Genomic DNA, 113,339 nt, shown 5'->3' with positions numbered 1-113,339 from the left:
TATGACATTCTTCTTTCAGACGAACACAATCAGAGTTGTATTAAAAAATGTCCTGGCTCTCCCAAGCTTTATAATGGCTGTGAATGCAGCAGGGGTCTCCAAACTGCAGAGTTTAGCTCCAACCCTAATAAAACACACCTGAACCAGCTAATCAGTGTCTTACAAGGCCCTAGTTAGACACTGGATGAATCCGAAATCGCCCCCTAAACCCTCATTCACTATTCCCTATGTTAGTCCACTAATATAGTTCACTTGAAGGAGTAATTGAAAGCGAGTGTGTGAAGTCGGACAGCCGTTGAGTGTACATTAGGGGTGTTCGATTCCAGGTTTTATGGAGTCCACTGTAGGAGTCTAAGGAATCGACTCCATTTACTTTACATCAAAACAGGGTCAGAAATTAGACAAAGTTGCAGTTGTTACACACTTAAATTATTTCTCCCCCGACACAAAGCCTTAAAATCCCCTTATTAAAACCTCACACTTTTAGCGTGATCGTCCAAATTAGTCCAATTTAGCGATGACTTGATGAGTGGCTATCAACGTTTTTACCTAGCTGTTGCCAATACCTAATTTTACAGAGGAAAAAAAAGTCATGAAAAAAGCTGTTGTCGAGTGATATAGGGCTAAACGCACATGATCATTGTCTTAAAAGGTGAGTTAAAGATACTAAATACTAAAATAAATATAATGTACATAATAATGTGTTTCTTCTTGATGTGATTTTATGATTTAGTTTAATGATTATAAACACAATTAACCATAGAAAAGCAAATTTATATTTATTGCATTAATATACTATCAATTAAACTAAAGCTAGCATGGAGGAAGCCTATGTATAATTACAAACAAAAGTCGCTGTGACGGTTTTCTATTTCTAAAGTAAGCACTCAAATAAATGTGTGTGAAAGTTTCTGCGACAATTCCTCACTCCTTGCTTACAGTGCACTCAACTGCCATGCACTTTATAGGGATTAGAGAATTATTAAACAAGTGAGCGATTTCGGACACAGCGTCAGAGTTGACACCAAGAGTCGATTCCTGTGCTGGATTCGACCCCGGCTCAGGGGCTATTCAGAGTCAAGGAATCGACTCTTTTGGAGTCCCCATCACTAGTGTACATCGGCTGTACACTCATTATTGCAGTGCAATGTGGGATAGAATGAGTGCACTCAATAATGTCCACTATGATTTCGGACACCACTACAAATGGCTGTCCCCTTCAAATAGTGCCCAGCATAGGGGCAATTTCGGATTCAGCCACTGATTAGCTGGTTCAGGTGTGTTGATCCGGGATTTGAAGCTAAACTCTGCAGGACAGTGGCCCTCCAGGGCCGAGTTTGACCCCTGAAATAGAGGATGAGATTTTGAAGCCCGTAAAAGCGCATTCATCCATCACAAAAGATATGGCTCCAGGGGGTTAATAAAGCCATTTTGATGCGAAGCGATACATTTGTGTAAGAAAAATATCCATATTTCAAACTTTATAAACTAAAATAACTAGCTTCCGACAGTCGGCCGTACGCATCGATTTATGGCGAAAGAGTAACCCCTGACACATTAACAAACGCGGAAGAGCAGAGGATAGAGTAAAACAAAACACTGGTTACGAATTAGAGTCTAAAACGAGATTTAAATATAAAAGAAATGAAGCGAGAGCCGTCAAAGTTTGCGCTACTCCTACATAGCGTCAGGGGTTACTCTTTTGCGGCAAGTCGACTTGCGTAGTTTATTTTAGTCTTTAAAGTTTTAAATATGGATATATTTTTTACATAAGTGCATCAATTCCCTTCAGAATGCCTTTATTAACCCCTGGAGCCGTGTGGAGCAGTTATATGATGGATAGATGCACTTTTATGTGCTTCAAAATCTAATCCTCAATTCACTGCCATTATAAAGCTTGGAAGAGCCAGGACATTTTTAATATAACTCTGATTGTATTCGCCTGAAAGAAGAATGTCATATACACCTAGGATGACCTGAGGATGAGTAAATCATGGGATAATTTGCATTTTTGGGTGAACTAACCCTTTAAAGATGCTTTATGTAGGATTCAGAAACTCTTGTTATTAGCAAAACCTGTGTCCGTTAAGTGAACTGTAGCCAGCAACGCCTGCACACAACGTGATTCAAGGTTTTTTTTCGTTCTTTGCTTAGAAGTAAAAAGTTATAAATACCTTTGCAGCAACAAGGAGCATCTAGACGCCGTCCACGCTGCTGAGAGTGACGTTTAGATGAATATGTAAATAATATGTGCTGCGCGCTTTCCTCTCAGTAACAAAATAAACAACAAAAATGAAAGCAGTGAAAACAGCCGTTAAGAAATCTGGATCATAGATGTGGATGTGTTTGCTCCAGCTCTGCGATTCACCAGCATCATGTCCACAAATGAGCTCATTCAAATTGCACGGTTATGATGGTTTGATTATAAAGTATATTTGAGACTATCTATCTATGTGAAGACTATAAAAGTTAGAAAATTACTCCATGATTTACTCACCCTCAAGTCATCCTAGGTGTATATGACATTCTTCTTTCAGACGAATATAATCAGAGTTATAGTAAAAAAAATCCAGGCTAATCCAAGCTTTATAATGGCAGTGAATGGGTGTCGTTTTTGAAGTCCATAAAAGTGCATCTATCCATCATAAAACTGCTCCACACAGCTCCGGGGGTTAAAGGCCTTCTGAAGTGAAGAGATGCGTTTGTGTAAGAAAAAATATCCATATTTAAAACTGTATAAACTAAAATAACTAACTTCCGGCAGTCAGCGGTACGCAAGTCGACTTGCGCTAAAAGAGTAAGAGATGCACTTTTATGGACTTCATAAATGACACAGCCATTCACTGCCATTATAATGCTTGGAAGAGCCAGGACATTTTTTATATAACTCTGATTGTATTTGTCTGAAAGAAGAATGTCATATACACCTAGGATGACTTGAGGGTGAGTAAATCATGGGCTAATTTTCATTTTTGGGTGAACTAACTCTTTAATTACTCACCCTCATGTCGTTTCAAACCCATAAGACCTTCGTTCATCTTCGGAAAACAAATGAATATATTTTTGATGAAATCTGAGAGGTTTCTGACCCCAGATAGACGACAGCAACACAACGACCACTTTCAAGGCCCAGAAAGTTAGGAAAGATATGGTTAAAATAATCCCATGTGACTCCAGTGGTTCAACCTTAATTTTATGAAGTCGAGAATACTTTTTTTGTGCACAAAAAACAAAACAAAAAAGACTTTATTCAAATTTTTTTTCTGGTCTGTGTAAGTCTTTGTGTTCCGAAGATGAACGAAGGTCTTACGGGTTTGGAACAAGCCTGCCACACTTGTGTTGAAAATTGAAGCCAAAATGTCTCGATCGCCCCCAGGTGGTTGGTCCTAGTATAGCTCATAACCCCCGCCCCTCAGTGTATTCTAATGGACGCAGGACAAACTAAACAATCAAATTAAATTACACTTCAAATAACTTTTCCCCACAGATGGTTTCTGTAATTTTAAGGCAGTTTTTTAAATAAGTTTAGTTTTAGTTAGTTATTTGATTAAATAATTGTGTCTGCACAAGATGTCAGCGCCATATTCGAACATTGGCGGCTTCACTTTTCTTCAGTGGAAGGTAGTGAAGACGCGTCGTCCATATTTTTTTACGGTCTATGGTTTGGAACGACACAAGGGCGAGTAGTTAATGACAGAATTGTAATTTTTTGGGTGAACTATCCCTTTAAGGTTTACAAACTGTTTACACAAAGTGTTTAATAGATATGGAAATTCTTACATATAGCCTCTTTAACATTAGTTAATAAAAACTAGGGCTGTCAAAAGATTAATCGCATCCAAAATAAAAGTTTGTGTTTACATAATATATGTGTGTGTACTCTGTTAATTATAATTTACATATAAATACACACACAAGCATGTATATATTTAAGAAAAAAATATTATTTTTATATATAAAACATTTATATTTATATATATATTATAGATTATATAAATGTATATACAGTACATACATGCAAATATTTCTTAAATATATACGTGAATGTGTGTGTATTTATATATAAATAATAATTAACAGAGTACACACACATATATTATGTAAACACAAACTTTTATTTTGGATGCGACAGCCCTACTAAAAATATAACTTGAATAGTTAGTTCATTAAGCTCAGGTCCTTTAAATAATATGAATACTTTTTTTTAATGATAATCATGCATTAGTATGTTGAAATTTACATTAAACTAAAATTAATAGATGCTTTAGTAGTTGTTAGTTCAAGACGTCATGTTAACAAATGGAACCGTATTGTAAAGTGTGAACAATATCTTTGTGTTTTTTTAAAACAAAAAAACGTAACGCTTTGGGATTTCCATGGTCAAGGAAATATCAGGAAATTTATGTAAATGTTTTCATAACAAATATACATTTTTCTATTTATTATTATTTTCTAGTTAGGCTAAACTTGTTCACTAGCCTTAGTGATGTTAGATTTTTTTTTTTTTCTGAACGATTCATTAGCAAATTGTCCTGAGTTTTAAAAACAAACAGCCACATCTGGTGCTGAAACCTCTTTGTACTAAGTGTGCAAGCGATTCTATGAAGGGAGAAAAGGTTGAACATAAGCTGCCGTATTACTGCGAATCGCTCTGTGGCCTGTTCGCCTGAATTCAAAGAATCAGCCGTCTGGCACAGGCTCTCGAATTAAGAGGAATCAAGAGGACATCTGATGTAAAAACCCTTATCTGTGCTTTCGACTCCATTTAAGCTGCTTTTAATTCCAGATGTTTCCGCAGAGGTCACGATGGCTGACATTGAGACCGATGCTCTACATCAGTGTTTCCCAACCGGGGTGCCGTGTAAAAGTCCTTCAAATATATATATACTTTCCTCAATTTTTAAAATAATTCCCTCTTTGTATCTCTCATCACCCGGGTGTAGGGACAGAAGACGTGAATGAGAGGTCGCGCACGCTCTGAGAATTTTTTTTCTGTGTCAGTTACTCATCCGAAAGCGCGCACACGTCTCACAGCGCGCAAATATTGAGTTCTCTTTCAAGTATTGCTTTTGAACGGACAAACTCACACAAAAAGTATGTCAACATGTTCATCTTGATGAGTATCCTAGCAGACATAGTCTGTATATGCCTTAAGTAAACTTTATACAGTCGAGAAAGACGACGCATATCCTAGCATTAGGTCTTAAAGGGGCAGCAGCCTTTGAATTTAATAGCTTTTGTAAGTTGGATTAAAGGGTTAATTCACCCAAAAATGAAAATTCTGTCATTAATTACTCACCCTCATGTCGTTGGACACCCGTAAGACCTCCGTTCATATTCGGAACACAAATGAAGATATTTTAGTGTAAAGCTGATGGCTGAGAAAGGCTTCAGATAGGCCTCCATTGGCATTCAGTACATTCACACTTCCAAGACTCATAAAAGGCACTTAAAACGTTGTTACAAAGTCCATCTCACCACAGTGACTCTACAATAATCTTACGATGCGACGACAATAGTTTTAATGCGCAAAAAAAAATCAAAATAACACCTTTATCCAGCTTGTTCTTGTCTTCCGTGTGTGCCTCCACGATGCATGCGAGAGAATATGACGCAGATCCGGCGTTCGGACACATGACCCAGAAGCGATTTGTTTACAAGCAGAGGAAGACGCGCGTGTCTAAGCTGTTGAATTCTACATTGATCGTGCTTTAGGTCTCGGCGTAGTTCTCAAAATGGGGCTTAAGTGTGCATTTCATGGATTCCCGAACGCTGGCGCTACGTCATATTCTCACGCATGCGTCGTGGAGGCACACACGGAAGATAAGAACAAGTTGAATAAAGGTGTTATTTAGATTTTTTTTGCGCACAAAAACTATTGTCGTCGCATCGTAAGATTATTGTAGAGTCACTGTGGTGAGATGGACTTTGTAACGATGTTTTAAGTGCCTTTTATGGGTCTTGTGAGTGTAAATGTACTGAATGCCAATGGAGGCCTATCTGAAGCCTTTCTCAGCATCAGATTTACACTAAAATATCTTAATTTGTGTTCCGAATATGAACGGAGGTCTTACGGGTGTCGAACGACATGAGGGTGAGTAATTAATGACAGAATTTTCATTTTTGGGTGAACTAACCCTTTAATCTTTAATTTATACACTCAAATATGCAATGTTATTTTACATTTGATCAATTTCTGTACCTGAAAACTAATGTTAGACGTACCTGAAAAACCTAGTTTGTTTTATTAATATCTTTGCTCAATAGTATTTATTTGTGCTGCTGCTTGTGTTTAAATTATTTGTTCTTATTATTCTCTTCATTTTTATTTGACAGTAGTCCTTTTTGCCCTGAACATAGCAAATACATAACCATACCGAAACCGTGAACCTAAAACCATGATACAAACCGAACCGTGCGCAATCTTTACTGCTACACCTACCGTAACGTATGCGAGGGGGTGCCACAAAATGGAGAACATTTTCAAAGGGTGTCATGACTGAAAAAAGGTTGGGAAACACTGCTCTACATCATGGAGACCTTGATTAAACCCCGCGCGGCGTTCACAAACGGACCAGGAGAGCCGGCGTTATTCAAACAGGCAGCATAAGAGACAAGAGCATCTGCAATGAGATTGAATTACAAGTGCTTTCATTTATACTCATGTTAACAGGTTAAACAGGTTTACATATGGAAAAAACAGAAGTTAAACCAACTAAAACATAGATTCTTTCAAAGAAAACCATCAAAAGCAGTCGTTGCAGTTCACTAGGGTTAAATAGTTTGGATATCGGTGCACGTGGAACTGGTACATTATAGAGGGTTCACAAGGGACAAAGATGGAATATACACATGCAAAGTCATATACCCAATTCAGCGCAACATTTTGCACCTGCATGTTTTTTTTCTTCTTTTCGTTATACAAATTTCAAATCAGCATTCGGTCATTTTAAGTCGAAGTAAGCTCCAGAAACGGGTCTTGTGGCTTTGAAATGTTATTCATTTGGGTTTGATAAGTTGAACTCGCAAGCGCTTAAGGGCTGTGTTATTAAATAAAACATCAAATTCATCTGCAAATGAATCCTTGATTTATGACTAGACGGAGATTAGATAGCTTGAGTGACCCATGAACGAACAAAACAGTAAATATCTTCCAACAAACCACAATAAATTAGGGACATTTACCTGTGAGATGAACAAAATGGCTTCAAAGACAACAACAAAAAAATGAATAAAGTGCAAATAAATTTCACATTGAGTATGTAAAGTATCACATTTGTTTGGAGGAAACCCACATCTGGCCAAAACTAAAGAGTCAAAGATCTGGAATACGGTTGAGTTTCCACAGGGATAATCATAAGGCAGCTTAATATATATTTGATCATGTCCCTTTAACACATAGGCAGGGTTTTCGGGACTCAGGTCTTTGTTTAAAGAGGTTATACTAGGGACAAATTTCCTGGTGAAGCTGCGTCTGAAGTCACCTTACAGTGGATCACAGGTCGAATCGGAGAACATTCAAGGTAGCTACTTTCCATTACGTGTAAAGCATGTACAAAATAATACATTCCCAAACCCCGAGCTGCCTCTTTCTCTGACAGACGGGGTTTAATTACATTTTGATGGGGTTTTCTTTCATTTCATCAGCTCTGGTTGAGGAACAGTTCACCAAAAAAAATGAAAATGAGTCATTTATTGTTGTTCCAACATCATGTTTGTTTCTTCTGTGGAACACAAAAGTAGATATTAGGTCAAATGTACAAAATCTTCTGTTTTCCATCCAAGTAGACAGTGATTTATTTGATATATCCCAGTCTTCTGAAGCCATGCAATGTTTTGGGAACAAAAACGAGTATCCATTTTGCATACTGTGCATGTTGTGATGCCTGACTTCACTTTTGGCATTTAAAATGGTTGATTTTAGTCTTTAGCATTTAATTTTTTATTTATTTAACCCTCTGGTGCTCTTCGGAAAAAAATTCTGTTTTTAAATTTTAAAAATCAACTTCAGCTTCATCGGAATGATATGAAACTTGGTGACAAAAAGATTGAGGGCATGATTCGAGCATGCTAAGTGGTCGTAAAAAAAATACTTCCACTTGTGCTCTTCGGTCAAAAATGACCACCATAGGAAATCAATGGGAAATCTGCAAAAACACAAATTCACAGGGGGAAAAAAATCAATATTTCCAAAAAAAAAAAAAAAATACAAAAAAATCTAAAACTTTATAATAAATGTATGTTGATGATTGATAAAAAAAAATATTTTTTTTAATGTATATTCAAATCCATCAACAACAAAAAAAATCATTAAATGTGTTCAAAAGAGAACTAGGGAATTCTCAAGCCTCTCCATAGACCTCTAGCGGTTACACCCATGGTTGCATGATTTCTTAAATAATTCCCAAAGAGGGCGCTAATCTGCCTTCAAAAAATATATTTTGAAGGCCTAGTCTCTATTTTAACCTGAAATACTGCAATAATAATAAAAAAATTTAAAAAAAATTAAAAAATGTTTTGTATAATTTTCAATGGCAAAAATAGACCATAATTATTATATATATTTAAAAAAAATACCATCAAATCATCTCATTATACAAAATTAAAAAGAAAAAATATTATTGAAGAAAAATAAATTGCAAGACAACCAATGCAACCCATAAACGAAGAGCACCAGAGGGTTAAACCAAATGGTATAGAATTATAATATCAGCCATAACATGAAAATAATTATTGTTGTATTATATCGGCCTGAATTTTAATATACTTGCACTGTCGTTCAAAAGTTTGGGTTGTTTTAATGTTTTTGAACGGAGTATTGTATTAAATATTATTACAATTTAAAGTTATTGTTTTCTATTTGAATATTAAAATGTAATTAATTCTTATGAATTTTCAGCATCATTACTCCAGTCTTCAGTGTCACATGATCCTCCAGAAATCATTCTAATATGCTGATTTGATGCTCAAGAAACATTTATGATTATTATCAATGTTGAAAACAGTTGTGCTGCATCATAATTATTTGGATTCTTTGATAAATAGAAAGTTAAAAAGAACAGTATTTTTTCAAATAGAATTATTTTGTGACATTATAAAGGTTAATGTATACTTGCTCAATAAAAGTATTCATTTCTTTAAAGGGTCATGAAACCCCCTGTTTCAGCAGTCGTCAGTTCTCACCACAGTTTTGAAAAATACTATAAAAGTGGGCGTGGTTAAGGGGGATGAGGGGAGACTGACTGACAACACCATTTTATGAGCTGTTTGATCGGTTAATGGGCCGTAAAGAGTGGATGAATCGTGTTTGTTTCGAAGACTCAGGATCTACTGAAGAGAACTTATGCGACGCAGAAACTCTTACAAAGCAAAAACAAACACTCATTTTTAATGCATCTCTCACTTACTGAATGCGATCACACTCTTTGAAGCGCCTGTCAATCAACGCGTGCTGCTGTGTTAAGCGAGGCATCTTCTCATAAGATAAGGACAGGCAGACTCATGAATAATTAACCTGGGCATCTTCTCATAGGATAAGGACTCGCAGACTCATGAATAATTAAGCGAGGCATCTTCTCATAGGATAAGGACTCGCAGACTCATGAATAATTAAGCAAGGCCTCTTCTCATAGGATAAGGACAGGCAGGCTCATGAATAATTAACCGAGGCATCTTTTCATAGGATAAGGACAGGCAGACTCATGAATAATTAAGCGAGGCCTCTTCTCATAGGATAAGGACTCGCAGACACCAATGAGTCATCGTCGTACTATAGTACGAGAAAACATTCAAAGATGACTTTAAACCCGGAAGTTGAATATGGCGCGCAAAAGTTTTAAATTAACTCGTTTTCTCCAACAATCAAAACGAATGGATGGTAACAGAGTTATGAGTGTTGAGCATCACAGAAGTCAGTTAAAATCTCAGAAAATTTGGTTTAGGGTTTCATGACCCTTTAAAAAAAAAAACAATCATACCAACCCCAAACGTTTGAACGGTAGTGTATGTGGTCCATTTTGGAACAGAATAAATCACTGTATGGAAAAAAGCAGCACAGACATTCTGCCTAACATCTCAAATTTGTGTTTCACTAATAAAATAAATGTACATTTTTGGGTAAACTGTCCCTTTAAACCGAACAAGAGGCCTTTCGACTGAACTCTCCAGAGACATTACATCTTGGGTTGCTCAATGTAGACCAGTGCTAAATATAGTCAAGGACTTTTATATGAATGATGCATCTGCAACACTACAATAATATATGCAAAGAACAGACCTCAGGCACGAGACCTCAGTTTGACACTCCGCGACCCCTTCAAAGTGCCTCAAACAAAAAGTGCTTCTCTTGGTTCAGAAATGTTCTCGTATATAATTTGCACTTATTGCCTCAGTTGTGATGTGACGCACATCTGGCCGTTGTGTAGACACTTCCGCTGATTTTGTCGGCATAGCTTCCCTTGATCTACTAAAGCATGTCTTATATACAGTACACAAGCCCTGTAACTAAACATAATGCTGTTCTGTGATGCATTACAGGACGTCTAGTCTATTTCAGTACCTCTTTAATCACTCCGTGTACTTCCTTGGCAACCTGCCCTTGTACTCAGCCGCTTCATCATAGCGTTCATCCAGTCCCTTCTTCTTAGCTTAGTCTGGTTTGCATAAGCTCCTCCCCTCAGTGAGACATTGTGTCCCGACCCATCTGTGTGCTGTATCCATTGGCTGACTGAGACATTGGCTCGTGTCCTTCATAATCAGGCTTGACCGGAGCCGTGGGTTTGCGGGAGCGCGAGGAGCGGCCGGTGAACAGGCGCAGGGCTCCCCTGCAGATCAGGGAGAACCAGTAGAGCTGCGGGGCCATGAGGAGAGCCGCCCCGAGATTACACTGCCAGGGCACCACAAAGGGAACCCGGTAGAAGGGGATAGAGGCGTACCTGAAAAAGAAGAAATGGACAGAGAATGTGGACAAAAACTAAATAAACCGAGTTAGAATCGAAGAGCTAAAAGAGTATGTTTCTCGCCACAGACGGTTTCTGCATCATTCTCACCTCAGAGTAGGAGTGAGGAAAAGGAAGACAGTAAAAGGAATAGTTATGGCAAAAAAAAAATATTCAGTAATTATTTACAGTTATAAATAATTTTTATAACTTAAAAAATTATTTTAAAGTTATAAAATAACTATAATAATCCCCCGTTTATCCAAAACCACAAGCTGTTATTTTTCAGTATTAAGGTCCTTTCACACTGGACGCGATTTTGACGCGCGAATAATTCGCACGATGGTTTAATTTTTTGATCAGCTGTTTGTGTAATGAGTGCTTCCACACCGAACGCGAATGTGCTGCGGCGAAAAAACGATGTTCATATTTTTGGTTTCGATGCCGATTTTTTTTAACACTCGCAGCGACAGAAAAGGCTTAAACCAATCACATACAAGGAAACAAAGGTGATGAAATGTCACTAGCTATTCAATCAACATTAATCTTTGCCAGGTATGGCATTTCTCACGAGATTACAGCTGTAGTTGTTTACAGCTGTACAGATGCAGCTGTGTTTGCCCACTGTAGGCTACAGATTACGATATTATAATCAATACGTTGATTTTTTTCTAACCTAATTGTGTCCGCGACTGTAGAAAGTGAATGCGTTTCCGTCAGTACGACTGTGGCACTTAAATGTTTACATTGTGACTCAACTGGAAGCATAGCTGGAAACAGAGCTGCTCCAGATCGATTGGTTCCTGAAGTTTGTGGTTTGTCTCGTCAGATGCGGTGCTACTGTCTTTGGAGGAGCTCCTCAAATTGTCCCACGGACATTCGAAAGTAAGTTCGGAACCGGACATGATAAAGTTTTAGCTCCTGTACAAGATTAGCATACTCCCCTTCAGACTCTCTGTTCTTTAAGACTGGGTGCACCCAAAACCTTATTTTCGGTCTTTTAAAGAAAATGAAAAGCTTGTCTCCACTGGATGATGAAGTGTCCGTGTTTTCTCAGCTGTCGCCGCGAATGTTTTGAAATGTTGTAGCTCTGAAATGTCGCAAACTCGCGTTGCGGCTGATGTGAATGGTTTTGACGCGAACTATTCGCATACGAAATATTCGCTTTTTCTAAATTACGAATTATTCGCCTGGTCTAAAGTCAATAGAGCAGTATTTTTCATGTTATTTAAAGGGCGCGTTAGTGTCACATATTCCCTGTGTGTTTGTTGACACTGAGTTATTTCCTGTCCTGTGCCATGTGTTGTAGTCCTTTGTAGTTTTTCATGTTGTATTAGTTCTCCCAGGTGTTTCCCATTTAGCCACTCCCTTTTGTTACCTCGTTAACCTTGTTTCCCTGTGTATTTATACCCCACTGCTTCAGTTGTTGTTTGTCAGTCGTTGCTCCCGCATGTGCACCTACAAGTGTTCCTGTTGTTTTTGCTCCTGTCGTTGTGCTCCTGCCTGTTTGCCTACTTGGACTTTCTTTGTTTATATCTTTAATAAATGCTCAAATCTGCACTTGGATTCTCATCCCTGCCTCCGCGTTACAGAACGACTGACCAAAAGGATGGATCCAGCAGCAAGATCAGACCACAGGATGAACTCCACTGGTTGTATTAGGGACCCGTTGAGCCATCTTTGTTCAATTTTTCAAGATGGCCGTAGGATTGAGAGTTATGTGGAGGAGTTCCTTTCCTACAGCTACCTCGTGCCTGGTGACAATGTTTTGCTAACGGACTGTTTCTGGAGTGGACTAGATCTAGACATTAGCCTAAATTTGCCAAGGGAAGACCCTAGCTGGACCCTGGCACAGTTTATTGACTTTGTCCTGCAGTTTTGTGGATCCCCCTTCACTGTAGGGGAAGTGGAGGAAGATTTCAACATGACCGCCATTCCAGAAGCTCATCCTGCTCCGGTCCTCCAAGAGCTTCACGTCACTTCTGCCGATCCAGAGACAGAGCTTCACGTCACTTCTGCCGATCCAGAGACAGAGCTTCACGTCACTTCTGCCCATCCAGAGACTGAGCTTCACGTCACTTCTGCCCATCCAGAGACTGAGCTTCACGTCACTTCTGCCCATCCAGAGACTGAGCTTCACGTCACTTCTGCCCATCCAGAGACTGAGCTTCACGTCACTTCTGCCCATCCAGAGACTGAGCTTCACGTCACTTCTGCCCATCCAGAGACTGAGCTTCACGTCACTTCTGCCCATCCAGAGACTGAGCTTCACGTCACTTCTGCCCATCCAGAGACTGAGCTTCACGTCACTTCTGCCCATCCAGAGACTGAGCTTCACGTCACTTCTGCCCATCCAGAGACTGAGCTTCACGTCACTTCTGCCCATCCAGAGACTGAGCTTCACGTCACTTCTGCCCATCCAGAGACTGAGCTTCACGTCACTTCTGCCCATCCAGAGACTGAGCTTCACGTCACTTCTGCCCATCCAGAGACTGAGCTTCACGTCACTTCTGCCCATCCAGAGACTGAGCTTCACGTCACTTCTGCCCATCCAGAGACTGAGCTTCACGTCACTTCTGCCCATCCAGAGACTGAGCTTCACGTCACTTCTGCCCATCCAGAGACTGAGCTTCACGTCACTTCTGCCCATCCAGAGACTGAGCTTCACGTCACTTCTGCCCATCCAGAGACTGAGCTTCACGTCACTTCTGCCCATCCAGAGACTGAGCTTCACGTCACTTCTGCCCATCCAGAGACTGAGCTTCACGTCACTTCTGCCCATCCAGAGACTGAGCTTCACGTCACTTCTGCCCATCCAGAGACTGAGCTTCACGTCACTTCTGCCCATCCAGAGACTGAGCTTCACGTCACTTCTGCCCATCCAGAGACTGAGCTTCACGTCACTTCTGCCCATCCAGAGACTGAGCTTCACGTCACTTCTGCCCATCCAGAGACTGAGCTTCACGTCACTTCTGCCCATCCAGAGACTGAGCTTCACGTCACTTCTGCCCATCCAGAGACTGAGCTTCACGTCACTTCTGCCCATCCAGAGACTGAGCTTCACGTCACTTCTGCCCATCCAGAGACTGAGCTTCACGTCACTTCTGCCCATCCAGAGACTGAGCTTCACGTCACTTCTGCCCATCCAGAGACTGAGCTTCACGTCACTTCTGCCCATCCAGAGACTGAGCTTCACGTCACTTCTGCCCATCCAGAGACTGAGCTTCACGTCACTTCTGCCCATCCAGAGACTGAGCTTCACGTCACTTCTGCCCATCCAGAGACTGAGCTTCACGTCACTTCTGCCCATCCAGAGACTGAGCTTCACGTCACTTCTGCCCATCCAGAGACTGAGCTTCACGTCACTTCTGCCCATCCAGAGACTGAGCTTCACGTCACTTCTGCCCATCCAGAGACTGAGCTTCACGTCACTTCTGCCCATCCAGAGACTGAGCTTCACGTCACTTCTGCCCATCCAGAGACTGAGCTTCACGTCACTTCTGCCCATCCAGAGACTGAGCTTCACGTCACTTCTGCCCATCCAGAGACTGAGCTTCACGTCACTTCTGCCCATCCAGAGACTGAGCTTCACGTCACTTCTGCCCATCCAGAGACTGAGCTTCACGTCACTTCTGCCCATCCAGAGACTGAGCTTCACGTCACTTCTGCCCATCCAGAGACTGAGCTTCACGTCACTTCTGCCCATCCAGAGACTGAGCTTCACGTCACTTCTGCCCATCCAGAGACTGAGCTTCACGTCACTTCTGCCCATCCAGAGACTGAGCTTCACGTCACTTCTGCCCATCCAGAGACTGAGCTTCACGTCACTTCTGCCCATCCAGAGACTGAGCTTCACGTCACTTCTGCCCATCCAGAGACTGAGCTTCACGTCACTTCTGCCCATCCAGAGACTGAGCTTCACGTCACTTCTGCCCATCCAGAGACTGAGCTTCACGTCACTTCTGCCCATCCAGAGACTGAGCTTCACGTCACTTCTGCCCATCCAGAGACTGAGCTTCACGTCACTTCTGCCCATCCAGAGACTGAGCTTCACGTCACTTCTGCCCATCCAGAGACTGAGCTTCACGTCACTTCTGCCCATCCAGAGACTGAGCTTCACGTCACTTCTGCCCATCCAGAGACTGAGCTTCACGTCACTTCTGCCCATCCAGAGACTGAGCTTCACGTCACTTCTGCCCATCCAGAGACTGAGCTTCACGTCACTTCTGCCCATCCAGAGACTGAGCTTCACGTCACTTCTGCCCATCCAGAGACTGAGCTTCACGTCACTTCTGCCCATCCAGAGACTGAGCTTCACGTCACTTCTGCCCATCCAGAGTCTCGTCCCGCCGAGCCTGAATCTGTTCCTCTTCCTGACACCGGTGTCTGTTCCTGTGCCATGGTCTCCTCCCTGGCCGCCTGAAGGGTCGTCTCCTCCCTGGCCGCCTGCACAGCCCGTCCCCTCCCTGGCCGCCTGCACAGCCCGTCCCCTCCCTGGCCGCCTGCACAGCCCGTCCCCTCCCTGGCCGCCTGCACAGCCCGTCCCCTCCCTGGCCGCCTGCACAGCCCGATCCGCCATGGCCTCCCGAGGCCCCCGATCCGCCATGGCCGCCCACGCCCCACTGTCCAGATTCGCTCCACGGCCCCGGTCCACCCATGCTCCCAGGCCCATCTATGCCAGTCTTGGCTCTATGTCCTGTTTCCCTGCATGGACCTGGCCCACCATCCCTTCCCCTGTTTAACCTCCCACCTGAACTCTTTGTGTGCATTCTTCTGTGTGAGCGTCTAGAAGCCGCTCTTAAGTGGGGGGCTCTGTCACATATTCCCTGTGTGTTTGTTGACACTGAGTTATTTCCTGTCCTGTGCCATGTGTTGTAGTCCTTTGTAGTTTTTCATGTTGTATTAGTTCTCCCAGGTGTTTCCCATTTAGCCACTCCCTTTTGTTACCTCGTTAACCTTGTTTCCCTGTGTATTTATACCCCACTGCTTCAGTTGTTGTTTGTCAGTCGTTGCTCCCGCATGTGCACCTACAAGTGTTCCTGTTGTTTTTGCTCCTGTCGTTGTGCTCCTGCCTGTTTGCCTACTTGGACTTTCTTTGTTTATATCTTTAATAAATGCTCAAATCTGCACTTGGATTCTCATCCCTGCCTCCGCGTTACAGTTAGTAATGTGCGCATATTGGAGGGTGCACAACGTGTTTACACTCTGATTATTATACACACAGGGACGCGCAGCAGCACACAAACATTTTTAAATATTAAAAATAAAAGGATTCCTCTCTGGAGAAGTGTTTAATTTTTCCGCTTGCAAATTCCGCCATGTAAACAGCGAACCCGCCATGGCGTGAGCGCAAATGGCTTTTAAAGGGAATGGGAGATGAGACTCTGATTTGTTTATTGCACGTTACGCCCAAAACACACCCATGACTAGGGTTGGGAATCGTGAGAAATTTTCCGGTTGCAGTTCTGGGCCCGCCTAACAATTGCGGTTCCGATTCCGGTTCCATTTAAATTATTAAACAAATAGTGGTAAAGTAAAAAGGCACAATACGCAACTCAAACAATCCTTTTTGTGTTTATTACTTGCTCTCAAATTAATTTAGAGGTAGGCAATGTCAAAAAAAGTCCTGTTTTGAACATATATTACAGTATTAATTAAGCCATTCTTGCAAAGAAAATTGAATTTATGGACATTAAAATTAAATATGTTCAAATGAACACCTCTGAAATTGTCTTATTACATTTTCTCTCTCTGTCTCTGAATAAAACCAAGTTATAAATTATATTTATTAGTTATATTTATGAATTAGTTGTATATTAATTTAATAGTAATTCAGTGAACTTGTAAATAATAAATGGTAATACAGCATTACATCTCTCTCTCTCTCTCTCTCTCTCTCTCTCTCTCTCTATATATATATAGATAGTCTATAGCTTATTACTACTGAAATAACATATTTACCCGTGTATGAATCTACCTGGCGATGGGGACGTGCAAAGTGCAGTAGTCTTCCTTAAACAGTTGAAAACATTGCATGTTTTGAGGTTGATTCCGTACTGTAGCAAATGTTTTGTCAAATTGCTAGTGCAGCCTCCTTTACATGTTATTAACTTTTCACATGTGATACATTTTGCTTCATCGTCATTCATTCTTTGGAAATGAATCCATACTTGTGACTTTCTCTTCACCATGCGAAAATATGTGACGCAAAACCGTGAAACCATGTGTAGCGCGAACGCTTTCAGTGCTAAACTGCGTTAATTGGTTGCACTCCTAGAAGCGGCAGGCAACGTCATTAATATTCATGAGGTGAGCTGTCGCTCGCTATTAAAGGATACGCTCCCAGCGCTTCGCCCACACATTGCACCAGAACCGTTTTCGGAACCGAAACTTAGGAATTTTGTGCGGTTCTGTTATTTTTCAAAAATCAGTATTGGTTCTGCATAAGAACCGGTTCTCGGTTCCCAATCCTACCCATGACTCATTAAGAGACTAGGGACAACCCTTTTGGACTATGTGCCTGGCGATGACCGTTTTTTTTTCATCGTTAAGCAAAAGTGGATTTGGACACGCCCTAAGTGCACTTGCCACTTTATCGTTAAAATAGGGCCCTTAATTTCATTGCCGCTTGGCTGAGAGCGCCCTCTGTTGCTTTCTTTCACACGCGCACTCAATACGAGAGAAGGAGAGAGGCTTGTGCCACGTGAACAGAATTGACATGCTAGATCTAAATCCAGGGCTTGAACATAAGGACTGCCCGATAGCAAAGAGTTGACAGAACTGTCACTGTCCCGATCTGGCCAGTGCTGCATTTGCACGTTTTTAAGCCGTGTCAATTTAAACATTCAAGTGCAAGAAGACACGCACATCCAAAACACACACTCAAAAAGCACACAAATACTGAATGGAGCTCTCTTTCACGTCTTCTTGCGCTTGAATGTCAAAATGCCCGTCTCCATTTAGTTCAGTTGAATCGTACTAGAGTTGGTTTTCCCCTTTGGTGCGGTTCGGTTGGTCAGGTGTGAAAGCAGCAATCGCACTCGGGTGCACACCAAAAGTGGACCAAACAAGCGTACCGAGAACTCCTTGAAGAGGAATTATTCTTAATATTTTTTATTTTGAGTTTGAGTCTGAGTAATTCTGAGTATTCAGCGGTAAACTCTCAAGTGTTGGCTTTCTAAATATATGTTGGTTATGTGTCTATTCAGAATGACTTACGAGCAGTAGCCTTTTTATTTTGGGTATGTCATTCATGCCCCACTTGCCAAAATGGGAGGGTGTCTGGTAAGGGGTTAATAAGGACTCATCTATATTTAATTTATACAGGGAAGACCATGTAGTTATTTTACATTTAATTATCCAATTTCTGTACCTAATATGTATCCAACTACTGTTAGATCTACCTGAAAAATATATTTTTGTGTTTAATTGAACAAAAAATAATGGAAACACTTTACAGTAAGGTTCCATTTATTGACATAAGTTAACTACATCATTTAACACGAACTAACAGTGAAACATACTTTTAAACTTTTAAATGGACCTAAGCAGTTGTATTAACGTTAACAAAGATTAATAAAAACTGTACCAAATGTATTGCTTATTGTTAATGGTAAGTAATGCATTAACTAATGTTACCTAATGGGACCTTATTATAAAGTGTTACCAAAACAACAATGGTTTGGAAAAACATGGTGGTGAGTAAATAATGATAGAATTCTCATTTTTTCGTGAGAACTATTCCTTTAAAAGTTAAAGAAGCTTTAAAAGAGACATACCTTCCGTAAACGTAGTAGAGATAGGGGAAGAGAAGGACTCGACAGAGGAAGAAAGTGATCAGCATAACAGCGCCATTCACTTTGTGAAGAAGTGTGTGCTGTTGCTTGTACTTAACAGTAGGAAAAAAAGAGAAAACGACAAATAGAGAGAATAAGTAATGCAACTTGATGAAAGAAGGGAAAATTAGTAAGAAATAGAATGAGTATTATAGATTATGAAACACACCACTGCAAACTGTGTTGCGAATAAAAGGGTCATATCCAACATTTAATTATTATTGCGTTTACCCCAAGACTTTACTTTTATTACTCTTTGTATTCATAATAATGATGATAGATAGATAGATAGACAGACAGACAGACAGACAGACAGACAGACAGACAGACAGACAGATAGATAGATAGATAGATAGATAGACAGACAGACAGATAGAACGATAGAACGATAGAACGATAGAACGATAGATAGATAGATAGATAGATAGATAGATAGATAGATAGATAGATAGATAGATAGATAGATAGATAGATAGATAGATAGATAGATAGATAGATAGATAGATAGATAGATAGATAGATATAGATAGATATAGATAGATAGATAGATAGATAGATAGATAGATAGATAGATAGATAGATAGATAGATAGATAGATAGATAGATAGATAGATAGATAGAAGTGGGACTGTCACATAGTGACAGACAGAGGGCAGGGATGTGAGTATGGAGACAGATTAGTCTCATTAATAATTCATGCAAAAAACATGATGCACACATGTGTAGCCAATTTCACATGCATAAAACCAAATTCACGTGCGCAAATTAAAATTATACATTCATAAAATACATTTCACAAATGCAAAACACAATTCGTAGATTTACAACTGTGCACAAAAACTTCTGAATGTTTAAAATGTACACGCTCATCCTGTAATGTGAATGCGCAAATCGTCATTCACGTGTGAATTGCTTTGGATTTGTGCGTGTGTGTTTTTGAGACTTTCCTGGCAGCGCTCTCCTCCCACCCGGATCAGTCGAACGCTTTAGCCAATCAGATTTAAGCTTATCAGTCGGCCAATCATTATCGCGTGGGGGCGGGCCCGGGCCCACCTGCTGTTACGTCATTAGCTTTCGACCACAAGCAGACGAAGAAGTTACAGATCAGTTGAAGTGATAGTTTATTAACTGCTGTGTGAAAATAAACATTTATGTAGCCTATTGATGGATTCTTATGTTTACTTCATAAAGAATTATTCATATGCATACCATACAATGCTAGGATTGTCTCCATAGAAAGCATAACAATGGTTTGAATGATGAGAGATGGTGTATATAAATAGACTATTATGAAAAGTATAAAGTTTTTGGATATTTTTCACTTGGTCTTGTTCTATTATTTAATTAGGAAAGAGCAGGCACAGCAGTGTGTTTGTACCTGAATGTCATGTCCACCACACATTCAACTGATGATGATCATTTATGGAATGAAGTGCATACATTGGAGACCATGTACGTTTCATCTATGCTTTGTTTTAAGCTGCATGTATACAGTTTTATTGTTTCAGATTTACAAGACAGATGATGTATGAAGTTGCAGAGACAACCAGTACCTTGACCTTACCATTTCCTACTGTAATTCTTTCAAAACACTCATGTTGCAAGCCATCCATTTTGACTGTTGTTTCAACAAGAGGTTTAAAGTCATGCATTGTTACTGTATTAATGTACACACTCAAGGAATAAAGCCCTGCTATGCATTATTAAACGTTCTTGCAACTCAGAATTAAAAGATTCAAAGATATTTGCTACAGTTGATGTATATGTTTTATTAATTTGAAAGTTTCTGAATCCTTTGGGAATAAAACCAATATGAAATGACTTGGCCATGATTAAACCCAAAAAATTCACCCAAAACTTCTATCAATCCTATCAATGGTTGCTATATCTGCTTTGTTTCAAACATTCTTCCAAATATCCTCCTTTTTGTACAGCAGAACAAAGAAATTCATACAGGTTTGGAACAACTTGAGGGTGACTAAATGATGAACTTACAATATCAAGTATGAATAAAAAGTATGAAGAAGGACAACATGTAGGCCTATTACAGATATGTATATATATATATATATATATATATATATATATATATATATATATATATATATATATATATATATATATATATATATATATTATACTACGGGGCCGTTGAATGCTTGAATCTGATTGGCTGATGAACGTTCTGAGGTGTGCAATTATTTTCTGGGAGATGCACAGCGAACGTAGTTCCAGGCAGCTCTTGACCGCATTACAGTTCCATATCACTTCGCATAGTTAACTGTAATAACGGACTAAAAAACAACAATATGACAGACGGTTTTCCTAAAGTAAATCTTAATATTTACGGTGAATATAAAACGTTCAACAACTGGGCGGCAGCAGTATTAGACAGTCCAGATGAAAACCAACAGACGGAAGCGGACATCAAAGGCAAGCTTTTCTGTCTCATTACTGAAATCACACACACTCGCACTCGCACTACAGTTTGCACAAAAAGGTGTCAGCGCTGCCCTGACGATTTGATCAGTTAGCCCATATAGTGGAGCAACTTAAAGGCTACATGTGACATTTTTTCACTAGCGAGGTAATAACAGCGCTGTTTAGAGACGCACAGAGGTAGCCTAATTCACACAAGCTCTCTCTCTCTCTCTCTCTCTCTCTCTCTCTCTCTCTCTCTCTCTCTCTCTCTCTCTCTCTCTCTCTCTCTCTCTCTCTCTCTCTCTCTCTCTCTCTCTCTCTCTCTCTCTCTCTCTCTCTCTCTCTCATTCTAATAACTTTATTAATAACTGCAGTAGAATGCTATCAACGGCTCAAGCCTTCGTTAACAGCTTTAAAATGACGTTTTGGAACTAGCAAAAGAGCCGTTGGATGAGACGCGGAAGAAATAGTCCTACTCACAATAGCGATTTAAGTACAAAAACCGGACGAATCCCTTTAAATATATCTTCGGATCGATGTCTTGAGGTGTGGTAACCGTAGTATAAGCGGAATAATTGACGACGGGCCGTTCAATTATTAGAACAATAATGCACACCCGAGGTGGTGATGCGGTCACGACGCGAAGTCGTCAATTATTCCTTACATATATATATATATATATATATATAGTAGATTGATAAGTAAATCAATATTTATGGCCAAATGATACATTTAAGTGCAATACATCAGGTGAAAAGTTAACAAATGAAATGTGTTTAATCTAGACCTCTCGCTGTCAGAACAGATAACAGATTTTGGTTAGATATTTAAAACAGTCAGCAGCACGTAGTATAATAGGTACAGGCAGATGAAGAGCAGGAAGCAGGAGATGAAGTGATGGTAAAATAATTGAATATAGTTTACTGAGTAATCTTAGTTGCATGATGTTAATTGCATCTTTGTCTGATCAGCATAAAAACTGCTTTTTTTTGCCAGGCAAAGTAAAATTTATGCTTCACAACATTTTCCTGTGACATTAAAAACCTTGAGATCACAATACAGCTCAGAACATGAAATAACATGTGTATTGAATAGATTAAGACATTAATACAAAGTATAAAAGAGAATAAAGAAACTGAAAATACAGGGGAACAATAATACTTTAACTGTATACTGTTGCACAAATGGCATAATATCTATCACTAAACAACGAGTGCTCATAAAAATAAATCTCGATGAGGTTAGTGCTAAGTGTGATTGGCCACTCAGATGATTGTTTTGCACTCATTTATGTGATTGTAACTGAGAGAGATGTCCGTCTCTGTACCTGCAGCTAAAATCCAACACAACAAGCATCATTTTCCTCTTCATATGGGACATCTGATAACCACAGCAGTTGCTTACATCTGTTAATATTTAATAAACTATCACTTCAACTGATCTGTAACTTCTTCGTTTCAGTAAACACAGAAATGAACCGATCACACTGCACATAGCCTACCTCTGCTTGTGGTCGAAAGCTAATGACGTAACAGCAGGTGGGCCCGGGCCCGCCCCCACGCGATAATGATTGGCCGACTGATAAGCTTAAATCTGATTGGCTAGAGCGTTCGACTGATCCGGGTGGGAGGAGAGCGCTGCCAGGAAAGTCTCAAAAACACACACGCACAAATCCAAAGCAATTCACACGTGAATGACGATTTGCGCATTCACATTACAGGATGAGCGTGTACATTTTAAACATTCAGAAGTTTTTGTGCACAGTTGTAAATCTACGAATTGTGTTTTGCATTTGTGAAATGTATTTTATGAATGTATAATTTTAATTTGCGCACGTGAATTTGGTTTTATGCATGTGAAATTGGCTACACATGTGTGCATCTTGTTTTTTGCGTGAATTATTAATGAGACTAATCTGTCTCCATATGCGAGGAGTGTTTTTGGAAACTCATTATTTTCCATCGCTGCTGTTAAAGGGTTAGTTCACCCAAAAATGAAAATTCTGTCATTAATTACTCACCCTCACGTCGTTCGACACCCGTAAGACCTCCGTTCATATTCGGAACACAAATTAAGATATTTTTGTTGAAAGCTGATGCTGAGAAAGGCTTCAGATAGGCCTCCATTGGCATTCAGTACATTTACTCTCCCAAGACCCATAAAAGGCACTCAAAACATCGTTACAAAGTCTATCTCACCACAGTGACTCTACAATAATCTTACGATGCGACGACAATAGTTTTTGTGCGCAAAAAAAATCAAAATAACACCTTTTTCCAACTTGTTCTTGTCTTCCGTGTGCCTCCACGACGCATGCGCGAGAATATGACGCAGATCCGGCGTTCGGACACATGACCCAGAAGCGATTTGTTTACAATCAGAGGAAGACGCGCGTGTCTAAGCTGTTGAATTCTACATTGATCGTGCTTTAGGTCTCGGCGTAGTTCTCAAAATGGGGTTAGAGTGGCATTTCATGGATTCCCGAACCCCGGCGCTACGTCATATTCTCGCGCACACACACACGGAAGACAAGAACAAGTTGGATAAAGGTGTTATTTTGATTTTTTTTTGCGCACAAAAACTATTGTCGTCGCATCGTAAGATTATTGTAGAGTCACTGTGGTGAGATGGACTTTGTAACGACATTTTAAGTGCCTTTTATCGGTCTTGGGAGTATAAGTGTACTGAATGCCAATGGAGGCCTGTCTGAAGCCTTTCTCAGCCATCAGCTTTACACTAAAATATCTTCATTTGTGTTCCGAATATGAACGGAGGTCTTACGGGTGTCCAACGACATGAGGGTGAGTAATTAATGACAGAATTTTCATTTTTGGGTGAACTAACCCTTTAATGACTGATACATAGCAAACTTCACCTTTAAGAAAACTCAGTGTTAGATTTGTAGCATGTAACTGAGACACTGATTCCGTACACTCAGCAGTGGTAAACACACATCCTGTCACCTGGCTCAGTACCAAGCTAAACTGTGCTATTCCATAAACTGGAGGCTGGAGGAGGGGTGGACGGGGTAGAGAGCCAGATATTATATCGTGTGTTAAATCTCATCTAAATTCAGGAGCTATATTCAGAGGCAGCTGTGGCTCTGAGGCTATAGATGAGGCTCTGAGAGGGTGACTGGGGAAGATGCAGAACTTAATCCATCTTCACACGTTCTTTCCTAACGCAACTTTCTATTAAAAGAAGTTTTAAATAAAGTCACCCTTGTAAAAAGGAACTACACTTAAAACGAGTACTTGTGGAAATAAATGAATATACTGAAGTGTGAACTGAACAGACACTTCATTGCATTTTATTTACAAATAAATTCAAATGCATCATCGTTTAATTAGTTTAATTAGTTAATAAGTAGGACTAAAGTACATCTTTATTTGTTGTCTTTGAAATATGTATTGACAAGAACCTGTTAACGGTCACCCCCCTTTTGAAAATATACATGAAGATGCACTATCCAAACTTAAATGGTTGCAATTCAAGAATGCCCTGGAATATAGACATAAGTTTGGTCTCATTTTAAAGAAGACAGTCAGCAGATGTGGAATCAAGTGGAATAACCTCAAAAAATAAAAGTATGAAAAGGTTATGAAAGTTTAAATTGACTGTAAATCAAATGTACTGTACTAAATATTTTATATATTATATAAAATATATATGTTACAAAATAATTTGTACTCTAATATTTCTATCAAATCAAAGCCAAACGTGTTCCAAATTTGAAGTTGATATCACAAAAATTGAAGTTCCCATGAGATTTTGTTTAGGCGCTGTACAACAAAAAGCCACCGGGTGTATTTAGAATTACTATTATTACTGTTGATACTATTATTGATATAAATGTTATTATTATTGATTTTTTTTCTGACAACACTTTTTTTTTTTTTTTCAACACATTATCTTTTTTTTATTTATATATTTTTATTTAGTTATTTATTATTATGTATTATGTGTATGTGTACCGTAGGGATGAAACGATTACCGGTTTCACGATAAACCACGATAAAAATTTAGTGACGGTTAGTAATATCGTATAAAATTTTATTATCATTAAAACCGCGTGTGATTATCACGGTTGTGAAAACTCGCGGTAAATCTTGTCCAGTCAGCGTCAGTCTGGCGCAGCACCGCTGTTTTCTGAATGAGAATAAATGGCAGAAAGCAGTGACAGCACTTGGGGGATTGTTCTGCCTTCTAAAAGGACCAAATCTGAGGCGTGGTCATATTTTGGCTTTTACATAAGTCCTGAGGGAAACTTAATCTAAGATGGTCACCTTGTCTGCAGAACATGCCAGAAGAAAGTCGCTGTAATAGGGAAAACACTTCAAAACTACGAACGCAAGGCAAGTGGACTTTGACCTCAATACCAAACCTACGTCTGGCAAATAATAACGTGAAGCGAACGAACAAATTCAGACAAGACTAGGGTGACATTTAAGGGATAATAATCAGGGTTTGCCATTAACAACCGCCATTTGCGAGTGTAACGTTATTTCGGCTGCACACTAGTCACTCTGGCTGTTGAACTTATAATAGTCTTCTCAAAAGCCATCTGTTATAATCGCGTTGCGCATTATAAGCACTTACACGTGTTTCTATTGAGTTTATGAATGCAATGTCTCTAAATCAGAGGCGTTCAGATTAGCGGAGTTTTGTTCAGAGCGCGCGCGCCGCGCTCACTCGCTGAAATCTGCACTCAGATCAGAGATAAACGAGCGATGTATGCAGGAGATTCATTCATCATACAGTGATTGACTGTTTTTGTTCTATTTCAGCAGCGACAATGGTTTAAAAAAAACACAGCAGAACCACAGCGCATCCATGAGAGCATCTGATATGACTGGCATAACGCAGGCGAATTTAGGGACCGTCTGTAAAGTTACATACAACATTGGTAACGTTATACACGTTTCAAACTTCAATAGCATTTGAAGAGAATGACAGTCATAAAAAGACTGTAAAGTGTTCATCTAGGTGTCAGGTATGATGCACACATTTGGATATTTAATAAAATAAACTGTCAAATCATATGGAAATATGGATATGCATTATTTCACTAGGATACTGTTTGGGCTCTAACACAAAATATGCTAGATTTAAATGTGTCTGATAGAACACTGATGAGAATATTGCTTGGGAATATATTTACAGTGATAATATTAGAGATTATATTTACGACAAATTATTATTATTTATGTGTTATGCGTTGCTATTGATGACGGCCATTAAGGAAGGAAATCCCACAGAATCTAGCTTAAAAAAGTGCTTAGAGCTGCTTTAGTTATTTGTTGTTTGTTGAATTTCAAATATAAAACTAGTTGAAATGTTTTAAGTGTGAGCATCTGTTCTTTTTGAACACTTTCATCTCGTTTGAACAAAACCGTGATAATATTGATAACCGTGATAATTTGGGTCACTATAATCGTGATGTTAAATTTCCATACCGTTTCATCCCTAGTGTACCGGTATGTATGTATGTATGTATATATATATATATAATTTATTTATTCTTTTTGTATGAGTACTAGCCTACTACTGTTGTTATTATCATTATCATTATTATCAATAATATCTATTATTATTATAGATATTACTATTGCCGTCAACACACCTTATCACCATCTTTAGTATCAATATTGTATTATTACTGTTATTATTATTACTGATATTACTGTTGCCGCCATCACAAAATATTATCATTATTATTATACATGCTATTACTATTTAAATACTTCCACTATTACTATTATTATCTGTCATTTCGGCTTATTTTTCATTGCTGTTGTTATTACTGCTGTTTTATTGTTGTTTTTGTGTTTTGTTGTTGTGTTCTGTGTTCACCCTATGTTGTAAGTTTTGCACTCCTAAATAAAAATAAAAATAAAAAAGCCACCGGGTGTCATTGAAATTCCACTGATTTTTTTAATGCAATCTCCTGTAACAAATGCATATATTTTTGTTGGCAGATATAGAACCGTGAGACTCGGACCTTTCCGACGATATGTGTTTTGTCAAGATTAGAAAAAGTTTTTATTATAACGTTTTTAAAATAAATGTTGGAATATGAAACATGACGACGCCCAATAGGGGAGGAGCCGCTTGAAGAATTTAGAGTACCGTTTCCATGGTAAAGCAAAATCCGATTTCAAAACAGTTTTCACAGGATGAATCTTGAGTTCGTAAGCTTTCAAATGATATATAGTTTGTCAACATTAGATCAGGATAAATATAGCATATAATTGTTTTAAACATGCAGTGGCAAATGGGCCCACCGGTGGGTTGTTAACAGGTTTTTTATTTCTATTGAAACTTGTCATGTTTTAAAGAGCACCTATCATGGAATTTTGAAATTTACCTTTCATGTAGTGTGTAACATAGATCTAAGTGAACAAAAACATCCTGTGATAGTTTGAAATATGACAGTGCACCGTATATATAGTTATTTTCTTTCAAAAGTAAGAGTCGACTCGGAGTCATTTTTAAGAATCGTTAGAAGACCGAAGCTTTTTCTCTGACTAGATGACGTCAACTTGTAAAGTTATTTGAATACGATACGCCCACTTATTGCGCTCCAAGACGCCAGTGAAAACTAGAAAACATCATGGCCACGAGACGCTGTGTTCTGAAGTGCCACTCAAAAGCAAACTTTTTTCATCTGCCCAAGGATGAGCATTTGAAGACTAAGTGGCTTGAAGACAAACCATACATCGTCGCGATTGAGTGTTTATTATTAGTCGTCAAATGTATGTTTCGCGATCTCAGGAAGCTTTTATTATGGACTTCTATTATGGCACATGGTTCTTCTTCGTCTGTCTGTACCATATATGGATTACATGTGCACAGAGCGCCCTCCGGCTGCCAGTATGAATTGAAAACAACACGAGACTCAATCGCTCATGATTAGGCTATAACTGCCCATTTTGAGGAAGTATTGAATAAAAAATACTCCTCTGTTTAGAAATTTGACACAGACATATGAGAATCTATCAATATGTCTCCTCATCTGCACACTTTTGAACTAAAAGCCCTGAGGGATGTTGATTTGTCGCGAGTCTTCGTGAGGAGTTTTTTTATGAATGAGATCAGCTGAGGCTCATATTACAATCAAACAGTACCGACGCGGTTTTCATATTCATAACTCCTGACACATATTAACAAATTACTGTCACTATAAGACTTTGATGGGCGTTCCGTTTCCGAGAATATCTGCACAGACTATACCAATCACAACTGACTGGGTCATCGGACCAATCACCGCAGATTAGCGTCACGTAAAGGCGGGGTTTTGAAAAGTGAATCACTAAAGGAATCATTTGAGAATCGCTGTCAAAACAGGTAAAAATAAATGCATATTATAAGAAAACTAAAGTCTTTTTTGTCATTGCATGCATGCAAAACTGTTGTTGGGGACTTCTAAAACAATATTTGGAACATTTTAAATGCCATGATAGGTGCTCTTTAAATATATTTGTAGCTACAACAATGATTTAAAATGTACTTGAACTTTTAATTTGACATTTTTACAAAGTGCACTTTGAAAGTGTACTCTCTTTCCGTGTCCTTTTATTTGATTAATATTATATTATCTGCAAGCACATTTTTTTTAATACAATTTTAAGATTTAAAGTACACTACAAGTGCACATCTCTTCTACAAGGGACATATTTGGAACAACATCAGGGTGAGTAAGTGATATTAATAAATAATTTTGAGTGAGCTATCGCTTTAAGTGTGTGTTTCTTTTCCAGTAATTGCATTTGCATTTATCTGTACTCTGTCAGGGTTCAGGCCAGACTTGCGTATGTGAAGTCAGCACTTCTGTAAATACACTTTACTATGAATAATGTATTAAAGAACGACATGACTGAATTTGTGCTTAATGTTATACACACACACACTGTTAAGACTAAAGCAGAGAATGATGAATCAGGGTAAGAATACCACAGCGTGGACAAAGAAGCACTCATCTGATCAATAACGAATATACCTGGATGAGGATTTTGCCCAGACAGACGGACGGTGTGCTGAGTTCAGCCAGGAACATGACACCCTGGAAGTAATCGCCCTTTCCCTGCCTCCAGAACTGGAAGTGAATGTGAGAGAAAGAGCAAATCTGAACAGATTCTCTGAGTTAACACGCTATCATAAGAGATTGTGGTTCTTTAAAGGAACACGCTGACTTTTTGGGACTTATTCACCGTATCCCCCAATGTTAGATAAGTCCATACATACCATTCTCATCTCCGTGCCTAGCCTAGCTTAGCACAAAGACTGGAGGTAAACGGCTCCAGCTAGCCTACCTCCTACCGCCTAGCCGTTTACCTCCAGTCTTTGTGCTAAGCTAGGCTAGGCACGGAGATGGCACGCATGGAGATGAGAATGGTGTGTATAGACCAATCGACAACCTCCCCCAGTTTCTCTTGAAGCCAATACAGAAGTGACATAAACGGCAATTCATCGACTGGCCACTAGGGACAGGCTCCAGAAGGAGCAGAATCTCATGTTAAAATGCCCAACTTTACAGCAGAATAAAACATGTTTACAGTCTGGTACAAATTGTGGTTTTGATCTATACGGCTAATTTTGCCCTTCATGACGACTGTGAGGGGGGTGAATTTTTTTTATAACTCATTCGTTTGCATTATATAAAGCCTTCAAATTCTGCATAATTAAGGGCGTGGCCACATTGAGTGACAGGTGGATTGCCGTTTTTCTGCTGTCTGTTAGTCATCACGTCACTTCAGCTCCGCCCACGTCCCGCCTTTTTGCCCATTTTCTGTTATCCGGGAGTGACGCGCTACCAAGATGGCAACGGCCATCTCGACCCTACTTTACGCTTCAAAACTGCTCTTCAGAATCCTATGGGCGATGTCACAGACACAACGTCCATATTTTTTTACAGTCTATGGTATAGTAGGGAGGTTAAGTGACTTTTGACTTCAAGTCATGATGCAAAGGTCCCCAATAGGCGTATGAATAGGATATATTTGGGTCTTTTTCTGAACTTTCCCCTAATGGGATTCTTCGGGGCTTTTTTTCCCTTACTCAGGACATATTGAGGATACAAAATCAGTTGAGTTTGATTCTGTTGCAATTTGTTCACCCTTTTTTCCTAAAACGCCTGGACTAGTAGGCTATGTGCTTGCTTCAATAAAAATTAATACAGTTATGATGAAGCTAACTAGTTACTAGCTAGCTACTTATTAGTTATCTAAAACATGTTTCTATTTAATGAGAAAGTCATACGAACCTCAAAGTGTTAACCTGTCACCTCTGACCTTCAACAGCTGTCCTGGTGCAGATGGGATGTGTTGTTGCAGGAGCTGATTTGCTATAGGCTACTCCTGACTGGTCGAAATCTCATGCTACTTAGGACAAATGTAATGTACAGAAGTAGCTGCACTGCTTAAATACAAAATTAAAGTTTTTGAAGGAAAATATAAGTAAAGTCACTCTGACGACAATTTTTATGTGAAATGTGCATATTTACCCCCAATTGTCATGGTATGGGGAACATTTTTGTTTTTTTAAACTTGAAACCAATATTATTGGATTCCCTGACCCCAAAAATGTACACTTTGACACCAAATTTGTCATTATAGCGATAACAGAAGCAAAGACATGGGCTCTAGAGTATTTTCGGCGCATTGGCGGCCATTTTTTGGGGAAAAAAACGGTTTATTTCTGATACAAAGTGTAATCTCACTTGTGTCTTAGGATAAATGTATTTGTATGACCCTAAGGTACTTCCATACCAAAGGCGACCTTTGCATCATGACTTGAAGTCAAAGGCCTATTTTTTGGGCTTAACCTCCCTTATAGTATGGACTTATCTAACTCTGGGGGATACGGTGAAAGTCCCCAAAACTCGGCGTGTTCCTTTAAAACACCGCCTCCGTGATGACAATTACCACAGAGATGGGGAAGCACGCGGTGACCATAACCACGTGATGTAAGACCATGAGGAACTCCCGGCGGAGATAGCCAGTGACCGCCGTGGCCTTGGATTTGGAGCCATTGTCCACCTCGTGCCCTTTGACCTGGAGCTTGTGCCAGTAACACAGGAACATGGCGTAGATGTCATACACAAAGTACGGCACAGCAAACAAAATGTAGGAGCAGGTCAGCCAGTGTCTGAGAAAGAAAAACACAGAGACCGATGGACTGAGAACAGGTCAGGGAAAGGACACGGGTCAATAACTTAGGAAAGGGCTTTCCGAACTTTGTGAAGACCTTTTTCCCCCTTTTTTGATGTATATTTTAATATTTTTACTGGTGGCTAAATTAAATAATTGGCTTGTCTCATTTATAATAATTAATCATTATAATAATTGATTTATCTCATTGTACTGAAGTCAAAATAATTATTAAAATATTATACGTAAAATATGAAATTAATATTGTCAATTGCCCCATGATTTAGTGTATATGCTATAAAACCCATTCAAATATTAGCTTTTCTAGCAGTGTACATTTAAAATGAGTAAATGTGATACATTGTAGTTTGTCAAATATACATTACCATATACAAAAGTTCATGGTCGGCAAGATTTTTAATGTCTCTAATGCATTTATTTGATAAAAAATACAGTAAAAAAGTAATATTGTGAAATAATATTAAAACAATCTATATTTAATAATTATATATACCATTAATATAAAAAACCTTACCAAAACATTTAAATGGTTGTGTATTCAAATAAATCTGATTACTTTTTTCTGTATTTTTATTGAATTTATACGGCCAGATCATGTTAGTCATAAGTTCATCTCACTGCACATAAACACTCATAATTGTGTGTATATGCTTTTAAGCAGACCAACAAAAATACATCAACAAATCAATTCTTATTACATCTTGTACTAAAACTACATCTGTTCTGATTAAGATTTGTTATAAACTGATTTCATGTCCCAAAAAGTGATGAGTGTTGCACCTACTGGTCCTCAATGATGTCCTGACAGGATGTGGAGATGATGTAACCTGCCGTAGAAGCCATAATAGCCTGGATGGATGACACCAACCTTGAAAATATAACAAAACAAGTACAGCCAGTCTTCAATGTGTTCTCACGTTTCTCAACATTGTCCAGTGGAGACTGATACACACTATATTGCCGAAAGTTTTGGGACGCCTGCCTTTACATGCACATGAACTTTAATGACATCCCATTCTTAATCCGTAGGGTTTAATATGGAGTTGGCCCACCCTTTGCAGCTCTAACAGCTTCAGCTCTTCTGGGAAGGCTTTCCACAAGGTTTAGGAGTGTGTTTATGGGAATTTTTGACCATTCTTCTAGAAGCGCATTTGTACGGTCAGGCACTGATGTCGGACGAGAAGGCTCTCAGTCTCCACGCTAATTCATCCCAAAGGTGTTCAATCAGGTTGAGGTCAGGACTTCACATCAAACTCGCTCATCCATGTCTTTATGGAGCGACGCTTTGTGCACTGGTCAGTCATGTTGAAACAGGAAGGCCATCCCCAAACTGTTCCCACAAAGTTGGGAGCATGAAATTGTGCAAATTGTCTTGGTATGCTGAAGCATTAAGAGTTCCTTTCACTGGAACTAAGAGGCCAAGCCCAACCCCTGAAAAACAACCCCAGACCATAACCCCCCCTCCACCAAACTTTACACTTGACACAATGCAGTCAGGCAAGTCCCGTTCTCCTGGCAACCGCCAAACCCAGACTCGTCCATTGGATTGCGAGTCAGAGAAGCATGATTGGTCACTCCAGGGAACACGTCTCACTGCTCTGGAGTCCAGTGGCGGCGTGCTTTACCCCACTGCATCCCGCGCTTTGCATTGCACTTGGTGAAGGCTTGGATGAGCTGCTCGGCCATGGAAACCCATCCCATGAAGCTCTACACACTGTTCTTGAGCTCATCTGAAGGCCACACAAAGTTTGGAGGTCTGTAACTATTGACTCTACAGAAAGTTGGCAACTTCTGCGCACTGTGACCCTCAGCATGTGCTGACCCCGCTCTGTGATTTTGGAAGTGATTTGAACACCTGAATTCAATGATTTGGAGGGGTGTCTCAATACTTTTGGCAATATAGTGTATATGTGTGTGTGTGTGTGTGTGTGTGTGTGTGTGTGTGTGTGTGTGTGTGTGTGTGTGTGTGTGTGTGTGTGTGTGTGTGTGTGTGTGTGTGTGTGTGTGTGTGTGTGTGTGTGTGTGTGTGTGTGTGTTGTACAAAAGTTATTGACAATCTTTTTATTCATCCAAAGACTGTTTGGTTGCAAAAAATTTGAAACATTCCTAACTACTCATGGCCAAACATAAGCTATTTAAAGAGGACCTTTTATGCTTTTTTACAAGTTCATCTTTCTTTAGTGTTTATTGTTGCTGTCTGAACATGAAAAACATCTTAGGGCGTTTTCACACCTGAAAGTCCGCACCAAGGTCCGAACCGAAGTTCACGTTTTGATACATTTGATACTTTCGGTTAGTTTTGGTTTGGTTTCACATTGCAATTATGTGAGCGAACTAAAGAACTTTACATGACACACTTGCGTCCACTCGTCATCTATGTGGGCGGCATCTGTACATTGATTGGTTTGTAAACGGACGTGCGTCTGACGTCAGCGTCTTTGACAAGAGTGAATGAACGGACCACTGATATAGATCAGTGGAACGGACGCATATCGTTGCCACTATTGAACAGTGCAGTGCGCATTGCTTGACTATTTTCTTTTCGTCACGTTTAAAAGTGGACATTTCATGCTTTCTATACACATATTTCTCATGTTTGTGAGGCAAGTAGCTGCTGAGTTTCGGTTTATTTGAGACGCGCTCAAGTTCATTTGCAAAGCATGTGATCGCTCCAGCGATTATTGTCTGCTATAGACTATTTGCTTCTTATTTATTAAATCCGGGTAATTATCTGATGAAACATTGATTAAAATAAAGATACAATTTATATAAAACGAAATTCACATTAAAGAAATGCTTCTTGTCATGCAAAATTTCATTCAAAATCATTTCTGACCTTCTGTCTTCTGACATATTGCGCATCTTTTCACTTTTCATAATCAATGTAGCCTAGATTGAATTTAAAAATAACATTATAATATTTAAACATAAACAGGAACTTCCTGTAAATGGTCTGAAAGTACGACCCATACAGAAAATGCTTTCAGACTAGAAACGAACCGAACCTTTGTTGAGTTTGATCCGGACTGAGACGACCTCTTTTCGTCTGACCAAATGTCGTCTGTTTGGTCCGGACCGTGGTACGGGGGAGGTTTCACACCTGTAATTTTGATCCGGACCAAACTGAAAAGTCGGAAAATCCGGACCAAACAAGGTAGGTGTGAAAACGCCCTTAATCTCTATATCAGTGTCACTGTTTCTGAACTCCCTGAAACACCCCCTTTGTAGTCTTGAGTTTTCTTTTGGGATCGAACACGACACACTATTCCTCATTTAAATAATTCCCACCAAATAAAGGGGCGGGGCCTGGTTAAGTTAGTTCATAGTGTGTTGAAACTGGTGATTTTGGTCAGGGGCAGGACATTTCCCAAACACGGTTGTAGCAGTTGACCAATCACAAGACACTGGTCCAGCTGACCAATCAGAGCACATTGTGCTTTTCAGAAGGAGGGGCTTCATAGAGAACTAACTAAACAGAGTGTTACTGACAGACTGGGAAGAGAGGAGCTGCAACAATGTGTAATATGTGAAAACCTATTCTAGTATATCCCAAAGACTTTGCATAATAGGTCCTCTTTAACCAAGTTTTTACCTGGCTGAAACGATTACGGCATCGCCCTCATTCCACCGCAGTCCAGGGATGGATTTGAGACACTTCTTGGACAACAGGAAAAGGCCCGGGAAGAACACAGACCCTGCCGCTAAGATGGACAACATGGTCCCTCGTGGGTGAACTCTGATAATACTGTGTTCAAAAAAGCCCTCCGCAGATCACCCGTCCGGCTCCCCCGTCTGTAACAAAATGCAGCGAGGAACTGAAAACTAACAAATGACTAAAGCAACATTTTCAAAGTAGCTTATAAAATGGAAACGGTAATTATAAAGAACAGCTCTTATCTCAAACAAGGAGGGGAAAATGGATTCTCTTGAGTCTGAATTATGTTGCATAAACCAAGTTATTATGTACGCCCCATATGGTTCCACATGTGGCCAGTCACAAGCAACAGGAGTCTAACACACGCAAACCAAGTCACATGTCACTGGCAGAACTAATGTTCAGAGTCAATAATATCCTGCATTTTTTTGCCCTGAATTACCCATGCCCTGTATTAATATAACACAACCTTATGTTAATGATGACGGACAGCGAACATTCAAAGTACACATTCAATACATTTTAAATCGAACATATTAAAACACATTAACAATAACATTAACAATATAAATTCATTACATATTAAATTACCTATGATAGCTGGCATGCGAGAGTGCATACTTCTACTCTTCAAACTATTTTATTTAGTGTTACTGTAGTAACAAGAATACAAATATTTTGAATAATAACAGTAAAATGGAAATCAGAAAAATGCATTAGAAAATACATAATGTAGTTTTTTGTTAATATTGTTATTTATGATGTTAGTAAGCGGAAATTGCATACATATTTATGAATATATATTAAGTTAATAAATACAAATAAATATGAAATAATGAATTATATTATTATAACAAATAATTATATAATTTTTAAAAACTGCAATAGTGCAATATTTTATAAAATACATTATAAATATTATATATATATTGATGAGTTAATATAAATATATTTATAAAAAAGTGCATACAAATAAAACAACGTATATTATTACATAAATATTTAGACATAATAATTATATAGAATCTTTTAAAAGCAGTGCCATAATGCAATAATATTTGATAGAATAAATATGATGCCTATTATTGCATACATATATTTCTGAAAAGCCAGTAAATTATTAAAATATAAATATTATAAATTAATATACAGTATATTTATAAAAAGTTAATAAAAACACATAGTGTGTATTATTACATACATATTTATAAATGTATCGTTAATATAAATTAACATTCTTTATAATATTTATACATAATAACTATATAGAATGTTTAAAAAGCAATGCCATAATGCAATATTTTATAGAATATATAATGCATATTATAACACACACACAGATATATATTTAATGATTTATATGCCAGTAACTTTTAAAAATATTAATAACATAAATTAATATAAATATATTTATAAAGGTTAATAATAAAAATACATATTGTGTATTATATAAAATATACATGTATTAGGTTCATATCAATGATATTGATATCATATCAATAAATTATTAGCATTAATTATAATATTTAAACATAAATATTATGCCATGATGCAATAATATTTGATATATAATATTATATATATATATATATATATATATATATATATATATATATATATATATATATATATATATATATATATACATACATACATACACACACACACACACTTTTTCCACGTTCTTCCCTTTCATATTTTAATAATTTACTGCCAGTAAATTATTAAAATATGAAAGGGAAGAACGTGGAAAATGCCCCAGAAAACAAGTGATGAGTGAATAGTGTTTGACAGACCCCTATTGTTGTCCAAAACAAAGGATGGGACTTGCATCCCAACATCATCCTCATCCCTAACGCCGTCGGCCATCCATCAAACCCCCGCATGTAGTTCTCTTCATTAAAGCAGCTAGAATTAATATTATTTTAGAGGAACGTTTATCATTTAAGACTAGTCTACAGTTCGTACATCAGCTGATGTAAATGCACGTGGATCCCAGCTAAGGTTCAGACCAAAATGCGCAATGCGCTATCATGTTATCACACAAAAACCCCGCAGGTTTAAGAAGAAAAGTAGCAGCACGTTGACTCAAATCAATCTAACGTAACATACAAAATGTCCGACCACTCTTTAACTCAAAACATTACGAGGTGACAAACGTCTATATCGGCGTTCCACTCCCGAAACGACACGTTATTGGCTGATGGAAGACAATGCTCGTGCATTCGCCTGACATAACGGACAATAACGGTCGCTTGAATTTGAATAGGCCGTGATGACCTGCCAAACTAACAATCATAATTTGCGACATGTTCTGAATGACAAAATGAATGAAGCGAGATGGATGAACATACGTGACGGTTAGCGGCCTGTCGACCCTCGCGTCCTCGTGGAAGCAAATAGCGAAGAGCGGGTGCATGTTTTGTCTACTGACATGGTTTGTGGTGTATATTTGCAGTGTCTTTGAGGTAAATAAGTCTGGAGGAGAAGCTCCGTTCTTTTGTTCAGTCCGCGTGTCGGAAATCTCCCGACGTCGCTTGAATTTCTCGGTTGAGTTCCCGTGAGACGATGTTTTAGCCACACAGACCGCGACTCCTCCAAAGTGGTGAGATAAAGTCCGTTATCAAGCCTGATGTTATGCTACATTATCGATTCTCACACAGAGGACAGCAGTGCGATAGCAGCACTGCTGCAGCGCGCGCGTCCATCACCATCCGCACTGCTTCCATTACCCAAATAAATCAACCGGCTCCTGATCAATAACGCATCGCGCTAACTTCCCGAACCGCGCAGGACCCCGATGCTTTCTCTAGTGTCGACCTTTCCACCCATACGCCGTTGTTATGTAGGTCAGTGGAGTGCTCGAGAGCACCGTCGGACCATCTGAGGTGCGGATTTCACGCTCGTGTTGTGACAAAAACAATGAGCGGAACGGAGAGTTCGTCCCTCCGGAGAACAAAATGAGAACGCATGTGGGATCTGCTAATTGTTTGTTAGAGGATTCAGGCAATTCTGTGGGGAAAAACGACTAAAAACGTCAGTAAGCAATCCCTCGAGTCGAAATGTATCCAAAACTGTTACCATACTAATGGAAGCATTTGTGTTTTTATATCATGCGACGTTAACACAGTCAACATGTGTGTGGTTTGTCAGTTATGGGCACTTAAAAAGTTAATCTTTCATTATGTGTTCAGGGTTGGGACGGTTAGATTTCACTACAGATTACAAAATACATGCTTTAAAAGGTAATGTAATATAAATACTTTGGAATACTAATAAGGCATGTGGACCACCAAACATAGGACTTATTGTTTGAAACAACATCAGTTTTCTACAATGTTTATTGAAGCAAAAAAAATAATACAAATATTGAAGATATCAAGAAGGCGTTAAGATCTGGGGTGTGTAAACTTTTTTAAATCGGATGAATAGGGTAAATTGTCTTCTGGAAAACATGTCGCTGATAAAAAGTGTGTTGAATTTACATATTAATTTGTACATTGGTCCCACATGAATCAATTAAGTTAAACAAACATTATATGTTCATGTAACTTCAACATCATGGAATTAACGCATTTTAACAGGCTCCCTGACATGAATCAGGCTTCCAATTTCATATACTTTAATGTTACACAACTGAATTATAATACTGCACTAGCTAATTTACAATCTTTTTAGCTAGTAATAGTACACGTTAGCATTATAAATGCTAATTGTGACATTACCTGTATCAGTCCACATCCTGAGCAAATGCTCCACTCTTCTCCACAATGGTAACTGTAGTTTAAATTGTTCTAATAATTCCAACATACTTGAATATTAAACACAATCAAGTCTTGCTCAAAAATACATAAAATAACACTTTTACCTATACAAATAACATTTACTCTCTCTTGATTTAGCCATATGCAAAGCATGCTGAGAACTAACAAGCCCCGCCCAGTTTCAATTAATGCAACACAAATCATTAATGTAATCTCAACACAAACGGATTAAGACAACTTCAATTTGATTTATATTTAAGTGAACACAATCAAATTAAGTTAGGACAAAATGCATAGCAATTGTGTTGCTTTAGCTCATTTTAATTAAGCGATTTGAACAAGCAGTAAAAATCTTTTTTCCCCCAGTGTAGTTATTAGCTTCTGAAGGGCATGAATGAGAAGAGAAAATATGATCTTTAAACAAAATAATAAAAATGTACACATTCTGTTTCAAAAGTTTTCACCCCCCTTCTCTTAATGCATTGTGTTTCATGGAAGCTCGTTTCCGCCACTGTTTTTGTAACATTACACACTGTTCAAAAGTTTGGGGTCAGTAATATTTTGGAAAGAAATTAATACTTTTATTCAGCAAGGATGCATTGAATTAATCAAGTGACAGTAAAGACGTTAGATATTCGGTTTCAAATAAATGCTGTTCTTTTGAACTTTCTATTCATCAAAGAATTGAAAAGAAAAATTGGCTTCAGCATTGATAATAATAAATGTTTATTGAGCAGCAAATCATCATATTAGAATTATTTCTGAAGGATCATGTGACACTGAAGACTGGAGTAATGATGCTGAAAATTCAGCTTTGATCACAGGAATAAATGACATTTTTATATTCAAATAAAAAAAATGTTATTTTAAATTGTACGTTTTTATCAAATAAATGTAATCCTGTTCAAAAGTTTTTACCCCCTGCATTGCTTTTCATGGATTGTTTCCGCCTAAATATAAAAAATAAAAAGGTAATTGCGACTTTTTATCTCACAATTCTGACTTTTTTCCTCTCGCAATTGTGGGATATAAAGTTGCAATTACATTTTAAAATGTTTTTATTAGTCACAATTCTGAGAAAAAAACTTCTGTCTTTTTCCCCCCTTATAATTGTACATAATAATTTGCAATTACGAGTAGATCTCACGATTCTCAGAAAAAGTCAGAATTTTGAGATAATTACCTAAACAAATGACTTGACATGAAATATGGAAACAGTTGTGGATCATCCAGGTAATGACAGACAGTTCAGAATCAAGGGAATGTACATTTTTGAACGGGCAATTTGTATAAATTCAGTCATTTTGTCTTGTGGAGTATATTTAAACATCTATTATGTTGAATGGCTTATTCAGGACAGTACTAAATAAAAGTAACATGCCTCTCATATTGTTAAAATGATTAAAATTGAGCATATTCTGCAAGGATTCTGAAACTTGTGAGCAGAACTGCATCTTAGAGTCTGACAATCACCAGTTGCTGTTTACATGCCCATTACAGTTTACATTCATGTTTAAATTAAATAAATGACATTAATATTCAAATTAATCACTTTGGTAATCTAAAATACTTCTCGGATGCAACTGTAAATTGATTACCACACATTAAAAGTGTAACTGTAATGAAATAGTAACTCAAACTCTGTATTTTAAATACATATTTCGTTACTCCCCAACCCTGTCTGTGTTAAATCATTTATCATGTCCCAGAATAAAGATCAGATCTGAATTGTAAGTGTAGCTTGGAGTAATTTGTGACGGCTTTTTGGGAAGAGAGTGGGAAAGCCTTGGATTTGATAACACAAATTAATTCAATCTGAATGCATATGATAAAAATAAATGATGTTTCTGAATTAAAACTCTCAAATGCAGACCGAGCGGTCCAAATATAAACTGGTATGGACAATTAATTTTTTCTATAAAATGTTTGGTGTGATGGTAATGACAGGACAGTGATTGTGTTATGGAAAACAATACCATTTTTATACTTAAATTCCAAATGAGTTTAAATAAAAGTTTTAATGAAAACGTTTGTCTAAAATAGAGAATTGATGGCAAATGGAGCATTTTAGCAATTGCAAAAGGATATAAATCTCATTTATGAGTAAACATAAATGACTGTTTCTGAACTAAAACCCCCAAATACTGGCTGCTCAAATACAAACTCAATGTTTCTATCAAATGTTTGATGTTATGGTAATGACAGCAGTATCCGGGACAGTGATTATGTGTAAAAGAAAAGAAAAATGTCACATTTAACTATTTCCCCGCCAGCATTTAAAAAAAAATTGCCAGCCTGTTTCACAAAAATGTAATGGCCCATAGAATATTTTGTTGTATGAATATCTGAATATGAAATATATCTGAAGAGCAGACCCTCTGCTTTTGAACACAAGCTTCATGCATTCCCTTTTTATCAACACTTAAATATGAGTAAGTTTCATTAAAAAAAGCAACATTTTGAACAAAAAGCGTTTTTGTCAAAGACTACATCCAGATCAGATTCAGAACTAGTCCATCAACACCCATCATGCTTCACAGTCCTGTTGCTTGTCCTGGGTCAACATTTCATTTAGTAACATTAGATAGTTTTGATTTATATGATGTTTAATGTTGATGATCACGTTATTTTACATGCATCTGCTTACATACGATCGCTTGTTTTATTGCGTCTTCTTCGCCTGTGTTTTGATCAGGAGATTCTGTACGATGCATAATAGACCCTTTTCACATTTCCGGGTTTCTCCGAGCGGAAGTCATCATAGTTTGGTTAACTATTATAGCTGAAAATGAGAGAATACATTAAATATATTTTTGTGTACCCATTTGCTCAAATAGCAAAAGAAAAACTCCACTATAGTGATTTCATAACTTTTAAAAAGAGGGAAAAAATAGAGTGAGATTGAAAATGGCAGTTAAAAGAGAGAAAGATGTTATTTTACCATCACTCCCATAAACACTGTCATAGCAGCGCTAACTTGTTTTTGTAATTTGATGCAAAAGTAATAAAATACAAAGTATTAGTAAATGTACATATATAAAAAATACAAAAAAACGTTGCAGGATTTATGACATTGATGACCATTAAAACACATCATCACAGTCTGTGAAAAGGGTCTATAGTGCCCCCTAGCCAATAACGGGAAATCACGGGAAATTCGGTGTTTGGCAGGGAAAGAGTTAAATACCAAATGAGTCAAAATAAATAATATTTTTAAGTTTTCATGAAAAAGTTAAAAAGTGTAAAAAAAAGGAAATTATGGCAAATTTAACGTCAACACTCTTAAAATAAATATTTGAAGAATAAGTCTCTTCTGCTCACCACGGCTGCATTTATTTAATTAAAAATACCACCAAAAAAAAAATTTAATATTGTGAAATATTATTACAGTTTAAAGTAATTTTCAGCATCATTACTCCAGTCTTCAGTGTTACATGACCCTTCAGAAATCATTATTATACGATGATTTACTGCTCAATAAACATTTTTATTATCAATGTTCAAAACTGTTTTTTTTAGGATTCAAACAGAAAGTTCAAAAGAACAGCATTTATCTGAAATAGAAAGCTTTAGTAAGATTATTCACTATCGTTCAAAAGTTTGGGATAAGTAAGCATTTTTTTTTTTTTTGGAAAGAAATTAATACTTGTATTCAGCAAGGATGCATTAAATTGATCAACAATGACAGTAAAGACATTAATAAGGCTACAAAATATTCTATTTCAAATAAATGCTGTTCTATGAACTTTCTATTCATCAAAAAAATTCAATATTGATAATATTAAATGTTTCTTGAGCAGCAAGTCGTCATATTAGAATGATTTCTGAAGGATCATGTGACACTGAAGACCGGAAGTATATTAAAATAAAAAAAGTAGTCACAGTAGTTTTTATCAAATAAATGCAGATGATTTTGAATCAAATAAATGCAGTGTATACACACACATGAAATACCAAACGAGTTTAAAAGTCTAAAATACAGAAATGATAATAAATGTAACATTTCAACACTGAAAAAGTAAAAACAAATCTTAATTTTTAATGCTTATATTCAAAAAAGACAATGTAAGACTTGAACCCAAAATAAAGCAAGTAGTCCAGGCTGAATTACTGGCACAAGTGTGCGGTTAATGGTGTGGGTAAACTCAACGCTGCTTTAACAATCACTGTCATTTATTGCTTGGTTGCACGTGTGTTGATGTAACCGTTTTGAGTTTACACATATAATGAGAGTGCAGTGAACTGGCACACATATCGACACCTGCAGTCCTGGGATCTGAACTGGCAACAGTCCAGCGTCCGACACCCAGGACCAAAGCTCCGATCACGCCAAACCGATGAATTATTGATGTGCTCGAGATATATCACAACACAGAGAGAACAGCGAGACAAAGACTTCATCTTCACTCCATCTGTCAGTGATTTCATTCACTTCAGTGTGTGTGTGTTCTCGTGTTTCCGGCTTTCTCTGCGACCCCATTTAGACTCGTATGGATTATTATTTTAGATGGGCAAATATGATCGGGTGGGAAGAGGAGGTCAAGGTCGGATCTGCACACACACACACACAGATCTGGAAGTCACGTGACCCACAGGGATATGATTACTCCATTTCCTTTTAATAGTCAAAATTACAAAATGATAACATGATCTACATCATCTACAAAATAATAACATAATATCCATGATCGTGGTAAGCATCAACATTTTTGTTTTGCTCTGTTTATAGACATGCATACTGCTGAGAAATATAAAAATATAAATATAAATACATCCCGTTATTATCTTACTTTCCTTTTTTACTGGTTCGTCGTCGACTATAATTTAAAATAGTTGTAGTGTTTGACAAATTAAATGCGGTCGAGTACAATAAGGCATTGAGATGCATTGCCAGAGCTGTACAGAGATTAGAGGTATTATTTCAGCTTAATGCTAAATTAAAAAGAAGAACCTAAATATGATCTGAAGCTTATAATAACAACTACGTTTCTAGACAGGAAGAACAAATCTCATATTCAAAATTAAGCTCATGAATAACCAGATATACCAGTATACAGTACCAACACTAAACTGATCAAACAAATCACTCCAGTACAAAACCAAGAACCAAGACGAGTCTTTTTTTTTTCCTCCTTTGTTTTTAAACCTCGAGCTTTGTGTGAAGTTCAGTTTTACTTGAGCGCACATGATTAAGCCCTTCTTTAAACACACCATTCACACATTCATAACAGAAAAAGAAGAAAAAAAAACTATCTTCTACAAAAGAGCCGTAACAACAGCTGCGCTCCTTTCCTCTGACGGCCTGCTGCTCAGAAAAATAAAGCAGCAAAACACTTCTTCCTATTATCTCCCCTCTCTTTGAATTTCCTAGTTCAGCACCTCGTCGTGTTACACAGGAAAAGTCAGGCAGAGGATTCATAGTTTCAACAGTTCATGTTCTCCTATGGATGGACACGTGGATATTTTAAAACCCCACAGTACAGTCGTGACCAAATGATTAGACTCACACAAGCAATATTTTAGGTTCGATCACGTCTCGCACAACATCAAAAATTAAAACGTTTACATTCTAAATGTAACCATTTGTAGGTCAGTCGTGTAAAAGAAGCTAGCAACTAAAAGTATCTGTACTATGGATTTCCATACGCAGGTCATTTATGAGCCGTCAGCACGTTTCCCTCAAACATATCAGACCAGGTTCGATGTCTTCTATGCTTTTATGAGTATTAGATAATCGGTGACAAATTCAAAGTCACACAGACTCAAACAGAAACAGAGTTCAATTATTTGGCCAGTATCGTACAGCCACGACTGGACTTCATGTCTCAAAAAAATAATAATAATTAATAATGTACCGAATCCAGGATTCAGTTTCGGATTCGGCTAAATATTGGGCTTTTTGAAGGGGTTCGGTTTCTGCCAAACCTTAGAATTTTTTCCCACCGAACCGAACCCTAGGCTTACGTTATGACGCCGCCGTTGATTACGGGAAGGCGTTTAACTCGCGAGCAGGGACTTTCGAAGGAGGAACTTCATTTAGACCCTGGTTCCTGCAGTCGAAGCACACCGAGTACCAGCCCAAAGTCACTAGTTTCTGGGGAAAGTTCCTGCGGTGGAAACGCGGCTTAAATTGACCGTTCGAATACAGGCTGTGAGAAAGTGAAACTCGTGAACAGAAAACGTGTTGTTTGGCAGTACTTTCAGTCAAAAGGCGGCGATTCAAGTCAAGCTACATGTTGTGGTGGCAAGGACTGTAAACAATAGCCGCTGTTAATGCTGCGTTCACACCGAATAGAGCGTCAAACTAGTTGGATGCTTGAACATTTTGAATCCATTTGCGCATCTACAGCGAATTGGACGCGGATATAAATCGATAAATCAGTCATTTATGAGCCGTCAGCACGTTTCCCTCAAACATATCAGACCAGGTTCGATGTCTTCTATGCTGTAATGAGTATTAGATAATAGATAACAAGTAATAATAGTAATAGATAACACTAGAACATTTTGAATCCATTCGCGCGTCCAATTAAATCGAGCGTTTGAAGCGAAATAGACGCGCGTTCAAGGTGCTCCAGGAGAAATGTCATAAAACACCACTCTGCCTCTTTTCATTTTCATAAAAAATATATATTAATCATTAATAGCCACACAAATGTGGTCCAGGCAACTCCTAGATTATCTTCACCGCATGTATATTTAGTTATGAAACTTCTCTTTGCCCTCAGTCATAACGATTTGGCAGACAAATAAATTATAGATTCATGACACCAAAGATCGGCCGTTAGATCGACACAAGACGAACCACTACAGGACATCAGAGTCAGCGACAAACGTCAGAAGGACTAGCCGAGGAAAGGCTGCTCTCGCCGGGGTTAATGAGCGATGAGCGCCCGGTGATCGCCTGGATCTCACAACTCCAAAAACAGATTTGAGCTTTAAACAACTACATTCTCACCTGAAAAAGTCTTAAAACTACATTTTGTGACACAATAGTAGTATTTTTTAACTATGCAGGGTTTCTCATCACGTCACTTTACCACGTGACAGCAGCAAGCAGGCTCCTGATTGGTTAATGCGGCGCGAATTGACGCCAAAGTTAAACATTTTCAACTCAGGCATCAGACGCGTGAATGCACAAAAGCACCACTCGCGTGTATCGCGCAAGACGCTCAATTCGCGTCATGAGGCGGAATCGCGCCCATCGCGCCCCAGGACCTCCAGATGCGCGTCAACGTGCCTTTCCATTGAAATCACTCACTCCTGACGCTCTATTTGCGTTTGGTGTGAACGCAGCATTAAAAGATTTGCGTTTGAAACATCTGAAAGAATACGAGTTGTGCATGAGGGAATCTACAGACAGCAGCCAAATGCAGCAACTTCAGGTACGGCAAAGGAAGGACAGTCATCCTGGCATAATGTTGCCTATTCTTTTTGTTTTTACAGTTAAAATAAAATAAAAATGAAAAATACACTGCTGTGGACGTTGTTTACTGTGATAATGGACTGAGGATGGGTGTAGGATTCGGTTTCGGATTCGGCAGAATCTTAACCAGTGGATTCGGTATTCGGCCGAACCCCAAAAATCTGGATTCGGTGCATCCCTAATAATAATAAAGGACTACTATTATTATTTTGGCATTGTGACATCATTTACATTTTATATCATCAGTAATACACATTTTTAGTAAAAATTGAAATGTAACATTTTTAATCAGCGTAAATTAAAAGGCAGTACAAAAGCCGTTTTGTACTACCGTTCAAAAGTTTGGGGTCAGTAAGATTTGATTTATTTGAAAGAAATTAATACTTTTATCCAGCAAGGATCCATTAAATTGATCAAAAAGTGACAGTCAAGACACTTACATGTTACAGAAGATTTCGATTAAAAATAAATGCTGTTCTTTTGAACTTTCTGTTTGAATCCTAAAAAATCAAAAAAGTGTTTTTCAACACTGATAATAATGAATGTTTTTAAAGCGGCAAATCATCATATTAGACTGATTTCTGAAGGGTCATGTGACACTGAAGACCGGAGTTATGATGCTTAAAATTCAGCTTTGATCACAGGACTAAATGACATTTTAAAATATATTCAAATAGACAACAAATACTTAACATTTTAATAATATTTCACAATATTACTGTTTTTACTGTATTTTTGATTAAATAAATGCATCCTTGGTGAACAGAAAAGACTTTGTAGCGTAGAAATACTTAACAAATGTAATATGTCATTGTTTTAAAATTTTGGTAACGGGTCGTGTTTTTTGCAAAATGGTAAAGAGAACAATTTTCACGCAAATAATGTCACAATGACAAAACTCTTAAATGGACCTAAAAACAGAATTTCTTTTTTCTTTCTCTTGATTTTGGAGTGAAATATAACCTGCCATATCATCTGCCACAGTGTGTGTGTGTAATTGCCTTTGCCAAACGTTACTACTTTCCTCTTTCATCTCATGCAACCTCTCATTTTCACCTTTCAGCTCTTTCTTCTGCTTTTTGTCTTTCGTCAGAGTCACCAGAACCATTATGACTTACGAATGGATCTTGAGGCCAGCTTATGGCGGTGGACGTCTGGCAAACACATAGGAAATCATATTACAGGCAGCAGAAATACAGTAGCAATACACAAATCACAGTATCATCAGAGTCCTGCAGCGATGAAAACAGAGAAGTTGAGGAAGGAGAGAAGACGACAGCGAAAGAGAAACCAGCGCGGTGTGGCCGTTTTTTCCTAATATTGATCGCTCACCCAACATTTGCTCACCCATATGACTTCCTTTTCCCGTAGAACATAAAAGAAGAAATTTAGCAGAATGTCCGAGCTGCTCTCTTCCATGCAGTGAAAATCAACAGCCTCCAAAGCTCCAAAAGGACAAGAAAAGCTCCATTTTGTGACAGAAAGTCATACGAAATCTGAATAAAAGTGAGTAAATGGGCGAACTTCCGCTTTAAAGTAAAATACTGCCCTCTAAGTCTCTTTTCCCACCTTTATGCCCTGATCCTTCTTGTTAAGCCAAGATAGCATAGGAAGACTAAATAGTCATCCTGCCCCCTCAGCAAGACAAGAAAATGTACATATGCATCTGGTTTCGAGGGGGATACGTGTAAAGCGACTGTGTCCTAATATGTGCATCGTCGAGAGGTGTTCTTTCAAAATGTATCATGCTACAGTAGTTGTCATTGTATGTGAGTGCATGTCATAAAACACGAGAGACTCCCCCTCAGAATGCCTTTTTTCACAGTTTCTCCTTGGCTTCTTGAGGATCTTTAGTGTAATAAATTGTATAAATGACTGTTTTGAGTCATACATGTGTGTAGTAGCTACTTTTTTAGCTGTGTGTTGTACGTGTGAGTACTAGCGTGTGTGCGCTACAGGCCTGCTCTGCTAGCTTTGAGGTTGCGGGATGATGCTGGAGCAGTCGGTCACCAGCAGATCCACCACCGTGTTCCCGCTCACGAACATCGTGGGTGCCGAGACCATGTTGCACAGGGTGACCGTGCTGCCCGGCACCGCATCACTGGTGGTGGTGGTGGTGGTGATGGGGCTGGGGTCGCTCACAGGGGCGTTGTGGGTACCCATGTGGCCTTGCAGCTGTGTGGGGGTCTTGCAGTGAACACCGCAGAGCTGACAGACCAGGACGCCTCCAGAGCCTGTGGTGCCGAATCCTCCTCCGCTCTCCTTCCACTCCTGGCCGTGGTGCTTCTGAGCGTGAACCCGCAGGTACGTCAGCGTGGTGAAACCTGACGGGGCAAACGTTTGGGAGGTGAAGCACTGCTGCTGTATTTCATTAACTGATGATTGTGATTACCTCATTATAACCCGTTAATGATAATTACAACAGACAGGATGATTATGTAATTTTTTGTTTATGCAATTAGCGAGGTTTGTGGAAATACAACGTTATGGCAAAGTGAACATGAAATAAACACCTCACTCACAACAGACAGACAGATAGACAGATGTCTGACAGAGAGACAGACACAAATAGATAGACGACAGATAGGCAGATAAATAGATAGATAGATGATAGATAGACAGACAGACAGACAGACAGACAGACAGACAGACAGACAGACAGACAGACAGACAGACAGACAGACAGACAGACAGACAGACAGACAGACAGACAGACAGACAGATAGATAGATAGATAGATAGATAGATAGATAGATAGATAGATAGATAGATAGATAGATAGATAGATAGATAGATGACAGGACAGATAGACAGACGTCAGACATACAGAGATACAGACAGACAGAGAACGATGAAGTGGGGCAAAAAAGTATCTAGTCAGCCACCAATTGTGCAAGTTCTCCCACTTAAAAAATGAGAGAGGCCTGTAATTTTCATCATAGGTACACTTCAACTATGGACCTTGAAATGCTTCTTACGAAACCAGTCGTCCTGGTCCCAGCCCCAAAGCATGATGTTTCCACCCCCATGCTTCACAGTAGGTATGGTGTTGAGTTTTTACCAAAAAGTTCTATTTTGGTTTCATCTGACCATATGACATTCTCCCAATCCTCTTCTGGATCATCCAAATGCTCTTTAGCAAACTTCAGACGGGCCCGGACATGTACTGGCTTAAGCAGGATTTGAGTCCCTGACGGCGTAGTGTGTTACTGATGGTAGCCTTTGTTACTTTGGTCCCAGCTCTCTGCAGGTCATTCACTAGGTCCCCCGTGTGGTTCTGGGATTTTCGCTCACCGTTCTTGTGATCATTTTGACCCCACGGGGTGAGATCTTGCGTGGAGCCCCAGATCGAGGGAGATTATCAGTGGTCTTGTATGGCTTCCATTTTCTAATAATTGCTCCCACAGTTCATTTCTTCACACCAAGCTGCTTACCTATTGCAGATTCAGTCTTCCCAGCCTGGTGCAGGTCGACAATTTTGTTTCTGGTGTCCTTTGACAGCTCTTTGGTATTGGCCATAGTGCAGTTTGCAATCTGACTGTTTGAGGTTGTGGACAGGTGTCTTTTAAACTGATAACGAGTTCAAACAGGGCCCATTAATACAGGTAACGAGTGGAGGACAGAGGAGCCTCTTAAAGTAGAAGTTACAGGTCTCTGAGAGCCAGAAATCTTGCTTTTTTGTAGGTGCCCAAATACTTATTTCCCACCATTATTTGCAAATAAAAATCAGACAATGTGATTTTCTGGATTTTTTTTTCTCATTCTGTCTTGAAAATTACAGGCCTCTCATCTTTTTAAGTTGGAGAACTTGCACAATTGGTGGCTGACTGAATACTTTTTTGCCCCACTGTAGATGACAGACAGACAGATAGAAAGATGACAGACAGACAGATAGGCAGATAGATAGACAGACAGAAAGATAGATGACAGACAGACAGACAGATAGGCAGATAGATGACAGACAGACAGACAAACAAACAAACAAACAGATTGATCATACTCACTGCGGTTGCAGAGGTGGCAGGAGTGATGCTGTGATTGGTTGTGCACCCTCATGTGATCCGTGATGTAAGCAGCAGACAGCAGTTTGCCACAGATGTGACACGGAACCTTCTCTTCATGTCTGATCATGTGAGCGCGCAGTCTGTCCCGTGTGGCAAAGCTCGATTCACACGTCTGTACCATTTACATTTCATTTAGAAAAAAATACAATTCACACAAATAAGCAAAACATCAGGACCAATTGTTTGCATATTTCAACATTTAGAAAATATATAAATAGAATTTAATATTTAGCTCATATAAGTGAAAACGATAAGTATGTCCAACTAATATCTGAATGTATATAAGTGCAACCTTGACCTCAGTAATGCATTAAAATCAGTGTAAATGATCAAACAGCAACAGAGCACAAAACAAACTTCCATACCGGACATTTGAAGGGTCGTTCTGAAGAATGGACCTGTCTGACATGACTGTTGAGATGATCAGGCCTGTGAGAGAGAGAGAGAGAGAAACACTTCATTCACAGTCAAATGTTTGAGTAGAAGCTAAAAACTCAAAGTATAATCTAAGGGTGTTTTCAAAAACAGTAGGTCGTTTGCTTAGCTCCGAAACAGGGATTTAAATTGGTACAATGCTCCAATTTCTTGGTTCGGTTCACTTTCACAAGGCAACATTTTGAAGTCATGTTAGGGCTGTGCAATTAATCGAATTTCGATTTCGATTTCGATTTTGCCTCCCAACGATCACCAAAATAGTACAATCGAGAAAAAACGATTATTTTGCCTTGCGTTCTGAATGAAACGCGCACTCGCACATCCGCCCCTCCCGAACCCACAAATCTCTCTCAGGTCGTGAGTCTCGTGTGCATATCATCCGCTGGAATTTAAAAACTCGGCGCGAGTAAAGATGGCAGAAGGAGGGCAGTTACAGCAGCGTTTGGTGAGCAAAAAAGGCAAAACCAACTCCGTTGTCTGGGAACAGTTTGGCTTCGAGGAATCAGACGACGAGCAGAAACATGCTAAGATTTGCTACATGGTAGTGGCTGCAACGCAAGGGAACACCACGAATTTGTTTAACCACTTGAAAATTAAACAGAGTGACCTATGACAATCTAATAAAGAAACAAAAACTGACGAGAGCAGGGGAGCCGTGTAAACGTCCTTTTTTTCCTTCATATTTTTCAAATAATTCTCTCTTTGTAAACTTTGTTCAATGCATGCGAGATTGCGAGTGCTGCCATATTTTCGAATATGACCAGTCGTTTTCACCGTCATCACCCGGTTTTAGTGCTTTAGGGTTTAGGTTTAGAATGAGAAGCCGCGCGCGCTGTGAGAAAATGTGTCTCTGTGCGTTCATCCGAGAGCGCGCACACGTCTCTCAGCGCGCAAATATTGAGTTCTCTTTCAAGTATTGCTCTTAAACGGACAAACTCACACAAAACGTATGTCAACATGTCCATCTTGATGAGTATCTTAGCAGACATAGTCTGTATATGCCTTAAGTGAACTTTATACAGTCGATAAAGAAGACGCGAGGTCTTAAAGGGGCAGTAGCCTTTACTGCTGTCTGTTTAATGTCAAACAACAAAAGACAAGGACATCACTCACCGCTCTTGATTGAATAGCTTTTGTAAGTTTAATAGGATTAATCTTTAATTTATGCACTCAAATATGCAATGTTATTTTACATTTGATACATTTCTGTACCTGAAAACTAATGTTAGACGTACATGAAAAGCATAGCCGAACCATATTGTTGATCTTATTTATTTGTGGTTATCATTTTTACGTGAATACTTTTATACTTTGATTCGAATATATGTTATATTATTTATTTTAATAGTTCAAAAAGTACAACAAATGTTACAATTTCAATTGAATTGTTGAAAGGTGTATTTTTAATAAATACAACACATTCCCAAAGTCATGTGAAATAATCGTGTTACATAATCGTGATTTCAATATTGACCAAAATAATCGTGATTATGATTTTTTCCATAATCGAGCAGCCCTAAGTCATGTGTGAGTGAACGGTCCTCTCATTGGTCAGAGTGACCCTGACAAACATTTTCATGTCCTGAACTTCCAATCTTGCGAAGCGAATCTCAAACTTTTATGTATTATTGACAGTGTTATTTTTTGCTTTCGCGTGGCAATGTTCCACGGAATGATTAAAGCCCGTCTCTTTGAGATGCTCACAAAACACAAACTTCAGGATTTTTATGTGCTTTGCTCTGAAAAATGTTTGTCAGACCAAATTTCAATTAGACATTTGACTTTGCTCCAAGTTAAAGATTCATTTGGATTGGCATTAGCAAGACAAACACCCCTTTTCATGTAACGTACGTAATTACCCATCATGCATTGCGATATTCAATTCAATTCAAATTTATTTGTATAGCGCTTTTCACAATACACATTGTTTCAAAGCAGCTTTACAGAAAGTGCATTTCATAAATGTACATTGAAAAATGTTAGAAAGAGAATGTTAAAGAAAAATGTTAGAATAAGTTAATCAATCATGTATTAATTTAGGCCATAGGATATAGCCTGGTTCATTGGTCGTTTCGATCGGATTGCTTTCTCATAACAAGCAAAACTCTCCAGAGTTTATTATCAAGCAGGCCGAGACCACCTCAGACAGTTGTTTTGCTGCGGATCCAAGTGTGACTGCTGTGTTCATATATGCCTAAACGAATCGAACTTAAAGGGATAGTTCACCCAAAAATGAAAATTTGATGTTAATCTGCTTACCCCACCCCCCAGGGCATCCAAGATGTAGGTGAATGTGTTACTTCAGTGGAACACAAATGAAGATTTTTAACTCTAACCGTTGCAGTCTGTCAGTCGTATAATGCATGTGAATGGTAACAAAACCTATGAGAGTAAAAAAACACATGCACAGACAAATCCAAATTAAACCCTGCGGCTCGTGACAACACACTGATGTCTTAAGACACGAAACGATCGGTTTGTGAGGTCTGTACACGATCTGGTGTAGTTTATGCAAGCCAGATCGTGTAGACCTCACTGACTGGAAGTGAGAGTGCACTCAAGTCTGTTGAATTAGAGGAAAATAATTATATAAATACTGTTCGGTTTCTTGCACAAACTGATCGTTTTGTGTCTTAAAACATCAGTGTGTCGTCACGAGCCGCAGGGTTTAATATGGATTTGTCAGTGCACGTTTTTTTTTTACTCTCATAGATTTTGTTACCATTCACATGCATTATACGACTGACAGACTGCAACCGTTGGAGTTAAAAATCTTCATTTGTGTTCTACTGAAGAAACAAAGTCACCTACATCTTGAATGCCCTGGGGGTAAGCAGATAAGACATAAAATTTTCATTTTTGGGTGAACTATCCCTTTAAGAGGGAAAACTCACCAGGCGCCAAAACAAACGCCCTAAACACATTATAAACAATGCCAGAGTTTTGAGATCAGCGGTCTGTCCTACCTTGAGAAAGCTTTAGCACAGTGCGGGCACACGTAGGGCTTCTCCACGCCTCCCTGGTGGGATCTGACGTGATGGCTCATGCGGTCCTTCCGCTTGAAGCGCTGCTGGCAGATCGGGCAGGAAAATGGCTTCTCGTCCGAGTGGGAGAGCCTGTGTCTGTTCAGGTGGTACACATCCCGGAAGGCTTTCCCACAGGTCTCACAAGCGTGGTTTTTACGCACAGGGTTGGGGTTCTGGTTTACTGGCCTCTGAGGGGGGAGTAGGGAAATGAGAAGATCATTCAACTGTCTGACGTAAAGCTAGTAGACTATTATTATTACACAGAGACGTAGCTAAATCTACTATACAACAGCCTAATATATTTCTGTCAATTTCTTCAAGTTAAACCAAACTTTTAATTTGACGGATTGATGTGAAGACCTTTCAGTGTCTGTGTTCATGATATGACATTTTTCTCAAGTGAAACAGTAAATTCTCAGGAAGTGACGGTTTGCATGTTTATGTCCTCATATAGTGACACAGCAGAGGCTAAAAAGTCAGCGAGTGTCATGCGTGCGAGCGCGCTACAAAAAAGTTGAAAAATAGTTTAAGACAAATATTGATACAGTAATTTTACAGTAAAATTACTTTTAATACTTACATTTCTATTTTACATTACAATAGTGGTATTATTATACAATTCTTTGTTTAATATTTTTATTTCGTAATTTTCAAAATCACCCCACTCACACACACAATGATTTGTTATTTTCAAATATAGAGCAGCGATTGAAATCATCTAGTGAAAAATCCTGAATTTTTATATGGCAGAAAAACAAATCGTCAGTTCATCTTGCAGCCCTAGTCTGAAGGATGTCCTAAAATAACAGTCTGTAGCTGTTTTATACTCTGGAAATGTGCTGGAATCCCACTGGACAAATTTGAAGTAAGGTTACAGGAAAATAATTATGTTTTTATATAAGTATTTGTGTTTTTAATTAGAAGCAAGTAATATCCTCCACTAACTTTTGCACGTCCATACAATACACTGAAGCATCCTGATTTTTATTTAATAATCAAGTTGCTTGTGTAGCTATTATTTATTTTATAGAACTGTATTTTAAAAAATTAATTCTTTTAAAAGTATGTTTAATGTAAGTTTCTTACGATAACAATAATGATAAAGATGTAGATTTAAAGATCGTTCTAAATGTAAAATAGTCATTGGTGTACACACCACAACTCGAATGATAACGGCAAAGAGGAAAGATCTAATTGGAATCTCTTTTAGAAGGCTTGCAGAAGTTTTTTATAAAATTGCTTCTACATATAAACAAAACATATTTGTATATTAAATTGGTCGCAACATTATGGCCTGGTTTCACAGACAGGGATTAGATTAAGCCAGGATTAGGCCTTAGTTCATTCAAGACATTTAAATGGACTTTTCCGTCCACTAGAGGTCACCTGTTCAAAACAAAGGTGTAGTTGATGACGCCACGTTTGAGCGCAGAATCTTGGGACGTGGTCTTCACCTCACAGCCGGTGGAAAAGAGTCAGGATAGGACTCGGGCAGAAATTATGTTGATGGATGTGATTATTAACGTTATTGTAGTCTGAAGCAGAGCAGGACCGAGTGTTGTGGAGCTGAGCAAGGCCGCTGGAGCGATTATTAAAGAGAAGAGCGGAAACACATGCCTCGCGAGCAGCTTTTATTGTGGCATAGTCGCCGACGGGACTTTTATTATTTATTATTTATTACTTCCGCTTTTCCGGTCATGAGTATGAGGTAACGCAGCTCTGTTCATCATATCAGATACATCTGAGTGTGTTGAAAATGAAGTTATGACATTACTCTTTGTGTTCTCTCTTTGGCTGCTGCTATGACACTAGTAAAAGTAAAGCGTTTTTGCAAAATAAAACCAGAAACCGAGGGTAATGCGGATATGACGTAATTGACAGGCGACTCCCTCACAGGTCCCAGTTACTTGGTTAAAATAGCAATTTTCTCATGTTTTACAAATAGTTGGAAACATTTGGGATATTGTAAGTACTCAACTGAACAAAATATTTAACACTGGCCTAGTGGTTTTTGAATATTTTGCTGAATTTTTTTTACATAGTGCACCTTTAAGTAGCTTTTATAAACATGCCTTTGAGAAAACATCTTGAGACAGAAAAATGACACTGACATATTTTAAGATAAATATGTTAAAACAGCTCAAACATGAGCGCCTTTCGCACTGGCTAGTTCTAGGAATTTAGTTAAAGGAACTGACCACCAGGGTGGGTCCCCAAGAATTAAAAGTTCCTATAGGGCCATTTTACTGGTTGCATTCGCACCTCCACTAGGAACTCTGAAGTGACGCAAGCCATGTTTGTTCTTGTGACTTATTTTGAAGCCACAGCGTAGGGCTGTCGGGGTGATGGAATTTCCCTTGTGGTAATTTTGAGTGGCTCAATAGCGCAATATGCAATATTATCGCCATATATATATATATATATCGTCGCTGCCCGATGAAACTCACGTATGTCCAAAACGGTTACTTTTCAGAAAGTGAAAAAAAAACGTATTTCAAAAGCAGTTGAATGTAGCGTTGTCATACTAGGTACGGCATCTTTACATGTAACCATATTCTTGCCAGTGTAATGATATAATCCACATTTGACCAAAATTGAGTTTAAATGGACATACGTGCATATTTTACAGTAACGGTGGTCGATACGCGTTCTTCCGATCATTAATTAGAATGGCCAAGTCGTGTTTCATATTGACAGAGGAATACGTGCTGGACATTCTCAGCCTCTGGCGATAGCAGTATGAGTGAGGCATGTTCTAGTGACAATCATGACAGTAGCATTACAGGCTATAATTTGATCAGTTTGACTAAGAAAAAAAAAAGTTTGAATCTTATCAATGAGACCGAGTTTATTTACATACTAGCAAGCAAACTAATCTGTGAAGAACTAGATTAGAACTAAACTGTGGAGAGCTTCAATGTCGTACTTTCGGCTATCCAGTGCTGAGCTTCGATGAAACTTCACGAGACCGGCGAGATGCTTCCACAGGGCGGGAGATACGCGGCGTGATTGACAGCTTTGACACCAAATGGATATACGTGAAAATCAGATGACATGATTTCACAACTTTTCATTGGCCATTTAGATATGTGAAGCATACTGTATACGGAAATGAACCTGGACATTCAATCCGTCGAAAAATCTCAAAATCGGCAAAATGGACATACGTGGTTTTCATCGGACAGTGACGATATATAATATCTGTGTGTGTTACGATGTAACAATGTCATATTCATCAAATAGAGCTTTGAAACAGGAAGTGAAGTTATCCAAAGAGAATGTCAAATAAGGGTCCACATAACAGAACATAAACCTGACACCTAACGGTCTTAGTACATTAAGCCACGTAAAGAGTTTTCTTATAGCCTAATGGTTTTCTATTGGAGAAAAACGCTTAACGTGTAATTAAACGCGTTAAATTCATATTCTGGGCTTATCTGGCATATTTGGTGCGCTCGTAGATATTCGAATATATTAGAATACATTGCTTGATATTTGATATCCGTTCGAATTAGATTTTTCTCAAAAATGACAGCCCTATACTACAGTAATGCTTTTTCAAGCCAACTTAATAATCGCATCCATGAACATGATTTCTGCCGAGTCCTATGCTGACTCTTTTCCACCGGCTGTGAGGTGAAGACCACATGTCCCAAGATTCTGCGCTCAAACGTAGCGTCATCAAACTACGCCTTTGTTTTGAACAGGCGACCTCTAGTGGACGGAAAAGTTACATAGTGTAGCTTTAACTTTGAGCACCCCTTTAGAAGACTCAGCTGACCAGCAATGCGCCGATGCTAAGACAGAGATTTCGCATGCCGTGGACATGGCAACCTTTTTTCACGAATGTGTCTCGGCCTGAAGGACAGACGCAGGTAATCGCACGCGCTCAGTCGATCTCTCTCACATTCACTGTCTGTTTAGGCTTGTAAAGTGCAAATCTATGGAGCCTCTGTACAAATCACCATTGTACACATTGTTATCATCACTAACTTATTTAATATTCAGTACACATGCACAAAGTGTTAAATGAGAAGGGCGTTTAACAAAGAAAAAAATACAAATATTGCGGTTGCTGCGGTTTTTGCGTTGCTCTGCGGTTGGCTCCTCGATAGCGCGGTATTGCGATATTGTGGTCATCACGACAGCCCTAGCGCGGCGGACCTTTATTTTGACGGCGCTGAAAACGCCAGAGCACACAGCACTTACATTCTCCATCATCATTAGTTTACGATCTGTCATGTCGAATACGTTATTAGAAATGTTATACGAAGTAGACAGTACATAAAATAAAAGTATTAGCGTTTGCCGTGTGGTTGATGCCCAATGTCGCTGGCTGAGCAGAAATACATAACCATATTTCTCTTGTTCCCCTCAAAGTCACGTTGGATTTTCTCTTTGGCGTAAAGGTTGAGAGGTCCATCTATCACTGTTTTCCATGTTTTTAGAGTTAGTTCTGTTTTTTTTGCCAGTGTTTCATGTGCTTCCGGCCAATCAGCGTACACTTACATCTAGGGATGCGCAGCATACCGGTACTGGGAAAATACCGGTATGTATTTTATTTCAAACGGTACAATATCAAGATTTTGCTCATTTCGGTATATGCTGCTGTTCCGAAGTTCACCGCTAGGTGGCAGTGCGCTACCCAAACTGACGCGCAACCGGCAAATGTGGCGCCATAGAACAAAATGAATACAGCAGTTGAATCTAACTCAACACGCACAAAGGAGTTACTAGAGAGAGGATTAGACGTGAAATTTAGAATTACTTTGCTTATAAAACTGCTGAAGAACCATCAAACCTTGCCAAGCATCTGCCACTTGCCCATCCTGACTTGTACAAGACATTAAGAGATCGACAGGTGAGTGAGTGCATAAATCAAATGATCTAATTTAAACATTTATTTTCTTTAAACACTTATCAACGCACATACATAAGATTGTATCCTTTAAATATAATGAATTCTCCAGCGTTAGTTTCAACCAATGACATTTAGATTTCATAATATTTGCACGCATACTATTGCACTATATTCGCGTAAGACATAACCAACTGTGTTTATGTGAGTGCTCACTAAAGATGGACATTTTTGACATAAGTTTGTGTGTATTTGACTAAGGAAAAACAACTTAATTTGGAATGCGCGAGCTCTTTAGGCTTGTGTGTTTGTTGTTGGTATGAGCGCAAAGAAAACTCTCTCTTAGCTCCCATCCCATGTATTAGGGAATGCTATAAAATCGCTCGCATGTTCAAATTGGCGAGGTTTAAAAAGACGTGGGCAGTGATTTCCGTCAGCTGTCCCACGACGAAAGCATAAGTTTTGAATCTGAGTGCGCAGATTGCTTTTATAGTGCATGTGTGATGTCTTTTGAAGCTAGAAGCAATTTGCAAATTTTGAGAGCTAGAGAAGGGAGTATTGCTGAAATTACTTTGCACAAGAAAGTTTCCAAAAGACTGATTTGATAATCTTTGTTGATTCATTTAATAATAAACATTTGCGTTAATTTCCCGCTTTATAAACCTCAAACCTGCGAGAGTGAGTAAAATTATGCACCAAAATTCAGACCCTGTATGGTATCGATTTAATATCGGTACTTCGGTATTAGATTGCGGTACCGTACCGAAGCCAAAATTGTGGTATCGAGCCATCCCTACTTACGTCACTGGTAGTTCCTATTGTGCTGGGTTAGACCCTACTCTGAGGTAGGAGATAATTTAGTTCCTCCATAAGGAGTTCCTAGAACTAAAACGTTCCCAGTTCCTGGGGTGCAAACATGCTAAAAACGGGTACTTCCACCATTAGTTCTAGGAACTATGGAACGGTTCCACCGGTGCTAAAGCCCCTATGCATTTCAGTCTAAGCCTTGTCTGTGAATCCAAGGGTATGTGATTTAATGTATGCAGCATGAACGCAGTATCTGAGAATACACACACACACACACACACACACAAATGGATGCCCACCTGTATAGGCTCCCCTGTTGCCATGACAATAGCAGCCGGAGGAGGGAGGGCAGTCACAGTGGAAGCCACGCTCACCATGGAAACATCATTTCCATCTTGAGTGGCCAGGACTTGTGTGTGGGGAGGGGGCAGCACGGCATTGGGGGGCAGCGTTTGGTTTTGCTGTTGTGGTATGGAGAGGTGAAGGAGAGAGAGGGGGACTGTGTGTCTTTCTGCACTCTCTTTGGCCACAGCATCTTGGCTCTGGGATCCCCCTTTCATGCGGATTCCAGTGTGGACGGATTGATGACGCCGCAGGTTGTAGCTGTTCTTGAACTGCTTGCTGCAAATCGAGCAGATATGAGCCGCACGGGCCGTCCTGGACACTGGCTTCACTGATGGGATGGAAAGTCAAAACAGAGTTACTAATAAGTAAAACAAATATATATTGTCAATAGTATAGCAAGCACAGCTCGCACAGAGGTCATTTTCAAACCAAACAACTCCCTGACCAACTTGAGATATTTCACCCTCATGAGAAATTCCTGATCGCACGGATTCCTACTGAAATGACTGGATTTCGCCTGCGAAAATTCGTTGAACAACAAGACATTTGACCGCACCTTTACAGACACACTTTGACCCATGACCCAAGATTTCATAGGCAAAAAAGTCTATTGTTGATAGTGTAGCGATGTATGATGAAGCACAACCCTCCGAGAAAGTCAGTTTCAAACCAAACAGCTCTCTGTTGGTCAAAACCGCAAATTCGTGTGACCAACTTGAACCAGTTGCGAAATCTGCATGTGGAAATATTTCACCCACATGAGAAATTCCTGATTCCTATTGAAATGACTGGATTTCGCCTGTGAAAATTCAATGTACAATGGTAAATGTGAGCTCAGCTTTACAGACACTTTTTTACCTACGACTTCAGGGCAGAATATCTGTTGTCAATAGCGTAGCGAATCGATGTATGAAGCACATAACTTTTGACCAACGACGAACTTGCATGACCAACTTCAACTTGTTTGCGAAATCAGGAAATCTTTCTGATTGGATCACTATTTAAAGGAACACAACACTTTTTTTGAAAATAGGCTAATTGTCCGACTCCCCTAGAGTTAAAGGGTTAGTTCACCCAAAAATGAAAATTTTGTCATTAATTACTTACCCTCATGTCGTTCGACACCCGTAAGACCTCCGTTCATCTTCGGAACACAAATGAAGATATTTTAGCTGAAATCCGATGGCTCGGAAAGGCCTCCATTGGCACAATGCACTTTACACTCTCAAGACCCTTAAAAGGTACTAAAGACGTCATTACAATCCATCTCACTACAGTGCAGGTTCTACAATAACTTTATAAAGCAGCGAGAATAGTTTTTGTGCGCAAAAAAAACCTAAATAACGACTTATATAGTGATGACCGATTTCAAAACAATGCATCATGAAGCTTCGAAGCGTTATGAATCAGCGAGTCAAATCATGATTCGGATCGCGTGTCAAACTGCTGAAATACGTGACTTTGGCGATCCAAACTGCTGAATCGACTCAGTGATTCATAACACTTCGAAGCTTCATGATGCAGTGTTTTGAAATCGGTCATCACTATATAAATCATTATTTAGTTTTTTTTTGCGCACAAAAACTATTCTTGCTGCTTTATAAAGTTATTGTAGAACCTGCACTGTAGTGAGATGGACTTTGTAATGACGTCTTTAGTACCTTTTAAGGGTCTTGAGAGTGTAAAGTGTATTGTGCCAATGGAGGCCTTTCCGAGCCATCGGATTTCAGCTAAAATATCTTCATTTGTGTTCCGAAGATGAACGGAGGTCTTACGGGTGTCGAACAACATGAGGGTGAGTAATTAATGACAGAATTGTCATTTTTGGGTGAACTAACCCTTTAAACAGTTGAGTTTTACCATTTTCGAATCCATTCAGCCGATCTCCGGGTCTGGCGGTAGCACTTTTAGCATAGTTTAACATAGACCGTTAGCATCTCGCTCAAAAAATGACGAAAGAGTTTCGATATTTTTCCGATTTAAAACTCGACTCTTCTGTAGTTACATCGTGTACTAAGACCGATGGAAAATGAAAAGTTGCGATTTTCTAGGCGGATATGGCTAGGAACTATACTCTCATTCCTGCGTAATAATCAAAAGCTTTGAGCCGTCCCATGAGTGCAGCGGCGCAATGATATTACACAGCACCTGAAAATAGGCTAACTTTCATCAACATAAACGTCACAACCTGCTTACATAGAGAGTGCTGGGGACTATTTTCAGGGGCTGTGTAATATCATTGCGCTGCTGCACTCATGGTACGGCACAAAGTTCCTTGATTATTACACAGGAATGGGAGTATAGTTCCTAGCCATATCAGTCTAAAAAAAAAATCTAAAAACTTGCAACTTCTCATTTTCCGTCGGTCTTAGTACACGATGTAACAACAGAAGAATCGAGTTTTAAATAGGAAAAATATCGAAACTCTTTTGTCATTTTTTGAGCGAGATGCTAACGGTCTAATCAGATTCAATGATCTATGTTAAGCTATGCTAAAAGTGCTACTGTCAGACCCGGAGATCTGCTGAATGGATTCGAAAACGGTAAAACTCAACTATTTTAACTTTAGGGGAGTTGGAAAATGAGCCTATTTTCAAAAAAAGAGGCGTGTTACTTTAAATGACTGGATTTTGCTTGCAAAAATTGTGTCACTTATAAACCAAGTGGCTCTCTGTTGGTTTTGCATGACCATCTTGAACCAGTTGCGAATTCTGCATGGGTGAAGCTTTCAAGCGCGGATGAGTAGAAATAAAACGAGTAGATTTCGCCTGCGAAAATTCACAGAACAACAGTAAATGTGACCACACCTTTACAAGCACACTTTTTGACCTACGACTTTCTACTTATTTTTTAGTCGTTGCTGATTTTAAAGATCACTCCTCTACCAGTTTCCCCCTACTTCCAGGTTTTTTTTATGACCGTGTTCCCACTTCTAGATAGCCTGGATGCCAGCCGAATTTAGCCCCGCCCACAATTTTTTTTGCTCGGGCAATTCGGTCTGGACTCGCTCCATAGAGGAGTAATTATGCCCGAACAGAAACTGTTCGGACCAATGAAATTGTCAGGGCGGGCTTTAGACGATGATGGACAGATGATAAACAGTAGCGTAATCATCCACGTCATCGAAGGCTCTTGGGTTGAATTTGCTCTAATCCTAAACGGAGAACTTGTTCGTATATGCATTCACCTTCACTATTTCTCTCAGAAACGATGATCGTGTTGGTAAGTACTCTGTGTATCCTTAAATAATTTTATTACTGGCAAAGATTGTTTACACTCATCTTTTTCTTGTAACGTTACTTAATCCAGCGTGCGTGCAGACAGGGTTTCCAAGTGTTTTTGCAATGTCGCGCACAATTGCTACTCAAAACTATAGCCCAAAACAATAACTTTCCGGGTTGTTCTCCGGAAAAAAATGGCGTTTGGTTGGCAAAATATGTTATTTTGGCAAGGTTGCCTGCTAAAATTCGCATTCCTGGGTTTATATAATCACATAATTGGGGTCGCTTCAACCCGCGGACATGGAGAAAAACACGGACTTGGCAACACAGTGCAGTTGAGTTCTGTTGACATTTGACAACTAACGTTACGCGTCGCTCTGATTGGTTGTGGGTCTATCCAATTGAGGTCTTTCCTGGCTCGGTTGAAACACGCCCCATAATCAAAGCTCAATGGAGCGGTACCAGACTCAAATTCTGACTAGAATTGAGTATGGCCACGCCAGGCTAACTTCTAGAGGTAGAACCTTAAAAATGCCATAACGAAGATCAATCATAGAGGCTTCGCTGACCTCCGGCTGAAGAAAACACGACTATATTCAAGACAGTCATTCTACTACACTGCTCTATGTGATCACAGAGGTACACTGAGCAACCACAGAAAACCTCCGGCTCCAACCCCTCCCAGCCAGCTTCCTCGCTCCTCTCCAAACCTCCCTCCCCTTCCCCATCTCCATCCATCCCTCCCTCCCTCTCACCCACCAGGTACAGGGTCCTCATTGAGAGCAGCAGTGTCCACTGTCGATGGAGGCGGAGCTATGTGCTCGTTGGGCGGGGTTTGAGGAGAGGTCGTGTGGACTGGCAGAAGTTCTGATTGGAGGGTCCCCTCCACTTGGGACTGGGAAGGTGTGGTCTGGGAAAGAACAATCACAAAGTACTAAGTTTGAATTTAAACTTCAGTGTAGGTATAACTAAAGTGAACCTGCTTGCAATTTTAATGCAGTAATGTAGATGTGGTTACAACTTTGTAATAACATGAATTTCACATCAATTTATTTACACACACACACGCACACAATCCTTGTTAAATCTCACCTGGAAGAGAAAATTGCTCCACGCGGCATCCATTTTGTTCCACAGCGATGAATATTATAATCAACTACACAATCATCAAGATTAATAGCGCACGAATGACATCCTTTAAATCGCCTGTAGTTTGCAAATAGAGTTTAGATGTGTACTATCCCCCAAATCACAAATTTAATTAACAGCCTAGATTAGCAGGCAATAATGCACACTATTTAGTGTTTAATTTGCTTCTATCCAACTTTAACCCGAGACATTACAACAGCGTGCTATTTATTCATTTGCATGACTTAAAAACCGAAACCATTAAATGTTATTTCTACACACTAACATCATGCATTATAAAACAGCATTTGAGGCATTTAGACGTTAAAACAGAGGTTATACGTAGTGCGCTTGACGCATTTTAAATAGTCAAACTTAAAGGTTGCCACGGATAAATCAGTGTTTTTTTCCTCGATCCCCCCGACAGGCCAATCGGGTGTTTGTCGAAGCCTCGCTGTAGGTTTCAAGCCGTGACCCGGACGAATAACACTCGAGCCCGGCCGCAGCCCGCCGCTCCACCTCGGCGCTTCAATTCACAGGATGTCATCTTTCTTTTTTTATCGCGCTCTCTCTCCCTCCCTCCCCTGTCTCTTTCTTCCTTTTCTTTTTTAATTCCTCTTTCTTCTACCCCCTCCTCTCCTTTTCCTCTCTCCGCTATGTCCCAGTTGTTCTTAAAGGGATGGATGTCTCTCTCTCCCCCTCCTATTTCCGTCGCTTTCCTCTTTCCTCTCAGAAAATGAGCCGACAGAAATACAGTAACAGCATCGCGCCGTTGACGTCACATGACTACAGTCTGTTGACCGAGACAAAATGACCTCTACAACTGACGCTGCACTACGCGTTAATTTATATCAAATGTTTTGTAAAGATGTTATCTGATTAATTGCTTGCAGTTATTTCAGTCTTGGTTAAATATACTGTTTGATTTATAACCTTACGTGTATTAATATTAATAGCTGTTACTTGCCGATTTTCATATTCACAAAAAATATTTTTTTTAGCATCTGCACTACATATTTTCGATTAATTTAAACAAAAATATTTTGTAAAGACGTTATCTGAATATTTGCTTTTAGTTTTGTTGTTGAAACCCAAAGATAATGTGTGTATTACTAGCAAATTTGCTATTAATTCCATTAGCAAAATGTATATCTAATAATAGCATGTATTTACTGTAGCCTATTTGAAAACCAAATCAAGCCTATATAAATATATATTTTTTAAAACTTTTAGTTTTAAAAATGCTAGTTGTGTGAGCCTGTGCTTTTTATATACATTTTATATTTGAAGGTGGTCTACATTTTTATGATTTGATTTCATTTATATTTATTAGACTGTACTACTTTGTGTCAATCTTTTCCAAATTAATGGATTAATTAATTAATAGATAAACTAAAAGCTCGAGCGCGTCTTAAAGGGCACGTCACAATGACGCATAGAGGATTTTTCACCGATTTGTTATTGATGCCAGTCAGACATCAATGTCGAATATAGTCTAGTGACGCTTATACGTTTGTACATTTAAAACCTCTAAGGACTGTAGGAATGATTCTATTTGTCTATAAATGTGTCAAGAACAAAGTCAAAACGAGACAAATCCACGTTAATATCAATTTATTGTCATTTAAATTTTCGCATTTATTTTTCTTCCACGTGTTTTCTTCCTTCAAGCCATAAACGGCTTGTTTTCAATAATTAAAGTTTCAAGAAATGTCCTCTCAGAAAAACCTCCACTTTGACCCAACAACCTGTTTCACAGTCAACACATACATACACAGATGATAGACAGATAGAGTCTATCTCTACAATTCACTCCAGACTAACTAGGAGAGCCTCCTTTACCACCATACATGGATCCAGACTAGTTTGACCTGCTCGTGGACTTGCTTTTGCAATATTAGCTCTTAACATTCAACATTATAATGGGATCACTGTCCTAAGATCATGAAGTAACATCACAGCATATCTCACAAACAAGTCAGTCCATTCAATGGTACAATCTCATTGGCCCTCCAAACACTATATCTGACATCCTCGATACATTAGAAGTTCTGCATGCACTGTTTTACTTTAAACCAAGCATAAAGTAGTAGGTTATACAGAGAGAGAGATATCAGAGCTGGTGTTTCTCGCTTGATTTTGGAGTTCATCAAGTTCCACTTGTGTTCTTCTTGGATATCTCTGAATGCTTCTGTGAAAACACAGCCTTGGCGATGCACAGCTGAGAATCTGTTGAATGCCCTCTTCATTGTCAAACACACTTTGCAGTATCCCACACGTCTTCCAACATATGATGACTTACTCTGCCTGTCTCTGGAGAGTTTCAATAAATGCACCCTACCTCTCAACGTTCAAAATAATGCACAATGATTCAGTTCTTTCCAAAAGATCAGTGATTGTAACTCGTTGTAATTAAATCAAGTCTGTTTTTATTGTCTAGGATTCGAGTTAAAGGATGCTTACTCAAGTGAATAAGCCAGATCTTCCTTTAAATCTTTTTTTTTTTTTTGGTGTGTTTGTGTACAAAAGTGGCAATATTACCAGACCACAATCCCATTCAGCCAAAGCATACACTCAAAATGACTATTAATAATTATTAATACTTGTGTATTAATAACCATAACGCACACTAGACCCAATGAAGCACGTCCTTGCTTCTAAAAATTACAACCAGATGTTTTGAGAAATTTGAAAAATGTTGTCATGATGACAATGTATAGTCATAATTACTATAGAAAACTGTGGACACAATGCTTCAACACTTTAGATACTATATATTTATATATATATTTATATATACACAATAAAAGATCCAATTGGTGGGATAATTACTCAAAGTCTATGGCTGCGTCCGAAATCGCATATCGTCCAAGTAGTAGTTCTTCTTTCGCAAAAAAAGTATGCTCTATAGCACGGATGCTATCCGGAAGTACTACATTTGTCATGTGAGCTACCAGCGTGAGTTGCGTCCGTTCACAGCCATTCCCAAATCCTCTCCCGTGGCCTTATGGGATAGTAAAGTGCCCATTGTATGTGCACTCCAGAATCTCACCGGAAGTAGTACCGTTTTATGAATACTATGAATTCGGACATACTACTATGGTCACATTCAGTTTTACACCTAATATATATTAGGGAAGTATGCGATTTCGAATGCAGCCAATGATTTTTTAAAGGCAAGTGCGGTCACATTTACCGTTGAGGGGGGACATTTCACAGGTGAAAATAGTCATTTTAATAGGAATCTGCGTAAGAGTAAGGCGACAAAGTTCCACACGTCATGCTGACCAACAGAAAGCTGCTTAGTTTGAAAGTGACTTCTGTGGGAGTAGTGCCATTGACCAAAGACCCATTTTCATCCGTGAAATTTCCCTGAAGCTTCGCTTATGTGACTGCACCTTTGCATCTCAAATGTGACTGGATAACATATGAATACAAATGTATTTACTAGATTAATCTCATGCATTGGAGCAACTCCCAAAGACGTAAATGTATTCATAAAGTCTGACTGACATAGAACTTCATAAACATTCTGTGTTCATACTGTAGTGTGTGCATGTACGAATTCTCTCCATCACACTAAAGAAGTCGCGCAGAATCCCTTTAAGACGTCTTAAAGGCAGTGGTGATGTTCCAAGCCAGTTTCCCCGCTTTTTTTTTTTTTTACAAAAAAACGACAACGAGCAGGGAAAACTAAATCAATAGGACAAGTAAAATGTGCTCTCACTCGTATTGTAATGGCTTGGAGAAATTCAACAAAGCAAGCCCGACCTCCTTACTCGGTTCCCTTAAGAGTAGGAGAGGTGGGATCCGTTGGAGATGTGCGAGGTGACTGAGGTACTACGGCTGAGGACTCCGTCTCCACCGCCTGACCCTCCTGGGCCGCCAGATGCGGTTCTGCGCAGGGGCTGCGGGCTGTTTCTCAATGCCATCAGGCTGGGACCCCGCACCACCAGCCCTCCGCCTCCTCCTCCTCCTCCTCCACCTCCACCTCCTCCATAGCCTCCCTGAGAGGACGACGACTGGGCGGAGGAGGACGACAGTGAGATGGAAGGTGGTGCGGGAGGAGGAGGAGGGAGGAGAGCGAGGGACTGGGAGGAGGAGCGAGAAGGAAGGTGGTGGGAGAAGACGTGGGGATGCGCGAGGTCCCCCCTGCTCCCTCCGCCCCACTCCTTCTCTTTCTCCCGCTCCCTCTCTCTATCCCTCTCTCTCTCCCTGTACAGCTGTGGCGTGCTCTGGTGATGGTAGTGCTGGGGAAGGTGGTGGCGGTTGTGATGGGAGGACGAGGAGGAGGACGAAGATGATGACGAGGACCGGGAGGAGTGGTGCAAAGGCCCGTCTCGCGCTAATCCCAAGGCGTGGGAGGCCGACGACGATGAAGAGGATTCGGCCCGGCTGGGACCCCTGCGGGAGTGGGGATGCGGCGCCCCGCCATGACTCCAGTGGCCGGACGGACGGGGAGTCTGGCTGGACGGGTAACCCTGCTTGGGATGAGCCTCGGAGGGGATGCCCGTCAAAGCCAGGCTACTGAATCCCAACCGGAGGCTCTCAGAGTCGAAGGCCTCGATCTCGGACGCCTGACGCTCCAGGAGGGAACGGATACGCTCCGAGCGCTCGTTCTGCAGGGATAGCATCTCCTCCTCGATCTGGAGAAAGACATCCATAGATGTCAAAATTGCACTTTTAAGAGAGTGGTCCTCAACTGGCGGGTCATGACCAGGGGCTAGCCCAGGGATGGGCAAACTTGGCCCTGCAGAGTTTAGCTCAAACCTATAGCCTTCTAGTAATCCTGAAGACCTTGATTAGCATGTACAGTAGGGCTGCACGATATATAATTTTAGCATCATTATCACGATGCGCGCATCCGCGATAGTCACACTGCATCCGTATGGGCCAGCTGCACACGTGAATGCATGTGATTTGAGGATTAATTGCAAAGTTTAACCATCAGAGTAAAAGGTTATCATTTGCATGTGTTTTTAAGGTGAGTCAGGCATCAAGCGCAAGACGACTCACGCACTGTTTTCTGTGCGCACACACAGAGACAGCGCTTGAATGCCAAATTAAGTTCTTTCTTTTGAGTTTAAACAGAAACACACGCAAAATGAACTCAAAATGCCAATCTCAGAAAAAATCCTCGTAAACACAGTCGGTTATGTGTTGTAAACAATTGAGAAAGGAAACGGATGCGTGTCATGTATATTATATGTCCACACATTTGTCCTAAAGGGACAGCAGCCTAATGTACCCACAGCTGTTTGTATCATCAATGGTGATTTTAGCCAGGTGCACACTGTGCGATTTATAATTGTCCTTTACGATTATTCCTTGTCAGATTGTACGAACATGATCCCCGCTGTAAGCCAAGACACACTGTGGGATCTCAGTTGTCATTAATGTCAGACTGAACGATAGTCACGTTAAAAAACGGACGCATGCAAGAAAACTCTTTTCATATCATCAATCAATGACGCGTTTGGTCACAGTGAGCTGCATACAGGCGGGATTAAAATGGCGACTACAAAGAAATCTCTAGTGCTCATTTTGATCATGGTTTGTCTTGAAAAATTAAGATAATTTGACAGTCGTCGTAGGAGAAGTCCCACTGCAAGATTGTGCGCCAAATCTTCTGACACTGCCAGAATTTCTTATGAGGTAAAATTTGATCGCAGCGGACATTAATCGGCTGCCGGTGAACATGTCAAACTAACGATCAAAGACGTCAGATTTTAGCCATGGATAAGAGGAATCTTTTAGGATTTGCAAAATTTGTCTCTTACCGGCCAAATCGTGGCCAAAATCGCAGTGTGCACCCGGCTTTTGTAGCTTCAACAGAGATAAATTATTATTAATTATATTAGTTATATTTCCTTTATATGGTGAAGACTGTTATTTTACATTTGATTATTCAGTTTCTGTACAGAATACTGCTAGATTTTTCTATGCAGATTCACTCCCCTACAAAATAACCCCAATTATTCTAGAATGATTCTTTTGAAATAGAGCTATTAAAATCATCTGGTGAAATTGTTTTTATATCACATATAATCGCAGAAAAACAAAATATCGCAATGTACGTTTTTTCCAAAATCGCCCTAATGTACAGGTGTGCTGGATCAGGGTTGGAGCTAAACTCTGCAGGACAGTGGCCCTCCAGGACGGAGTTTGCCCATCCCTGGAGCATTTTTAATGGGGTACGAGCCCCACTGAAATACTTTTCCCAAGTAAAACATTACTGATAAATGATTGTCTGATGATGGAGATTAAAGTATACCCACCTGATAACCATTTTATATCATTGCACATCCCAAAAATGAAACAATAGAAAAGGACATTGTGTATTTTTGTACAATTTAGATACTGCTCAGTTGCGCAACCGGTTGAGAACCACTGCTTTAGCTTCCATTTGTCTGCCATGAATGAATGCACTCAGCCTTTACCCGTTGCTCCAGCAGGGCTCTGCGGATGGACACTCTCTGCTCCAGGTCTTTAACCTCCCTCTCGTGCTGGGTGTCAGTGTGCATCTTGATTTTACTCTGGTACGCATTGAGCAGCTCCAACTCCTGCTGCAGCTGCATCCTCAGCACCTGATACTCCGCTTCCTGCGTCTCATCCAATCGCAGCTGGAGTGAAACAGCACAAAACGGCAAAGGTTAATGAGGCAGGGATGACTCTATTGCTGGAGTGTGGCTGCTGGGATCAGATGTAGGGTGATATACCTTACCATGTACTGTTTTGAGAGTATGTCACTGAGGATGTAGGTTTGAGTGAGGGTTTTGGTGGACAGTGGGATGGGAATTGTGATTCATGTGCCCTTGCCTTACTCACAGCCTGTGTGGACAGCATGTCGTTGATCGAGTGGTCGTATTGCTCGGCCAGAATAGCCAGCTTACGAGTCTGCTCATCTTTGAGACGCTTCAGCACGGCCTTATGGTCCGACTTCGGTGTGTTCTCCAGCAAGTGGTTCCTCAGAGCTTTAAACTGGCGTGTTTGGATCTTACATGTGTCCTGGAACTGACGCTTAATCTGCAGCTCTTTGGACTACAGGAACAGGGAAGAGGGTTGTAACAAGGTTTGAACAGACAGATAAGAAACAGAGGAGGTGGAAAAGACAGAAGTGTCAGCACGAATGTGCTGTCATTGGACATAAAACGCTTTAAAACAATGTCATTTATTTTAATGTACTATCATATTGCGGGCAGTGTTGTAGTTGAGACCAGCTCATTTGAGTCCGAGTCGAGACCGAGTTCAGAGAGGGTTGAGTCCGAGTCGAGACCGAGTTCAGAGAGGGTTGAGTCCGAGTCGAGACCGAGTTCAGAGAGGGTTGAGTCTGAGTCGAGACCGAGTTCAGAGAGGGTTGAGTCTGAGTCGAGACCGAGTTCAGGGAGGGTTGAGTCTGAGTCGAGACCGAGTTCAGAGAGGGTTGAGTCCGAGTCGAGACCGAGTTCAGAGAGGGTTGAGTCTGAGTCGAGACCGAGTTCAGAGAGGGTTGAGTCCGAGTCGAGACCGAGTTCAGAGAGGGTTGAGTCTGAGTCGAGACCGAGTTCAGAGAGGGTTGAGTCTGAGTCGAGACCGAGTTCAGGAAGGGTTGAGTCTGATTCGAGAACGAGTTCAGGGAGGGTTGAGTCTGAGTCGAGACCGAGTTCAGAGAGGGTTGAGTCCGAGTCGAGACCGAGTTCAGAGAGGGTTGAGTCTGAGTCGAGACCGAGTTCAGAGAGGGTTGAGTCCGAGTCGAGACCGAGTTCAGGGAGGGTTGAGTCTGAGTCGAGACCGAGTTCAGAGAGGGTTGAGTCTGAGTCGAGACCGAGTTCAGAGAGGGTTGAGTCTGAGTCGAGACCGAGTTCAGAGAGGGTTGAGTCTGAGTCGAGACCGAGTTCAGAGAGGGTTGAGTCTGAGTCGAGACCGAGTTCAGAGAGGGTTGAGTCTGAGTCGAGACCGAGTTCAGAGAGGGTTGAGTCTGAGTCGAGACCGAGTTCAGAGAGGGTTGAGTCTGAGTCAAGGCCGAGTTCAGAGAGGGTTGAGTCTGAGTCAAGACCGAGTTCAGAGAGGGTTGAGTCCGAGTCAAGACTGAGTTCAGAGAGGGTTGAGTCCGAGTCGAGACCGAGTTCAGAGAGGGTTGAGTCCGAGTCAAGACCGAGTTCAGAGAGGGTCGAGTCCGAGACGAGACCGAGTTCAGAGAGGGTTGAGTCCGAGTCAAGACCGAGTTCAGAGAGGGTTGAGTCCGAGTCGAGACCGAGTTCAGAGAGGGTTGAGTCCGAGTCAAGACCGAGTTCAGAAAGGGTCGAGTCCGAGTCAAGACCGAGTTCAGAGAGGGTTGAGTCCGAGTCAAGACTGAGTTCAGGGAGGGTTGAGTCCGAGTCAAGAGCGAGTTCAGGGAGGGTTGAGTCCGAGTCAAGAGCGAGTTCAGGGAGGGTTGAGTCCGAGTCGAGACCGAGTTCAGGAAGGGTTGAGTCAGAGTAAAGACCGAGTTCAGAGGGTTGAGTCCGAGTCAAGACCGAGTTCAGAGAGGGTTGAGTCCGAATCAAGACCGAGTTCAGAGAGGGTTGAGTCCGAATCAAGACCGAGTTCAGAGAGGGTTGAGTCTGAGTCAAGACCGAGTTCAGAGAGGGTTGAGTCCGAGTCAAGACCGAGTTTAGAGAGGGTTGAGTTCGAGTCAAGACCGAGTTTAGAGAGGGTTGAGTTCGAGTAAAGAACGAGTTCAGAGAGGGTTGAGTCCGAGTCAAGGCAGAGTTCAGGGAGGGTTGAGTCTGAGTCTAGACCGAGTTCAGGGAGGGTTGAGTCCGAGTCTAGACCGAGTTCAGAGAGGGTTGAGTCCGAGTAAAGACCGAGTTCAGAGAGGGTTGAGTCCGAGTCAAGACCGAGTTCAGAGAGGGCTGAGTCCGAGTCAAGACCGAGTTCAGAGAGGGTTGAGTCCGAGTCAAGAGCGAGTTCAGAGAGGGTTGAGTCCGAGTCGAGAGCGAGTTCAGAGGGTTGAGTCCGAGTCGAGACCGAGTTCAGGAAGGGTTGAGTCAGAGTCAAGAGCGAGTTCAGGGAGGGTTGAGTCCGAGTCAAGAGCGAGTTCAGGGAGGGTTGAGTCCGAGTCGAGACCGAGTTCAGGAAGGGTTGAGTCCGAGTCGAGACCGAGTTCAGGAAGGGTTGAGTCCGAGTCGAGACCGAGTTCAGGAAGGGTTGAGTCAGAGTCAAGAGCGAGTTCAGGGAGGGTTGAGTCCGAGTCAAGAGCGAGTTCAGGGAGGGTTGAGTCCGAGTCAAGACCGAGTTCAGGAAGGGTTGAGTCCGAGTCAAGAGCGAGTTCAGGGAGGGTTGAGTCAGAGTCGAGACCGAGTTCAGGAAGGGTTGAGTCCGAGTCAAGACCGAGTTCAGAGAGGGTTGAGTCCAAGTCGAGAGCGAGTTCAGAGAGGGTTGAGTCCGAGTCGAGACCGAGTTCAGGAAGGGTTGAGTCAGAGTCAAGAGCGAGTTCAGAGAGGGTTGAGTCCGAGTCGAGAGCGAGTTCAGAGAGGGTTGAGTCCGAGTCGAGAGCGAGTTCAGAGAGGGTTGAGTCCGAGTCGAGACCGAATTCAGGAAGGGTTGAGTCTGAGTCTAGACAGAGTTCAGAGAGGGTTGAGTCCGAGTCAAGACCGAGTTCAGGGAGGGTTGAGTCCGAGTCGAGAGCGAGTTCAGAGAGGGTTGAGTCCGAGTCGAGAGCGAGTTCAGAGAGGGTTGAGTCCGAGTCGAGACCGAGTTCAGGAAGGGTTGAGTCAGAGTCAAGAGCGAGTTCAGAGAGGGTTGAGTCTGAGTCGAGAGCGAGTTCAGGGAGGGTTGAGTCCGAGTCAAGACCGAGTTCAGGAAGGGTTGAGTCCGAGTCAAGACCGAGTTCAGGGAGGGTTGAGTCAGAGTCGAGACCGAGTTCAGGAAGGGTTGAGTCCGAGTCAAGACCGAGTTCAGAGAGGGTTGAGTCCGAGTCGAGAGCGAGTTCAGAGAGGGTTGAGTCCGAGTCGAGACCGAGTTCAGGAAGGGTTGAGTCAGAGTCAAGAGCGAGTTCAGAGAGGGTTGAGTCCGAGTCGAGACCGAGTTCAGGAAGGGTTGAGTCCGAGTCAAGAGCGAGTTCAGGGAGGGTTGAGTCAGAGTCGAGACCGAGTTCAGGAAGGGTTGAGTCCGAGTCAAGAGCGAGTTCAGGGAGGGTTGAGTCAGAGTCGAGACCGAGTTCAGGAAGGGTTGAGTCCGAGTCAAGACCGAGTTCAGAGAGGGTTGAGTCCGAGTCGAGAGCGAGTTCAGAGAGGGTTGAGTCCGAGTCGAGACCGAGTTCAGGGAGGGTTGAGTCTGAGTCAAGAGCGAGTTCAGAGAGGGTTGAGTCCGAGTCGAGACCGAGTTCAGGGAGGGTTGAGTCCGAGTCGAGACCGAGTTCAGAGAGGGTTGAGTCCGAGTCAAGACCGAGTTCAGGGAGGGTTGAGTCCGAGTCAAGAGCGAGTTCAGAGAGGGTTGAGTCCGAGTCGAGAGCGAGTTCAGAGAGGGTTGAGTCCGAGTCGAGAGCGAGTTCAGAGAGGGTTGAGTCCGAGTCGAGACCGAATTCAGGAAGGGTTGAGTCTGAGTCTAGACAGAGTTCAGAGAGGGTTGAGTCCGAGTCAAGACCGAGTTCAGGGAGGGTTGAGTCTGAGTCAAGAGCGAGTTCAGAGAGGGTTGAGTCTGAGTCGAGACCGAGTTCAGGGAGGGTTGAGTCCGAGAACTTAATTAACTTTTTAGTTATGGAGGGCGTGCCCAAGAGTGACTGCAGAAAAATTGCTGTCTTTTTAATGCAAAAGTGTGAATGTGCCGGAGGGAGAGAGGGCTGGCGGCCTTCCGTTAGTTATTTTTGGGGGGAGATGTTCAGTGTTGAGACTGTCATCAGTCATCATATCTGTATTCATTTTATTATTTAATTAAACAAGATTTGGTTTTCCCTGTGACACTTTTGTCCAACTTTGTAAACAATAAATATAACAATAATGTGTGAAAATAACACAGTTGAGAAATAAATGTAGCAATGTGACTTTCTGGAAAGCGGGATCACTACAGGTTGATGGCAGGTGGACACAGCATAAAATAGAAGCGAGAGCGGGCGGGTCACGAGTGTGGGAGAGAACCTGGCAGGAGTCTTTCCGCTGTCTCAAGTCATGCACAGTTGCACACCCCAAAAAAAAAAAATCACCAATAATTGGACGTGTCAATCAAACATCAATTTAAAGAAATATTAACATACAGTAAAAAACATGAAATATTTTGAATGGGACTCAAGTAGACTCGGGAATAAGTCCTAATATGTTCGAGTACGAGTCAATACCAAGTCCAAATGCACATGAGTCCATGACAAGACCATTAAAGTATGGTCTCGAGAACGAGTCCAAGTCTCGAGTACTACAACACTGATCGCGGGACACATGAAACGGCACAAATAATTTTCTCTAGACTACACAATATTTGGTGTCTTTATGTGAGAAACCAATTAAAAATATTCCTTTATTTATTCATTTTTACCTAAAACAGTTCATTTTATATATATATTTATTTATTTGAGTGTACTATTTAATAAACTAATACTGTCCTCAGTTAAACATCAGAGTATCAGAATTCATAAGAAACTTCATTATAAATTATAACTTATTTAAAAAGACATTAAAGCAGCAGCATCTCAGCTATATGAATGGAAAACATAAAACTGAGAAGATGATAAATAAGACTTAAAATAATGAAAAATATCAAATGAACCAAAGGACAAATGATTATAATAAAGAATTTATTTCAGAAACATATAACAGAAATCTGTTTTAAACGAAGTAAACATCCATTCATGCACAAACACACAAAATGAGGATGAAACGCACACACAATGGCCTTGAAACAGACGGTGCAATGCAACATAAAATAACACAAACATTCATCAAATAATAAAAGACAGAATTTGTGATTTGGTAAAAAAAAAAAAAAGGGAGCATAGCATATGTAAACAATAAGTAACAAGACAAATTTGACATTTTCAAAAAACGGAACAAATATGGCTGAAATGCATCCTTTTTTGCCAAGAAATATAATTTTCTTAAAATGTTTATATTGCATTACTCATGTCTCATTTCCAATGAAAATACACAAATGGTCCCTTTGATAATGTTAAGCTTTCTATGAAAACCTTTTAGTTTTTGTTGAGCTTTATAGACCGTTTCAAATATAGATAATTTGTGAGCACAACTCTGATTTAATCTTTGGTTGTCAATTTGCGTTCTTCTTGTACATTAAGATGATTGTCAAAACGGCTTCTTATTATAGTCTTTGATATGCAGTAATAGAGTACTAATAATAAATATCAAATAACAGTGCCATGCAAACATTGAAAAACTAGGGCTAACCTATGAAAGTCTTGCATAAATGCTTCATCTACACAGGCTAGACCTCTCTTCGTAAGGATATGTCCAAAACATTTGTTTACATGGTAAATATTAAATCAGATCATTGCATCTGGCGCAATAACAATATATTTTCCTCCTAAACTCAGTATACATATTCTCAAATTCAATGGTCTACAAACACATTTCCTCACATACTGTTGTGTAAAATAGTTTTGGGTGCTAAACTACATCAAGTATATGAATTTCTATGTGCCAAAAAAGCACATCAACCACCCACATCTTTAGTAATACAACAGGAAAACAGCAGGTTCCTGTTTTGATATTTTCCTCTAAATAAAATGGCATATCTCATACACTGAATCTATAATAGATCACACACATTGGAGAGTGAATATTTTACTTGAAGTTAAGAGATATGTTTAACATTCAATAAAGTTCACTGCTATAGTGGCAGAAGTGAACTAACAGCATTTAGGATTGCTCATCCGTCTGATGGTGGAAAAACCCCAGATTATGTGGCATTTGATAGCCATTCATGAGGTCCTGCCTCTAAAGCTTCCAGTGAGAGGACTTTATAAAAATATTTTTAGCTGCTTTTAGTTCTTCTGAAGCTTTTGAAATGATACAAAACACTGATTTTGCAACAATATGCAGTCTAGTTTTCAATGTTTTACTATTTCAATACAAAACGTTTTATAGACCCAGGACTTCTTTTGAAAAGTAGGAAAAAAATCATTGGGGCTTTATCTGATAAACTTATATTGCACTTTTGGAAGAATAAGCTTGTAGTGTTGCGTTTTTTGGGAGATCTATAGTGTAAAGCACGGTTTTATAATCCACTTTCACAGTAGACACAGTAAATTAATTTAGCATTTAACATGCATGGCTTAATTGAAAGGCCTATGGTCATTTTCACAAAGAGCCATTTTGGTTTCACAACATAATAAAATTTCAATGTTGAAATTAAGACCTCCCTTCAAAACAAAGTAAAAACTAAAATCAAGATTGCACAAACATGGCTTCATCAATCACCATAATAACACGTATAGCTCTTGCTATTTGAGAATAAAATAACTCAAAAGAAAAAAACTAAAAAGAAACTTTTACAAAAAGCACAATAATCGACTAAAGCTGTCCATTCACTGGCGACTGACTGTGAATGAGTTGAAATAAAATAATGTTAATCTAAAATGGATAGTTCACCCGAGATAAAAACACTGTCATCATTTACTCACCCTCGTGTCGTTCCAAACCCATTGATATTTTTAACAGAACCGGAGAAGTTTCTCTCCCTCCATTGACGCCTGTAGAACCTTTTTGGAAGTTTTGGTTACCTGGACTTTCAAATGAGACACCGAAACCACTTAGGTTTCATTAAAATATCTTAATTTGTGTTCACAAGGATGAGTAAATTACAGAATTTAAACTTTTGGGTGAACTATCCCTTTAACCGAGTCCTTCCCTGTAAAAATCAGGCACAAAAAGGAGTGCATGGGAGCAAATAAATCAGCCATAAGATCAGAAAGAAAAATCAACGATGGATGAATGGCATGTGCATGCTCACATACCTCCCTTCTTCCATCTCTATCTCCAAGGCACTATCTTTCCTTTCAAACTCCTCCCTGAGGCGGTTCTCCTCAACACGCTCTCCCACCTCCCCTCTTCCCTGTACAACCTCACTCTCTCCTCTCTTGTCCTCCTCTCCTTCTCTCGCCTCTCCCTCATCCTCCGCCTCTGTTCCCTCACGGCTCTAGGCAGAAGAATCGGCAGCTTGCTGGGTCTCTCCATTCGCAGCAACCCGAAGGCCTGCAGCCGTTTCAGGTAACTCTGCGGCAGTTCCTTTAGTACGCGCTTGGCTAAGCGCAACACCACGGAGTTAGCCAGGTCTGTCAGAGTGCCGAGAGGTCGCCGGACAAACCGCCGTCCCAAAAGCAGGAACCGTGCGAACAGAACGGAGTGTTTGCTTTTGGCCGGATACTGTGCACGAAGGCCATTTAAAGGCACTGGGATTCGGGACTGCCGCCCACCCCAGTTGCGTCCGGCTTTAGGGAACATGTCGTAGAGGCTGCGCTCAGTCAGGCCACCCAGAAGAGACTGGCACACAGTGAAAAGCGGCTTTGGCAGTCGGAAAAGAACTCGCATCCAGAGGCGACTGAGTTTGCGCGGGGTGTTTTGGAGGAAGACCCTGGCCGGGCGGACGACCAGGACCACCACAAGGTAAAGCGTGAGGAAAAGTGAAGGCGAGCTGAGAAAGGACGCAGAGATCAAGGCTACGGGGACGTAATAAAGTCCTAAACTTAAAGACAAGCCCAGACTGAACAGGCCCGAGCCCCAATATGTTAGGGAAAGGTATGTGGAAAATGAGAGCGAGCAGCAGGAACGCAGGAATAGGTAGGAAAAGAAGAGCGCCAGGAAGGCAAGCTCACCAGAGAGAAGGATGGAAGCGAGCGAAGGAAGGGGAGGCGAGCGGCGTAATGAAAGCAGGAAGACGGAAAGGAAAAGAAGGGTGAAGACGGATGGCTGCATGGCGGCCGAGAGCGAAAGAACGAGGCAGATTGCGTGAGAAAAGAGCGAGGGAAGGGTAGGTTGGGAAGAGGGAGGTGTGTAGACGGGTGGAGGTTCCAGCTCTTCTAACGTATCCGGAAAGTAGAACTCGGAGAGTTCGTCTGCGTCACGCTCTAGTGGGCGGCGCTCAAAAGAAGGGGCGGGCATTAGCTCTGACGGACAGCCGTCAGCCACACCTCTATCCTCTTCCTCACACTCTGACTCGCTAGCATCATCCCACGGAAGCCCTTCTACTTCTCTGGGATCGGCGTCAATTTTGCCCTCAACGTATTGCTGTTCATCTAACGAGATTTCGGTTTGATCTTTTGCACTTTCGTAGGCATTGTCAGCTGATGTTGCAGCATCTTCCACTTTTCCTTCACTGTCTATTGTTTCACATTGGTCAGTCTCTTCAGTGTTATTTCCTTCAAGAAGTTTTATTTCCCTCTCATCTTGCTCAGCTGTGTCTTCAACAGCACCTACCGGCTGCCTCTCATCCCCATCTATCTTTTCCCCATCTCTCTTCTCTTCATCCTCTAGCTGTTCCTCTGGCTCCACCCCTTCACCCTCAAGCCCCTCCCTTTCAACATTATCCTCCCCTTGTGCATTCTCAGTGATGTCAGAGTCACTCACTCTCAGACTCTTGGGTTGCTGTCGGACTTCGACGGCGTGCTTTTGCCGAAGCTCTTGTTCACGCCGTTTATTGTACTCCATCTGGTTGGTGAGCTCGGTCTGGTGCTGCGTCCGGATCAGGTCGGCCCGTGTGCGCTGCACCAGACCCAGCTGACGAAACTCCAGCTCCTGAGTCGACTCGTGATGGCGAAGCAACATGGCGCACTCTAGATCCTTCAAAGTCTGTTTCTTGTTCAGGTCCTACATTGAGACAAGCATATGGAAAGAAAGGATGCAGAGGATGGTGGTTAGAAAACCATCAGGCAACTGTGGTCATGCATAAATGAGTACAAGATTTTTTAATTAGTAGCTTTCATTGGAATGGTGTCTTTTAAGAGCTCCCTTTGGAAAGTGTTGGCAGTGTAGAAGACATTCATTTATAGCTGTGAGTAGGTGCATCTACATCAGATCGTGATCTGCCGTGTTAAACATTATCATTAACTAAAGCTAAACCCATAAAAACTATTTTCATTACTTGAAATAAAATAACCATTAACTAAAAGTATTTGTTCAAATATGTGAGGGCCATATGTGCAGTGTTTCCCAATCCTTTCCTAGACTCTTATCTTTTTGCGCTGTTGCTTTGGCAAAGTGTCTGTCAATCAAACTAAAATCATAATCACAATGTGCTTATCAAATAGCAAAAGGCGATTCAATTAAATTTAATTAAGTAATAGATTATATAAACTAAAGCGCAACAGCAGCCATGAACTCTTCTTACATCTCTTGATGTACTGAGTTTAACGTGCATTTGGAAATGCAACGTGCCAGTTACTCTATTTTCACATTCGCCAAAGTTTAAAAAAAAAGTTTAATGGATTAACTCTTGCAAGTGAAGAAATTCTCATCCTTCCCTCGGGTCATTTTGACCCGAAACTCAAAGTGTTCATCGGAGTGGTCCAAGACCATAGGACTTTTGTCGCACTTGAACCGCAAATACACAAAAAATTGACTGGACTCGAGAAGTTTTGTGGTTGAATACCAAAAAAGTAACAAACCCTTCCCTCACGGGTCAATTTGACCCCCATAGAAATGAATGGAATGTAAGGAATGCTTCAGTACACAGAAAAACTTGAAAATCCTCAACCTAAAAAGGCTAAAACTTCACCAAAAATTATTTTATAAACGTCTACATGTGTATCTATATATATGATGACATTTCATGACTCTTGCCACTAGATGGCCTTATAGCTCTATATAGAGCAAATGAGCTGTTCCGCTGGGTCCTAAAGTCAGTTTTTCTTCAGCATGCATTCAATATCTTACATTGGTGTCTTTGCCGACCTCTTGTGGGAAAATATATGTGTGTGTGTGTGTGTGTGTGTGTGTGTGTGTGTGTGTGTGTGTGTGTGTGTGTGTGTGTGTGTGTGTGTGTGTGTGTGTGTGTGTGTGTGTGTGTGTGTGTGTGTGTGTGTGTGTATATATATATATATATATGATGAAATATATACATATATATTTTCCCACAAGAGGTCGGCAAAGACACCAATGTAAGATATTAATATAACATATTTATAATTAAAATGGTTATGTATGAAATTGTAAGTTATTTTGAATTTAAGTTCAAAGAATGTGGAGAAATGTGCTTAAATTATTATGTACTGATAAAATCTAGTAATTTAAAAAGGTAAATGTGTGCAAAAATAACACACAAAAAAATTATGAAACGAAACAAACTTTCGGGCCCCCCAAAAAAAGAGGATAATTTCAGGGCTTCAGGTCCTTTTGAGCCACAAGGGAAGGATGGGGGTTTTACTGAAGCATTGTAATTTTACTACTGTGGTGTGTAATTTATTTACTTATCAAATATAACTTTTTTTTATTTTACAATGCAGTTGTATTACAATAGTAATACATTTCTTTCTTAGAGATGATTCATAATAATAAAAACAATCTGTTCACACTTAAGTGGTAGGTGCTCTTTCTTTTCATCTTAAAGTGCATCAGATTGATGTATTTAACTTTAAAAAAATATACAAAATCCATTGTGAAAACTGCATGTGACTGACTTAAGCAAATAGACCAGTTTGTCCTTTGTGAATAAGCTGTCATCTGAAACACAAGCTGTGTCTCAGAAGTCATGCACACTTTCTAACAACTAATTGTGCCGATAATCATGAATGACCAAATATTGGCAGATTATTTTGGCTACTTCTGTACCTCTCTGAGCAGGTCTTGCTCCATGTTGTGGCGAGATAGCAGCATCTTCCTCTTGTACTGGCGACACTGCAGCTCGTAATATTGCCTCTGTCTGCGTAGTAACCCCGCCTCTTCCTCTGCCTGGAGCTGCTGGAGACACTCCTTCTGCTGAACCAGCCACTCCTGCTTCTCTCGCTTTGGCGTGGACTGGTTCTCATTGAGCTCCTGCACACAAGGCGGAAATATTCAACACAACATCCGAGCAAATCTATCCATCTTATTCCTGACAAACCTACTGCATTTTGAATTATGGGTGGCACTTCCGGTTTGGGGAACTTCCATTCAAAAAGACTGAAACGAATCATTTCAAATCATAAGACTGCCCTACAAATAAAGCTCATCCGTCAGTTTTCCTTCATGTTTTATTTTGAGACATCATGGGAATAACGTAATGCTTGCCATTTTAACGTCACACTATAACAAGAATATCTATGGCAAGAGCTTTTTTCAGTTGCTGCATACTTTTCCCAAGCGGCAACCTCCCGCAGTTTCTCTTGAAGCCAATACGCAAGTGACTTAAACTGCAATTCATCGACTGGCCGCTAGGGACAGGTTTCAGAAGGAGCAGAATCTCATTGAGCCCCATATTAAAATGCCCAACTTTACAGCAGAAAAAAACATGTTTAGTCTGGTACAAATTGTGGTTTTGGTCTATACGGCTAATTTCGCCCTTCATGGCAACTGTGAGGGGGTGAATTTTTTTTATAACTCATTCGTTTACATTTTATAAAGCCTTAAAGATCTGCATAATTAAGGGCATCGCCATTTTGAGTGACAGGTGGATTGTCGTTTGTCTGCTGGTCATCGTGTTACTTCAGCTCCGCCCACGTCCCGCCTCTTCGCCCATTTTCTGTTATCCGGGAGTGACGCGCTGCCAAGATGGCAACGGCCCAGCTCGTCCCTACTTTACGCTTCAAAACTGCTCTTCAGAATCCTATGGGTGACGTCATGGCGTCCATATTTTTTTACAGTCTATGACTTTTCCTCATGATTATTTTCTTTTTTCCCTTTGCATTCCGCTATAATAGTATGAAAAAGGACAACATATACTGCACATTTGTGGTCTGTTCTCCCGATTTAATTTACGATACATCCCATTAATAATTCACTGGAATGCATGAAGAAGCTCTGGTTTTTCTCCTCAAACCCTCACGTCTTTTTCCAGGTTTGTTTCCACAGGTAAATACAATTTATTATTGGTCAAAATGACGGAATTCACTTTGAAATAGTATCATGCAATGCTGAAGTTAATGAACATTTTTGATTAAAGAGGGGGTATAATGCTAGTTTTACACTGTTAAAGACTTGGATTCCCATGCTAAACACATACAAAGTTTCAAAAAATAAGTTGGACGTTTGATAGAGTATTTCTGTGCCAAAAATACTCCTTCCGGTTTCTCAAGTTTCGGAAAGCTTTTTTCGAGTAAGGGTCTATGTGACGTCAACAAGGGCAGAATTTCCTTGTACGGGCACTTCTCCCGGAAGGGCGCGCGCACACAAGTCAACCAGAGCTAGAGAGCAAAAGCACACCCATCAACGCGCTTTGCTCAACTTTAGGAAAAAGTCGTCGGCTGCACTGCACAGGTCACAGGACTCCACGAAATCGATGTCACCAAAGAAGCGTGTTTTTGGCTGTCAGGGCAAGACAACCCTGTTTAGCTTCCCAAAGAACCCAGCGTTAAGGGGACAGTGGATGGAGTTTGTTTTTCCCAGAGCAGCAACGGAGTTGCGCAAGTGTTTTTGTTTGTTCCCTGCATTTCGGCAATGATTGTTTTAAAAACAAGGCCCAGTTCAACTCCGGATTTTCCAAGTATTCCAAGATTTGCAGATCGTCTAATGCTGAAAGAGGGAGGGCTCCCAATGATAAAGGTTCACGGTTATGCGCTGGAACCGCAGGCGGTGAATAAAACTGCTTCAAATGTCTGTGTGTTGTTGGCTATCGGCGCTCAAGTGGACATCAAGTAAACAACATCGCCCAGACGACACGCCTCCAGCCGCTCGGTTTTAGTCGGAAAGACTCGGTACAGCGCATCTGTCTTTTATAAATATGATAAAACTAAAGACTTTTCGGAGACATGAAGGATGCAATACTACTCTATAGGTACTCAAGATTGACAGAAACTGTGTGACACCCCCCCCCTTAAGGCAACATGTTACATATCACAGAGATATATTACTAGTGATATTTAACCCGTCTGTTATTGCTGTGGAAAGAATCGTGCTTTTGGGGTTATTCATGGTCTGTTGGAAGTATCTTGCTGATGCTTTTATACTTTTAAATGTCCTTTTAATGTTCGATGGTTGAAGGGTGAGTAGAATAATGTCCTCTCATTCTACACAGTTTTAAAAAAACATTGCGTTCATAAAGCGAGCCTTTCACTGATTGTTTACTGCGTAAAGGAAATTTCACCCATAACTCGCGCAAAGCGTCATGGGGCGTAGGAATAAGGTGGATAGGCAAACAGCTAAATCAGATTCTGACGTACCTCTTTAAGTTGCTCCTTTCGCTGCCTGTACTGCCGTTTCTGAGACTCGAGCAAGCTGGTCAACTCCTTCTTCTGCTGGCCCAAGATATGCTGCTGAAACTTCTTCTCTTCTGCAAGAGCACCTTTAGTCTAAGGGGTAAGAAAGAGGAGGAGTAAAGAAAAGTTGTTGTTTTTAAAATTCATTGCCATATCTTCACAAGATATTACATGGCAGACACAGATTCAACAAACTATGAATACAAACATTTCATAAAATTCTATTTAGAAAAAGACAATTTTATATACACACACACACACACACACACACACTATCAAAGATTCTTTGATAATGTACTTGTGATACAAAATAAGTTCTTCAAAGTATGTCCTGAAAGAAAGTTGTCTCATGACATTTAAAATTGGCAGATTGTCAGAATAAAACGGCTATCAGCCTGACTTTCACTCACTATCTCTCTTTGTATGGTCACATCTGTTTTTACCCAGAAGGTGTTCAAGGCAGAGATGGTAGGTTGCTCCTTTAGGGGAAAAAGGTCAGTGGGTTTATTGTTGGGCCAACAAGTCAAAGATGGGGGAACCTCTCTTGTGTTCCGGAAGGCTCCTTTATACGGACTGGTTATTCTCCTTTCTATATGATGTAACGTACAGGGATTGGACGAATCCCTGTACCACCCCCTGAACATATAGCTACACAAGTAAACACTGAACAATAACACTTTGAAGAAGAAAGATTAAGGGCCCTATCATACACCCGGCGCATTGCGACGGCAGACGTGATGCAAGTGTTTTTTGCTAGTTTCAGCCTGACACATTTCTCATTTTCACATCCAGCGACACGTTGTTTAAATAGCAAATGCACTCGCGCCCATCTGTTCGCCCATGGGCTGCTGGTCGGAAAACAAGATGTGTTCAGGCGCATTGCTGGTGCGTTGCTATTTTGAGGAACTGAAAACGACTGCGCCATTGTCCAACAAAAACCTGCTCTAAAGTCAATAGCGCAATATTTTTTGTGTTATTTAAAGGGTGTGTTAGTAATATGCGCCTATAGGCGGGTCCACAACAGGCGTACACTCTGCTTATTGCACACACAGGGACGCGCAGCAGCACACACACATTTTTAATTATTAAAAATAAAATCTAAAAATAAAAGTCTGGAGAAGCGTTCTGTTTTTATCCGCTTGCAAATTCCGCCATGTAAATTGTGAATCCGCCATGGTCCAAGCACAACTGGCTTTTAAAGGGAATGGGAGATGAGACCCTGGGCGTTTTCACACCTACCTTGTTTGGTCCGGATTTTCCGACTTTTCAGTTTGGTCCGAATCAAAATTGCAGGTGTGAAACCTCCCCCGTACCACGGTCCGGACCAAACAGACGAAATTTGGTCCGACGAAAAGAGGTCGTCTCAGTCCGGATCAAACTCAACAAAGGTTCGGTTCGTTTCTAGTCTGAAAGCATTTTCTGTATGGGTCGGATTTTCAGACCATTCACAGGAAGTTCCTGTTTAAATATTATAACGTTATTTTTTAATTCAATCTAGGCTACATTGATTATGAAAAGTGAAAATATGCGCAATATGTCAGAAGACAGAAAGTCAGAAATAATTTTGAACGAAATTTTGTATGATTTTGCTTACGAAGCATTTCTTTAATGGGAATTTCGTTTTGTATAAATTGTATCTTAATTTTAATCAACGTTTAATCAGATAATTGCCTGGATTTAATAAATAAGAAGCAAATAGTCTATAGCAGACAATAATCGCGGGAGCGATCACATGCTTTGCAAATGAACAGGAGCGCGTCTCAAATAAACCTAAACTCAGCAGCTACTTGCCTCACAAACGTGAGAAATATGTGTATATAAAGCATGAAATGTCCGCTTTTAAAAGTAACGAATAAAAAATAGTCAAGCAATGCGCACTGTTCAATAGTGGCAACCCCGATATGCGTCCGTTCATTCACTCTTGTCAAAGACGCTGACGTCAGACGCACGTCCGTTTACAAACCAATCAATGTCCAGATGCCGCCCACATAGACGATGACGAGTGGACGCAAGTGCGTCATGTAAAGTTCTTTAGTGCGCTCGCATTATTGCAATGTGAAACCAAACCAAAACTAACCGAATATATAAAAAGTATCAAAACATGAATGTGGGTTCGGACCTTGGTGCGGACTTTCAGGTGTGAAAACGCCCTCTGATTAATTTATTGCACATTACGTACAAAACACACCCATGGCTCATTAATAAACTAGGTACAACCCTTTTGGACCATTTTTCCCAGCGTTAAATTAGCAAAAGTGGATTCGGACCCCAACCCTAAGTGCACCTGCGCTTCAGACCATGCGCTCCGATCGTTAAAATAGGGCCCTTAACCTTCTTCCTTCAGTGGAGTTATTCAATCCTGTGAATTAAAGGACTGAAAATGATGACACAAAAACAAATACATCAAACACAGATGAAAAACAGATGCTTTACAGACAAGTTAGTGCAACAATATAGACATCTTCCTATTTTGCTTGCCATTAATCTAAAATAAACTGGTTGATTAGGGGCTTGAGGCCAGAAGTTGGGATTTATAAAGAAAAGAAATCTGGAACCAATCAATCACCGTTTTTTCCACTCACCTCTTTCTCCAGGATGCCCTGGTGCTTCTTGCCAAGCTTGTCTGCTTCACTGCTCAAGTTGTTTCTCTGCGTCTCCAGTTCCTTGTCAAGCCTAAGCTGATGTTCATCCATCTCGGCCTTCAGCTTGTTCTCGAGAGCCATCAGCTGTTTCTGATGCTGCCGCCTCATGCGCTTGTATCCGGACATCTGCTCTCTCAGCGCTGAGCCCTGCTCGTGCTCCTGGATCTGACGGGTCACCAGTGAGGCGGTGCGGATTGTGGCGAAGTGGTCCCGTCCTCGACGCCGGCGCCCGCCACCAGAGGGGCCCTGCGGTTGGGAGTCCACCTCCGGCTGGTACGGGTCATCGTAGATGTTATCATGGATCTGTGTGGGGACAGAAGGGGACAAATGAAGGAAGAATCCTGGAAATGTGTGAATGTGTGTATAAGTTTGGAAACATTACGATTTTTTTTATTATTTTTTTTATTAGTCCCTTATAATCATTAATCCTGCATTTATTTGACAAAAAAAAAAAAAAAAAACTATAATATTGTGAAATATTACTACAATTTAAAAGAATGGTTTTCTATTTTAATATACTTTAAAATGTAATTTATTCCTGTGATCAAAGCTGGATATTCAGCATCAATAGATGATCAATAGAATAGAAATCAGTCTAATATGATTTATTATCAATGTTGGAAACAGTTGTGCTGCTTAAACCTGTGATAATTTAAGGATTGATGATGAATAAAAAGTTACAGCATTTAGAACAGAAATCTTTTGTAACAATTTACACTACTGTTCAAAAGTTTCGGGTCAGTAATATTGGTCTTATTTTGAATGAAAAACTAATACTTTTATTTAGAAAAGATAAGTTAAATCGACAGTAAAGATTTATATTTTTAGAAAATATGTCTTTTTTTTAAATAAATGCTGTTGTTTTTAACGTTTTATTCATCAATGAATCCTGAAAAACGTATCATAGGTTCCAAAAAATATTAAAGGGTTAGTTCACCCAAAAATGAAAATTCGGTCATTAATTACTTACCCTCATGTCGTTCGACACCTGTCAGACCTCCGTTCATCTTCAGAACACAAATGAAGATATTTTAGTTGAAATCTGATGGCTCTGAAAGGCCTCCATTGACACAATGGCACGGTTCACTCTCAAGACCCTTAAAAGGTACTAAAGACGTCGTTACAAAGTCCATCTCACTACAGTGGTTCTACAATAACTTTATGAATCGGCGAGAATAGGTTTTGTGCGCAAAAAAACCCTAAATAACAACTTATATAGTGGTGACGATTTCAAAACACGGCCTCATGAAGCTTCGAATCGTTATGAATCAGTGAGTCGATTCAGCAGTTTGGATCGCCACATTTCAGCAGTTTGGCGGTTTGACACGCGATCCGAATCATGATTCGACTCACTGATTCATAACGCTTCGAAGCTTCATGAGGCCGTGTTTTGAAATCGTCATCACTATATAAGTCGTTATTTAGGGTTTTTTTGCGCACAAAAACTATTCTCACCGATTCATAAAGTTATTGTAGAACCACTGTAGTGAGATGGACTTTGTAACGACGTCTTTAGTGTCTTTTAAGGGTCTTGAGAGTGAACCGTGCATTGTGCCAATGGAGGCCTTTCAGAGCCATCGGATTTCAACTAAAATATCTTCATTTGTGTTCTGAAGATGAACGGAGGTCTGACAGGTGTCGAACGACATGAGGGTAAGTAATTAATGAAAGCATTTAAATTTTTGGGTGAACTAACCCTTTAAGCAGCAGGTTTCCAACATTGATAATAACTGAGTAATCAAATCATCATATTATAATGATTTCTGATGGATCATGTGACACTAAAGACAGGAGTAATGATGCAGAAAATGTAGCTTTGATCACAGGAATAAATTACATTTTAAAGTATATTCAAATAGAAAACCATTCCTTTAAATTGTAATAATATTTCACGACATGAATTTTCACATGATTTTTGATCAAATAAATGCAGCCTTGATGAGCATAACAGACTTCTTTAAAACATTAAAAAAATATATTATTTTGATGAGTAGTTTGACAAAGTCGTTTCACACAAACAGCTCAAACAAAGCCATTGACATGTACCAGAGGTTTGTGCAGCACCGAGCTGTTGGAGGTCACGGTATGTTCGCCCTCCTGCATCATGGCCATCTCTCCACTGTCATCCGAACCATCTGCAAGGCTGTTCACTGAAGAACTCTGGGAGCTGGCACTTATCGACATAGACGGCAGCGAATGGGAGCTCTCCATGCTGTTCACCGTGCCCGTCCGCAACATATACTGCTCTACATCCTGCAAGACACAAGACCGCCTTTAAAAACAGACACCACGATACCAGCAGGAGATGGTTTCCCCTACTTCTGCGATAACTAGTTTTAAAATCAATGCCATTTGCAAGAAAAAACATGGAATCTAATTGAAACATTTAACCCAAAATTCTATTGAAGGGTTAGTTCACCCAAATAACATCTGACTTTTGATCTTTGATCCAAGTTAGTTGATATGATGCTATTGTTATGAAAGGTTAAACATCTACATAAAGTGTGTAATAGAGCTGGGGAATATAATTGTTTTTATGATTTGTTTGAAAATAGCCAATTAAAAAGTGTATTATTAATAAAAGAACTGGAGGACAAGATGCAATGTGATGATGCATCGATACGCTACCCTTTGAATCGCAATCAAATCATTAGGCAAGTTACGATTTACACCTTTAATGTGTTTATTACCCATTTTACATCCATAATGCGATGGATTACGAAGAATATACCCACTGATTGATTTGATGGCGAAAAAAGGTCTCTATACCAAAGGTTAAAAAAAAAAAAAAAAAAAAGAAAAGACATTTCAGAGGCAAGTTATACATTTCAAGGCCAACATTTGAGAGCAGTGGCACCAGCGCCACTAGGTTCTACCGATCTGATAAATTTATCATAAAGTTAATTTGATCATAAAATTACTATTGTTTTGTTAATAAGTGCAGTTACTAATATTACATATTTGTTTAATGGAAATGTAACAGTGAAGCACCAAGCTTGAATTGATATGCAGATAAAATTAACTTTTATTAACAACAGTAACGTGCAAAAACCTCATTTTTATAGGGAAAATTTCAATATTCTACTCTTATTAAATGTACCATTGTTCTTCTATAGTATCACAGTGAACTGACCGACAGCTTCAGTGATTATATGTAATTCAGTCACAATTTGGAGAAAAGTTTTTCATGAGAGTTCCTACTTTTGTCCATATATTAAAGGGGCTATATGCAACTTTTTCCCCAAAATAAACGTAACAATAGCCTTTTTATTTTACCATTTATGACTCAAACATCTCCTGATGAGCATACTGACACCTTGTCCGCTCACAGTGGGTGCACCTATAAGCCTGTATCCTATTTTTCCTATTTTCTGGCGGGACGTTTTTTCCCGCGCTGTCTGCGGATGTGACGTCACCACCGCTGCGAGAGCGAGCAGAACATAAGAGCGGTTCTGTTTTTTGGCCACAGGTGTCAGTCGCGAGTTTAAATTTCAGAAAAACGCATATAGCCCCTTTAACGAGTGGAAATGGCTAACAAGTCAATGCGTGCTCCTCTGCCGCCACCTACTGGTTATAGTAGTAATTTCATGTTTTTTTTTTAAATAAAAGTGCTTGTTTGACACAAATTGGCCTCCACCTTTAAACGTTTAGTTTTACAAATCACCACATTAAAAATAACAATATGGATAATAATTTAGAGCTTTGAAGTGCTGGACAAAGCATGAAGCCCTTGAAAACCCTTGAAAAGTGCTTGAATTTCACTCTCAGAAGACTGAGATGATGAAAAAAAAGATATATATATATATATTTAATCATTTCTTCCACATTACCATGGTGTGTTACTACATTAAATCCATGGTGAATGATTTGTGGACTGAAACCCCTGAACTTCGTTCATGCAACAATGGTTTCTCCTGATTTCCACGTCAGCGCTGTTTGATCTGATATCTATAATAACAGAGAATTCTGTGCCGAGCACTTCCAGTGATGTTAATAATTCTGTGGCGAATTCAAATGCTTTCTCACTGGATCTCCCAGTGCTGTGTAGTAACGGTGTTGCATGATCGAAGTCGGCCCGTGTATGAGCTCACGCTGCGCTGTCTATTATTGCGCCGTGTTGAGAAATGGTCCGCGCAGCTCAAACGAGTAGTGCGGTTCCGTTCTACTTTCGTTTAGTTTGTCATTTGATGTTTCTCATATGTAACCGAAATGGCAGCTCTTATCAGTTGGGCAAAGTGATGGGCATCGCACCAGTGCAACCTCTAACAAAATTTAGTGGCACCAACAGGAAAAAAGGTCACAGTCTGGAGCCTTGCATTTGAAGAAACACTACAAAGAAAAAACTCTTTACAATAGCGGGCTCTGAAAGCAAATAAGGTCATTCTTGAGTTCATATTGACTTTAAGGCTAGCTAAATCAAAGTGTCAATTCACCATTGTGTCACAAACAAATCACTCAAGCTCACTCAGGGTCAGAATGGGACAAAAGAACAAAAGACTCCAAATCCCAACGTTTGAAACATGAGCTGACAAACGTCTGACACGCAAGTGAACAGACAAAACAATTTACCAAACCCTAAATTGTTTATGTCTATTTTTAAAACATTCTTCTCTGGTTCCATCTAACAATTGGATGAAAGGACGGAACCCAGGCGGACATATTTATTGTACCGACCAACTGGCACATTTTATATAATTTCCAAAAATAGCTCTTCGACTGCAGTGTAAACAGATGAACTGATAAAGCATGACTCTTTCAAAGGTGTGGGATTCTGAAAATCAAAGTTCCTTTTTTCTATTTGACATCAAGTAGAAAGGTTATCCCACCTCTTCCTCCTCCGTCCCCTCGGTGGCAGGCCCATTATGCGTTTCCTGAAAAAGGATCTTCTTCATCTTCCGGTATTGCAGGTTATCTAACTCCCTCACGGCGTCTTTAGTACGTGCTATCAGATCCATCACCGCCGTCACTGGACGCTCACGGCACAGGAAGTGATGCTGGAGAATCAAAGCAGAGAGGTTTATTTCAAAACAGCATGTTCAGAAACTGTAACAATAACAGTCTTAAAGCTCCTCAATAGACTTACTTTCAGCAGCACGTCAGAGGTAGGTCTGTCCTGGGCAATCTTCTGCAGACAAGAGTCTACGAAGTTACGGAAATAATCTGACCTGAGAGGTTGGGAAACAAAATATGCAAATTAGTTAGCTGAATGTAGTGCAACTCAAAAGGCACGTCCTGGTACAAATAGTGTTAACGCTTTAGGCACCAAGTTGATCCTAATTTGGAGTATGATTCAGTTCAGAACCTGCAGACTGACAGGTGACTGCGATCGAACACTTATAAACACGTCTCTGCAGAGCGTTTGCACATCACAGGGATACAGCTACACATGTGAACCATCAAATGCAAAATGCCCGTCTTATTTTACACAAACTGATATAAGTTTTGGATTATCGATTGGGATTACGCTCATGTGACATTCAAGTGTTGTGTCATGAAATGTGATCTTCTATTTTTAAGCCTTGTTAGGCCCCGATCAGACAGAACGCGTTTTTCAGGTTCGAAAACGTGAGGCGCACTGCACTGCTTTTCATTGGTCGACGTTTTTCAATTTACAAAATAGCAGTGCACTGTGTTTTTTTTTAATGTTGATAGGAAACCCCCGAAACAGCTGCGCTGTCAGTCTCATCAAGGTAACCATCACCACAAGGGAAGGCCCGCCTCTCCATTCATTCGATTGGACAATAGAAAAGAAACGCAATGACGTTGGGTGCTTTTCCACTCCCCCGTTGACGCGTTAATTTGCCCAGCACTAATACATTTATAAACATTGTTATTGTGAAATAAAATTACTCATGTTGTCATTTAAGATTTCAGTTCACCCCGATTTCAAATCAGTAATAATAAAAAAATTCTACACATCACTATATCAGGGATGTAACGAATAAGGGGACTTTTTGAGGATTTGTTTTAAAATTTCAATTGAGTTATTATTTGACAAAATATATATTTAAATTTTACAAAGAAATATGCAGAATTTTGCCAGAGAAACAAAAGGACATTTATTTTATAATTTGTCTTAAATCTCATTTTGTTAAAAAAAATCGTATCGTGAAATTTGTATTGTGAATCGTATCGCATAGTGAGTTGAGTGAATCGGTACATCCCTACACTATATTGTTGCATATATGCACAATAAGTAAGAGTATTTTCAACAGCATGCAAGTATGTAAATGGTTTTAGGCTTTGTTGATTCATTTTCTGCAATCCCTGATCCGAATGTTTGAGGAATATCAATAAAGCACTGCTTTGGAAACACAAAAAGCAAGAGGATCTTTGACAGTGTGGATGAAGCTTTTCTGGTTCCCTACCAGTGATTGGACTGCAGGACTGGGCTCTCGTTCTGGGCGATGTGGTATAAGGCACTCATAGCATTCATGTTAAACAAGGGAGGCTTTCTCTCTGCTACAATAGAGACAAAAACAAAAACAAGCAAGCAGTTAGCGGCAAGGCATCTATTATAAGTATATTACTGCAAACATTCAACTTAAAGAAGACCCATTATGCTTTTTTACGTTCAACCTTTCTTTAGTGTGTAATGTTGCCGTTTGAGCATGAAAAAGGTCCCTCCAGCGGGAGTTATTCTCTATATCAGTGAACTTCCTCCATTGTAGTTTTGAGTTTTCTTCCAGGAACGAACAGAACAAAATATTACTCATTTCAATAATTCCTTCCCAAGGCATATTCAAAATAAAAAGGTGGGGCCTGGTTGAGTTAGTTAGTAGTGTGTTGAAACTCGCAGTTATGGTAAGGGACGGGACATTCCCAAACACTGGTCAAGCCGACCAATCAGAGCACATTGTGCTTTTCAGAAGGAGGGGCTTCATAGAGACAGGAACTAAACAGAGCGTTACTGACAGACAGGTGCTGCGTTACCGTTCGTTTTTATTATGCCCTTCACTTGCTAACTTCCCTTGGTCTCGTTCACTCGGATGTGCGTCATTGCTTATGTTTACGAGTGCCCACTACTGGCAGAACCTTTGCAATGGACTGAACTTTCCTGTAGCTCAAACAGTAGAGCGTGGCGCTAGCAACACCACGGTCATGGGTTCGATTCCCAGGGAAAGCAAGAACAGACAAAATGTAAAATGTGTACCTTGAATGCAATGTAAGTCGCTCTGGATAAAAGTGTCTGCCAAATGCATAATTGTAAATGTAAATGTAAATGAACTGGAACGTCCTAAGCCCTTGATCACTTGGAATCCACTATAGAGTTGATTTATCATAATTTTTTTCCCTTACGAAATTGTTTAATGCAGCATGCTATATGTATATAGGTGTGTTTGGGTTGTTTTAAATGTTTTAAAAAAATAATTAAAATAATAATTAAAATATCAGAGTTGTTTGCGGTGTGGTAAATTAAACACGATATGTGGTGACGTCACAATCGTGTTGCATTGTGGTATATGAAGCTGCCCGAAGTGTACATATGAAGTAGGGCAAAATCGAGGGAGCGAGGGTCTGTCCATATAAACTTCCCTCGTCCACTTCACAAAGTGGAACGCACTTCAAAATGGCGGGGTGATTCCCCGAGGGGAAGTGCTTAGAGAAGTTCGCAAGTGAGTGTCTAAAAGTGGAGTGGAACGCAGCCTGGGAAGCGAGGAGCTGAAACAATGGAGATTTTGTGAATAATACGGGTTTTTTTAAACATTCAAGCATGAAAACCTTTTTCTAGTTGACCCCAGAAACAAAATATCAAGATATAATATGGCCTCTTTAATATTTTTCTGTGGTAAGCAACAGCAAGCCACAAATGTGAAATATGTCAAACATAGAAATGGTACATTTTCACGCCAGAGATGTACTGACACTGTGATCTCTTTCAACATACAACACTTGGGTGTTCTCTTGTACATCAGACATGACTTACCAAGCTCTATACAGGTAATGCCGAGTGACCACACGTCAACCTTGCCATCATATTGCCCTTCATCCATAGCGAGGATTACCTCTGGAGCCATCCTGGAAACAGAGCAACAACTTCCTCATAACAGGAATTGACCAGATCATCTCATAAGTTGCAACAAATCTAATGTGCAAGTAAACAATTCAAAATGACATTTAACTCATGCATAAGAGTATATTTATGCCACATATGTTGATAAAAGGTGTTATAATTAATGGGAAGTGTTTTTGTACCAGTAAGGTGTGCCCACAAAAGAGTTGGCAGGAGCGACAATGGAGGCAGAACCAAAGTCTCCCAGTTTGACTTGGCCAGGCTCTGTCAGTAAGATGTTACCTGCTTTCACATCCCTATAAAGGACAAACACATCTTCTTTGAAACCTAAATGTTGGCAACAGCCAAAATGATTTGCAGAGTTCACAAAACTGCATCAGAATGTGTTTGCATTAGGGGTGTGCGATATTGACAAATTCTATCAAGATATTTTCTGGAATTTTGTTGAAAATGATAATTAGACGATATTTTGCTTAATGTGTTTTTGTGCTGTTACCTAGGTTAGTTTAGGCCTGTCATGGACATCTGACTCCTGAAGCTTTTCATACAGTAGTCTTTATATTCTGTGTGGTGTTCAGTTCACAGTATTGACGAGAATTTTCTTCATCAAGTCGTAATAATTGCCATCTTATATTGACTTCTAGGGGCATTTTTTGCTAACTTTACTGAATGCATGAATCGTTTTTTGTCAAATAATTATAGAAAAATAAGACACTATAGACTGTTACCAATCAAATGAAACGTTATCAACAAAAAAAATTGCCCAGCATAGGTTAGCAGAATTTAGGTTAATTTACACTGCAATTAAAATTGCTTAAATAATGCTTCAAGTAAATATTTTGAAATTATTTAGATTTTTTACAATATGAAATGATACTTTAAATATGAAACTAAAATGTTAGAAGGTGGCAGCATTTTGTCTTAATGAACGATTAATTCAACTGTTTTGTTCAAACAACTAAGGCTGTGTCTGAAATCACACCCCAATACCCTTAAAGATTTTCTTTCAAATGTAAAGTGCTTTATAAATAAAATGTATTATATTATTATTAAATAGGGCACTATTTGAAGGGACAGCCATATTTAGTGGTGTCCGGAACCATAGTGGAAAATATCGAAGGCACTCATTCAATACCATAATGCACCACAATAACTAGTGTACAACCGATGTATGCCCAACGGCAAGAGAATACCCATAATACACTGTGACGGTCACGCCGAATGAATTCCTGTGTCTCGTCATCCATTCATTTTCCAAACTGCTGAACCAATGTAGGTACAGCGTAATATCATACAGGTATAAAATAATTTTTTAATTGATTATTCAATTGTTTAAGGTTTATACATGCTAGTTTCCATGACAGAGTTGAAGATAAAATAATTTTCATTTCTACTGGAGCTGCCAGTTTGCCAAGTTGCAAACGATTATTAAACAGCAAGTACAAACTATGCAAGAGCGGCAACCCTTCTGGGGCACTCAGTGTCTGAATTCACTCACTATATTAGTGGAGTATGTAGGGAAAACTAGGGTATGGGGCGATTTCGAACACAGCTCCAGTCTTCAAGAACAGATCATAGAATCATTGATTCGTGCAAAAAAGCTGATTCAAATAGCAACGAAACACCACTGTGTTGCTCGAAGATGCACAACGGTTCGGTTTAGGATTTCTTTGGAACTATTTTCATTGGTGAAAGAGCAAAAAACAGACAATATTGTAATAATGTAACTCAGAATATTAACTTGTTTACTGAACTGTTGCATAAAATTAAATCCCATTTGCAATCATGCTAATATTTGAGATAAACTGCACGCTTGCTTGTGTAATACTGTTTAACTATATCATATAGAACAAAAAAAAAAAGTTTGCCACCCATATCTTAAATTTGGGACTCATTCTACAAGGCTACATCATGCAGTGAAACTGTGCACTCAAGGAGTGTTTGTTTGTTTTCTGTGTGACATACTTGATAATGCCAGCTTCCACATCCTTAAAACAATTATATTGTCCAAACTCGGTCCTGTTCTCCAGAGTTTAGCTCCAGCTCCAGCCTCAACACACCTGCCTGGACGTACCTAGTATGCCCAGTAAGACCTTGATTAGCTGGTTCAGGTGTGGATAATTGGGGTTGGAGCTGAACCCTGCAGGACAGTGGCCATCCAGGAGCAGAATTGGACACGCCTTGTTGTAGACAATACATATCGCACACCCCTAATTTGAGTGATGCTTTTGAAACTCAAGAATCGAGCTGCTCTGTACCTGTGAATCATGTTGTGCGAGTGGAGGTATACCAAGCCCTGCAATGCACCGTGAGTAATTGCTGCTATCTCCACTTCCTGTAGTGGTTTCTTGTGCACTGGGAAAGGGGAAGAAAAAAAAAGTGGGATCCTGTTTTTTGTTTCTGCAAACTTCTTGGCCAGTGGCGTTTTACACTTCCGCATCTGACCGGACAGTTGTAAACATCCCTGGAACAATTCACTCACCTTCCAGCAGATCCGAGGCAGAGCCCAAACAGTATTCCATCACCAGCTACAAGAAAAGTAGGACAGGAAGATCAATGAGGGGTAGACACAGAAAAGAAAAAGGTGGAGATAAAGAAAAGGTATAATTGCGGTTAGTAAGCAACAAGAGGTGCATGTAGGGCTGCTATTGTAGTAAATGGAAACAGTGTTAGCGGGTCAGTACATTCTCTTCCCTGAACGAGGCTTTTGAAAAGCGTTCAGCCTCCCACACACACACACACACACACACAGAGAAACACTCACCCATGCTGTGTGTTCGCGCAGGTAGCAGCCTCTATACTCCACTGTGTTGGGGTGCCGCAGCTTTTGAAGGAACTTCACCTCTTTGATGATATCCTGCCATTTCTACAGCAGGAACGAGAGAACAATGAAACAATCAAGGGACTATTCAGCGTCGGCTTCTGCTCCGCTTAAGTTCACATTTCTGATCTGTGTGATTGTGTGAAACAGCCGAAAGTGTGTTCTTTCAAATGTTGTGCGGTGAGATTGCAAATGAGGCGTAGCACTTGGCGTTCAAGTGTTCTGCGGCACAGTGAAGGGAGTAGTTTCCACTGTTTAAATGGCACAACCGTCAATTTCGGCCAGAGAGATGCTGCGCGATTTGCATAATTTGAATGCAACGCTGGGGCTTGCAAAGAACAGAACTTGCTAACATGCCAGTCAATACAAAAAACACTATTCTATGCCCACATATGAACTGCCTTCCTGTCTAGTGCCTACATAGGCAGCATCCTAACTGTGACCTCAAAAGAGAGCAATTTGGAATGCCCAACAACTTGAGGAGACTCAACAGTGCACACCCACTTTTTTTTAGTGGCCTTGTTTCCAGAAGTATTTTTCCCATAGTTTGTTTTAGAGAGTCTGTTTAATAGTTATAAGCCATGAACCAAACCATCCAGCTATGAGGCTAACCCTAACTTTACAAACGTAAAAAAATTATAAAGGGTACGCGGAAAGAAATCATTTCAGAATCATGGGTAATGTAGTTTTTCCCACCAGGAATTCTGTTTTTAAACAATAACTTACATAGGTTTAAATAAAACAAACACAAGCATATACCATCGATTAAGCACCTCGTAGCTCACGGTAGGTCTGTTTTTACATTTTATAAGGTTGTGTTCACACTTGTTTGGTTTGATTCAAATGAACCCTGGTGCGATTGCTCTGTTAGTGCGGTTCATTTGAATAAGTGTGAATGCTGCCATCTGAACCCTGGTGTGCACCAAACAAGCAGACAGAGACCGCTGGGTCTCGATTCGCTTCCAAGCGAACTTGTGCGGTTCAAATGAAATATGAATACAACACGGACAAAAGACTTGTAAACGAACCAAAATCAGGACATAATGTCACAAGATGTGACCCTAAAAAAGACAGAATGCTCAATACCACCTGTTTTTTCTCGTGATAGTCACAATGTTGCCCATCACAGTTCGGTACAGGCATCAGCGCACACAGCATATTTTTGGATGTTCGGTAAGTTCCGTCGTGAAATATACATAATAAAAGCCGACCAATCAGGTAGTGAACGTATCCCTATGCCTTTAGGTTCAGCAGCTCTAGGTTCGATGTTAAAATGCCGATGTGAACACTAAGCGAACTAATAGTTTTTATTTTGGGGGGGTTGGGGGTTGTGAAGGGGTTTTTGGTCCAGACCAAATGAACCAAACTACAAGTGTGAACTAAGCGGCAACCTCCCGCAATTTCTCTCGAAGCCAATATGGAAGTGACTTAAACTGCAATTCATCGACTGGCCACAAGAGACAGGCTCCAGAAGCGAGCAGAATGTTAAAATTCCCAACTTTACAGCAGAATTTTTTTTTTTGTCTGGTACAAATTGGGGTTTTGGTCTATACGGCTAATTGTGCCCTTCATGACAACTGTGAGGGGATGATTTTTTTTTTATAACTCATTCGTTTACATTATATAAATCCTTGAAGTTCTGCATAATTAAGGGCGTGGCCATTTTGAGTGACAGCCATTTGTCTGCTGTCTGTCAGTCATTGCGTCATCTCAGCTCCGCCCACGTCCCGCCTCTTCGCCCATTTTCTGTTATCCGGGAGTGACGCGCAGTCAAGATGGCAACGGCCAGCTCGTCCCTACTTTACGCTACAAAACTGCTCATCAGAATCCTATGGGTGACGTCACGGACACTACGTCCATATTTTTTTCCACAGTCTATGGTGTGAACACAGCCCAAGTTACCATTAAAAAAAAATTCCCTATGGAGAAAAAGAATAGGAATTTTACTTCGGGAACAGACTGTTGAACTCTATTGACTTGGAGTTTGCTGTTAGCAAGCAGCTAAGCTAACAATGCAACACTAATAAGCATAAAAAACATGTTTATTAGCAACCATGTTGCTGACATTTCTCAGTTATAATTGAATTTCTTTTTTGTCAGCCATCTTTAGTAGATTTTTACACTACATATGCTGCAGGGCATCATGGGATTAGTGTATTTGTTTTAAGCGTACAGCTTACATACTGTACTGCACGTACACTGCTGTTTTTCTAACCGTGCATCCTCTGTATGCTTAATTTGTACATGCACCATGACTTTTTTTTGGAAACACTGCCTCAGCCTGTTGTTTCATAGTCAGATGAGAAGCAAAAACATCCGATACCTGTGTTAACAAGTGCTTGTGCAAGAGGTTTATGAAATGCACACAAAAAGTTATCACTCAACTTCTGGAGAAAAATAGCACAGACACTTTTTAGTGTGAATGCGTCGACCGCCTGTATTCACCCACACGTTGAAAGGCAGTGTTCGGCTGTGCAGATACACTAAGCGTTCACGTTTAATGATTCTGCCAACATTTTAAAATATCCTCTGTGTCAGAAGTCTGCCTATGATGCCTAAAAATGCTTCTCAGGGAGGCAGCTCACTAGGTTTTGGAGCGGAGCCATCATCTTGCTCTTACATAAAGCCACCCGCATGATGTTCGAGATTTCTTGCAGACTGATTATAGGCTTGTCGCACTGCTTTTCTCAACCAAAAATACAGGAACGCCGCGTGTTGGTGTGTTTGTGTTCACCTCATTAGATTGCTTGCCACTGTAGGACATCTTCTTGATGGCCACCACCTCATTGGTGCGGATGTCATGGGCCTATAGGAAGCGGCCAAATAAAAGCAGAAACACATGAGGAGTGGGGAAGAGAGGCACAAATAGTCACTTCATCTCTGTTCACTGAACTGTGCTACAGCTCTGAATGTCCTAATGGCCACTTACAAAGTAGACGGCTCCAAAGCTGCCATGGCCGATCTCACGCAGGTCTGTGAAGAGTTTCTCAGGATCCTCCTTGTAAAAAAGTTCCGCCACCTCCGGGTCCTTGAGACTCCCAGCCCGCGCACTCGACGGCATGGCCAGCGCCTTCACACACACAAACAAAAGGGAGTTTGCACATTAACATCAGCATGGGATTGACTGGAAAAACCTAAAATACAACCATTAGGAGAAATAAAAGTTATACAGCAACAACCCTACATACGGCAAACAACTCAATAATCTAGGATACAGCTCAGGGTTAATGCTGATAAAAACAGGCCAGGCCTACAACAAATTATGGATAACTCATTCCAACAACCAATAATAGAAACATTCAACATATCAAAAGTGCCATTTCCAAATATGGACCAGAATGGGGAAAATTAAATTAAGCTAGAAGAAACCCTTAAGAATGTTCTTTATTTGAATGCATTCATTGTTATCTTTATCCAGATCCTATAACTGGTAGGGCAGGGTTGACAATAGTGATACATTTGAATCTTTTGAACACAATTTACTTAACAAATTCACAATAAAACCTAAGACACCTGACCCAACTACAACAGGCCTAATTTAAGACTAATAACAGTTACACTACAGTACTAATAACAGCAACGTAGTCGGTATTCTTGGTCTGCTACAAACCAGCTTCAAGGTTCAGCTTTATTTTGAAATATGACCATATTCTCTGGCTAAATATTTTAGAAAGCATCGCCTTATTGTTTCCATGGCGACGCGTCATGCTTCTCACAGCAGCCACAATAGCGCTGTATGACAGATGTATCGGTTTTATTTAGTTTTTTCTTTTTTATACAAAATATTCACAAACTTGTTTAGAACTATCTGATATTCTGATATGTGTGAGTGAAGGTGTGTTAGTTGATCTATATTGCGCAATGGGCGCAGCCATGTTAGTTTACGCCTCAGAGAATCAGATCTGTCGGATTTACAAAACATATCCACATCTCACGAAATATATTAAAGTAAGTGACCGCTGAAAAATAGAGTAAACTATATAATGTGTATCTGCAATGAATAAAACACGTAGTCAAATTATAACTGTCTGAAAGGATTGTTATTGCCGCTTCCATAGACATCAGTGTGTATTTTTTGCTAGTACTTATGAGCATTTAAATGTCCGAAACCTAAAATAAACATGATGTGGTTGAAAACACTGAATAGTTGTGATATGTGACGAGCGCTGAACATGTCTGTCTCTGGCTCGGCGGCAGCCAAAGCGCGAAAGCACATTTGAATTTAAGTGGCACCGAAACCTGCGTTCTGATTCGGCTCGGTTATATAGGTAACATATTGGCACCGGTTTTCGGTACCCAACCCTAATATCTCAGTGTTTCAACTGTGGAAAGACGTCAATAAAACAGCTTGTAAACGTAACGTGTCACACATTGTTAGTTCACAACAACAACAACAAAACCTCTAGAGGAGCTTTTTGCTAAATATATGAACTATGTCACATATTTGTTATACTAGCGATGCCTTATTCAATGTATGTTTGAGTAAATCTGTCATGACAGAGTTGACAGCCACCGTTTCAATTTTTAATACATTGTACCAATCCCAGAGATATCTCCAAACTAATCAATATCGATTCGAATCAAGAACTTGTGAATCAGATTCAAATTCGTGAAATCTGTGTCAATACACAGCCCCAATAAATACATAAAGAGAACATAAATAGGCGAACACAAACTCTGTATTTTTTTTTTTACTTTGCATTTATTGACTCCTCTATTGAACAAAATGATCCAGGAATAAATATATTTGCTGTATAAAGTATGTGAACCACTAGGATTTTTGTTTAGTTCAATTAATGAGGTATTCAGAGTAGGGCCTAATTAAAACTAATGAGATAAATTCTAAATCATTATTAGCAGCCCTGCCTTAATGAAAGAACATAAACCCAGATCTTCTCCATCTAGACTGATCCTGAAGTTTGTAAGTCTCTGAAAGTGTCTGGAAACATTTTCAAAAATCCATTAGGCCTATATGCAGGGTTTTTCCTACATTGAAAATTTTTTGGCGGCCGCCAAAACAAATTGTTGTCCCGCCAAAGCCTTATTTGATGAGTTATTGTGATTTAGGAGTGATGTAGAATAGATGACCGCTGCCCTTGCGTTAACTGAGTGTCAGAGAGAACGACCAGAGAGCTCCTCCCCCGCTATCTGTCTTCAAAATAGGCATTCTTAGCTTTCTAATATTTCACATATTACGTTAATCAAAATCAAAAGGTCGGAAGACCGAATCCATGTTGCACGTGGCGCTATCAGACGATGTTTTCCTTTAATTACCGCTGGGTGTGAAATGCGCTCAAAAAACATTGACTGATTCTCTGACCAGCTGACATAAAGCATACTTTCAATAAACTTGAAACAAATCCTATCCGGTTATGAAGTGTTTTCTGTGTGTTGACAAATCTTTCGCGATGTTCTAACAGAAGGGATTCACACACAGCGCGTCAGCCAATGTCCGATTCGCCACATTATGACTCCTTTGAACCGAATCATTTTAACGACTGGTTAGAACGGATCAGTCCAACACTGAACTCATGAATCAGTTGAATCATTTACTCAGAACACTTGAAATGAGAACACAAGTGTGCTTACCCACTTTAGCAAGAGTGGATAGTAAGAATTAGCTTTAATCATCCACAGTCTTTCAGCTTATTTATTTGGACAATGTGTAGTAAAATAAATAGCCTAAAATCATTTAGTTTAGACTGGAGTGAACCCAGAACAAAGTTGTGGTTAGCTAGCTGATAATTTTATGAAATTGTAGGCTATATAGCAGAAAATTAGGCTATTTGTTCATTTTTTAATACTACTTTTTAATATTGATATGATTATATACCAAAACAACTATCAGTAAATAGTGTAAAAATGAGGAACAAAAACAAACATCAAGGTATCAAAATAAGATAAGCAAAAATTACAAATTTTCTTTGAATTTATTTAAAATGTTTTGTCAGTATTGCACTTGCAGATCACGTGGGTAGGGAACTTTTTTACTGTGCGTGCGTGCGTGTGTGTGTGTGTGTGTGTGTGTGTGTGTATGGATGACCATGTCTGTCAGCCACCACCGAAGACCAGTTTTGACCCAGGAAAAACCCTGATATGCTATGCTATAGGCACTCAATAACGTCCACTATGGTTTCGGACACCACTACAAAATGGCTGTCCTTTCAAATAATGCCCTATGTAGGGTATAGGGGGCGATTTCGGATTCAGCCTTTGAAACTACATGGAGAGGTAATGTTACTCTGCATCAGTGCCTTATGACAAAGCATCTAAACGGTAACTGTTACAAAGAAATAATGGAGGCACTGCACCTTAAATGTTAAGAGATAATTGTTAAGTGTTTATTGTGATTTTAAACTTGTTTTTATATTTTAATTATTTGAGTGTTTTCCATGGCTGTGTTGACATTTCTGCCTTTATAACTGAGAGGATTATAATCAGAGGAAGGTTAAGTTTAAAATAATAATGTTTAAATGCAAATATTTTTCTCCTGGTCCTTATTTTAAATGGGTCATAAAACATATCAATAATTATCGATATCGACCGATATGAAACCCTTATATCGTGATACAGTTTTCAGCCTTATCGCCCAGTCCTAGTTGAGAAGCAATATAATGTTCCAGGACGAGCATCATGGGTGTGCATGGCAGGATAGAAAGAACCAAAACCACTTCTCTCCAAGAAGAACATTGATGCCAGTCTAAAGTTTGCTGAAAACCATGTAGACGAGCCAGAAGACTACAGGAAGAATGGTCTGATGAGTCCAAAAACTTTTTGTATTATATATAAAAGGAACCTCATCAATGTCCTGCATTTCCCAATAGCATTGTAAGCTTAAATTGATCGTAGAGCAATTGCCACCAATGGTCTCTATAATCAATGGTCTTTTGGGAAACGCAGCCCAGGATGGATTTGGCATCAACTTCTGCAGGAGAACGTCAAGGTGTCCGTCTAAGAACTGAAGTCCTGACTCCTGAGAGACAACGCAGAAGAAACAATGTTTGGAATGGACAAGGCACAGTTCTGATCTTCACCCAATGGAAATGTTGAGAGAAGAAGACCTGAAGAAATCAGTTCTTGCATGTAAACCCATCAACACCACAGAGTTGAAACCAAATGGGCCAAAATTCCTTCAAGCTAATGTGCAGGACTGGGTTCTCACCAAAGGCACTTAAGTGAAAATAGTGTTTTTTGTGCTATTTAATTGGATTTTATGTATTTTGCTATACAGCTTAGATGATCTCGTCTCAACGCAGGTCAGATTTATGAGGGTTCACAAACAGTCAAGCGCCACTATATGATGAGATGAGTGCATTATATAAGAACAACTAAAACAGGGTGATGATCTGAACCATCCACAATAGAAATGATTGCATGAGAATAATTGTGCTTGATTATGCATCATCACATAAGAGCATTGAAAAGCAGGATGCTGGACCAGACACCTGTCTCACAATTCAGATTCACACCTCTTCATGACATTCTGAGTCATGGTCATGTTAAGATTAGGAGTGTTTAACACACACGCAAAAGATTCACCTGGAAAGAGAAATAGCAAATGAAATTTGAGAATATACAATGTGTGAGAGAGAAGAAGGAACTCTAACATACATAACAGGATTCTTTGTCAGTCTTGTGTGATTTTAATAATAACACTTTAATGCGTACAAGCATACATCCTCTAAATTATCAACATGATCAAAACTTTTTCATGCCTTCTGTTGTCCGAGCATAAAAATATCCACCTTCAGGTCATGGTTGCTGAGAAATCTTTAATGATTTTTCAAGTAAATGTAAGATTAACTTAGTGCTGGGCGGTATACCGGATCATACCGGTATTTATTTTTGTTATGAAATAAATTGATGATACCGCAATACCGGTGTGTGACGCTTGAAGGGTTAGTTCACCCAAAAATGAAAATTCTGTCATTAATTACTTACCCTCATGTCGTTCGACACCCGTAAGACCTCCGTTCATCTTCAGAACACAAATGAAGATATTTTAGTTGAAATCCGATGGCTCAGAAAGGCCTCCATTGGCACAATGCACTTTACACTCTCAAGACCCTTAAAAGGTACTAAAGACGTCGTTACAAAGTCCATCTCACTACAGTGCAGGTTCTACAATAACTTTATGAATCGGCGAGAATAGTTTTTGTGCACTAAAAAACCCTAAATAACGACTTGTATAGTGATGACCGATTTCAAAACACGGCCTCATGAAGCTTCCAAGCGTTATGAATCAGTGAGTCGATTCAGTGGTTTGAATCGCCAAAGTCACGTGATTTCAGCAGTTTGACACATGATCCGAATCATGATTCGGCTCACTGATTCATAACGCTTCGAAGCTTCATGATGCATTGTTTTGAAATCGGTCATCACTATGCAAGTTAGGGGTTTTTTTGCGCAAAAAAAATATTCTTGCCGATTCATAAAGTTATTGTAGAACCTGCACTGTAGTGAGATGGACTTTGTAACGACGTCTTTAGTATCTTTTAAGGGTCTTGAGAGTGTACCGTGCATTGTGCCAATGGAGGCCTTTCTGAGCCCTCGGATTTCAACTAAAATATCTTAATTTGTGTTCCGAAGATGAACGGAGGTCTTACGGGTGTCGAACGACATGAGGGTAAGTAATTAAAGACAGAATTTAAATTTTTGGGTGAACTAACCCTTTAAACAACGTCCGGACAGCCATTTTGTGTACATCCGCATCCGCTGATAATTCAAACTACACGCGGCGCGCAGGAGAGCGGTTTCTGCGCAGCGTTGGCCTGTCACTTTAAATTTTGCTGGACGATAAATTGGCCAAGAAATTATTATTGCGATAAACGATAATATTGTCGTTCTGAGACCATTCTCATCTAAAATAATGATAATGGCATAATAATGCAGGTACACATTTTCAAAGATCAATAAACTTTTATTTCTAAAGACTTTTTAACACTGAAAATGGAAAACATTTTCTGCGAGAAACTGAGCGGTATTTATGCTATAATTTCACTTCATATCAGACGAATGTCATCAACTCTCCAGACCGCCATTACTTCCTGTGAGTAAAGTCAAATTAGCGGCCGGGTCATAGATATATATACGTAGATTCCTCATTCGAGCGATCCGCGCAGGCACTAATGAGGTATCTATGTATATATCTATGACCCGGCCGCTAATTTGACCTCACTCACAGGAAGTAATGGCGGTCTGGAGAGCTGATGACATTTGTCTGATATGAGCTGAAATAATAGCATAAATACAGTTGGGTTTCTCGCAGAAACCGATCGTTTCATGTCTTAAGACATCAATGTGTCGTCACAAGCCGCAGAGTTTAATATGAAGTGGTCTGTCCATGTTTTTTTACTCTAATAGAATTAGACCCCATTGACATGCATTATACAACTGGCACACGGCAACGGTTGGAGTTAAAAATCTTTATTTGTGTTCTACTGAAGAAACAAAGACACTACATCTTGGATGCCTTGGGGGTAAGCAGATAAACATCAAAATTTCGTTTTTGGGTGAACTATCCCTTTAACTCTAGTGTGGGATTTTTCTACAATTTTCACTCGTCATGACAGTAAAATAGGGCATTCTAGTCAATCTACTGCAGTATTTCTGTCTCAATAAGTAGAAAATGTGGTGAACACCCTGTCATGCATAGGGGAAAAAAATACCGTCATACACCGTGAAACCGGTATAATTTAGAAAAATACCGTGATATAAATTCTTGGTCAAACCGCCCAGCACTAGATTAACTTTTAAATTGTTAGTTATATTTCAAGATTGGCTTTTGGGGGAATGTTTATTCATCTCTCAAATCATCCTTGCATTATGTTTTGCTGCCCACAATTACAACCACAGAGCTTTGATCATAAACATAAATATCATCTAAATAAGATTTATTATTGGGAGATAAAAAGCGACAACTGATATTTACACACATTTTATGCAAGTACTGTACTACTAACATATCATTGATTTACATCACAAGCTATCATAATACTTTTTTGGTTATACAAGTAACATATGCACCAAATTGCATAGTTTTGCTCAACATGGGCATCTGAATAAAATTTAGTTTCTCCTCCTACAGTATGAGTTCCTTATTTTCACTATATATGTGCCTTAAAAGCCTCATGCATCAAATATGACAAAACATATGCACACTTTTATTTTATATCTTGTTAAAAGGTTCAACAAAATCCTTTACCATATTATGTTGCACAATAATTTGTCGGAGGATGAAGCGATGCATGCATACATGATGTATGTTACATTGTGCAAGCCTGCAATTACCCAAAACACATCGAATGCATTGCATAAACAGCTGCAGAGGTCCAAATAACATTTAGACAACAAGATCACAGTTTAGCGACATTCAACGCCATGCATGTCACCCAGCCCTGCATTAAATGATTTACACGAGTCTGTCCTTACCGTGGTTTATGGGATCCACTGTAGCTAGCTAGAGACCCTAGCTAGCTCCCGGCCTGCTGAGGAAAATCTGGCCTCCTCTTCTCGGCTCTCACTTCACAAAAAGCGATCGGTTTGAATAGCGATCCATCTATTTCTAACGTAGCGATAATCAGTTCGATCATATGTATTTAAACGGATAATACTGCTGTTAACCGTTAACCGACGCGATCAGCTGATTGTCAAGCACAACGGACGAGCACTTTAAATCACAGTGCGATATTCCGCCTCCGTCGCGCGTATTTCCATCATTTTTTGTCATGCCGTCGGTGTCATGCGTTCAATGTGCCTCTTTCTGTCATCGACAGGTCCGTCCCTGATTTTCTTTTCCTGCCTCATTCGCTTTTTGTTCGGGACTTCATGATGGCGGAGCGGGGCGGGAGCCGACCGGAAACCGGAAGAGCGGGTGAAGTGCAAATTAAGGGTTTTCTAATGTTCTCTAAATACGCATTTCATTACAGTACAGACACACAGTCTGCTGTTTTAGTGGCGTGTTTAAGAGTGAAATAAGCTCTGTAAACTGAGACTGTATAAATTCATAGCTGAAATGCATATAGGAGAGCATTTATCCATCTACCAACAGGAAAACAACACTATAATATTTTGTGTGTTAAACATCCTGTTCATTTCATTTAAAATACACATTTCTAGCATCTAAAACCGTATTCTTCCATCTTAAAAATATATCTAAATTACGCAGAGGTGGCAGTACACAACTATATTACTTGAGTAAGAGTAAAAGTACTACTAGTAAAATATTACTAAAAATATTATTATTATAAGTTCTAAAACAGATTTTTACTTAAGTAAAAGTACAGAAGTATTTGATTTTAAAAATACTAAAGGGTTACTTCACCCAAAAATGAAAATTCTGTCATTAATTGCTTACCCTCATGTCGTTCGACACCCGTAAGACCTCCGTTCATCTTCGGAACACAAATGAAGATATTTTAGTTGAAATCTGATGGCTCTGAAAGGCCTCCATTGGCACAATGCACTTTACACTCTCAAGACCCATAAAAGGTACTAAAGACGTCGTTACAAAGTCCATCTCACTACAGTGGTTCTACAATAACTTTATGAAGTGACGAGAAACGTTTTTGTGCGCAAAAAAAAACCTAAATAACAACTTGTATAGTGATGACCGATTTCAAAACATTGCATCATGAAGCTTCGAAGCGTTATGAATCAGCGAGACTGTAAAACTGGCCCTACTTTATATTAGATGGCCTTAACTACTATGTACTAACATTTTAATTAATTATTTGATACAATGCACTTATTGTGTACATACATGTTTTTACATTGTACTTACATTTTAAAAAATACCTGCATGTAATTACATCTGTAATTAATTTCTGTAGTTACATTTGTAATTACACAGTTGACACTTCCCTTACACCTAACCCTACTCTTAAACTTACGCCCCCATACCACCACACCTGTCCCACCTCAATATCAGCAAAGGTGTTTTGCAATACAATTTGAACACAGTAAGTACAATGTACTTTTTTTTTTATGTAAGTACATAGTAGTTAAGGCCACCTAATATAAAGGTAAAACTTGTCTAAAATGTGTTTTTCCACCATATGAAATATGAAAACATCATGGCAAAAAAGATTACACATGTATTTTATTATATTTATTAGACTAAATTATAGCTATAATTAATAAAATGACTTCTAAAAAAGTGCTTTTGGGTGGCATTAAAGCAGGACCTTAACATGAATCAGCCCATCTGTTTCTGATCTGTTTATCTGTTTATGACATGTGATGCATTTCATATTTGTATTACAAAAAATGTGAGATGGTGGTCCAGTGGTGGTCCAGTGGGTTAAACCATGGAACTGATATGCAGAAGGTTGCTGGTTCGATCCCAGCGGTCACCACCAGTGTGTCCTTGAGCAAGGCACTTTACTCCATGTTGCTCCGGGGGATTGTCCCTGTACTAAGGGCACTGTAAGTCGCTTTGGATAAAAGCGTCTGCCAAATGCATAAATGTAAAATGTAAATCTTTCTTATCCTCGATTGTAGATACTCATCTCCTCACCTTCTCTCTGAACTTCATCCATGACACCTAAATATCAGCCTCTCGTTCCTCAGTTTCTCCTTTATGCTGTCCCTTACGTAACCTTTTCTGGCAGCAGCCCCCTCCAAAAAACATACAGAGGAAAATAAATAAATAAATAATAATAAAATCTGTATTAAGTTGCCCAAGGCCGTAGCTTCAGACTTAATCCCTTATGCAACAGATTTGTGAAATTTGGGTACGATTTGAAAGATGAAACCATACATTTATGTAACAGCAGCAAGGTAAAGAGTTAAATGTAATACGTTTGTGCATCAACAATGACGGTCGTGACAAACGAGTGCAATAAAGACGGTTAATGACAATTCTGTAAGCCTTCTGACATTCAAATGTGCACTAGCGTCTCTAGTCTTGTTTTTATATGATGTACTAAATCATTCTGATAACTGTAATGTTACTGCTGCAATTGTGTGATGTGCACACCATAAAGGACAGTTGTGAAAAGTGACATTTTCTGAGAAATTTCTGTGAACATTTCACGGAAAGGATTGACCATATGCCATGATGACATGAATTAACACCCTTGTAGAAACAGCGGGTGTTTCATTTAATCCTTATTTTTCTGTTTGCAGCTTGTGGAAAATATATGAATGTGCAATCAGAGGATCCTTCAGATTAATCTGTCAGATCTTATCATTATGCTTGCAATGTTCATGTGGAAGATGCAAATGAAATATACCACACATATACGTGTAAGAAATTAAAAATGTTAAAACCTTTCTCCAATTCTACAATTTTACAATCATAAAATGATGGCTATTATTGAATACACATTTTTTCCATAACCTCATTTCTGCATGGTGCTTAAAAAGCACAGATTATGCCAAAATATTAAGCTACAAAAGTTTAAAAAAAAAAAAAATAAATAATAATACAAATGTTTAAGTAAAATGTATAATGTTCATAAAATGTAAACAACCTGCTCACTGGTTACCATATACAGTGAAAGATAATGTTACATTTAATGAGATGTAATTTTACTATAAAATATTGTAAAAAAAAAAAAGTGCTTTTTTATACAAAATGTGATTTTATAATTTAAGGTAAAAAAAAAAACTGTAAAAGGACTAGAAGTATCAGTGTGATATTATATTTGATTCTATTGTATTTAAATAATTATTTTGTATTATGATTTTTATTTTGTGTAGGTAGTTTACTTATTTATTTTTTGTTTTGTTTTCACATCTTCATTGCGGCTAACCATGCAGCCATACACTAACCTTAGAAAAACCTTATAATGCAAGATCCTGTCCTGGTGTCTCGATCATGTCTTGTTTAGTTTAGGGTACGTTTACACGACAACGTTTTTTTCGCATACTGCAAAAACGACTATAAACGCTGTATTCTGCTGCCAGGCCAGTAGATGGCGATGTCGCTTTGTAAAGAAACACTACGCGCTTATAGACTTAACATGTTATACGACGTCTCCGTTTTCACAAATTCGTGTTTTTGTAGTTTACACAGAGATGATAACGGTATCGTTTTCAAAGGCTTGCACTTTGTAACCCGTATTGAAAAGTTTGCATTTTCAGGTTTGAATGGGATGATTTTTCAATCCTGCTCCCACAAGATTATCTACCGCTTCCAGCAAAAATATGTTAGATTTTATCCTGCTCCCGCCTGAAACGTTCACGTTTTGTCCAGTTCCCGTCCGCAAAAGCCAGTAGGAAAAGGTCTATGCTGATTTTTCAGCCCTGCCGTCTCGCTGTGGTGTCTATATGGCAATTTTTTTTCCAATTTCCACACACTCAACGCTTGAGATCTCTAGTTACAAATGCTATTATGGTATTATTAGAATATTATTATTTTTTGTCGGGAGCCCATAAGTCTTCTTTTCTCTCGCTTCCCGCACACATATCAGCATCTTCCCTCCCACGTACGCACTCAGCAATTCAAAACTTGTGTGTTGCGTCAAGTCCTGCGGATCCCGCGGTCGTGCCGAGGTCATGCCCCTAAAATGCCATTGTCATGTAAATAAACGGCAGAAATGCATACATTTTTTTCCATTTTTAGTTTAAAACGGTGTCGTTTGGGGCCATTTATGCTACTCTTACTTAACTACTTTTACTAAGTGACATTGCCATCTACTGGCCTGGCATGCATAATACAGCGTTTTTAGTCGTTTTCGTGGATCCGTGTGAACGGGGATCGTTTTGACAACCTTGTCGTTTGTACGCAAAAACGCAAAGGAAAAACGTATCCATTTTTAGTAAGTCGTTGTCATGTAACCGTCTGTACCCACCGTGTCTACACTGATGCGGCGCGACACAAGCGACAAATCTCCGATATTAAACCAATGTCTCGTTCTATTTATGACGTACTGACACGAAGGACAAATGCTTTGCAATGGGTGCTTTGTCGCATCCAGACAGCCTTCAGCTGTTGCTACGCGAGCGATAACGGTTGTGTCCAGTGTAGGCGCAATGTTAGTTTCTTGTTCATGGTTTTCCATGTCACTGTTTTGCCTGAGCTCTATTTCGTAGTTTGTTTCCATGGTTTCTGAGTAGTGCACACACCTGTTCCTTGTTTCTTTGATTATCATTCCCAGAGTATTTAAGCCCGTTTCCTCAGTTCATTCTTCAGCACGTCAATATTTATGTGTAGTTTGTTTCATGTTCTTGGTGTTGATTAAAAAAACACATCTTTATTCGCTCATTTTGTGTCATGCATTTCGTCTTTTGGATTTACTACACGCTACCATGACACCTGGTCAACTGTAAATTCCTCATTTCAGTTTAAGATTGAACTGTGATTAATCATGTACACACTTATTTTACCACTTATGTTACTGTCTTGGTTATCAGTAAATTTAAAGTATACACTTAGAATTTTTTTCTATATAGTTTTCTAGGGTCCTAGGGTTTTCTATATTGGTTCTTGACTCAATCCCAAAATGGTTCTATATAAGGAGAAATGTCTTAAATT

At 39.7% G+C, this 113,339-nt stretch overlaps 3 protein-coding genes across 8 annotated transcripts; all 3 read right to left on the bottom strand.

Annotated features, from left to right (window-relative positions):
* Positions 1-6,636: 6,636 nt before the first annotated feature.
* On the bottom strand, positions 6,637-37,991 carry tlcd3bb (TLC domain containing 3Bb). Of its 3 annotated transcripts, none has more exons than XM_079801639.1 (8): positions 37,372-37,941; positions 34,955-35,154; positions 32,147-32,230; positions 31,117-31,339; positions 29,193-29,288; positions 18,716-18,825; positions 8,688-10,934; positions 6,637-7,958 (listed from the first exon to the last, which is right to left on the bottom strand). In XM_079801639.1, exons 2-7 carry the CDS (start codon positions 35,077-35,079, stop codon positions 10,676-10,678), a joined length of 897 nt encoding a protein of 298 aa, XP_079657765.1. In that variant the 5' UTR covers positions 35,080-35,154; positions 37,372-37,941; the 3' UTR covers positions 6,637-7,958; positions 8,688-10,675. The 3 variants fall into 3 exon arrangements, with proteins under 3 accessions (XP_079657765.1, XP_079657767.1, XP_079657766.1); XM_079801640.1 differs by having other exon boundaries at positions 6,920-7,724; positions 10,559-10,934; positions 37,372-37,929; XM_079801641.1 differs by lacking the exon at positions 8,688-10,934 and having other exon boundaries at positions 6,643-7,724; positions 37,372-37,991.
* A 4,420-nt stretch (positions 37,992-42,411) lies between these two features.
* On the bottom strand, positions 42,412-64,820 carry mazb (MYC-associated zinc finger protein b (purine-binding transcription factor)). Of its 2 annotated transcripts, XR_013815393.1 has the most exons (8): positions 64,056-64,820; positions 63,723-63,873; positions 59,697-60,070; positions 53,673-53,920; positions 50,637-50,700; positions 50,212-50,383; positions 46,808-48,531; positions 42,412-42,623 (listed from the first exon to the last, which is right to left on the bottom strand). XR_013815393.1 is itself a non-coding variant. In XM_079801631.1 (7 exons), the coding sequence occupies exons 1-7, from the start codon at positions 64,086-64,088 to the stop codon at positions 48,176-48,178; spliced, it is 1,398 nt and encodes a 465-aa protein (XP_079657757.1). In that variant the 5' UTR covers positions 64,089-64,820; the 3' UTR covers positions 46,224-48,175. The 2 variants fall into 2 exon arrangements, 1 of the variants encoding a protein (XP_079657757.1); XM_079801631.1 differs by lacking the exon at positions 42,412-42,623 and having other exon boundaries at positions 46,224-48,531.
* A 3,059-nt stretch (positions 64,821-67,879) lies between these two features.
* taok2b (TAO kinase 2b) lies at positions 67,880-108,428 on the bottom strand (the record flags this gene model as incomplete). 3 transcript variants are annotated; one of them, XM_079801625.1, is made up of 19 exons in its annotated part: positions 108,290-108,428; positions 100,788-100,928; positions 100,593-100,664; positions 97,802-97,903; positions 97,520-97,565; positions 97,296-97,392; positions 95,220-95,333; positions 94,951-95,042; positions 93,392-93,485; positions 92,107-92,188; positions 91,850-92,017; positions 89,070-89,276; positions 86,964-87,326; positions 84,346-84,474; positions 81,821-82,024; positions 79,622-79,861; positions 70,920-71,132; positions 70,532-70,714; positions 67,880-68,737 (listed from the first exon to the last, which is right to left on the bottom strand). In XM_079801625.1, exons 2-19 carry the CDS (start codon positions 100,917-100,919, stop codon positions 67,880-67,882), a joined length of 3,396 nt encoding a protein of 1,131 aa, XP_079657751.1. In that variant the 5' UTR covers positions 100,920-100,928; positions 108,290-108,428. The 3 variants fall into 3 exon arrangements, with proteins under 3 accessions (XP_079657751.1, XP_079657749.1, XP_079657750.1); XM_079801623.1 differs by lacking the exons at positions 67,880-68,737; positions 70,532-70,714; positions 70,920-71,132 and adding an exon at positions 84,792-84,860 and having other exon boundaries at positions 75,828-79,861; XM_079801624.1 differs by lacking the exons at positions 67,880-68,737; positions 70,532-70,714; positions 70,920-71,132 and having other exon boundaries at positions 75,828-79,861.
* Between the last annotated feature and the right edge of the window lie 4,911 nt (positions 108,429-113,339).

Source organism: Gobio gobio, assembly GCF_949357685.1.
Source record: "Gobio gobio genome assembly, chromosome: 20".
NCBI lineage: Eukaryota > Metazoa > Chordata > Actinopteri > Cypriniformes > Gobionidae > Gobio > Gobio gobio.
The sequence above is the reverse complement of the archived record's forward strand: the minus strand, read 5'-3'. Positions and strand labels throughout refer to the sequence as shown.

What these genes read in the sequence shown, in the direction of transcription:
- tlcd3bb (XM_079801639.1), bottom strand. Translation starts at nt 35,079, where the DNA reads ATGTTGTCCATCTTAGCGGCAGGGTCTGTGTTCTTCCCGGGCCTTTTC. An exon ending in GCCGTAATCGTTTCAGCCAG is followed by an intron (nt 32,231 to 34,954) that starts GTAAAAACTTGG and finishes TATATTTTCAAG; the next exon opens with GTTGGTGTCATCCATCCAGG. An exon ending in TGGGCAAAATCCTCATCCAG is followed by an intron (nt 18,826 to 29,192) that starts GTATATTCGTTA and finishes CCTACTGTTAAG; the next exon opens with TACAAGCAACAGCACACACT.
- mazb (XM_079801631.1), bottom strand. Translation starts at nt 64,088, where the DNA reads ATGGATGCCGCGTGGAGCAATTTTCTCTTCCAG. An exon ending in GGAGCAATTTTCTCTTCCAG is followed by an intron (nt 63,874 to 64,055) that starts GTGAGATTTAAC and finishes GTTCTTTCCCAG; the next exon opens with ACCACACCTTCCCAGTCCCA. An exon ending in CAACAGGGGAGCCTATACAG is followed by an intron (nt 53,921 to 59,696) that starts GTGGGCATCCAT and finishes CTCCCCCCTCAG; the next exon opens with AGGCCAGTAAACCAGAACCC.